Source organism: Chlorocebus sabaeus, chromosome 5 (genome assembly GCF_047675955.1).
Source record: "Chlorocebus sabaeus isolate Y175 chromosome 5, mChlSab1.0.hap1, whole genome shotgun sequence".
NCBI classification, from domain to species: domain Eukaryota; kingdom Metazoa; phylum Chordata; class Mammalia; order Primates; family Cercopithecidae; genus Chlorocebus; species Chlorocebus sabaeus.
In genome coordinates, this window is record NC_132908.1 from 85,067,431 (window position 1) to 85,179,391 (window position 111,961).

The following is a 111,961-nucleotide window of genomic DNA, read 5'->3' on the forward strand; positions in this document are numbered from 1 at the left end:
AGACTGTCTTCTGGAATGTTCTGTGGAAGCACCTGCCACTGACCATCACAGCATCCTCTCATCTTCTTGGCCGCTGGACTTGGTCAGCTTTCACCCCTCCCCCAGGTGGGCGCTGGGCCTCCCCTGCCTTCCACTTGTTGCTGGTGGAACTCACACCGTGAGGGCGTCTGCGAAGGGACCCGGCGTGGGGAGGGCAGTGCCTGACCTCGAAGCCCTGCTCTCAGATGGATGGCGGACGCGTCATGCCAGCTGCAGGGGCTGGGAACATGGGGAGCTCCAGACCGCAGCAGGACCTGGGCGGGATCTTACAAATGACTCCTAGCAGAGCAGCGACACCTTCCCTCTTGTTAACACACGAAGATCATGAGGCCGCCAGCAGTGATGCCTCAGTCTTCCCCTCTGTTTCCAAAGCTTCTTGGCTCTGGGATGGGGTCCTCAGGGAGCAGAGTGGCTCCATTGAGGGGGGCAACACAGGGAAGGGGCCAGGGCCGCAGGAGGAGTGGAACCAGGAGACCCTCCCCACCCAGCCTCCTGTGTCCTACAGAGCCCCTCAAAGATCCCAGTGTCTGGGGAACAAGTGACCCTCCCCAGTGAGGGTGGGTCACAGTAGGCCTCTGACTGGGCAGATGAGGAGGCTGCTCAGAGGAGTCGCCAGCCCTCCTTGCCTCACCAGGCTCGCTTTCCTCCCCTCTTCCATGGGAAGCGGAACTCCTAAATGAGACACCTTACCAGGATCTCACCACTTCTGTCCAAGCACACGGTGCCCCTCTTCCCTGATAGACGGCAAATTCACCTGGGGTCTGTGGCTGTGGCCCACCCACCCCCGCCGCCTCCCCACCCGCCAGGCCCCTGCCTGCAGGGTTCCCTTGGCCAGGAGCACTGTTTCCAGGCCCTCACAAGGCCCCTTCCCTCCTTTCGGGCCCCTCCCCTCATGCCCGCTGCCCTCTGCCCAGGTGACTCTCTGCTTGGACCCTGGTTTTTGGGTCTTCCAGGCCCTGATGGTGGCAGAAGCCACAAGGCAGCCTGGGCCAGGCCTGCCTGCGGAAGGGGCTGGTGAGTGGGGGTGAGGCCATCTGCCCTCCCTCTTTGCTCACATTGTCCACCCACTGTGCAAGGAGCCCGGCTCAGGGAAACGCAGACGCAGCCCCCAGGCGGGGCCTTATGAACGGGTGCTGGTCTGGCACGGGGATGATGCCTGGCGGGTGAGCGGGTGGCTTCCTCTCCAGTGAGGAGGCCCCGCAGGAGGGCTGTAGACAGGGGTTGGAGGGAAGGGCGTGGAAAGGACCTTGCGCCCCGCACAGGGCTCTGAGTTGGTGTTTTGGGGCAGCGGTGGGTCACGGGGCTGCCTGTCTGGGCTCGGTATGTGAAACGGTCCCATGGACTTCATGGGTGAAGACCCTTGAGATCCTGCCAGGTCTGCAGTCTGGGACACTTCTGCTGTTCAGTGCAGCGTGTCTCAGGCAGGGCCCCGGCCAGCAGCATCCAGGGCGCCCCACTTGGGTCAGCGGGTCTGGGACGGGGCTGGGCACTCGCTCCCACCAGCCTCGGGGGCTGACATTGGAGGGCCACTGCTCTGAGCCATCTGAGGCCCTGCTCAGGGACTGCCAGGAGCAAGCCCTGCCCCTAGACACTCACCTCTCCTCCTATGGGGCCTGAGACCACCATATGGCCAGAGACCTAAGGCGTGGATGGCCACCGCCTGGCCACCAGGTGGCAGCATTCGCCCGGCCAGGGGGCCTGGCCTCCACCTGGGCAGGGCGGCCGCCTGCAGCCTCCAGAGGCACCACACCTGCCGGCCCCACACGCACCCGACCTGCCCACCATCCACGTGCACACCCGGGACCTCCACACACTAAAGGGGACAGACAGGCGGGAAGCCCTCGACTGCACATGTGCACACAGCACAGCCTCACCTATGCGGACACCTGGGGCACTCAGACGCATGCCCACACACACACACTCCTGCTCAGCCCCGGGGTACACTCAGGTGCCTGCCAGTCCGCTCACACAGCCACAGGAGCGAGTGCTGCGGAGTTCCTGCAGGGTTCCCTGAAGGACAGGTGTTTGAGCTGGGAGCAGAGGACCACTGGGCGTGAGCTGTGCAGGCCCCATGGGGACCTCTGCAGAGGGAGTGGACACTGAGGCCCGGCCCTAGGCACAGCCAGGGCCACTCTCCATACCAGCCCTCCCCCTGGTCACAGTCAGGGCCACTGTCCACAACAACCCTCCCCCTGGGGACCGTGTCTCTCCCACCCAGGATTCTGAGGCCGTTTGCCCCAAGAGTGCAGAGTCCCTCTGTGGCCGGCACCCCCGATGGGCTGCCCCGAAGCAGCAGGGGGAGGCGGGGAGGCCATGAGTATGCAGAGAGCTCCCATAGAAAGCAGCATTATTTCCCATCATCCACGGCTAGATTCCAAGGCCTGACCCCAAAGCCGCTGGGGAGGTGAGGTAGAAGAGAAGTGGGTGCCCTGGGCCAGGCTGAGGAGACAGAGCGGGTGGGCAGCCGTGGAGGAGACGCAGGCAGGGGAGCACGTGCCAGGTGCCTGCCCCTGGGTCTCAGCCTGTGGGGCGAGGAAGCGGAGGGAGGGTAGGAGGGTGCCAGTGGTGAGCGGCAGGCCCGGCTTCATCCCCTCACCCCGCCACACAGAGAGGAGGTATGCAGGGCAGGGTCGGGGGTTCTGCGGGATGGGGGCACACCCTCCTCAGGGAACAGATGCAGGGGCAGTTTACCGGGAAACTCACTATTGAAAGCAGTCTCTCCAACACGCTCCTACACCTTGAAGCATCTGGTCTCCTGAGAAGACATGTGGATGGCCAGGCTCACACAGTGGGGAGAGGAGGATGGAGAGGGTCGGCCCCGGGGAAGGGGCTGTGTCCTGGTAACTGTGTGGATAGCCCAGTAACTGTGTGGATGGCCAGGCTCACACAGTGGGAAGAGGAGGATGGAGAGGGTCGGCCCCGGGGAAGGGGCTGTGTCCTGGTGACTTCAGGATGGCTGATGTGGCGATTCCTTGAAGCGCCCCTGAGGTGATGGGACTTGGAGGCCCTGGAGCCCGTGGGGAGCTCAGTCCTGCCCACGTGCCACGTACGGGCCACAGAGATGCAGCTGAAGCTGGGGGCTCCAGCCCCAGTGTCCCCCTCCCAGCGAAAGGACAGCAAGCAAGTCATACCAGGTTCCAGCTGGGAAGCAGCGGGAGGCAGTCCCCAGTTCTGGGTAAATCGCAGCCCCGGGACAGCCACACTGAGGCCCAGGGGTGTCTGTCTTTCCAGGTCTGCCCTGGCCTGGCTCCCAAGGCCACGGCCCCTTTCCCCAATGCAGTGTCTGTCTCACTAACCAGCTGGCGTGGCCTTGAGGAGAGGAGGCAGAGCCCTTTCCCCAGTGCAGTGTCTGTCTCACTGACCAGCTGCACGGCCGTGAGGAGAGGAGGCAGAACTGGTCCTCCCTGAGGCCCGGGGCACGACAGGGAGGTCAACACACTACCCCTTGGCCTGCACTGCCCGAGAGAACCCCAGGGCTGCTTCTGGGCCCAAGGAGGGGGCAGATGTGTTCTGCCAGCACAAGGAGGTGCCCAGGAGCAGCAGAGCCCTGAGCTGGGGGCCAGAGGCCTCAGGCTGGTCACCAGCAACCCCCCACCGGGCCTCAGTTCTTCGATCCATTAAATGGACAAAGTGACCACCAAGACCCTTTCCAGCCCTGGCTCCCAGCAGCTCCCTCGGAGGGTTCAATTCCAGGCAAGGAGCTGTGGTTCCCTGCACCCAGCTGGATTTCACAGACGCAGGCTCAGTTTCCCCTGTCTGTAAAATGGGCTCAGTGAGAGCTCCCAGGACTGTGATGAGAAGTGAGATGGCGTTTGTGAACTGCTGGCCTCATGCCAGGCAGTGGCGCTCTCTCTGTGAGGAGAGAGGCACACACCGCGGCTGGCGCCTTCCACACTGACCTGGGCCCCTGTTGCGAGGCTTGCAGAGTCAAAGTCACACGGTGGTGCTTCCTCGCCCCCCAGGGCCTGGCGCGGCTGGGGCCCTGCCTCTCTCTGACTCCATCTCCCACCCTTCCCACCCTTCTGTCTCAGTCATCTCTGGCTGCATACAAAACCACCCCAGCCCTCAGTGGCTCACAACAACAATCAGGTCTTTTGCTCTCAAATCTACAGTTTGGGCAGGGCTGGTTGGGCACAGCTCGTCTGCTGCCCGTGGCATCTGCTGGGGCTGGCGTCTCCAAGTGAGCTTCCACCCAACATAGTGATTGAGTTCCAACATCGAAGGCCCCGAAAGACAAGACCCAGACGCCACCGGCCTCTCGAGGACTGGGCTGGGAGCCGAAATGGTGTGGTTCCCTGCCCATCCTTCCGGCCAAGCAGTCCCAGAGCCAAAATCCAAGACAGGGACTGGGTCTCCCCGCCTGTGTGGAGGTGTGTCACAGATCCGGGGCCATGTTTTAAAACCATCACCATTGCCCTCTGGCCACAAATTATTTATATTCCACCCAGATGCAGGGCACACTCCCTCCTCCGAAAGTCTCCCCAAAAGTCTCACTGTGTCTCAGCGTCAGGCTCAGGCCCAGGGCCCTGACATTTAGATAGGGCCAGGCGTGCCTGAAACCCTCGAGTCATTCCTCCAGTGAAGCAAGCCCATGCCTCGGGGTGCAGGGCACGGGACATAAGACAAACGCCACCGATGCCCCTGTCGGGAACTGGGAGGAGACAGGTGGTTCCGAACCCCAGGTCCTGCCCCTGACAGTGACTGCACTGTTAGCCCAGCCGCCTGGGGCCTGGTTCCACACTGACGTGTCCTCTCCTCGAGGCGGCTGAGTCCACCGTTCAGGGACCTCCCATTGCTCCCCTGCCTGGTGTCCTCTCCTCGAGGCGGCTGAGTCCACCGTTCAGGGACCTCCCGTCGCTCCCCAGCCTGGTGAAGGTCATGGGGTCCCGGGCCTCTTCACACTGTGTTGTCTCCACCTCCTTCCATCTCATCTCATGGCACATCCACCAGAGCAAGGCCCCTTCAACCTTCACGGACAGACCCTTCTCCACTCTGCCAGCCATGGCTGCTGTGTGGCCGAGCTCTTCAGATTCCGGAGGCTGATGTCCAGATGAAGCAACAGGGTCTTCCTGGGGCCAGACACGCGGTCTTGCAACCACACCTTGGACCAGCTCCTCACTCTGAGGCCAGGGCTCCCTTGGGGCATCTTTCTCTGATGAGAGAGAGTGGAAACCTGTAGCAGTTTTCTTTCCAGCCTGGCATATCCACGCTCTCACACATACTGCTCCTAAGTTCTGCTTGAAAACGAAACAGGTCTTCCTGCAGTATCGCCTAGGACCAACCACGCAGGCCACGGCCGCTTTCAAGGTCCTGCCAGGCCGAGCTTGCTGCGGCGCACAGGTTTCCTGGCTCCTCGTCGTGCCTCAGGTCCTGTGCCAAGAGCTTCCCCAGCGGTGCCAGGTGCACGGCCACTGCGTCCCGCAGCTGTGCGCAGCCCCCACCTCCGCTCACCCGCGTTCGTCTGCACCATCTACGCCCGTGTCACTAACAGCCCCCAAGCTGGTATCTGAAAACAGAAGGGCTGACGACAGGCCAAGCTTCCACAGGTCGGCTGGGCAGCCTTTCTTTTGGCCTCACCTGGGCTCATTCTGGCAGCTGCCACCCACCAGCGGGTCAGCAGGGGCAGGGCTGCACGCCCCCTGCCTCCAGGCAGTTTTTCATCCTCAAGGCCCCAGGTCAGGCATCCTCAGGAAGCCGTGCACACACCTGCTCCGTGAGCCTCTGCTTGCCTCCGATTTGCTGGAGCTCCACTGACCGAAGTGGGTCACAGGGCCACGGGGTCAAGCCCAAGGTGGACAGAGACGGGCGAACTGAGCTGCAGCCCACAGCCTGCCTCGGCCACGTGCTGGCTCTGCCCTCCTCCCGAAACCCTCCCCAAGCATTACAGGGTCTCCCCTAGACACCTGGTCAGATGGCAACTCCCACCCCACCTGATTTATAGCACACGGGAGCCCCTGTTGTCCGCTGTCCACTCACTGCTGTTGGCCACCACCTCCACCTGGCACAGTCCATCACACACAGTGACGAATTGTGTGTGTTCACTGCCTAATCTCAGTACCTGGGTTGGGAGCTCCAGACATATTTGTGGATGGAAAGAAGGAAAGGAGGTTGGGTGCAGTGGCTCACGCCTGTAATCCCAGCACTTGGGAGGTGAGCTGATCACCTGAGGTCAGTAGTTCAAGACCAGCCTGTCCAACAAGGTGAAACCCTGTCTCTACTAAAAATACAAAAAGTAGCTGGACATGGTGGCAGGTGCCTGTAATCCCAGCTACTTGGGAGGCTGAGGCAGGGAGAATTACTTAAACCCGGGAGGTGGAGGTTGCAGTGAGCTGAGATCGCACCATTGCACTCCAGCCTGAGGGGTGGAGTGAGACTCCTGAAGGAGGAGGAGGAGGGAAGGAAGGAAGGAAAGGAGGGAGAGGAGAGAGAGGAAGGAAGCGCGTCCTATCTGTGATGTACGTGACCCACACTCTCAGAGATTAAGAAATGTCCAGATAAGATTTCCTGTCTGCACTGGTATCACCTTGCCCCACCGGATAAATGGGACGGATGGGCAGTTGTTTGAAAAGGTCACTCCCGGCTGATATCCAAGGACGGTCTCCAGGCAAAAGCCTGGCCATTGGCTCTTGGAGGGCAAAGCTTGTGAGACCCACAGGAGAGGGGCTTGTCCAGCGTGGTCCCGGGCCAAGCCCACTTTCTGCTGTCCTCGGATGTCTGATAGATCAGATGGGTCCCTGGCTAAGGGTGGGACTGCCGGAGCCGCGTCTCCAAAGCCAGAGTCAGTGACAACGGGGCCACAGCAGCAGCCCCCGCCCAGGGTGGCCCAGCATCCCAGAGTCAGCCAGACCACCCCCCACGGCGGGTGGCCTCGCGATTCCTAACTTAATTTATTTTGACATCTTCGCTGCCGCCTGACCTCCTTATGGAGTCACGTGGTGTTTAAAACTCATTATCCCCCCATTGAAACAGGAAGTTAATTAAACCCTTCACAGAGCCAGCGTTGACAAATGTCAGAATGGGCCCCTGGCACGGCTGCCCGGCGGCGCCAAGGCCTGGGGATGACTGGCAGTGGGGGAAGTGAGTCGGGGACAGGTCCTGGGCTCCCTTCCCCTAACTCGGCCGCCCCTGTGCATTTCAGAGCATGCACGACCCCGTCCCCGGGAGAGCCCTGCTCTGCACTTCCCTGTTTTGCAGCTTCAGGCAAGTGACTTCCCCTCTCTGAACCTCTGTTTACGAATCTGGCAAATGGGAATTCTGAAAGCTCCTTCTGCAGAGAGCTGCTGTGAGGAGAGTGTGCTGACATAGGCAAATGCGCAGCCTGGCTCAGAAGGGCCCTCGGCAGCGTCTGCTATGGCTGCTGCCGTAGGAGGGCAGGACTGACTGTGGAAGAGGAGACAGCTAGGCCTGCCCTGCACACTGGGACAGACAGGCCTGAGCCTGCCTGGGGCATTCAGGGGATTCCCTCAGGAGGGGTGGGCAGGCCAGTGTAGGCAACAGAGGGAAGGGTGCACCCAGCAGTCCAATAGCTTGTGCCAAAGGGGACCCCTGGACCCACATAGAGGGAGGCTCCAGGATGAAGGAAGGGCAGAGCCTGAGGCTATCACACATGGCTCTTAGGAGGCCCCACTGGCTTCAGCCTTCCATCAGGGACCAGCCAGGGTTGGGGAGAGTGGGCAAGATGAGGCTGATGAAGGTTTGGAGCAGGGTGGGAGGGGCCTTTCAGAGCCATAAGGAAGTGAAGTCCCTGATCCTGGTGATGGGCCAGTTGTGGGGAGTGGTGGGGAGCAGACAGAGGAGTTGGGTACAGCCTGGTTCCAAGGCGCTCACATGGCCTGACCTCCAGGTGCACCAGCCCTGCAGCTGCTGGGGCCCCGGGTCCACCTTCCCCGGCCTCCAGCTTCTGCCCCTGCACCCTCTCTGCCAGAAATGCCCTTCTCTCTCCCATCACTCTTTTTTGAGCATCCTCCTCATCCTCATCCTTCAAGGTCCAGCTTAAGTTTCTAGGACATTCTGTGGCTCTTTGAGTCACAGCTTAACAGTCGGCCTGGCACATAGGTGGTGCCACAATTAGCCCCTCACCCATCCACAGCTGCTGCCCAGCCCCGGCAGCCCTCCTGGGCTGGGGCAGCTAGGCACTGGCCTGTCAGAGGAGCCAGGTCCACAGCCGATAGCCCACAGGTCGGAGGGAAAGTGGCAGAGCCAGGACTCAAACCCAGTTTTCCCAACGTCCCATTCAGGGTGAAGAACATGGGCTCTGGAGTGAGAGTTCCTGGGCTCCCTCCCAGCTCCAGCACTTCCAAGCCGTAGGACCCCGGAAAAGCAGCTGGCCCACTCCAAGCCTCAGTTTCTGCATCTGTAATATGGGGATAACTTGAGCCCCCACCCCAGCCAGTTGTGCAAAGGTGGCACGGACCTGGCACAGCCTGGAAGCACAAAGTCAGTGCGGTGCTGGTGATGCTGACACAGGTCCCAGAAAGGGGAGGGGAGGCTGGGAGGTGGGGATCCCTTAGGCCATCTCAGAGTGCCTCCTCCCTGACCTCCAAATGTACAGGGTCAGCAACGCACAGGAGAAATCCCCCACCCCCCCCACCCCCCCGCCGAAAACCAACCGAGCATCGGGGCAGGGCTGAGGCAGAGTAGAGGCATAGTAAGGTATATCCCCCTCACACCCCTCTACCACAATGGAAGGCTGGACTTCCATGTCCACTGGCCCAGCCCACCCCTGCACACCCTCACTGCTCAAACCCCAAAAATGTCGTCTTTGTTTTCGGAGGGGAGGTGGTCTCCAGGCCGCTGCCAGACAGCACTTCCTATGTGTTCCAGGCCCTGCTCTCCCTGGGAGCCAGCAGGGGAGAACCCCATGCGGGCTGAATGCAGTTCCAATTTCCCCACCAGTGACTGGATGTGAATCTCAACACACCCCGAGAACACGCAGAGGCAGATGGAAACTAGGGTTCACAATGGGCAGCAGGTGGGGGGCAGAGGTCCCAGGTGGGCTCAGCCTAGACAGTCTCAGCAACCCCATACCCTGTTCCTCTCCCACCTGATCAGGGACCCCTGAAAGCCCCACTTGGATGTCACCTCCTCCAGAAAGCCTTCCCTGATTTCCCCAGGCAGAGATGGCCGCTCCTGCTCTGGGCTCCCCCAGGCCATCATCTAGTCAGCATGCCTTGTTTCTCTTCCTCAGTGTATGGCTATCGTCATGACCTCCCTGAGGGTTTAGTGGTGTGTGCAAGGTCCTGCGGCTTTACCACTCGACATCAGCAGGCAGCCTCCCCTCTCGGCCGCGGTTTTCTCATCTGTAATAATGCCTCCCTCCGGGACAGGTAGAGGGACAGCGTGTAGAAGGAACGTGCTACAAAAGCAGCCCTGGCAGGGGTAGGGGGCCTGTGACCGATGCACGGCCACAGGGCCTGAGCTGTGAAGGGTACTACACTGGGCTCAACATCCTGCCCTTGATGCCCTGGGGTTTTGGGGTTTTGATCCAGGCGGCACCACATTTTCATATTTTCATTTTGCATGGGGCCTTGCAAGTGACGAGCTAAGGCAGCAGGCTGTGGTCTGGACCTACCGCCGGCCCCCTTCGCTGGCTGCCCTGGGAGTGTCCCTCCATGTTTTCATCTATATATGGGCTCATAGAAATCTCAGCTCAGGCAAAGAAGCAGCCAAAATGATCCCATCATCTCCTCCTGCAGCCTAGACAGACATCAGTCATGGATGATCATGGCTATCTCCTGCTGACCTTCAGAATCCACCCCAACACAGATCTCCACCCGTTCCAGCAGCGCCAGCCTGGGTGCCACTTGCTGTGCGTGGAGCTTCAGACCCAGCCCAGGTGCCAGCCCATGGCCACCTCCTCCAGGAACTCCCCTAACTCCCAGGTCCACATACTCTAAATTGGCCTCCTTTTGGGAAGGAGGTGAGGTCCAGTGGGAAACCCAGACGGGTAGGGGCTCCATCCAGTTGACAAACATTGGGTGGGGTGGGGGCGTGGGCAGAGGTCCTGGGTTGAGTGAACCAATCAGACATGGGCCCCAGCCCTTCCAGAGAGCAGCTGTGGGAAGGCTGTGCCCACTGGACCCTGGCAGAGAGCAGGAAGGGCTGGAGGACCCGTATGCCCCTGGGCAGCTCTCTTGGCCTCCTGGTCTCAGTGTTCCTGTCTGTCTATGGTGGTGGGGCAGGGGAGAGGGGGCGCGGCGTGTATCCAGTGACGTACCCTTGTCTTTCCTACCCACTCGCCACTCTCCTGTGCCGGGGAGAGAGGCCACTTCTCCCGTTCCTGTTCCTTGCAGCCAGGGAATAGGTCCCAGAAGTCGGCATGAGATGGGGTCTCAGGAGCTCCCAGCGGGCTGGCTAGTGGTGTGACACACCTGCTGTGCCATGGTCTCGTCGCCACATGGGAGGGGTCCTTCCTGTCTGCCCCTGGGCCCACTCACCCCGTTTCTAATGAGTATGGGGATGGGGAAGCAGGCAGCAAGTGCAGGCCGAGAACATTAAAAGGAAATGATACAACTCAGCTGGGAGTGGGGGACACCCCCCAGTGCGTGACCTTGAGCAAGTCCCCGAGCCTCCATCAGCTGGGGCTCTTGGGCGCCATTAACACACCCCAGAGGGCAACAGCCCGGTTCTCCATTTCCAGGCCTGAGCTGACAGCACAGCGCCCACAAACCTCGCTGACCTCTGACTGCCCCGAGAGGGGGCTGTGGCCCGGGCGCTGTGGGCACCTCCTTCGTGAGTCTCCTGCGGGGCGCCCTGGAGAGGCTCGGTGAGGAAAGAGGCCCCAAGGGGCAACCCCCAGGGCTGCCGGCTCCCGCACCCCCTCCTCGATTTCCAGCCTGGTCTGAGCTCACAGGGGAAGACCCGAGATCCCGCTCTCCTGGCTGTCCTGGGGGTGCGGACTAACACCATTTGGGGGCCATGGCAGGTGGCGGACCCCGTGCTGCTTTCACCGCAGTCTGGGACGGAAGCCCCCTTCCCGGCCCGAATCCGCTCCACACCCCAAGTCTGGCCCAAGACAAACGTGGGCGTCAAGGCCTCGGGCTTCCTGAGCCGGTCATCACTGCCCCCACCGCGCACGTGGAGCGGGTGGCAGAGCCCAAGGGTCTGGGAAGGAACCGGGGGGGGGGCGGAGTTACAGGGCGGGGGCGGAGCCTCGGCGTCTCAGGGCCCAACCAGGTCGGGTCAGGTTTGGGGGCGGAGCTGGCGCCAAGAGGCGGGGCGCGGGATGCCGTGCCGCGGGGCAGAAGAACAGAACAGAACCGAATAGGTCTCAGAGTCCCAGCCGGGCCTGGGACGTGGCCTCCGGGCAAAGGAGGAGTCGGGGAGGGAGGCTAGAGGTCTCCCCGGGACTGGGGCAGGGCCGAACCAGGAAGGGGCGGGGCCTAGAGCGGGGCGGGGCCAGTGCCTTGAAGGCCCAAACGGACCGGGGCGGGGCCGTAGCGCTGGGGGCGGAGACAGCGCCATGAAGAGCCCGGCGGGCTGGGGCGTGGTCGCGGCGCTGGGGGCGGAGCCGGAGCGGTGCAGGGCGCAGAAGGCGGAGCGGGGCGGGGCCGGAGCTCCGGGGGCGTGGCGGGGCGGGAGGCGCGGCGGCCGACAACGCTCAGGCCCCGCCCCGCCCCGCGCCTCCCGCGCGTCCGGAGCGCCCTCGCAGTGGCAGCCTGCTCCGCCGCTCGCCGCCCGCGGGTTCCATTGAGAAAAGCTGAGCGGCGGCGGCGGCGAGTGCGCGGAAGCGGAGGAGCCGGCACCCGCCCGCCGGGCAGTCCGCGCACCCGCAGCGCAGGACCGTGGCCTCTCGGGCCTCCGCGGCGGCGCCAGCGGCTCCGGGGCTGGACGTGCGGGCTGGGGGCGCGGGCCGGGGCGGCCGCGGAGACCGGGGGCCGGGGGCATGAGCGGCCCCGCGGCCCCGCCGCGCCCCCGCCGCCCGCCGCCGCCCGCCCGGGGCTAGAGGCGGCCGCCGGGAGGGCGCGCGGCGCCGGAGACATGTCCAGGAGGAAACAGAGCAACCCCCGGCAGATCAAGCGTGAGTCAAACTTTGCCCGTCGTCCCTGCCGTCCCCGCCGCGCGCCCGACCCCCGCCGGGGCCCTGCCGCCAGCGCCGCCCCCGCCTGTCCCCGCTCTGCCCCGGGCGCAGGCGACCTTCACCCCGCGCCGCGCCCCCCGCGCTGTGCCAAGCGCGCCGTAATCTAATCTCCGCAGGCGGCCTGGGCCCCCGCGTCTCGGCTTGGGCACCAGGGGGTCCAGCCCAGGAGGGGGCCGCCCGGAGGCCGGGAGGAGGGTGGTTGGGGGCGCGGCCCGGGCAGCGCTTGGCCCCTCGCGGCCTGCCCCTCCCCCGCATCTGCGAGATGGTGCGGCGATAGGGCGGCCCCGATCTGGGCTCAGATAAAGTTTAAAATATTCCATTCTGCAAGTCCCGTCCTGATAAGATCGTTCTGTCGGGACGGGCTGAAATTGTGATCTTATCTCGCGCGGTTGACTCTCCCAGGCTTTGTATCTAGAAGCGGAGAGAGACCTGGGAGGGAGAGGGGACACCCGGGGCCGCGTGGAGATGCCTGGCCAAGTGGCAAGGACCCGCCCGCGCCCACCCCCACCGGTGCCGTCGCAGAGCCGCAGGGCAGGGGAGGGGGGAGCGCGCAGCTGCTGCAGCCTAGGCACTTGGCTCCAGCCCCCCAGCCATCTCCACCCCGTGCCCTAGTGCTGAGGTCCTGAACCCAGGCCCTGCCTGCCTGGTGACACCTCCTGGACCCTGCAAATGTCCCAGCCAAGGCGGCATGGGCAACGACTGGTGCCCTCGGATGCCCGCGGGTACCCCCTGGCATCCCAGGGGGCTGCTCTGAGTCAGAGAAGGGCCTCCCAGGACGCAGCCCCAGGCCGGGGTCGCCCCTGCACGCAACCAAGTTTCTTGCTGGTCCGGCTCCCTGCGGGGTCAGAGGTTGCGGCCCCGCCGCCACATTGCCAGTGCCCCCAGGATGAGAACTGCGCTCTCGGGACCACTGTCTGGCCTGGGCCTCTGGGCTGTGCCAGGAGGGAGCAAGAGCACAGGAAGCTCCCCTCCCCACCCTAGGCCAATAATAACTTTGCGCCTCATGGTTAGGGCCCAGGCGCAGGTCTTCCTCCCTGGGGCGCCTCCCCGGAGCCTGACGGGCAGGTCGTCTGAGCCCTGCCAGGAGGCCACGACGGAAACCAGCCCGCTGCCCAGCCGCAGGCGCCCGGGCACTACCTCCTTTGTCCACACGATCACTGCCACCAGGACCCCTTCCGCGGGGCCTGTGGGAGCTTCCCTACTCAAGAGGTCTCCCGAGGCGGGGGTCACAGGCATGAACCGGTTCCCGTAACCCAACTCCCTCAGTGCAAACGGGACCTGTTTCCCGAAAGTCGCCTTCTATCATGTCAACTCAAGTATTAAAAACCACCCACAGGTCCCGATCCGCGCTTATGCTCTGGTTTCTTTTTCCTTCCTCCCCAGAGCGCCTGTGTTCGGTTCTGGGTGTGTGTGTGTGTGTGTGTGTGTGTGTGTGTGTGTGTGTGTGTTTCGCTGTGATGAGAAATGCAGATAGCTCGGGCAGGGAGATCGCAGGTTGGGAACCGATTTCCAGCGCCGATAAGGCAGCCAGCGCCTACGAGAGCCCGTAGCCCAGCCCAGCGGGGCGGGCAGAGCGCGCGCACTTTGGGAACTGGGACCGCGGCGGGTGCACGGTGAGCCCTAGCGGCCCATCCTCGTTGTGGCCTGGGACCGGGGCAGAGGAAGGGCCCGGACGAGGGAGGCGGGGCCGCGGACCCTCCCTGTCGCTCGCGGCCCGGGGCTCCTCCTCCCCCTGGCAGATCTCAGCACGTTAAGATGCGAAGGCTGATTGTCACCAAGCGGAGGCGCCCGCCCGCCCTCTGCCAGCGCCTGTGCGTGCCCGCTGCCCTGGCCTCACCTGCGGCCCGGCCGCGAGTGCAGAGCGGAGGGGGCCGAGCGCTTCGGGCCGCCCACCCCCCACCCGCGCCCCCATCAAAGCCCTGGCGCAGCTGCCCGCGCCTCTGTGCGCCTTTTGTTCCGTGCGGAGATAGATGTGCCGCGCTGATAAGGCGCGCAACCGATGGTGGCTGCGATAGGCGCTTCCATTTATTAACTTCAAACGTGGGAGCGGGGGCAGGGCGAGGCGGGAGCGCGGCCTTGGCCGGCCAGATGGCGGAGGCGATAGGCCGGGCCGCCGGCGGGGAGCGCGGGGCCGGGGCAGATCGGGACCCCCGGCGCCCCCAGCTCGCTGGGCTTTCCTCCCGCCCGAGTCGATGTGAGCTCTGATAAGCGCCTGGCCGGTCGGCCCGATGGCGATTGCCAAGAGCGATAAGGGGCCTTATCTTTGGCCACCAGGCCCGGCCGGGTTGGAGAACAGCGCGGGGGCGTCACGACCGGGGCGAGTGGGGGCTTGGAACGGGCCTGGTTGGGGCCGGGGAGCCGGCGTCCCTGCGCTGGTCTGTCTGGGGGAGTTTTCTCCCCAAACACACTTAATTGCCAAGAAGTTGATCCTCCCCTGTGGCCGGTGGTACAGTCCGTCAAAATGAAAGAAAACTGACTTCACCCGGCCAGGAGGGGGAAGGGGGAGGACACCCCGCCCCGATTCCTCATAGACGGTGCGAGAGGTGGGTTTGACACCTCCAGAGGGAGAGAGGCTGTTTTCCCCTTGAATCCTGCTGGCGTTGCTGGTAGTTCCTGGCAAGAACCAAGTGTACACTGCTTGGAGTTTTCTTGAAAAAAAAAAAAAAAAAATCAGGGTGGTTTCCATGGCCCAGGCTGCTTTGGGGGAGGCCAGTGTGCCCTGGTGAGGAGGTACCGCAGACCTGCCTGGGCTGAGCACTGTTTGCCGAGCACTACTGCATACAGGCCCTGGGTCCCAGTGGCAAATGAGAGGGGCAGAGGGGGCAGCCAAGGGGAGCAGGGGGCACGTCCGGTGGTCAGGGACACTTCTTGGAAGGGGGTGACCTTTGGCATTGTAGGGCTGGCCTCAATTTTCGGCTGCTGTCGGGGGAGCAAGGGCTGAGAGGCGCCTGGGGCTAGGGGGCCAGCATGTGCCAGCAGGTGTGAGTGAGGTCGGGAGTGGTGGAGTCAGGCAGGTCCTTGGCCTCCCGCTCTGAAAAATGGAGTCAAGAATAGGTCCCCAGGGCTGTGGGGGTCCCTGGGTCAGTCTGGAGGTATTGAGGGTCTACAGGGGTATTTTGCAGTGGAAGGGCCCATGGATCCCACGGGCCAGACAGAACCCCAGGCCGGCTGGTTAGGGCCTTCCGGAAGGAGCCCGGGTGCGGGGCGGGGCAGGGCGTCCCTGAGCCCCCCCTGTCCCAGCCCAGGCAGCTGCTGCAGCTCAGAGGAAGGTGCTTTTCACACACTCTCAGACTTTGATTAAACAAATTATTGGTAGCCACAGGATGACTAATTCACTCCAAGCTTCAAAGTCACCCACCTGCTCTCCCCAGCAGCCCAACGCCCACCCGTGGGGCTGGCAGTGCCATCTGGCAAGGGCCAGTTCCAGTTCCAGAGAGGGCTGGGTTGGGCCCAGAGGGCGATGGGGTGGTTTCTGTGATGTGTTATGAACATGAGTGGGATGTCTGCACAGAGCCATCCACAGTGGCCTTCCATGCGTGGGAGGCGCCTGGGTGTCGAGGCTCTCAGAGGCCACCTTACCATGCCCACAACCCAGGGTGGTAGCAGAGCATCCAGGAAAGAAGGAGCTTTGGCAGCCTGGCTGATCCTGGTGCCGAACCACGGGAGACAAGTTACTGTGACTTCCATAGCTCTCAGTTTCCCCCTGTTGGAAAAACAGGTATGATAGTGTCTGCCGTCCAGGGGCTGCAGGTCCTGCCCTCAGCTTACTTGGTCCTTGGCCCAGTTGCCCCATTGCCAGTCACCACCCTGAGGGAAATGGTGCCTGCAGCTGGCTTGGTGCTTAGGCTGCAAAGCCATCACTGTCATCTCAGAGTCCTGATCCTAGCCACGTTTTTCTCCCTTTCTCTCTCTTTTTCTTTTTAGTTAATTAAAAAAAAAAAAAAATAGACATGGAGTCTCACTATGTTGCCCAGGCTGGTCTCGAACTCCTGGGTACAAGCTGTACTCCCAGCTCAGTCTCCCAAAGCACTGGGGTGCCAGACATGAGGCACCACACCTGCCCTCAAGCCACATTTAGCAGAGGGAATTAGAGACCGGGAGGTACTCTTGAGGCCCCCCACCCCTAAACCTGGATTCCAGCAGGATCTGCTGGACCCCGGAGCCCACGCCGTCACCCAGCTCTGGGCCAGTTGTGGTTTGCCTGCTTTCCTGGGCCTCAGGGAAGGCAGACCGCTCGTGTTTATTTGATGGTAAGAATAATATTCATAACAGCCAATGCTTAAGAGCCCTCTCTGTGCCAGGCTGTGTATTAACTTAAAGCAGGTCCTCTTCTGATCACTATCTTACATCTGGGGAAACTGAAGCACAGAGAAGTTTCTTGCCCAAGCAAGTGACGGAGCCAGAGTTGGAACCCAGGTGGCTGGGCCTGTGCTCCTTAAGGGTGTGTCTGTGAACACCACACTGCCTTCTCTCCATCCTCTGGCTTCTGTCTGCCCTGCCGCCTGGGCCTCTCTCAGCCTCAGTCTCCACATCTGTGAAATGGGCCTTTGGGACCAGAGGCCCTCTGAGGTCTTTCCCTAGCCCCTCCCTGGCTGACCCCCAGATGGCCTCCTTCCTAAGACATTACTGCACGGAGGGGGAGTCCCCTGGGAGGCTTATCGGGGCCCTCCCTGGGCCTGGGACTGCCGTCAGCCCTGCCAGTCCCTCCCAGGAGGTCACCAGGAACCCAGAGTGGCATCCAGCACCGCTGGGGATTTAAATGGGTCAGTTGGGGAAGAAAGGAGGAGGGAATGTGATGCCATTAATTGTGCCCCTTATCTCCTGTTTCTATGCCAACCAGACGTTCCTGGGTTTGACGGGCTTGTGAATAATACTCCCGCTGGCCTATCTGCCATCGACAGCCTCCTCCTGGAGGCAGCTGTTGCCTGGCCGATTGGTATCGCCAACCCCATGGACCTGGCCCGGCCACACTTGGGGCCCTGGTGGGGCTCCTGCCCACCCGGCCACCATACCCCTGGGTATTCCTGGAGGTACCCAGTGGCTCCTGACCCCATTTCACAGAGGGGGAAACTGAGGCTACAGCCACAGGTCTGCTCTCCACACCTCGTCTGCCACCCTAAACTCAGGCAGGAGTGGCCCAGACTGAAGGAAAGGGGGTTTGAGAACCTGCAGAGGGGGTCGCCTGCGCCCCGCCTGACTGCGCAATCTTCATGAGTCCCACCGCTCTGGATGCGCTGTCCTTGATTGTGTCATTAGGAAGCAGATGACCCCATGGGTGAGGGATCAGCCACCTACAAGCTGCAGGCAACGCATGTGGCCTTATGGACCAGGGGAGAGCTGGTGCCCGTCGGGGGTGAGCCCCTCGTTAGGGCCTGTGTGCAAGTCGAGACTTGGGTGGCTCCTCTCTGGCTCCTTTTGGCCCCTGGAATTCGCCTGTATGCAGGCGGCCCCCATGCAGCTTAGTGCTCCTTCAGAGGCCCCGTCCACACCTGCCTGATGGCCTTGCCAGCCCTTCCCATCACCCACTCCCCGCTCAGGCCCGCAAGCTCCCTGAGAGCAGGACTGGGTCAGTCCTGTCCCCACAGAGTGGGCCTGCCGGAACTCTCTGTCAGGTAAATGACCAGATGGACGCTCGGTTCAAAATAGACATGGCCTGCTCACAGCACAGCTCTGCCACTTACTGGCCATGGAACTATGGGCAAGGCCTGCCCATGTGAGCCTCCGTTTTCCCATCTGCAAAGTGAGTGTAATGATAGTACCTGCCCCCTGAGCATTGTTGTGAGAATGGAAGGAAAATACCTGTTATCCGAGACAGCTGCTACTAACCCTGTCCCCCTCCTCCCCTTCCTCTTCCTCCCCTTCCTCCTCCCCTTCATTCCCCTGCCCGCTCCTCTTCTTCCTCCTCTCCCTCCTCCTCTTTCTCCTCCCCCTCCTCTCCCTCCTCCCCAGCAGCCTAATGCCCACCCATGGGACTGGCAGTGCCATCTGGCAAGGGCCTTCCTCCTCCCCCTTCCCCTTTCCCCCTTCCCCTTCCTCCTCCTCCTCCTCTTTGCCTTCCTCCTCACCCTCCCCCTCCTCCTCCCCTTCTTCCCCTTCATGGTCAATCACTTGGGTCAGATCTGTGGTTTCCAGCTTATCTGAGATGGAGAAATCCCTCTTCCCAAGCTGTCTCCCAGGACAGTCCAGCATGTGAAACACACAGGGTCCCTGCTGCTCATGGAGCTCACCGCGCCGGCCCCAGGTCGGGGCAGCCCCTGACACCCACCCTCTAGCTGGCTGGCCTTTCCCTCCAGCGCAGCCCAACTCCCCAGGCTGCGTGTCCCTCTCTGGGCTGGGGCTTCCCTTTGTCGAGGGCAGCACGGAGGGGCCGAGATGATGCTCCTGCGCGTGCCTCTCCGCCTCCCCACCCGGCTCTGGGAGGGCCTGGACCAAGCCAAGCCAGAAGGGCTGTGGGGCCAGGCAGCCAAGTGAGAGGCCCAGGGCTTATCGAGGGTCCCCAGCCCACTGTTGGCAGGGCCAGGAGAGAAGGTGGGTCGGGAGGAGTGGGGGTTCTCGCAGGAAGGCACCCTGGCAGTTCCTGGGGAGCTGCCATCTTTCTGGGCCCCGGTGACGTCATGGTGGCGGCCCTCCCTGCCTCAGTGGGTTCAATGGGCACACCCATTTTTCAAATGAGGATGAGAAGGTCCTATGAGGCCGAGACTCCAGTCCTGCCCCCGTATGAGGAGGAAACGGGGGGGTGGTCTGGTCCTGCCCTCTGCCTAACACCAGCTTTCATGTTTAGCATGTGGCCCTGACTTACGGACCGCAGAGTGAGGACGGGGGTGTGGCTCTCAGCCAGGTAGCCTCAGCCAGTGTCCCCCATATGCCCGCCTTGGAGACTCCTCTTTAGAGTGGGAGTAACAGGGTCCCTCCTATCCGAGCTGTGTTGAGTAGTCTAACAGGGCTGGTATACAGTAGGTGCTTAATAGCAGCTGTTTAGAGCAGATCCAGGGTCCCGGGTCAGGAAGGTGACCTGAGTTGTTCATGCCAAGTGACATGGTGCTCCCTGTTGATGGGGTCACTGGGTGGGCTGAGGACAGAGGGGTGGGAGGCCCGGTGAGGACCAGGATGCTCAATGGGGTGGCCCCAGGTTCCCACCCCATCCCCACTGCAAGGGCTTTGCCCCGCCACCTGGGCTGCACCCTCAGGGCTCCGGGCTGATGCCGGACTCTGGAGAGGGAGGTGACCAGTCTGGGGACCACTTCGGACAACAGTGCAACCTCACGTCCTGGCCTGGCCTTGCTGTGACCCTGTGGACAGTGGCTGTGTCTGGGGCCTCTGTTTCTCTCGATGGAGGAGCTTTTTAAGAACACCTCCTGCCTGGCTGCTGTGTGGGGCGCGGGCTAGGAAGGGCTGTCCTACGGGCACATCTATGAGGGACTTTGCTGCCTCTGCTGGTTGCATCACTGATATTTTGCCAAAAACCCTGAGGGCTGGACATTTAGCGGAGTCCCACTGCCCTCCCCTCCTTCAGTGTTAGGTTTTGAAGGGAGGAGGGACTCTGCCTGAGTGTGCCACATCCTGGGCTGGTCCAGCCTCACATCCCAGCCCCAGCCGTCCTCTTCTTGCCCGCTGCTAAGATCATCGTTGGCATTGGCCAACCCATTTTACCGGCGAGGAATGGAGGCCCTGGAGGCGTGACATGAGTGAGGTTACATGACATGGGACATGTCACATGTGACATGAGTGAGGTTACGTGACATGGGAGCTGGGGCCGTGGACCCTGGGGGTGGGCCCAGCTGTCTCTGGGCAGTGCCCACTCAGCCCCCTCAGGCCACCAGCCCCAGTGCAGCCTGCAGCCCGGAGAGGCCCAGGTTCCTCCCCATCTCCTCCTCCCTCCCCAGCTGCCTCTTGTTTTGGGGGAAGGCAGTGGCCCTGCTGGAGCAGGAATGTGGCGGCTGACCTTGGGCAGAGCCGGGTTAGCAGATAAGCAGGCCCCTCCCCTCAGCCTCCTGTGCCTCCGTCTGCTTCCCCAGCTTCCCCTGGGCCACTGGCTGTGGTCTTGGGAGCCTCGGCTTCCCCACCTCTGAAATGGGTGTTGGGGGCTGGAGGGCAGCTTCCGAGAGCCCAGGCCCTGGCTCTCCTGGTTCCCTCAGTTCCCAACCTGGGGCTGGAGTGAGCCCGGTGTGCTGAGGGCTCCTGTCTGCTAAGCGCCTATGGGCATCCCCGTCCTGCCCTTCTCCAGACCACTTAGCTTTGGGTTCTCCACCCATTTCGCACATGAGAAACTCGGGGGTCAGAGAGGGTGGGTGGCTGTAGTAGAGTCTCACAGCACACAGTGGTGCTCTGGCTGTGGAGGCAGCGGTAGGGCAGGGTGGTCCTGCCCTAGGTCCCGGGCAGGCTGCCTGTGCCTAGGACCTGCTGGACTGTCAGGGGTGTGGCTTCCTGAGAAGGAGGGGCGGCCACTGCGGGCTTCCGGGTTCCTCCGGGAGCGTCCCTGTGAGCAGCCATGGTTGGAATCCTGGAGTGCAGAGTCCTAGATTCTCTGTCATTCTAGGCAGGTTACCTTGCTTCTCCAAGCCTTAGTCTCCATCTGCAAAATGGGGGTATCGTGGGGCACCAGGCTGGGTTCCAGGGTTGCCCGGTCCTCGTGCAAGTCACTCAGCCACCCTCAGTTTCCCCACTATAAAATGGAGCAGTGATGCTCACGTCACCGGGCTGTGAGGAGGGATGCCACCCAACACGGGAGGCGCGGCCTGGGCCAGGGCCCCTTGTGGTCTGTGCTGTGTAACAAAATCCACACACACAGGGCAGGGGCCCCCCTCCCCTCCCCAGGTTGCTGACGTCCCTCAGGTGTCTCTGTCACAGCCGGCCTCGCGTGGGCCCGCTCCTTCCCACTTCCTCCTGGGCACTTGTGCTCATCACTGCCTCCTGCCTCAATTTCCCTTTCTTTCATCAAGCCCCAGCTCCCCAAGTCAGACCGAGGGAGCAGGAGCAGAGGAGGCCCCAGGGCTGGCTGGTTGTGGCTCCTTCCTGAAGTGGTGCATGAGGAAAGACCTGCTGGGGAGTCCTCCGGGGACAGGGGATGGGGCCTCGCGGTTGATGGTGCATCTGTCCTGGACATTGTCAGCCCCCAGTGAGGGACCAGGTGCCTGTAGCTGCTCCCTCAGCCTCTCTTGGGGTTCCTCTGGCATCAGGTGCCCAGACCCTGGTGATGGGAGGGGAAACCGAGACTCAGAGCCATCAGTGGCCACAGGGCCCTCCCCCCGATGTGATCCCAGGGCCTAAGCCCCTCTCCACACTCAGCCCCCAGGCTCACCGGCGTCACAGCACTTACTGGGCATTTACTAGACCCCTGACTCGCACTCGGCCACCGCACCCAGGATTCGATAGATGTGGCTGCATGTCCTCCCGGCAGCCGTTGAGGGAGGCCCAGTGTGCAGATGGGGAAACTGAGACTTAGAGTTTCAAGGTCAGCCCCAGCCCTGGAGCTTGAGCTCCTAGATCTGGGTGGCAGAGAAACCACCCAGCAAATATTTTGAGGAGGGAGTGAGAGGAGGGCAGCAGTGGTGGTTTTTACAGGATAACTTTCCCTGCTCCTTCTGGGCCAGGGGACGCCCGTCTTCAGGCTGAGGAAACTGAGGCCTTCCTGTGTTTCCAGGCAGATCCAGCTCTGGCCTCAATACTGTGTCCTCTGGCTGTGTGACCCTGAGCAAGTCCCTTCCCCGCTCTGGACCAAGGTGGCCACTGCAGAGCCTTAGAGATGTAAGAAAGAGATCAGAGTCACGACTAGACCTGGCCCACGTAGGGCAGGGCCAGCCCTGGGCATTTCCAGCCAGCCAGGAGCCCTTGATCAAGGCTGCTGTTCTGCGCCCTGTGGTCCATCAGTCAATCCTTGGGGGCTGGAAGGAGTGGATTGGAGGCGCCTTCTTCCCAATGGACAGAGGTGCTCTGTTTAGGGCCTGGGTGCCCCGTCTCAAGGAGGGGCCCTGAGGACAGGCGAGCAACCCCTCAACATTTAGGGGTTCGCTGAGCACACCTGGGCCCGAGGGGCCGAAGCATGTGAGCCGTGTCTCAGGTTGGGACCCACAGGGGCAGGGCCCCCAGGTGCCCCCAGGCTGCCTGTTTATGATTAATAGTTCCTGACCCCGGGCCTGGGCCCTGGATATGCTCCCGGAGGGGACGGGACACCCTGCAAGTCCCAAGGCAGGAGGATGGGGTGTTTGCACCTCAGTCCTGCTGGTGTCCCCAACACCACCTACCCTCTTTCCACTTCATGGGCCTGGAACAGCTCAGGAAGGCTTGGGACTACCCCAGCCTTCTTGGGTCCCTGAGGCACTTGGCCTCAGTTCCCCCATTGCTCATAGGCCCACACCCAGCTCCACCCAAACATTTTCCCAGAGAGCAGAGAGACCCCCTACCCCCACCGTGGCAATGGTCAGTGGGCACCCAGGCCTTCTGGGGCCCAGGCTCAAGCCGACCATCTCCATACCCTTCCAGCTCTGCCGGCTGTGGCCTGGTCCGCCCTGCACTGTCTCCTGGTCCGGGCCTCTGGCGGGCACAGGTTTCAGCTCCTGTGATAACTGGGAAAGTTGAACTGGCCCCATTACTGCGCCAAGATGGTGGGTGAGATACAGCCTTGATAATGGAGGAGATACCAGCTTCTCGGTGGCCAATAGCCCAGCCTCTCCACCCATTAACATTCCCCACCAGCGATCCGCCGCCTATCTCCTCCATTTCCACTCCTCCCGAAGATAAGAATGGAAATTCTGACTTCATAGCTCACTGATTAAAGTGTCTGGATTTCTTGATAATACACAGATAAATTATGTTTTTGAAAAAGAAGGTAGGGAGGAGGGTGAGGAGGATGGGGGCCTGGGGGGGTGGGAGCCCTTGGCCGTCTCTCCCAGTCTCTTTTGGCCTCTGGGCCAGGCCGTGAACCACAGAGTGTCCGGCCTACACCGCCGCGGCCTCTGCACAGACCCTGTGTCCAGCGGCGCAGAGTTAGCTCACAGCAGGGCCCAGGCTGGGGAGGCACAGGCAGGGCACAGCATCTGCTCAGAAGAGAAAGAGCAGGAACACGTCGTAATGCTGGAAACTCGGGAAAGTTGGGAGCTCGTAACCGTGGGCCACAGGACTGTGAGGAAGCCCTCTGTCGGGGAAGTGCTCCTCCCAGCAGCCTGGCGGTGGGCAAAAGGTGGAGGAAAAGCCAGACGTCTGGGCCTGGCTGGCTGTGCCTGTCTTGGGCCATGTGTCCGTGCCTCAGTTTCTCCACCTGTCAAATGAGTGGGAGCACGGGGCCCTCCTCACAGCCTTGCGGGCCATGCAATGCCCCAGAGCGGGCATTTCGCCTGTTTGGATCCCTGGTGTCCCCCTGGTGCCTAGAACAGTGCCGGGTTATACAGTAGGTACTTAATAAATGTGAAGAGCCCAGGCAGAGCCCCATTGGCCAGCTGGGGAGGGGGAGGGGCTTGCCTGCATTGAGAAGCCCTGTATGCTCCCCAGACAGGCTCCCACCCTGTCCCCAGCCATCTCTGGCCCTGCTGCTGCACCTGACAGCTGCGCCCAGATGGGACTCAGGTGCCATCGCAGCGTCTGTCTGGATAAAGCCGCCTCCTTCAGCTGATCCGAGATCCGGCGCTGATGGAGCGATTAGCGGCGATTAGAGCCCGGCGTGCAGCTAATCCTCCTGCTGAGGGACAGGTGAGGCAGCCATAGGGTTGGAGGAGGGACAGGTGAGGCAGCCATAGGGTTGGAGGAGGGACAGGTGAGGCAGCCATAGGGTTGGAGGAGGGACAGGTGAGGCAGCCATAGGGGTGGAGGAGGGACAGGTGAGGCAGCCATAGGGTTGGAGGAGGGACAGGTGAGGCAGCCATAGGGGTGGAGGAGGGACAGGTGAGGCAGCCATAGGGGTGGAGGAGGGACAGGTGAGGCAGCCATAGGGGTGGAGGAGGGACAGGTGAGGCAGCCATAGGGTTGGAGGAGGGACAGGTGAGGCAGCCATAGGGGTGGAGGGGGCCAGGGGCCCGCTGTGCAGGGGGGAAACCGAGGCCCCGCAGCTACGATGTCCCCTTGAGGCAGTGGCCCAGCCGCTCTCTCGCTGGCAGAAAGCCTTCCTGTGGAGCCGCCTGGGGTCCCAGTGGGTACAGGCCAGTTTGCCATTTCCCGCTTCCTGGATTTTATTTTTTAAGTGACTCTTGAAAAATGAGATCCTCTGGGATTCCAAAGGCAGGATCCCTGGGGCGGTGTGGATGGTGACTGTTCTGGGTGGTTCTGGGACCCCCAGTTGTAATAATCCTGATGGTGGCCGTGGTTAGGCAACAGCTCCGTTACCCAGCCCTGGCAGTTCTGGTATGGAGTACTCTGCAGCCCTGGGAGGGGTGCCTATGACCTCATTCTCCTTGGAGAACTGAAGGCTCAGCGAGGTTGAGTAACTCACCAGAGATCACACAGCATGAGGAGAACAGAAGGGACCCTGGCTTCTGGCTTAGAGTCTAGCCAAGGTCAGAGTCTCCATCCTGGCTGGAGGTTCTGGGGTGTTTGCAGTGGGTGGGGGGGGCAGCCCACGAGCCTCCCAGGGGGCTCATCCCTCCCCTTCAGGGAGAAAGGCCAAGCACAGAGAGGACAGGACAGGGGATGGCTGAGGGCCACACAGCCTGTCCTGGCAGTGGGAAGGGATGGGTGGAGGCTGGCCTGCCTCTATTCTTGTTTCTTGGGTTCATCTGTTCCCAGAAAATAAGCTCCTCTGGTGAGAAAGTTGGTTTCTTTCTAACTTTTGAGTTTTGTTTTGTTTCAATATTCTAAAAGGAAGTCAGCTATTTCCAGTACAATGGGGTGTGTATGCGGGGGAAGGGGGTAAACGTCAGCTCCAGTGACCAGCGTTTAAATCCTGCCCCCTGGCCGGCAGCCTCTCAGTTTCCTCACCTGTATCATGGGCATGATCACAGTTTCAGCCTCCTTGGCCTTTGAGGAATTAGACAGGGCAGAACTGGGAAAGCATCTGGGGCCCTTGTGCAGCGGGTCTCAGTAAACCCTGAAACAGCAGTGGTATTAATGGGGGACACATGCCAGGGCAAGGGTCCCTGGGGTTGGGCCACCTCTCCAAAGCGCTCTCTGCCCGCAGCCCACCCTCTCTGAATCCTGCTGGCATTCTTCCTGCACGGTTTTCGGCCAGTGGCTCCAGTGTGCAGATGACCTCAGTGATGTCACCTAGGGCCTCATCACATCACACAGCGGCCAGAATGGCTCCAGAACATTTGTCCCTGTGATCCAAGAGTCCACCCCTTATCAATCCCCCATAGTTGCCACAGTCACCCCGACAGGCGGCCACAGCAAACAAGCAGGGGGTACGGCATTTGCCCCCATGGCCCTTGTTCTCACACACATCCCAGAGGCTCAGGCCTCAGTTTCCACATCTGTCAAATAGGGCCGATGCCGCTAAGCCTGCCCTGCAGGCCATGGCCAACCCCCTGAGGTCTCCCCGCCCCTCCCAGCTGTTCCCACCAGGGCTTCTTGAGGAAGGAGCTCAGCACCCGCCCCAGTGACACTTCACTTCTCTGGGCCTTGCTGTCCTTTTCTAAAAAACAGGAGGCCGGTCCCTCTCGGAGTCTTTTCTTTTTTTTTTTTTTTTTTTTTTTTTTTTTTTTTTTTTTTTTTTTGAGACAGAGTCTCACTCTGTCGCCCAGGCTGGAGTGCAGTGGCTGGATCTCAGCTCACTGTAAGCTCTGCCTCCCGGGTTTACGCCATTCTCCTGCCTCGCCTCCCGAGTAGCTGGGACTACAGGCGCCCGCCACCTCACCCGGCTAGTTTTTTGTATTTTTTTAGTAGAGACGGGGTTTCACCGTGCTAGCCAGGATGGTCTCGATCTCCTAACCTCGTGATCTGCCTGTCTTGGCCTCCCACAGTGCTGGGATTACAGGCTTGAGCCACCGTGCCGGGCCTCGGAGTCCTTTCAAGGAGCTGATGGTGTAGACCGTGAGACCTGCCCTACAGGGCACGTGTGCGGCTGCTCCTGTCTTCCTGTGCCCTCCAGACCCCGGGCCTCGCAGCCGCCTTGGATCCCCTCCCTCCTCCCATCATGGGCTCTGGGCTGGCTGCTGGTGTGTTGGGCACAGCAGGCCCTAAGCTGACCCACACCCTTTGTGACTGGGGCCTGAGAGGGAGAGGCCCCCATCCCTAGTTCCATGGCTTTGGGGGGTGGGGATGGGGTGTTTTCTACCCTACCACCCCCCAGTGAAAAAGAAAAAAGGGAACTTGATGAAAAGGGCGATGCGTGCTGTGTGGTGGAGGAGGTGCTGTCGCCGTTATCTATCTGCCTGCTCGAGCTGAGTGGCCCCCCTTCCCCTTATCTCACCCCACCCAAATGCCAGGAACAAAAGCGAGAACACACTTTCACCCGCACACACACCCGCGAGCCCACCTCCCCTGACGCACCCGCGAGCCCACTGCCTACAACACACACAGCCTAGACGGAGAGCTGAGCACTCGGGGTGCTCCGAAAGTATCATCATCATCGCTTTGCAAAGAAAGCCCCCAAATAACCCTCCCTGAGACAAGGTAGCCAAAAATAAGAAGTTGCCCTAAACAGACCCCCCCAGGAGAAAAGAGGCCAGCCTTGGAGAGGGGCCGGGACTCGGGGCCAGGTCCCAGCTATGCTGGCCTCTTGGCTGTATGACCTTGGGCCAGTATCTTTCCTGCTCTAAGTCATCCCTGAATGGATGTCAGGGAGCCTTTGAGGAAAGGGGAGAGCCTACACTGTAACTAAAGCCCCCCAACACCTCCATGCAACTTTCTGACCGTAGACTTGGGGCTGGGAGGAGTCACCCAGAATCTGATACCCCCAGGGCCCCGCCCCCCAGAGCCCCACCCCCATGGCCAGGGCTCCACTGTCCTAACCGATGGACAGCTGGCAGCCAATGGAAATGGAGTATGCAAATGACCAGGGGTGAGGCTCAAGGATTGGCTGAGCTGCTGTGTGGGGGCGGGGCCTCCTCCAGAGGCTGCCTTTGACCTGGGGGAGTAGTTCCCACCCCGGACCCTGCCCCAGGAGGGGAGACCTCTGCCACCACCACCACTTGCTCTGGAAGGGCCCGCCTTTTAGGGACCTCGCTGCCTGGGCACAGGTGGATGGACAGGCTGGCCTCTGGAGGACCTGCCAACCCTCAGAGCCCAGACCCACATGGCCTGAGTTGGGGGCCAGGACCCAAGAGTTGCCGAGAGGAGTGCAGCCAGCAGCCACTCCCAGATGGGAACAGCAAGTTTCACAAACTGGCAGGGACTGCCCGGGGCCAGCCAGCCTCCCTCCCGCCCCCATGTCTGGGCCCACTGCAGACCCTCCTGCAGGCTGCCGCCCACCACTCCACCCTCTGCCCGCCCTGACTTCCGTCCGGAACCTCATTCTGCCAGACTTCTGAAGTGCCGGCCGGGCTGGGAACGTGGCACCATCTTAATGAATGACAGTCCCAACCCCTTTGCCCACCTCAGCTTCCCCCTCTGTAAAATGGGAAGGCGGTCTAGTAGGTCTGCCTTCCAGGATAATTTCTGAGCTCTTCGGCAAGTCCCTTGCCAGCCTGGGCCTCAGTTTCCCCTTCCACACCGTGAGGCTGAGGTGGCAGGTTCTCTGGGGGCCCTCCTCCTGTCTGTGGCTGTGGCATAGCCTGGAAACCTGGGGTCTTCCAGATTTCCCATTGTCAGAAATTCACATGCCAGGAGATCATGTCTACAGGGGGGCTCAGGACACCTTGGGGGCGTGCACCTGTGTTCTGAAACCACCCATACTGCACGGTGGGTCTTGTTGGCAAGACCAGGCTGAGGTAGGCTCCACCGGCCTGAGACCTGGCTGGAGGCCCTGTCAGCTCCCACAGCACCTGAAAATCAGCCACAGGTGTGGGTGTTTGTGAAAAATGTGTAAGTGGAAAATAGTGGCAGGGCAAGGAGGGAAAGAGTCTGGGCTGAGATCTAAGGAGAGGAAGTAGGGAGGGGCTGTCCGACCAGAACCAGACATCACCTTGGCCAGGGCCCCACCCCCTAATATGGGGTGTGGTGCCTCTCACGTGGTGAGGGTCAGAGGTGCGTGCCCAGCCCCGAGGATCTCCCCATCAGCCCTCCCAGTCTGCAGGGGGGTCTCCACGCATACGGGCAGCTCTGTCCTCCCCAAGGACAGTTTGGGGCATACAGTAGGTGCTCCATAAATAACTCCCCCGCTGATTTCTGGATCTGCTCTCTGTGCCTGGCCCTGTCCCCAGAGGCAGAGCAAGCAGAAGGAAAAAGGAAATGGAGAAAAAGCCAGGGCCTCCAGAGCCAGCGTTGTGGGCAAAGGCCCCTCCAGTGTGGGGACATCACCTGCGGAGAGCCAGGGTCCTTGTCCCTGTGCCGGGGCTGTGACTCACTCCTGCGGGGTCCTTGCTGTCAGGGCCACCCCACCCATCCTGGGGACGGGGCTGCTGGACGGGCTGGGGCAGGCAGTCTCTGGATGCTCACGGGTGTCCCCTGTACTCTCCAAACCTGTACTGAGTGCCTGCTGTGTACTGGGCATGGACCAGGGACCCCAGGTGACCTCATGGAGCCCCAGCCTGATGGGGGAGAGTGAACACAGGGGTCTGTGTGCTCTGTGGCAGAGCCACTGGGGAGGTTGTTGTTGGGGGACTGGTGGTGTGGAGGACCGGATGGTGACACTGAGTGACGGGTGAGGATGTGGCATGGGGAACACGTCCTCGCCAAGCACACGGTGGGAGCTCCAAGCAGGGAATGAGGTCACCCAGGAAAGGGCGGGAGACGCAGCGCGACGCACTGACCCAGGGCCCAGCTAAGATGCCAGCACCTCTCCCGGTGGGGTCCAGCCTCTGCGACAGGCATTCCCTTCCCTGTGTGCCCTTGCCAACTACATAATGGGCTGCCCAGAGGCTGCCTTCTGAAGGAGCAAGGGGGCTGGGAAGAGGAAAGCCCAGCTCCCCTGCAGCCATGGTAAACCAGACTTTTCCTCTGTACTTACTCCGCCCTGACTGCGATGGGTGCTGAGAATTCAGACAAGAACCGGCCTCCCTGAGCTCCCAACTAGCTGACCCTCCAAGGCTCCAGCTGTGTGTGACCTCCTCCCTCGCAAAGGCCAGCGGCCGCAGGGTCTGACTCGGGCTGTAGCATCTAGGCTCTGAGATGACCATGGCCGCAGTGGCTCCCGCTCACAGTTCAGGACCCTGAGATGACCGTGGCCGCGGTGGCTCCCGCTCACAGCTGGGGGCATCAGGACCCCGAGATGATCGTGGCTGTAGCGGCTCCCACTCACAGAGGTGGGGTCAGGGCCCCAAGATGACCGTGGTCACGGTGGCTCCAGCACACAGTGGAGGGGTCAGGGCTCCCGGCTCTGAAGCCAAGTGGCCTGGGCATGAATCTCTGCCTACCACTTACTTACAGTTGGATCTGCCACAGACACCTGAGCCTGTGACTACGACTAAGGCTGCGTCTCCATCTCTGTGAATGGGGGTGCACGCGGGCTGGGAGGGCTCTGAGCCTTGGGCTGGCTCTGCACCCCGTTCCAGTGGGTTATTCTTGAGGGGACCTGCAGGTCCACAAGAGCCTTGGGTGGGCTGGGCCAGGGGCCATGTGGGCTGCAGGGGGTGGAGCCAGAAGCTAGGGCCTCCCTGGTAGGAGCACGGCAGGGCCAAACCCTGATGGGTATTTGTTGGGACCACTCTCGGGACAGGTCACCTTATCTGGGCTCCCACCACGCATGGCCACGCAACCCCACTCTATCTGCGGACCCACAGTTCACAGAGGGGGGTGCGGGACTGAACCCCAGCGAGCCCCAGCCTCAGTGTCCACACCCACAAGTGGCTGGAGGCACGGTGGTGGGCAGGGCAGGTGCCCGCAGGGTGGGGCGCACAGGCAGGGATGTGCCAGCTCTGTGCCTCAGTCCCAGGAGAAAGGGAAGGGGCACCTGGAGCTCCTGCTGCGCCCACAGCACAGAGAGGGCGGCATTTCCTGCTTTTTTGTTTGAATTTTCTTCTTTTTTTTTCTTTTTGAGATGGAGTCTCTCTGTGTCACCAGGCTGGAGTACAGTGGTGCGATCTGGGCTCACTGCAACCTCTGCCTCCTGGGTTCAAGCGATTCTCCTGCCTCAGCCTCCCGAGTAGCTGAGACTACAGGCGCCCGCCACCGTGCACAGCTAATTGTTGTATTTTTAGTAGAGACAGGGTTTCACCATGTTGGCCAGGATGGTCTCGATCTCCTGACCTCGTGATCCGCCAGCCTCAGCCTCCCAAAGTGCTGGGATTACAGGTGTGAGCCACTGCACCCGGCCTGAATTTTCTGTTTTTATTGTGGTAAAGTGTACATCACAGTTGCCATATTAACCCTTTCCAGTGTGCATTCGGTGCTGAGAACCCGGCAGCAGTGGGTCCCGAGAACTCCACGCGCTCCCAGCACAGGCTCCGCCTGATGGTGACTCCCACCCTTGCCGCAGCCCCACTCCAGCATCCTAGGCTCCGCCTCTGTGGGTTGGAGGCTAATGTGTTAACTCCTGGTTTCAGGCGGGGAAGCAGGCCCAGGGCAGGCATCACAGAGCTCAGAGCTCTAGTGTCCCACAAGCTTCCAGGACGCCGCAGCCCTGGGCCCCACCGGGACGAGGGGTCAGCTGGGCAGGAGGTCTGGGTGCAGGCCCTGCAGCTCTGCCATCCCCTCATGGGACCGGGAAGCCTCTGTTTCTGCAGCTGTGCGGTGGGAGCGGTTGATTTGCTGCCTGGGACCGTGGAACGAGGAAAAGGCTGAACTGAGTCAGAGGGCGTGACTTCCTCCTTTCTGAAAGGCATCTGAGGGTCTGGACACTAGGGTCCCTGGGTCTGGGGTGAATCCTGCTCCTGGCCCCTGGGAATCTCCGGGATGGCCCACCGGGAAGAGGATGACAGGAACCACCCATCATCGGGCTGTGGTTCAATTCTGTGAATGAAACCTGAAGTCTCCTGGGCTGGTGAGCTCACCCGCTGCCCCTCAGGCCTCAACCCAGCTGTACAGCCGTTGATGAGGGGCCCCTCTCACCGTGGCCTTGAAGGCGGAGTGAGGTGAACCCACAGTCATGGCCTTGAGGACCCCAGGGCAGGAGGAGGGTCGGCTGCTAGGAAGGTCCGTAACACCCCCGCTGCCCCAGGGTCTAGGCGCTGCACCCCACCTCTCCCATGCATGGCCGGGCCGTCCTGCTGGAGCCCTGCCCCCTTCCAGGGAGCCAGCTGCCTCCGCCCGTCTGACACAGGCTGCACGGGGACAGCTCCGTGAGCTGCGGCCCCCGCCCCGTCTGTCAGCCCTTATCACCCATCCGAGGATGGGTTCGCTCCCCAGTCCAGATACTCAGGGCCCTGCTGAGACCTCTCGTCCTCCCTGGGCCTCCGGCGGGCTTGTGACCACCTTGCCACATATGTGGCCTGACCCCACCCTCACCTTCACCCTGTGCCGTGGTCTTTGCCCCCCACGGCCCCACGCGGCCTCGCCCCCACCCCCACATCCCATCCCTGGGCACCCCCTCGGCTCTTCCCCAAGGAGGTTAGGAATCGGTTCTCCGGAGTGAAGCAATCTCATGTAATCTATCAGTGGCTATCGGGCCCATCGGAGGGCCGGGAGTGGCCGGGCCCAGAGATGGCGCCAACCTTCAGCGTCGATAAAGTTTCCGAGTTCAGCGGTGATGAATGTTGAGTAAACGCAGGCCGCACCGATAGGATGTGGACTTGGCAGGCCGCGGCTCCGGCTGAAACCAATCTCTCCCCTATCAGCCGGGCTGGGCTTTCTCAGGCCCCGGCTCTTTCTTCCCTCCTCCTCCACCTCCCTTTCTCTCTGCCTTGCCCCGCCCGGGCCCCTGCCCCTGGGGACACGGGTGGGGGACAAGCCCACTGGCCCTGGCCCCAGAGAAGGGGCAGGCTCAGGGCAGGGGGAGGATCCAAGGGAGCCCAAAGAGATGGCCAGAAGCTGGGGGGCTGCCTGGAGGTGGTGGCAGATACAGCAGCTGCCGGGCCAGGGTTCCCCCCAGCAGCCCAATGACCCTAACACAGTCTGACAGATTTTGGCATTCTGCTCAGCGTCTGATGGTGGCTTCCCACGGTGCCCAGAATAAAACCCCAGCTCCCTCTGACGCCTCCAGCCCCCTGCCTCCCCGCCACCCGCCTCCTCCCATTCCTGGCCTGTGCGGGGCTCCTTCCCACTTCGGGGTGGGGGACTCTGTCTTCAGTGCTGTCTGCCCAGGGCTGTTCTCAGCCGCAGGTAAAGGTCACCTTCTGAGAAGTCCTGGTGACCACCTCGTCTGAAACCAGCCCCCCACGCCAGCCCACTCTTCTCTGTCCCGAACACTGTTCGAGCCTCCTCCGCGTCCTCCGTCCCCACACACAGGACGTTCATTCGCTCCCTTCTTACCACCCCTGCTGCAGAAGCCCCAGGGCTGTTGGGAACCCGCATCTGGGGCCCCTCCGCCTCCTGCAGAGCCTCCCATCCTCTGTTCACTGCAGCTCTTCGAGACTGATGAGTCCATCCCCATCGGCCGATGTGTAAACCAGGACCTGGGCAGCCCCTACGCCCAGAGCCAGGCACCGGCTGGATTCCACTTGTCCCTGAATGGCAGCTGGCCTGAGGCCCGTGTTGGGACTATGCAGGGAGAGGTCTGGCTGCTCTCTGCCTCAGTTTCCCTACAGTCCTGTGCTTGATCCTGGCAGAGCTTCTTAAACTGTGAAGAGCTGTGCACCCGTGTTGATGGGGATCTGGTCAGAGGGAGTCACAGCTCTGGGAGGAGACGTGCCCGGTGCCAGCCCTGCACCACAGCAGGCGAGGCAGGTGGACGCTCCCGTGGGGTGTCGAGGGTGCCCTGGCTTCAGCCACGCAGCGGGTACCTGGCAGGGCCCAGGCCTTGGGGAGCTGTCAGAGGGGAGGGTGGGCAGTTGCGCAGGGACCATGGCGAGGGCAGGAGCGCACGTGATGGGAGGGAAGGTGTGGGACCGGGTAGAGCCTTGCTGAGCTGTGATCTGCCTATGACACGGAGCCAGGAGGGGAAACTGAGGCCAGCAAGGGGAGAGACCAGACCTCGGGCCTGGAAGCTGCACAGACCTGTGTCCCAGTTCCACACAAGTAACCCTGAGCAGCGGCAGGAGTCTGGGGGGCACGGCCAAGAAAAAGGGAGGTGGAGGAGGAGGGGAGAGCGAGCTGGGGCCTGAGGAAGCCTAGGTTCTCTCTCCTGTCAGTGAGGACCCCAAGGACAACGCCGGGTACAGGGCAGGGCTCGGGAAAAGGGTGCAGGCAGTCTGCTGGGTCTGGACACCTGGATCTGTGCTATCTGTGTGGCCACCCCAAGGCTTGCTGGCCACTGCCTACTGTCCGCCGCCCACCACTGTTACTTCCTCTGCCCAGGGAGGGGCCGGGCTCAGAGGAGCCCCATCAGTGTGCAGCCGATGCTGCCTGGGACACACAGGTGCAGGAGTGCCTGGGCCCACCCTTGGCCCTGCGGACGGCTGCTCAGCCTGGACACTGTGCGGCCAGAGGCCGGGCGTGGCTGTGGGCCCAGGGCAGTTAAGCCCACCAGGTCCACCCCTCAGTTACTGGGTCGGCCACAGGAGGAAGTAGTGGGGCTAAGGGGGTGTGGGTGCAGGACCCCCTCCCAGTGTTGGTGCCCCATGACCCTGAGTCTCATCCCTCTCCTTGTAGTGCCCCCACACCCACCCAGGCCTCAGACCCCACAGGGGCAGGCAGCCAGGTGGGACTCAGTCTGGCTCACCCACCCCAGGGTGAGCAGGCTGAGACCCGAAAGCCCCTCGATGGAACCAACCAAGCCCCCATCCCTCTGCACAGCCTCCCTGCTCGGGGAGCCCAGGATGACCTAGCCACACCCCCCTCCAAGCCAGCCACACCCCACCAGCCTGTTTCCAGCCCTGACCCTTCCTGTGTGCATCAGCATTTGCTGGGTACCTACTGTGTGCCAGGCACCGTTCTAGATGCTGGGGGTGCGGCTGTGAGCAGAGGTGAAGGGAGGGAAGGAGGGCCACCAAGTGGCAGGGCAGCCATCGTGGGAACTGGGGATGGCTGAGGGAGGGGGAGGGCTGAGCAGGTGCCTGCTGGAAGTTCTGGCAGAGGGGGCAGCCAGGGGAGGGCCATTTTCAGAAACCAGGTGGGAGCTGGGTAGGGGTTTGGCTTTTGCTCTGAGATCCCTGGGGGCCCATGGGAGGCGTTTGAGCAGAGCAGGTGAGGGGTTGGGGGCTGCTTAGTGAACATGACCACATGGCCAAGCATGGCTGGGGAGACAGGGTGGCAGTCCTTCACACAGCAAGTGTGTCGTGGAATCCAGGCTGTTGGCACCGAGGGAGGGAGCTGGACTCAACTCGAACATACAATGGGCCAGGGAAGGCTTCCCAGAGGGGCAGGGAAAGGCAGGGCGTTTGAGGGCCCGAGATGGTCAGAAGCTAAGCCGGTGACCTGAGGGCTCCCCACTCCTGGCCGGGGACTGCTTTTGGCTGCAAGACCCCAGCCCCCCAAGGCTGTGCTTACGCTAAACACACAGCGTGAAAGGGATGGAGAGAAGATTTGGACATGCGCATGCCCACATGCCAGGTCCCTTCTCCACACCATCTGCAGACCGGGGCCACGCAGAGCTTCCCCACAGCCCTGAACGTGAGTTCTGGTCTCTGCCAGCCCGGCATCCCTGCCTTCCATGAGGGAGTCAGAACATGGACATAGAGGGAACCACAGGAGAGGAGAGGAGCGAGAGAAGTGGGCACAGTTCACATGAGTGCCGGGAAGGGAGAGGTGAGCAGCCACATGGGCTGGGCGTGTGAGCTTCAGCCAGTGAGGGCCCCGGTCAGCGGAGAAGGGCACGGGAAGGTGGCTGATGTTAGAAAGAGTAAGATTTTCAGTGACTCCTTTAATACTCTTGAGAAACAAGCACAGATTTGGGTCATTTCAGTGTGTTTCTTTGCATGAGACTGGGCCAGGTGGGGCCTGGTTTGTATTTAGGTTGCATGTTACCACCATACCCATTTTCCAGCAAACTTTCCTGCCTTTAAAAGCCAAACACGGCTGGGTGCAGTGGCTCATGCCTGCAATCCCAACACTTTGGGAGGCTGAGGTAGAAGGACTGCTACAGTCCAGCATGGTGGCATACACCTGTGGTCCCAGCTCCTCAGGAGGCTTAGGCCGGAGGATCACTTGAGTCTAGGGGTTTGAGGATACAGTGAACTGTGATTGCACAGGTGTACTCTAGCCAGGGCAACAAAGCAAGACCCCAACTCAAAGAAGAAAAGAAAAGAAAAGCCAAGAGGATGCTCTTGGGGATGCAGTTGATTGTATGTGAATTCCATCTCGATGGAAAATTTATAAGGCTCTCCCTGGGAGTGAGTCAGGGCTCAGGGCCCCTGCACAGCAGCCACCTCCTTGAGCCTGGGGACATTCGGTTCAGCAGCAGCACGCCAGGCATGGCCTGGAGGGCGTGTTGGGCTCTGAGACTACTTAAATTGGCTTGGCCCTCCTGGAGCCCACAGCCTGAGGCCAACCTCGGAGGGGAGAGCAGGGAGAACAGACCTGGGGGCGGGTGGGTCTGGGACTCAGAAGAGTCAGGAGCTCCCTGTGGCAGGGTGTGTGCAAACTCTGTCTGTCTGCCTCTTGGTGGAGCCGCTCAACCCCCATATCTCCCCTGATCCCGGCCCGCTGGCACAGTTGAGGAGCAGGATCCATAGGGGAGGGTGTCTGGGCCCAGAAGGCACAGCCCAGGTGGTGGGCTCAGGTCACGTCCTCAGCCTGCCACGACCCTCTGGGACCCTGGAGGTTCAGCCGCTGCTCCTGAGCTGGTTAGGGCGCTGTTCTAGTAAGCCACACTCTCTCACCAGCATCCGCTTTTGTGGTTGCCCTGGCTGGCACTGAGTGCCGATCCCGAACTGATGGAGCTGCTGGTGGGCCAGGGGTGGGGCTGCTGTGGGGCACCCTCCCAGCCTGGGCTTCTCATGGCCCCCGAGAGCCTCTTCATTCTTCATCTCCATCAGCGTCTGCATCTACACAGCCATTCCTGTGTTCTTCCTTTAGCATCTCGCACCGGCATCCCTGTAAGGGGTCGCTGTCAGGGTTGCCCATCCTGCCTCCTGCAGGGCTCACTGAGCTGCTGTGCTGGGCCCACGGGGGCACACACGCCCCCTCCCAGTCCAGCAGGTGAACCAGTGTGACCTGCAAATAAACGCAAGGCTCTGGCTGAGCTGGGGCGCTGGAAGGGAGGCCTGGACCACGGCGGACGGACCTAGACCGGGAGAAAGAGCCTCCACCGGAGGAATGAGGAGGCCTCAACTGCAGAGAAGGGCGAGGGTTCCCGTAGAGGCGGCAAGGGGTGCTGAGGCCCTGAGGCAGGGGCAGCAGGGGCAGGAATTGGGGGCCAACCTGAGGACCTGTTGGTTTAAGCAGCCAGGTGACAGATGCTACCTGAGGGAAACAGGGGCGGGGACTTGCCCAGGGGCCTGGACCCCACATGGCAGTGGCGGCTCCAGGCCACACCGGGGTGATGTGTTGGACGTGAAGGAAGCATGAGGGTCCGGGGGTGTGTGCTGAGCCTGGGCTCCCTGGTGGGTAGGTGGGTAGGCACAGAAGGCGCCGTCTGCTCTGGGCTCTCCCAGGCTCTGCCGCCCGCTCCCTCAGCTGCCCGTTTGCCTGGAAGTCAGCCTGGCTGCTCGATGGATTGCGTGTGAGGTACTGGCCACTTTTTCCTGAGGGTGTGGGCGGTGAGTCCTGCGTCCCTGCCGCGGGGCTGGGCTCCCCACGCAGGTGGTGCTGGGCTGGCATTGCCAGCAGACCCCACTTTGACGGTGGGGCTGGGCTGCTGCCACTGCTGCTCTCTGTGCCTCGGTTTCCCTGCTTGGCGAGATTCACGGGATGAGAGATGCTCCTAGCTGGGCTGGGGGATGTGGAGAGCATCAGCCACTCACCAGGGACCCGGGAGGGGGCCATTCGGCCAGAGGTCATGCTGCCTGCCGGCCAAGAGGTCGAACTGTAGACTCAACTCGGGTCAGCTTGGGGGACCCAGGCCCTCTGTGATGGCTCACCACGGCCCCCAGACCCAGCCTGGGCCCCAGTCACCCTGCACTCCCATAGCGTGGCCTCCACAGCGCGAGCGGAGCTGTCCCTGTCTCCTCTCTGTCCCCACCGTGGCCCGAGCTGCCCGCTGCCCAGCTGGTGGGAAAGTCTGAATCTGTTGCTGTTTTCTCTCCGTTATCAGGGCCTTATCTGGCCGCTGTGCCGCCAGAGGCCAGGGTCTCTCTCCTGGCAATGCTGTGACCGCCCCCCCCCGCCCGCTGACCTGCTGCCCAGGGCCAGCAAGACCAGGAGGCCAGCCCTGGGGGTCTTTCTCTTCTGCCTCCCCAGCCCCACCCCTCTTCCATCTCCCCATCCCATCCTCTACCCCGACCTGTGCCCCTCGCTGCTCCCCTCCCTTTCCCTCCTCCCCCACGCTGCCCCCCTACAGCACTCCCTCCCCCAGCCCTGGCCTTCACCCGCTCACACCCTCTGCCGCAGGGGGAAGATGCGGCACGTCCCTGCAGAGTAGAAACAGTAACGGCAGCTGTAGTGACAACCTCACATCTGCGCCCAGCATCCGCTGCCAGCATCTGTCTGAGTCCTGGCACCAGCCTTTGGCAAGACAGTGTCATCCCCTGAAACCAGGCTCAGGGAGAAGCTGCCTGCCCTGTGCCAGCCTCAGCTCCTGCTGTTCCCTCCTCCTAGAGTGCTTTTCCCTGGACCTGGTGCTGGCAGCCTCCTCCTCTCCCTGTCCAGATTGCCATCCACTTGCTACTTCCTCCAGGAAGCCTTCCTGGATGGCACCTCTGACTCTTTCCTGTGGTGCCCACACTGGCATCTTCCACTTTTTGGGGGGCGTGGGGCTGGTCACTGCAGGATCTCCAGCACCTCGTGAGGGTGGGGCACGCCAAGGGTTCAGGAAGGGGAAAGGAGCCAGCGAAAGCGACAGAGGAAGAATTGAGTGCGTGAGGGGGCAGGCGAGGGAGGGAGCCAATGAATGAGTGAAGCAAAGAGCCGTGGTTCTGGTGGGGGAGGAGTGGGGCCATGTGGCCGCCAGTGGCCACCCACCCCACCAGCTGCTCACATGGGGCCTGGGCAGGCACCTATACTTCCACTTCCTCCCCTCTAGACCGAGAATGAGAGGACCCCCAAGAGAGGCCAGCATAGGCACCTGTGTCCCCTGCAGGCACCCACTTCGGACTTATGCTGGTCTCGAACCCTGAGCTGGGGCAGGGTGCTCCTTGGGCCAGGGAGCCAGGGGCACCTCAGAGGCCTCCCCAGGGGCCTCAGACTCCTCATCCACAGCCACCATCTGCGCCCCACCTGGCATGGCCACCCTGGGGCCCACAGTCTGAGGGATGTCCCCCCTCTCCTCAGCGACTGGCTCTGGCTTTCTGCAAGGCAGTCGTTCAAAGGAGCCCCCCAGTGCCTCGACATCAAAGCTGGGAGGGGCCACCTTAATCGTCAGCACCGGGACTTGGAAGGGAGCTGGGATCATCCCACTGCACAGAGCCAGCTCCGTAATTCAGTTTTAAAGCATGAAAAAAGGGAGTTGATGAAATTCCGCTATCAGCGCCAAGCCAATATGCAAAATATCTCACCCCCAATCAAATAGCTATTATGTTTTCATTTCCATTTTGGCGTCCGGCTTAATGAGCAGGAGACGGATGGGCGCGCGGGTGTCTGCTAGCTGTGATAACCAACGGGCTCTGGGCACCTCAGGGGCTGAGCCCAGTGCTGCCCTGGCCACTGGTGACCACCACCATGGCCTGTGGACACCCCCAGGCAGGTGCGGCCTTGGCCACGGACCTCTGCCGGGCCAGGCCATGGGGCTGGCATCACCCTCACTGCGGGTGGGCCCGGGGCGAGGGAGGTGTGGGGGCTGTGTCTAGCCTGGGGAAGGGCTGTGTGCTCGGTGCAGGTCTGAAATCCAGCCCCAGGTTCCTATCCCACTGCCCCCACCACTGCCTCCTCGCCAGGGGCCCTGGACAGGGCAGCTCACAAGTCGGCCTTGCTGGGCCTTGGTTTACTCACCTGTAAAGTGGGCATGACTCGGCTTCCCGCTGTGAGTATTGGGATGTGGCTGGAGAGTGGCATTTCCACAATGGCTGCCCCCAAGGTCCTGCTTACCCCACTCCACGCCACCCTGCCACAGCCATCACCAAGTCCGTGTCCTGGTCCCCCCTCCTCCATGCACCCTGTCCCCATGCACTTTCCTGACCGCCCCTACCTGCTGAGGTCTGAGTGGGCCGCCACCCTCCACACCCCAGGCTCCCCATCCGAAATGAAATCGGAAGACCACCTCGCTCGGCTACGTGGGTGGGGGCAGTTAAGGGTGGGCATTTGTAAAGTGCTGAGCGCTGCCCGTCCGGTCTTAACCATTCACACCCTCGCCCATTTCCCAAAATCTGTGCTAGCCACAGTTCATGTTCACTGCGCACCTGCCCCGTGTCGGGCTCTGAGGATGTGGGCAGGCTGCGCATTTCATCTCCTGAGGTGGGAGCTGCTGTGGCTTCATCTGTAGACCAGGAAACAGCACAGAGAGTGGAGTGACTTGCTCAAGGTCACACTGCAAGGACGCAGCAGCTGTCAGCCTGCCTGGCCATGGGTTGGCCTGCTCCGGCTGTTGGCACAGAGAGAGGGTCCCCAGAAAGGCTCGGGGGAGTCTTTGCTAGCCCAGGGGGAAAGCGGCAGACAGGAGATGTGGCTCACAGATGCCCCCAGCCAGCGGGGGCCCAAGTGCTCTATCGCCCATCTGGACAGTCCCCATGGACCCCCGGTGGGCCACAGACGGGACCGGTGCTGACTCGGGCTCGGCGGGGACCGGGCAGCTGCTCTCAGACGCCGAGGCAGGCCCAGGGCAGCATCCGCCTCGACACACCCTATTTGTGGGCTGACAATTGTCTCCCGCATTATCAGAGCTGTTTTAATTGTGCTGGAACTGAAATTACCCTGGCAGCCTCTTTTCCACGCTCATCGTCACGGCTTTGTGTAGAGCAGGCGCCTTTGTTCTCCTGTAAATAGGAGAACCCATCGCCAGCCCAGCGCCCCCCCTGGGTGTCTGAGGCCCACCTGGGTGGGGCATGGAGAGCCAGCCTGCCTTCCTGGGGCTGCGGCAGCTATGCACAGGGCTGCGTCTCCTGTGGACCCCAACCCCAGTGCTCTGGTCCCCAAAGTCCCTGAAAGCAGGTGGCCTCGAGCCCATTTGCCAGAGCAGGCGACTGAGGCCCTGAGGCCCTACAGCTGCTCAGTAGGAGGGACCTCAGCTCCTGGGCAGCCCCTCTGAGCTCCGTGACAGCCATGGAAAGCACAGGCCTCTAGAATGGGGAGGAGCCGGGCTGAGCTGAGTGCTTCACGTGCTGCCGCCAAGGTGGGGACGGCTGAGCACCTCCTGGCCTTGTGGATGGCATTGCCCAGAGGTGGGGAGGTGGGGCGGCCATGGCTGCTTTTCTGCCCTGGCGTGTGCTGAGGGAGGGCACTCGGGTTGGGCCTCCTGTCCCAGGGGCAGGAGTTGGACCGGTCAGGCGTGTGCCCAGCCCGCCCTGGAGCCTGCCCGTGTGGGCGCTTTGATGGGAGGCTGCGAGCCCTCGCCTGGGGCTGGCTCCTGTGTGGTCTGAGCCCAGCCCCCTCCTGTAATTACAGCTCTGAGGTGCTCTGAGGAGGCCGGGACTCATGGGTCCCAGGTAGAACCCCGAAGGCAGCAGTTGGGAAAGTTCAGCCTGTCCCTCCTGTCCAGGACCCCCCCATGGCTCCCCAGTGGCCCCAGGATGAGGGTCGCCTCCTCCCCGTGGCCTCTGAGGTCAGCACGTCCAGGACCCTGCCTGCCCTCAGCCTTGGCTGCCAGCACACCCTGGCCCCCAACCTCCCCTTCCTCCACCACCTCTGTCCCCCCACCGGGGCCTTTGCCCATGTGGCCCCCTCTGCCACAGCTGTCTTCTCAGGGTCTGGTCTCACAACAACCACGCCGTTCCCTCCAAGATCTGCTGGTGGCAGCCTCTCCCCTCCCCGTGTTTTTTTCTCTTTCTCTCATGGCTCCTTCCCTCACTGCACTTCTAGAACTTGCCATTGTTTTTGGTCAGGGCCCATCTGTTGTTCTCTGACTGTCCCCACAGTGGCCTGGACGCCCCGGGCAGTGTTCAGCGGTCTGGTGCACCCCTGCATCCTGGAGGGGCACCTGGCCCTCGGGTGTCAGCAGAAGGCAGAAAAGGTGTCTGCCCCTCTAGGAGCAGTTTGGTTTGATGGCATCAGCCAGCCACAGCCTGCTGATGATCAGAGAGGGGGCTGGAGTCTAAACACAGAAAATGCACCTTCCCACCTCCCTGCTGTGTGGAACGGCGGGGTCAGCCTTGGACATCAGCCTGAAACTCAGTCACAGCATTTCTCATTCTCTCGCATCTTTGGGGGTCTCTGACATGAGGCAGCCTCTGAACCCGGCGTTGGACACTGGCGGGTGGCACGTTTGTTACTGGCTGGGCAGGTGTTTCAGGCGTCAGCAGGCTCCAGCTCTGACCTGCCCTTCTCCCTCCCATCTTCTGCCTTTCCCTGGAGACACAGAGCAAAGCAGGGAGCATGAGGGGCTGTGAAGGAGGACGGCGGGAATTCGGAGAGAAGCTCCTGAAGCTGGGCACATATGGGCGCCTCCGTGTGTTTTTCTGGGGAGGAGTCACCGGGTTTCATCAGATTCCCAGAGGGGCCATGAGGCAAGAAAAGCCAGAACCACCAAGCCAGAGGCACACACCCCGAACAGTTCTCCATCCGTGCGGCTTGCTCACCTCCAGGGATGGGGAGCTCAGCCCTCAGGAGGTGGTGGTTCCAGCCTGCAGTGCTTAGGCCTTCCTTCTGGTGTCTTCTGTTCTGCCCCACCCCCCCTTCTGCCAGAGAAGCCCACTCTGCCCCTTCAGCTCCCCTGACACATGACCTCACAGACACTGACGCGGTTTCTAGATTTTTCTTGTTCGTATTCTGCTGTGACTTGGGAGCTGCAGGACCCGGGGCCTGGGCTCGGGAGGGCCTTGGCCCCTCCCACTCCTGAGTGGGTCGGGAGGCTCTGCCCCCATTGTGCCTCACACAGGACAGTAGAAGGCTGGGCAGGCCAGGCCTTGTGGAGGATGGGTGCGGAGGGGGCAGTCCCAGCACGCTGACTGAGTCAGGGCCTGGGGGCCCAAGGAGCAGTCGGGCAGGATACGGAAGGATACCTCTGTCCTCTGTTCACACTGGACACTATCACCCATCACCAGCCCCGCAGGCAGACATCAGCACGCACGCCTGCACTCAGCGCCACTCCACAGCCACTGTGGGGTCCGGGGCAGCTGCCCCCACACTTGGGTCACATGGCCTTGTCTCAGTCTGCCTCGTCACCTGTGAGGTGGGCTCCTGGAGTCCCCCACCCCAATGTGTGAGTCTCTGAGGGGCCCAGGCCCTGAGGCACTCCGCCCACCGGTGCTGCAGACACCTGTGCCCTGCTCGGTTTGTTCGCTCAACAAGTCCGTGAGCGCCTGCTTTGTGCAGGGCCTGTGCTGGGCGAGGGCGTCCCCCCAGGGAGTTCCCAGACCGAGGGAATGAGTGTGAGGGAAGCGCACGGGGACTGGGCCCCTGGGCGGGGCATTGGAGGGTGATGCCGGGCGGAGGCCGTGGTGATGGCGCGGGGCCTGGATGGACGCTGGTCCTACAGGACAGGGAGGGCCCCCTTGCTGCTCCACGGCTGCCAGAGTGGGTGGGAACCTGTCCCCTGGTGCTGGGGGGAGTAGGTGGGAGAGAGACACAGGGGTTGTGACTCTTCTCTGGCAAGAGTGGAATCCGTGGGCACAGCGGGGGCCAGGGCTCAGGGCAGGTAAGGGTGGGTGGAGGCGATCCTGCAGCTTTGGAATTGTTGCAGAGGATGGGGGTTCGTCAAGGATCATCAGGTCGTTTTTTTTTTTTTTTTTTATTGAGACAGAAGTCTCACTCTGTCACCCAGGCTGGAGTGCAGTGGTGCAATCGTGGCTCACTGCAGCCTCCAACTCCCAGGCTCAAGCGATCCTCCCACCTCAGCCCTCCTAGTAGCTGGGACTACAGGCGTGCGCCACCACACCCAGCTAATTTTTGTATTTTTTGTAGAGACAGGGTCTTGCCATGTTGCCCAGGCTGCTCTCAAACTCCTGGACTCAAAGCACCTCGGTCTCCCAAACTGCTGGGATCACAGATGTGAGCCACCATGCCCAAATGTCAAGTCTTGAGGGACCTAGAGGGAGCCCTCGGCTAACAGCCACCTGGTCTCTGACCTCATAGGGGTGGATGACCTCACCCCTGCCCAGCTGCCAACTCCACCTGGGCACCAGGGCTGTGCCTATGCCAGGAGGAGTCAGGAGGCAGAAACCGTCTCCCCAGAGCTCCTCCCGAACCGCCTTCGTCTTGTGTCCACAGGTTCCCTTGGAGACATGGAGACCGGAGAGGAGGTGCAATTGGTGGGCACCAGCCACACGGAGCAAAAGGCCACGGCGCCTGAAGCCCCGAGCCCTCCCAGCACAGGTGAGTCAGACTGAGCCCTCTCACCATGCCTCCAGCTGGGGCCTCCTGCTTCCCCGTACCATGCGCTCAGAGTTCAGTGGTGTCTGAGCCGTGTGGGCCAGCCACATGCAAGAGTCCAGGACAGGTGTCTTCCAGCCAGGGGCCTGTTGCCCAGAGGCCCTGGGTAGGGCTGGGGGTCTCCGGGGAAAGGGAGATGTGCACACCTACCGCATGTGCAGCCTGAAATCTGGCCCTCATACAGATGAGCAGACTGAGGCCCAGGTGGGGCAGGTCTGGCCCAGGGTTGGACAGGAATCCATGCCCCTCCCAGCCTCAGTAAACCCTCTGTGAAGTGGGGACCACGAGGCCCCCTCCCTGGGGCTTGGTGAGCTGAGGCCCCTGCTGGCATGCTGCTTGGGCTGAGTGCACAGTGGGTGCTAGGTGCACAGTGGATGGGTGCTGGGTGCACAGTGGTTACTGGGTACAAGTGGATGCTGGGTGCACAGCAGATGGGTGCTGGATGCACAGTGGATGCTGGGTGCAAGTGGGTGCTCGGTGCACAGTGGTGTCTCCTGCTAAGGCAGCACACCCCACTCATAGACCAGAGAAGTTTGGTGACTTGCCAGGGTCATTCAGCTGGCAAGTGCCCTAGTGGGGGTCCCACCCAGGTCTGGGTTTAGCCTGATTTCCTCCAACCTCACCGGCACCTCCGCACTCCCTGGGCCCTCCTGGTGGCCAATTCCATGGGGCAGGGCATTTTGCAAGCTGAGAAGAGGGCCTGCCCTCCCAGGAGAGAGTTAACCTGCCATAAGGAGGTCTGCTGGAGACAGCTGTACCCCAGACACACCCGGAGACCCTGGGAGAAGGGGCCTCCCTGGGACAGAGGTGCCAGGAGAGGTCAGCATGCTCACCCCCTTTTTCCAAGGTCTGAGAGAGACAGCAGCAGGTTGTGGGGTGGGCTCTGCCCAGCTCCCCCACACTCCACGTGCAGCCCCAGGCACCAGTCTCATACCCGTGCCATGAAACCCTTTGCACACAGACTGTGAATTACCCTCACTCCAACGTGGAGGAGATGTGGCCATACCCGGACCATTTGGGAGGGTGCTAGGTGGGTGACGTGAGCTGGGGTGGAGGAGAGATGGGTGCGTGGAACCGTCCCTGATGGGCGGAGGGATGCCAGGAGGCAGTGACAGCAGGTCCAAAGGCTCCAAGGCCAACGGGGGTGGGGGAGAAGTTACAGAGGGGTCTGTAGCCGAGGGGCTGGGGTGGAGATCCCAGGCAGACCTTGGTCCCTCGCTTGGGAGGGGGGCTTCTCAGTGGGGACCCCCACCCTAGCATTTCCTAGTCTGAGTGTCAGAGTCCCCTCTGGGTGGGCCACAGCCCCAGGAGCCCAGCAGGCCTCATCACCGCATCTGCACACACCCAGCCTGCTACGCCTGGGCCCCTTTTTCTGGCAGCAGTCCCTGGGGTCACCAGAGCCAGTGGGACTTGACCCCAGGGCTGGGTCCACCATCCCCCCCAGCTCACCCAGGGACATCCCTGCCCCAGGACGGCCAGGCTGGGTGCAGGTGTCCAGCCCAGCATCTGGTGAGGCCTGGGACCCGCTGGCTGCCACTTCTCCCTGCCCTTGCTGCCATCACCATTGGCACACACTGCTTGTGGTGCAGTCAGAACTCTGCCTGGCCGGTCCCGGGGCCGGGCTCTTAACCCCTGCAGAGCCTCAGTTCCTGCACATGTGAGCCGGGTGCCAGTCCCTCAGTGGCTATGGGGAGTGAGCACGTGTGGTACATGTGGACCCCGAGGCCCTTGGCTGTCACCGCCGCCAGCCTTAGTGCCGCACACAGGTGCTGCCGGCCAGCTGCAGGAGCCCTGATGGAGGGGCCACAACAAAGGGCAAGTGGTGGACTTTGACCCAGGCCGGCTTCCCGGGGAGCCAGGCTCCTTATCTGATCTAGGAGCCAGGGCTGCATGGGGGTGGGGGTGGGGGTGGGGCCCGGGAAGGAGCTGGAAAAAACAACCAGGGCTGCACCTGGCACAGGCCTGAGTGATAGCGTGGCGATGGGCGCGATAAGACAGCAGCGCGGGAGCTGTGTCTGCCGCTCGGCGGGTCCAGTGACGCTCCCTCGCAGTGGCTGGAGCTCAGATGCCAGCCACTTTGATTTATAGCCAAAAATAATAGGACTTTTATACTGTGTGATTGACTTATTTGATGTTAATCACAGCCCTTATCGCGGGTATTAATAATCTGTGGGCATGTGACGTCACGGGGTGGGGGGGCCTTATGGGATCGCATCGATCGGGGCCGAGGTGGTTATCAGGCCAGCTGGGAAGGCAAACATGCCCTTTGGGCTGGAATCGGTGCAGGACCTGGTGGAGGGGCCCCCAGTTGCCAGCAGAGGGGACCGGGGAGCTGGCGGCCGCGTGTGTGCCTGCTGGCCTGGGGAGGCTGGTCGGGTTGGCCATCCTGTGCCCTAATTATCAACAGCAGCTGGAATAACAATTATCATTGCAACAATTAATGAGGGATGAGGGGTTTTAAAAGACCAAGGGGAAAACTTGGATGTCTGTCTCACCCCAGTGAGAGTGAGCCAGGAGGTGGGGGTGGCTCTGGGCCCGAGCTCCCCAACCCGGTGCCCAGTGCCTCAGCATCCGTCCCAGCCACAGGGAGGGGCAGCTCAGTGCCTGGCGCTCAGCAGGGATGTGACAATGTTTTCCTCTCTGCAGATGTTAGCTCACCCCCACCACCACCGACCCCCACATCCCCAGGAGACCCCAAGGAGCTCCCCCAGGACACCCAAGGACAGGAACCGGAACCCAGGCCCACGGAGGAAGAGCCGGGCAGTTCCTGGAGCGGGCCAGGTAACCATGTGGGCAGTGGAGGCAGCAACATCGCCTCCCGGGCAGGCTGGCCCGGCCCCCGGGAACGGGGCCACGTGGGTGCTGGGGCAGGTGTGTAGGTTGCTGGAGACCCACCAGGCCCAGGCCTGTGCCTAGTCCAAAGCTCAGCCAACCTGTGCAGCTGGTGGTATCGCTGCAGCTTGGCACCCTCGGACCAGTCCCAGGCCTCACGTGGTGTACAAGGAAGCTCTGGGGGGTTCCCTGGATCAGAGCCTGGTCTGGGCCACAGAAGAGGAGCTAGTGTGATGGCCAGGAAGGAGTCCTCAGAGGTGGGAAAGGCAGGGAGGTGGGAACAGGAGGCTGCATCTCAGCTGCCTGGGCCCGCAGCCTTCCCAGCTGGGCCGGGATTCAGAGCTGTGCCGAGGTGCCCAGGCAGGCACTCAGGCCTGAAGGGCAGGAGAGGACCCCACCCCACTCCAGAGTGGCTGCAGGCTGTGGAGGGCGGAGTCCGAGCCACACTGCCCCATGGGGCCTGGGCCACAGGGTGTGTCCTAGAGGGTAATTTGGTGACTCTGCTCCGTGATTTGCAGCTGGAGTTCTGACCCCAGAAGTCCCACAAACGTGTTCTCCCTGTGGCCCCTTCGGGGACTGTGAATTCCATTCATTTATGAACGCAGGGAACACTGGCAGTCAGATTGTTTCTGTTGTTCCTAATAAATCCCGCGGCCTGAGGAACCAGAGTAGCGTCTGGGGGTCTGGGGTGGCTTCCCAGGGTTGCCCGACCGAGGCCGTCATGGGAGCTGGTGGCTGAGGGAGGGAGGAGGCCCAGCAGAGGCGGAGTAGGGGTCGCAAGGTCCCCGTGGAGGAGGGACGGCGTGAGGAGGGGCAGGTGCTCGAGCCAGACACATGTGCAGATGCAGCAAACATTTATTGAGTGCCTGCTGTGTGCCAGGCATACAGCCGGGAGCAGATGGCCGTCGCAGAGCGCGCAAGCGGCCGTAATGACACCAGCAGGGCCCCCATCTGTGGAGAGAAGACGCATGGTGAGGCGCTCGCCATCCTGGGGAGCAGGGAAGGCTTCACTGAGGCAGAGGGACCCCATTCCTTCCCGGGGGCCAAGATGGAAAGGGGTCAGCGAGGTCCCAGCAGCAAGGGAGAGTGAGAGATGGGTCCAGGGGCCCACTGGTGCAAGTAGGCAGCGGCACGTGCGTGGAGAGGCCTCTCGTTCAACACGGCCCCTTCCCACAACGGGACAGCTGGGACCACAGAGAGAGGGGTGGGCCTGGGCAGCCACAGCCAGGAGGATGACCCGGCCCCAAGGGGAAGCCAAGTCACACCTGCACGGGCTGTGGGGCTGCCCAAGGCAATGCTGGGGCCTCGTGACCACCGGTCCTCATGGGCTCCTCCTGCTGTCCCCCAGGAAGGGGGGACCAGGCATCCAGCACAGCAGACGATGTGGCTTACCCACATGGGACCCAAAGATGGTGGGGGGCCCAGGCGCCGTGGCAGAAATGTGCTGGCTACGTGCCTTCTCCTCAGGGACACCAGGTGGGGGGAGGCCCAGGACACACCTCTCGGGGGTCGGTCAGGCGCTGGTGTCTTCGGGGGTCTTGGTCAGGTGCTGGTGCCTCAGGCCCTCGCTGTGGGGTCAGCCTGACAGGCCTTTTCACGTGCAGGGCAGCGCTGTGGGGTTGGGAGGGGCCGCCCTGACTGCCTCAGTGTCCCCAGCTGTAGAACAGGGTAGCGAGGAAGGTGCATACAGGCCCCCCTCGGGCCCTCAGAGCTCCCACACTGTATCAGTGGAGACCACCCACACAGTGGCAGGGACCATTGTGTACCTGTGGGACCCAGTTGGCCACTGGGCAGACAAGGAGTGCTGGGCGGTCCTCACGCCAGCCCCAAGAGGGGCCGAGATGGTGACCCCAGTCTCTGGAGGAGGAGGCCCAGCCCGGGGATGCAGCACATGTCCACCATCATGCGGCTGGGAGGTGGTGGAGCTGGGTTTGGGCCTGGAGTTCATAGACACTGGTTTGATGGTCACCCCACGGGTCCCTGTCCACCCCTGCAGTGTTGAGAGGGGTTAGATCATCCTCCTGTTCTCCAGACGGAGGAGGCCCTGGGGGATGGAGCCTGGCGCCGGGAAGGGCTGGGCCCCTGAGGCCGGCCGTGGTTTGGGGCTGGGGCGCACCCCCGAGCTTCCTGTGCTGTGTGCATCCTCCGGACCGGGCGGTGCCCTATCGGCTCCCGCAGATACGAATTTCTGTGCAGTGGGCGGTGATGGGCTGATACGCGGCTGCTGGCCAACCGCTGCAGTGGCCACGGCCTATCAGGCCCACACAGGCCGAGTTATCACCCACGGGGAAGCCAAGGAGGTTCTGTGGGCTCTTATCTCTCGGGGCGGCCCGTGCGTCGATGGCCAGCAGGGTCAGTGGCCCCAAGGGCAGTACCCAGCCAGGTGACTGGTCCAGTGGTTGGGGTGCAATAGGGGATTGGCCACATTTGCCCTGCTCGGCCTGAGTGTCTCTCCCTTCTGTCTCCAGACCCTCTCTCTGATGCTCTGTCTTGTGTGAGCGCCTCTCTCTCCCCTCTCCCTCCCCGCCTTCTCCCTCTGTCTCTTCCTCTCTCCCTCTCTCTTTGCCATTCCCCTTCTCTCTTCCTCCTTCCCTGCCTCTCTTTCTCTCTCTCTCTCTCTCTCTCTCTCTCTCTCTCTCTCCATGCCTCTCTCCCTCACCCCTGTCTCTGCCCCTATCTCTCCCAATTTCTGTTTCATGGTCTCTGGCCCACAGCTGCTCCCCACCCCACCCATCCCCAAGTGTGGGAAACAGTGCAGGCCGCAGCCCCTCTGAACCTGCCCCAGCCCCTCTGAACCTGGCCTGGGGCACTGTTCTCAAGGCGGCCTGGGAGGCGCCATCCTCCTTTCCTATCTGGGGTGGAGGGAGCACCAACTTGGACGAAGGTGCACTCTGCACCCTGTGGCTTTGGGGAAGTGACTGGGCCCTGAACCTGTTTCCCATCTGTCCTGCATGTGGGTGGAACCCAGTCACGCTGCAGAGCCTGGAGCCCAGGGCCCTCATCTGCTGGCTGGACCTGGGCTCACAGGTGTCCTGGGAAACCCCCCATCCCCAACCCTGGTTAGACCCATTTCCCAGGGACATCCAGAAGGTGGACAGGGTTAGCCTGGTGGAGAGACCCGGCCTTGGCGCCCCCCCCAACAGCTCCACCATGGGTCCAGCCAGGCTGCCCTATCCCTGGTGGTCAGGGACTCCCTGGAGGTACCATGTAACACTAGGCAGAGGGGAGGCCTCCCAGCCCCTCCCCTCCTCCCAGGGGACACCCAAGAGGCCCCCAACACCTACTGCAAACGTAAGTGAGGTCCTGGGCGCACAATGACTTTGTAAGCACCGGAGAGCTGTCCCAAGCTGTGGGGAGCTGTCCTGGGGTATAGAGAGCTGTCCTGGGGTGGGGAGCTGTCCTGGCATGTGGGGAGCTGTCCTGGTGTGTGGGGAGCTGTCCTGGTGTGTGGGGAGCTGTCCTGGTGTGTGGGGAGCTGTCCTGGTGTGTGGAGAGCTGTCCTGGTGTGTGGAGAGCTGTCCTGGTGTGTGGGGAGAGCTGTCCCAGTGTGCACATGGCCATTGTCTTGACTTCCTATGATCTCCTGGCCCTGTTACTGCCCCCAGCTCAGCCCCCTCCTGGCCCTACCTGATACCTGGTGCTCCCAGAGCCCTAAAAAGAGATCAGGGAGGCACTCAGTGGGTGCTGGCTTTTGTTTTCAAAAGTTCTGAGCTCTGTCTGCTGCAAGCGGCTTTGCTCTGGAGCGCCACGGCTTCAAATGGGGGCACCTGGAGCTGTTCTGAGACGGGAGCACGGGCTCTACAGCCCAGCCTCGCTGAGTGACAGCAGGCAGGCCGCCTGACCTCTCCAGGTCCGTTTCCCCATCTACAAAATGGATGTAAGGAGAGCCACAGCCGCAGCCGCAGGAAGCCTCCATGAGGAGCGGGACTGAGGAGTGTGTAGTGCAGTGTGGCTGGAGCCGCTTCCCAGACTTCAGCTGTGGGCCTTGAGCTTGTCGGCCACCCCGGGGCAGCCTAGGTTCTCTCAGATTAGGGGGTGCAGGTAGGTTCTGCGGGGAGAAGCCGCCATCTGCAACCTGGAACTCCCCCTTTTGCAGCCAAGAGAGGCGGCCAAGCAGGAGCCTGGAGCAGCCACCTTGCGCTCACCTGTTGGTGGCGGTCACCGTGGCCTCATGGCAGGAGAAACTCGCTCCCCAAACCCCGTTACCCGCCCGGTACCAGGGAGGCTTCCAGGCGGGAGCCAGGACCCACCAGTGGTGTCATTGCCTCAATGTCCAAAGCAGGACACCCGCCGGGGTGAGAGGCTGCCGCGGGCAGAGCCTCCCGTCACAGGGACCAGTCACACCTCACCAAACCCTGCCGTCACCACTCAAACCAAACCCGGAAGCAAGGGGGAAGTGGGGAAGGGAGCTGATTCCAGGAGGGGTGTCCGCAGGCCTCCAGGGCGAGTCGGGGCCCTGCAGTAGGGAGCGGAGGGAGTGGGAGAGGGCACAGCCCTGCATGGGTAGGAGGTCGCAGGGCCTGAGTGGGGGGCGAGGCGGACGTGGACGGGCAGGAGTGCGGCCTGGTCACTGGGCCTGTGTCCTTGGACTCCAGTGAGGCAGCAGGAGGCACCGGCAGGAGGAGAGAAGGGCCAGGGTCTGAGCGCGATCCCAGGAGTGGCCACAGAGAAGGGACCTCGGGTGGAGGCAGAGATGGGGCCGCCAGGGCCTGGACTCCGTCTTCCTCCTTGGAGCCACCAGTCCGGATGTGAAGGGAAGGATGGGCGGCAGGAGGCGGAGAGCTCCTATTTTATCTTTGAAATGACCGTGTTTGCCGGAGGGGCAGCTGCTTAAGATTCTGCTATGCAAATGGCTAAGCCATAATCTATAATCCCTGCACGTGCTCGGGAGCAGCTCGGCTGTGGCGCGTCCTGCAGGCCTGTCCCATTGTGGGATGTGGGGCCGAGTCCTGGAACTCCTGGGCATCCCACTCCTGCCTTGGAAAATGGAGGCACTCAGACATGCCATCCCACTAGGACTTGGAGGGGTGGAGCCGGGGTCCCATTCGACTCCCTGGATCCTGGGCTGGCCCATTTCACAGGCCCTGTGTGGTTGTCTGCCCTGAGAGTAATCGTGCAGCCTGGGCCACAAGGAAACAGGTGCAGGAAGAAGCTGAAGAGCATGGGGGCTGGACCTGGGAGTGTGGAGTCCCCTCCCCCTGGAACAGGCCTCCTCCACCTCCCTCTGTGAGGCTGGGCGGAACTGAGGGGAACTGGGCTTGGAAGAAAGCTTCTTGCCCAGGGCCATCTGCAGCACCAAGGAGGCCTCACTTCTCCATCCTGGGGGCTTCAGGCTATGGAACAAAAGTCCCCACCTGCCCTGGCCCAGGGTCTGCCACAGGGGAGAGAAAGCAACAGAGAGGGGGCTTGGGGTGGGGACGGGGACCCTCACCCACATACTGCTGGGCATAAGAGCACATCAGCACGGGTCATGTACACGGGACTTGAGGAGATCGCCTCTCACTGGGCATTTCCTGTGAGGGGAGCTCTCGACTCCTGGCACATAGGGCCTCTCATGTCCAGCAGCCAGTCCTGCAGGGGAGGTCTGAGTTGGGTCCCGCTCTACAGTGAGGGAAACGGAGGCTCAGCGAGGTGAGGCGGCTTGGCCACGGTGGTCCAACCCTGAGTGGACATGGGGCTGGGACATGAGCAGCGCTGCCTGTGGGTGGGGGGCTGGCAGGCCTGCCCTTGCCCAGGATCTGCAAACACCTGCTCCTGGCTCGCTCCACCTGTAAGTGCCTCAGGGCCTGGAGCTCTTTCCCGGGACCACTATGGACAAGGTGAATTCCAGCTGATCACACAAGTCATGACTTTTCCATCCCCGCTGTGTCCTGGGCCCTGGTGGCAGAGATGGGAAGGGTGGCCATGTCTCCAGGGCACTGCTGGCCAGCAGAAGGGACACTCAAGTGTCAGGCTGGGTGTGAGAGATGGGAGGGGCAGCAGGTGGACGGCCCCGGCCCCAGCCCCACGCTGAGCCGTGACGGACACAGTAGAATGGGGTTGGGTGTACACAGGAAGCTAGCTCAGGGCCTGAGGTTCAAGTGGTCAGTCGTGGCTGGAGCATTAGGGCCCAGGTGTGGATGGGGTTCAGAGGGGTCAGGGCAGGGCTCAGTGCCAGGGACTGCAAGGAGCCGTCTCAGTTTTCTTGGCTGTAAAATAGGTATCCTGAAGGGTTTGGGGGGGCGTTCGTCCAGATGCTGTGCCGTGAGTGATGTGGTGCAGCGTCCCAGCGCTGGGAGCAGGCGGCTGCTGTGAGTCCGGAGGAGGGCTCTGTCCGCTATTTCCTGCCTGAGGCCCACAAAGGGCCCCCCACCCAAGGGTCCTGACGGGCCTGCCTGAGGCTGGGAATCCTCACCCAAGTGTGTGAGGGCGTCAGGCTGGTTATCTGGGCCGAGCTCCATCTGACTAATCTCGCCGGCCGAGCGTCTATGCAAACCTCAAGGCTTGCTATCAGGAGGAGGCTGAGGCGGGGGCCCGGCCTGATGGACAGCGGGGAGATGGGCCGATAGGCGGCGGCGCTCCCTCCCCACCCGGCGTGCGTGGGTGGGAAATCATTCCAGCTATTCTGCCTTATCAGCAGCCCGGCGCTGCCCCCGATAGCACTATTAGTCTTAGATTAACCGGGGGGAGGGGACCCTGGCGGATGGCAGGGGTCAGCCTGGGGTCAGCTCCATAGACCAGACCCAGTGCTGGGTCAGGAGCCACCATCGCTGGCTGTCCTAGGGAACAGGGGCCCACCTGAGGGGTCCCCAGAGGGAGCCCCAGACCCCGCCCCACTTCACAGTGGGGCAGAGGGGGCCATGGGGAGCTGGAGCCAGAACCGGAGGAGGGGCTGTGTATCTCGCAGCCACACCCTTCCCTGGAGGTTTGCTGAGCACGTTGGGGCCAGGCGTGTATCAGGTGCTGGGAATAGACAGGGATGGGCCTGCCCTGGACGTGTGTGGTGGAGGGACATGGGCCCTGGAACCAGAAAGAACATGGGTGTCCCGCCTGGGAGCGGTCAAGAGGAGCAGGTGGTGTGTACATTCAACCAGCGTGTGTATGAGGGACATGCTCAGGCCAGCACAGCCCAGGCCCTCCAGGATCTGCTCTCTGGTGAGGGAGACACCCCAAATCATGACGAGGTAGGAACGCCACGTATCCGAGGGGCAGGCAGAGCTGGCCTCACTGAGCCAACGTTTGAGTCCCAAATGAGTGAGGGGTGTCTGGAAATGGTGTCCCAGGCTGAGGGCGCAGTCCCTGAGCCGGGGGCACCCCGCTGATCTGGAGTGAGCGCAGGGGTGAGGCAGCAGCGAACTCAGAGCCTGAGGCCCCATCGCGTCAGGCCTGCAGTGGCAGAGGGTAGTTATCTTGGAAACTGAGTTCAGAGGTTGCAGGCTCTGGCCGGCGTGACCCTGGGTGGTTGATGTGGACACCTTGGCTGCCCCTGGCCCTGAGCCTTCCCATGACACCCTTCCCTCCCCTCTCCCAAGCACTGGCCCCAGGCCTGGGTGGGGGCCGCACCCGGGTCCTGCCTGCACCACCAGACCCCAGGCCTGCCTCTCCACACAAGGCCCTGTGGGCAGAGCCCCTGGTCAGGGTTGAGGTTGGGGCCAGAGCCATCTGCAGCCCCTGAGACCGGCTCCTCTTCCTTCATCCCCAGCTCCCCCATGGCCCTTGTGGCTTCCCCATGGCCAGGCTGCCAGCACCCCGAGGCCTGGCTGACCTCTTGCACCCACTCCAGCCCTGGCCATACAGAAGCTGCCTCCTGAGCCTGGCCCTGACTTCAGCCTCCACCCCAGGAAAGTCACCTGGGCCTCGAGGTCCCGAAACTGCAGGCAGAGCCAGCATTCACTCACTCTCGTGTACTTCCATTTATTGAGCACCAACTGTGTGCCAGCCCTGCCATAGACAGGGGGATGCAGCGTGAGCAAAACAGACCCTGATGCGGCCTCCAGAGCAGCCGCCGAGGAGGAGAGAGCAGTCGTGGGGGTGACGCTGGAGATGCGGGCTGGTGCGGAGGAAGCCGGGTGCAGAGGCCTGGAGTGGGGCCAGCCCAGCTGACTTTGGGAGCAGCGAAGGGGCCAAGGGGCAGGCAGGACCGGGCACATGGACAAGGCGGAGCCTGGTGCCTAGCAGGCTGGGCACGGGGCAAGTCTGTGCACAGTGTGGGGGACTCCACCTGGGTGGCCCCTAAATCCCGCTGGCTGGGTGGAGGACAGCTCAGGGGCAGACGGAGGGAGATCCAGGAAAGTGCTTGGCTGAAGTGGGCACTGTGTCCCCTTCACAGATGGGAAACTGAGGCCAGGAGAGGTCAGGTAGCCACCGCACCCCCATGCTGGGGAGGGTCCGAGTGGGCACAGAGTCCACAGGCCTGCCTCCCAGGGAAGGGCCCAGGCCACCCAGCCAGTCTCTCCAGGCCCAGCCCCCAGGGTCCTGTGGGCTCCGCGGGCCCCTCCTCGGCCCCAGGGCAGCAGAGGGTGAGGGACAGTGGATGCCCCATGAGGAGTGCAGCTGGAGCCCTAGGTCTCTAGCCGTCCCCATGGTTGGGGGGCGGGGGCCGGGCCTGGCTGCCTGCGGTGCTACCCACTGGCCTCACCACCTTCCGGGAGCGGCTATCTGTGGCCAGGGCAGCCTATCTCGGCCGCAGGCGCTAATCAAGCTGGCTTCCTCCTCCGCCCTCCCACCCGGCTTCCTGCCCCGGCCATCCCCCACCACCAGCCCCCACCCAGGCCCCCGCCATTGCCCTACCGGCCCCTCCCAGACATCTCGGGGGCAGGCCCACCAGTATCACCTGGGTGAGCCCCTGGAGCCCCGGCTGCTGCCCAGAAGCTTCCCTCCCTGCCCCTCCTGGGCCTGCCGCATGGCCGGGGACAGTCAGCTCCCCGCCTGAGCTGGTGGCCTCCTCAGGAAGATGGCCACAAGGCGCTCTTGGGAGGACCCTTGGGACAGTGGGCAGACGCTGGGCAGGCCACAAGCATGTCGCTGGCAGCTGCTGCCCCAGCTGTCCTCGTTCCCACCACTACGCCCTGTGTTGCCACCAGTGTGGGCACCGTGACCATCACTAGCACAGGAACAGAGCTGTTAGAGAGAGCTGCTGCTGGCCTGGCCGCTGTCACCTTGCTGGTGCTGTCACTGTCACTCTGGGTCGTGCTGTCACCTCGCTAGGACTGTTGCTGTTACTGGCACCAGTCCTCCCGCTGGTACAACAGCAGACCCAGCTTCCAGGTGTCACCTCTCTCACCAGAGACCTGGGGCCTGTTGCACCCTGTTCTGGGCTCAGGGTCCCTCATCTGTGAGACGGGGACAGGACAGTTCAGGCTGCCTGGAGCTGCTGGGGCAGGGCAGGGCCCACAGTTTCTCTTTCCCAGCATGTCTGCATGGTCAGCTCAGATCTTAGCCGCCCTGGGCTAAGCTGGGTCCTGGGCACAGTGCTGGGTCCCTAGACCACACATTGGTGTCCTCACGTCACCAACAGGTACTGCAGGCCCTCCCTGTGGGCTACAGCCTCAGCTGGGGACATGTCAGGATCGCTAAGGCTGGCCCCTCCCCACACTGGCCTGACTTCTCCACCTCCTCCTGCCCAGGAGGGAAACTGAGACACCACTGCTGGTGATGGAGATAGCCGGCGTGGGTGCGGGGCCCTCCTGCCGGTGCTGGTGATGATGGAGGTAGCGGGCGTGGGTGCTGGTGATGATGGAGGTGGCGGGCGTGGGTGCTGGTGATGATGGAGATGGCGGGCGTGGATGATGGAGATGGTGGGCGTGGATGATGGAGATGGCGGGTGTGGGTGCAGGGTCCTCCCGCCGGTGCTGGTGATGATGGAGATGGCGGGCGTGGGTGATGGAGATGGCGGGTGTGGATGATGGAGGTGGCGGGTGTGGGTGCAGGGTCCTCCCGCGGGTGCTGGTGATGATGGAGGTGGCGGGCGTGGATGATGGAGGTGGCGGGCGTGGGTGCTGGTGATGATGGAGATGGCGGGCGTGGATGATGGAGATGGCGGGTGTGGGTGCAGGGTCCTCCCGCGGGTGCTGGTGATGATGGAGGTGGCGGGCGTGGATGATGGAGGTGGCGGGCGTGGGTGCTGGTGATGATGGAGATGGTGGGCGTGGATGATGGAGATGGTGGGCGTGGATGATGGAGATGGCGGGTGTGGGTGCGAGGCCCTCCTGCCGGTGCTGGTGATGATGGAGATAGCGGGTGTGGGTGCGGGGCCCTCCCGCCGGTGCTGGTGATGATGGAGGTGGCAGGCGTGGATGATGGAGATGGTGGGCGTGGATGATGGAGATGGCGGGTGTGGGTGCGAGGCCCTCCTGCCGGTGCTGGTGATGATGGAGGTAGCGGGTGTGGGTGCGGGGCCCTCCCGCTGGTGCTGGTGATGATGGAGATGGTGGGCGTGGATGATGGAGATGACGGGCGTGGATGATGGAGGTGGTGGGTGTGGGTGCGGGGCCCTCCTGCCACTGCTGTTTGCCATGGGGTCAACCCCAGCCTGGGAGGGCTCCTGGGCCGATGAGCGAACTGAGACTCAGTGAGTTCACATGGCTTGTCCGAGGTGGGGACTAGGCCAGTGAGCCCTGACCTCCTGACCCCAGCCCTGCAAGCTCCCCCACCCGTGGTTTAACCCTCCCAGCAGCTCCTCCACCCCTCAGGCAGCTGCACCCGCCCCCTATTTATTTATTTATTTATTTATTTATTTATCTGTCCTCCGTCTCTGCGTGTAACTTTTTATTTCCTCACCGCGCTTTTCCATTACAGCGGCCGTGGACGCAGCCGATAAGATCGGTCCCCGGAGATGGGACAAAGGGGCCGCCATCGGCTCGAGGGCTGGTCATATCCTGCCCGAAAGGGCCGAGCAGGGCCTGAGATGCGGCAAGATGCTATCTCGGGGTTTATTGTGTCTCGTGAGGGTGCCGCCCACCCCAGCCCCCCGCCCTCTCCCACCCTGCCCAGGGCCCGGGCACCAGACACTCAGGACCCGCCTCTGCCCCACAGGGGTGCGTGCCCCTCCATGTCCCTCAACCTGGTCCCTGTGCCCTGTGGGCGGCCTGGGGCCATGGACAGGGGCTTTGGCCCCAGGTGTCCGTTTGGATCCACCCTGGAGTCACTGTGGGTCTTGGGCTTGCCCCCAGCCTCCCAGAGCCCCATTGTCCCTCCCCAGCCAGTGCTGCTGGAGGCAGTGGCCTTGACGACCCCGTCCCAGCTGAGGGTCCCCACCTCGCAGGTCAGAGCCACCCGGACCTGACTGCCCCAGCACCACCAGCTGCTGCCTCCCTTGACTCAGCAGTTGGCTCCTGGGAATTTATCCCAGAAAAGTCATCCCAGCATGGACGGGCTCAGGGCAGCATGTCGAAGACGGCAAGTCATGTATTTTTTAAAAATTTTTGCTGTCCTGCCACGTTTCCTCCAGAGAAGAAAGATGGTTCTAAGGGCAGCGGAGGCCACATGGGTGCCCGTTTGTGGGTTGCTCTGCACACACGGTGACCAGACGGCAGATCCGGGGCTGCCCTCAGAGTAGTCACCACCCCCACCCACCTGTAGCTGTGGTTCCCCCAACCCCGCGGGACTGGAAGGCTGTGCGCGTCTCTCCTGCAGGTGGGGGTGGTGCTGCTCAGTGGGGCAGGGTGGGTGGATGGGCACGCGCCCCCGGGACAGGAACCCCCATTGTAACACAGTGCTTGATTCAGGGGCCAGTGGAGACTCCCATGGTTCCTGAGCAGAGGCACAGGGGAGGGAGCTGTGTCTGGGGGGCCCCCGGTTCTTGAGTGGAGGGATCTGCGTCTGAGGAGGAGCTGGCCTGTTCTGCCTCCAGAGCTCCTCCTGCTTCCTGGTCTTCCCCTGGGCCCTCACTCACCCTCTCCCATTTATGGAGCACAGACGGAGCCCCCAGAGGGCAAATGAACAGGCTGAGCAGGGGCCTGGTGGGAAGAAAGGGCCTTCAGGGGCATCTAGACCCTGGAAAAACAGGGCAGAGGCCGGGGCGCCCAGGCCGATAGGACACAGATAAGGTAAAGAAAATACGTCCTGTGTAAACAGCTTATCTAACATCCTGTTTCCAGCCACTGATAGGATGAGGCAGGGCTGGGGAGAGCCAGGGACCCCCACCCCAGTTCTCAGGCCTCAGGGTCCCCGAAGACCAGACTACTAGGGCCTGGGGGTAAATCGGCTCCCTCTCCCCACTTCCCAGGCAGGAAGACCAAGGCCCAGGACCCAGGGTGTTTAGCCTTCCAGAAGCCCGGAGAGGCCGCCAGTCTCCCAGCTTGGAGGTAACATGAGGCCGTGGCCCTCAGACTCCTCAGCCCTGGGGAGGCGCTGCAGAGTGGCAGAGGGTGCGGGGAGAAAGAATCCCTCGCTGGGCCCCGTGCACAGACCCCTCGGGGGCACATGGAGGGACATGGGCCCCCCGTGCACCATGGGGCTCTGCCTGCCAGTCCAGCTGCCCCGGAGGGGGCCAAGGCGGTGGTGTCTGAGACCACAGCCCCCAAGAGAGCACCATGGAAGGGGTTCAGACAGGCAAGACCTGGCTCCGAGCTGCCCTCGAGGCCTCTGAAAGGGCAGTTCTGGGCCTGAGCACTGCCCCACTGCCCCCGTAGGGTCAGGTCCTTGCCCCTTCCCTTAGAGACACCCCTCCCCAGGACAGGCCACTGGGCTTGCAGGTACGAGGGCCCCCAGGTATTTGCAGGGGAGTTCGGCCCCACCCTGCCTTCCTTGCTATTCCCAGGCGGTCCCAGCTCTGCCATTAGCTGGGGCCAGGGTTCAGCCCGATAAAGATGGGCTGTTGTTCTGTGTCAAAAAATCAATAATCGCAGCGATGTTCCAGGCGATAGGAAGAGAAGTTCACAGGCACCAGCTGGCGGGTGGGCGGGGCAGAGCCGGGGGCTGCGGCACCTGGGGCCGGCCCTTCCTGCCACTCCCTCACCCGGTGGCTGACACAGCTGCTCCACAGTGGACGCCAGGCCCAAGCTGGGCCAAGCCAAGCCGTGGCCCTTGTGCCTGCGGCTCCTTACTGCCTGTTTGTAGCCCAGAGCTGGCCAGGGCCTCGGCGAGGAGGCCAGTCCCTCCCCAGGGTGCGCTGGCTGGGTCTTCTCCCAGGAGGTGGTGCCATCCTGCTCCAAACACAGGCACTCAGGTCCCCGGTGTTCCAGTGCCTTCCGGACACAGCCGTCAAAAGCCGGCCCTGAGGGGCTGACAGTCTAGCAGGAAGACAGAGTTAATGAAATCAAGACCTGTGCCCCTGGGTGCCCCCAGGAGGTGGTGAACACTCTGGGGACCTGGGAGACAGGGAGGAGTTGGGAGGGGCTGGCATCACCCTCCGCACGGATGGCTTCCTGGGGTCCTGGCACCATGCCATGTGGGCTGGCCCTGAGGCAGCACCGTGCCTGGCACCTACCATTCCCTGGAGCCAGCACCTCCTGCCGTCAGCTCCCAGGAACGATGCCCATGCCACCTGTCTGCTGATCCCACCCAGGCCTCCTGTGATGTGGGCCCTGAGCACGACTTGGCAAGGAGACCACCATGCCGAGTGGGCGGGCGCTCGGAGGGTGGGCACACAGGGTGCGAGGCCCACCTCTAGCAGAGAGAGAGCCTCGGCAGGTGCAGCTGCTGGCAGGGCCTCCACGGGGCTTTCCGGCCACGTGCCTCACCCCAAAGGCAGGCACCCCTCACAGCCCCAGCCCCCCGAAGTCCTCCCCCATGAGTGCAGGCTCCGAGGGAAACATCTCAGGAAGGCAGGTTCTGGCGTTCGAAGCCCTTTGTTAACCTCTGGCCTGGAGTGAGAAGAAAACCCTTGTCCAGGAGGCCTGGGGCTCTGGGCCAACCCCACCCTGGGCTCTCCACTGGCCTCCGGGGTGCTCTGAGGTTTGTGGCCCAGCAGAGGCCAGGCACCATGGCCAGGAGGCCAACAGGGGCCATGCCAGGCAGAAAGCAGAGGAGACCAGGGCAGGAGGCGGGGAGGCCACAACAGGGGGTGGGGAGACTAGGGCAGGGGTGGGGGGCACCAGGGCAGAAGGACCAGGGTGGAGGAGCTGGAAGCTTCCCAGGAGGTGGTGGGCCTGGGGTCTCCCAGGGCAGGGTGCTGGGAGGCCTTGAGCAGGCCCCTCCTCTGTTTCCCCTCAGTGAAATGGACCTGGGTCTTGTACTGGGGCTTGGCTCCACTGCTGGGCACACAATAACACAGAATAATCCAGAAACAACTGAATGGGGGCTGGCCAAGAGGCTGCCCCAGAGTGGGTGCACACGGCAGGCTGTGCACTGAGTGTGCGTCCACAGGGCGGTAGCCATCACTGGGTGTGCACGGGCCACGGCTCTGAGGAGCACAGCCATTTCCCCAGCATGGCCAGAGGGCCCAGACATATGTGACATCTGGTTTTTCAGCAGCAAAGCTGATCCATTTTTCTACCCATCCTGGGCATGCAGCTCCCAAGCTCCTCTGTTGCCTCTCCCAGACTCAGCCCTGCTGCCAGGACCCTCCGAGGGGCGCTGGGGGGACCCAGGGAGAGGCAGGGTGGGAACCCTCATCAGGCCCCCAAGAGCCGGGCTAATCTGCAGAGCCCTGAGTGGCTTTGCCTCTGAGCTTTGGTGCATCCATTGATCCCATCACCCGCGTCTCTTCCGCCTGCAGCTCCGTCTCTGTGTCTCATCTGGCGGCTCCATCTCCCTTCTTGCTAGCCCATGTCATGTTGTTCCTTCCATCTCGGCTGTCCCAAGTGCCACAGCCAGGGCCACCGCCACGAGTGAGGGCTGTGGTCCTGCTGACCTTTCCAGGTGGCCTTCTGCCTACTCTGCTTGGTGGCTCCTGTCTGTGAATGGGGAATGGACTTCACGGAGGGCCCACTGCCCAGTGGGTGGGACTCACTGCAGGTGGGGGTATGGCCTGGGCTGCAGTCATGGGTTTGCGATCAGAAGGACCTGGGCTTGACTCTCCCATGCCACTTGTTGGCTGTGTAACCTCCCACGTGGCCCCTAGCTTCTCGGGCCTTGCTTTTCACAGACAAGAATAGGAGAAACAGCCCCCATCATCCCCCAAGCTCTTGGCCTCGTCCGCTCAGCACCATGTCCCAGCCTCCAGAGCTCAGAGGTGGGGAGCTGAGGCCTGCCCAGAGGTGCCATGGCCATCAGTGACCCAGCCAGGGCTGGAGTCAAGCCTGGGCCCCTTTGTGTTTCTTGACGTGGCATTCAGGTGTGGCTTGATCCAGGGAACACACTGACTGACTAGTGCTGCATAGATCTGGTCTCCTGGTCCCAGACCTGGGCTGCCTGGGTGTGCCAGCCTTCTCCATGCCCTGGCAGGATGGCTGAATGGGGTACGGCTCAGAGGACGATGCCCAGCCTCTGTCCAAAGGGTGGGTTGGGTCTTGTAGGTTCTACAGGCCTGGGAACACCAGTCCCCATGGGAGATGCCATCCAGCTCCGGCAGATGTGGGCCTTGGGGAGAAGTGGCAGCCCTGCGGGGCCCACGTGGCTGTGGGAAAGGCCCCCTGCAGACAGCCAGCTGCCCACAGTGCACCTTGACCTTGCCTGTGCACCCAGGCGTTTGGACGCTCACAAGGGACCCTTGTGAGGCCCCTCTGCAGATGGGCCAGCCCCACCGCCTGCCTGGGAGGACACCCTTGCCCAGCCCATCCTGGGCTCCACTCGGGGGCCTCCAGCAGCCACTCCCTCCTCTGAGCCTTGGTTGCCCTATCTGTAAGCAGGAACCTAAAAAGGGGGCCACAGTAAGGGGCCCAGTGGGTCGAGAATGTGTCAAGAAGTTGCTGGTGGGCCGGGCACGGTGGTTCACACCTGTAAGCCCAGTACTTTGGGAGGCTGAGGTGGGAAGATCATTTGAGGTCAGGAGTTCAAGACAAGCCTGGCCAACATGGCGAAACCCCTTCTTTACCAAAAATACAAAAATTAGCCAGGTTTGGTGACATGCCCCTGTACTCCCAGCTACTCAGGAGGCTGAGATGAGAGAATTGCTTGAACCTGGGAGGCGGAGGCTGCAGTGAGCCGAGATCGCACCACTGCACTCCAGGCTGGGTGACAGAGCAAGACTCTGTCTCAAAAAAAAAAAAAAGAAAAAGAAAAGGAAAGAAGTTGTTGGACCCCCAGCCTTGTCCCCCATCCATTTCTCACCAGGCCTGTGTTTGTTCCCAGCCAGATCTTGGGAGGATCACATGTGAGGGAGGCCATGATATCCACACAGATCCATGCTTTCCACTGCCCAAGAGGCTTCTGTGGCCACAGAGAAGGCCACAGAGTCCAACCACAGGCCTTCGGCTCCACGTGGGCTCCCCTGGCCTCTCCTTGGCACAGGCTCATCCCAACGCTCACTCGGAACCTCTCCCAGACGTGGCCTTCGGTGCCCGCCGTGGGCCGTGGTTGGTGAATCTTGCGAACCAGGGCTCTGCCTCCCATAGGCGGCTGCAGCACACAGGGCCAGGGCCTGCCGCTGAGGCTGCAGAGGGGACACAGACCCTGCGTGGAGGTCACAGGGCTGGGGAGGAGCTGCTTAGCCTCCACTCCCCTTCTGTCACCTGTCTCTTGTCCTGGGGCCTCAGCTGCCACCCGGATCACGGGCTTTTCCATCCAGGAGGGTCTGACTTTCCAGCTGGTGACCGTGGGCAGGTCCCCTCGCCCCTGTTAAATGGGCTCCGCAGGGTTGGCCTGCGTGGGAGCCAAACACGTGACCAGCAAGCGGATCCGAACACGGCGCGTCATGGTGGACAGAGGGGCCGGCTTGCCCCGCCCAGCGCAGTCGACCCCCGGCCAGCCTGGTCTGCCTCCCGTGTGACCTTGGGGAGCCGCTCGCCCCTCTGGCCTTGGTTTCTGTGTCTGTGCAGGATGTGTTCTCAGGACCCACATGCTCTGTGCACCAGCCTCACCTGCTGACCCACAGAGACTTCCGGGACCCCGACAGCCTGGGGTCGTCCTTCCCTCCCCCTGCTCCTTTTTCTTTCCTTTTTTGTGACTTTTATCAAAAGCAAACAGCATGATCCCTGAGACAGGGCCGCTCCCAACAAAGCCGGGCCCAGCTGGCCTATGGGAGCCACAGGGCGGGACCGGGCGGAGCGATGGGTTGATTAGATAAGTGGGTGCTGGGGTGACCCCACGGTGGGCACCAACCACAGAGCCCACCGTCGGGGGTGGCTGGACTTTGCACTCCGGAGGCTACCAGCCATTAGGCACGAACAGAAGCTGGCCCCTGGAAGGCAGGAAGGCCGGCTGTGTGCAGGAGGGGCCCCGGTTCCCGGACGTCCACAGACCCACAGGGTGACGCCTTCACCTGCCTCCTCAAGTCAGAGCTGCGAGCCAGCCTGCCGGGGCCGTGGTTCAGGTGGGGAAACAGGCCTGGGGAGGCGGGTGGCTGAACAGCGTCGGTTCGGGAGGCAGATGGTCCTGGGTGGAGCCCTGGATCCTCTGCCAGAGAGCAGCTTCAGGGTCTGGTCTCGGGGGCAACTGCCTTCCCTGCTGTGTGACCCCCAGCTGGTTGCTGGAGTCTCTGGGCCTGTGGGATGGGAGCAGACGCTCCTCCACGGGCTTGCCGCCACACATGCGTCAGGAGGGGGCCGCGGTGCCTGTGCTGGGCATGTTGGCCACGTTGTTGAGGGAGGCCACAGGGACCTCTAGGGCCTCTGGGGCAGAGCCAGAGCCCAGGGGTGGAGGCCAAATCCCAGGGGGCAGCCCTGGGCTGGGCCCCAGACCTTAGGATGCCCACCTGGTGCAGCTTCTCAGCCCATCCGGGCAGCTGGGAGAGAGAACAGTGCTGGCTGCACCGGCAGACACACCCCTACCCTCATGGCATGAGCCCAGGGGAACGTCATGGGGGCACCCCCTTCTCCGTATGGGTAAACCGAGACTCAGAGCACACACAACCACTGGCGAGCTGGGCAGAGGCAGGATTGGCCCCAGGCCTGTGGATTCCAGACCCCAGCTCTCCCTCCCCAGGTACCCCCAAAAGGCCCTGGACCCTGGCCAGACCCACCAGGCTCCCCTCAGCCAGGCTCCCCACTCTGTGGGGCTGGCCCAGCCGGCAGCACTGAGCTCTGCCTGGTCCTCAGCCCCCCACTGCTTCCATCCCCGCGAGTGTCACCAGAGGGTTTTAAGACCCATGTGGACGTTTCAATTATATAAATATGCAATGGCTGGAACTTCTCATTTGGTTCCTCGCAGATGCTTGGGGGTGAAATTGAATCCCAGCACGGCGTGTTTGTTCTGGAGATGGCGTGTGCAGTCCTGTTTGCCTGAATAAATTAATCCTTGTCCCAGTGCTGTGCCTATAGTGGCGGCCCCATGCCCCCTGTGGGGCTCACCTATGCGGCTTCGGGCCCGCCCCCTCCTCAGGAGACCCGTCTAGAGATGGGGAAACTGAGGCCACAGCTGGAAGAGTCAGCCACGGGGCCACCAGCCGCTCCCTCCCACCTCAGCTCAGAAGACCCCTGGGGCTCTGGTTCTAACCCACCCACCCGCTGCCTACCCTTGGGCCAGAGACAGAACCTCTTGGATCTGTCTCCCCGACGTATGTTGGGAGGAATAACTTCAGAGCAGCTGGGAAGAATCCCCGCAAGTCCTGCTGGGCCCGGCTGAGGCTCAGTCCGTGGGGCAGGCACTCATGTTGGGTCCGTGGGGCGGGCGCTCATGTTGGGTCCGTGGGGCGGGCACTCATGTTGGGTCCGTGGGGCGGGCGCTCATGTTGGGTTCGTGGGGATTCGGGAGCCGCAGCTGGCGTCCCCATTCTTCATCTGCAGAGACGACCTGGCTGGAGCTGGCATCTCTGCTGGGCCCACCCCAGTTGCTCTGGAGCTGGGGAAGAGGAAGCAGAGAGACCAGTCGGTCACAGGAGGCTGGCAGGGAAGGACACCTCCCCCTGGAAGCCCACCCTGACTGGCCTGCCCTCAGAGCTGTTGGTGCCATGGAGGTGTCTGGCCACTGCCTGTGTTTTCTGGGAGCCCCAAGGCCAAGACTGTGGCTTGCCTGTTGCTGCCCCCGGTTCCCCACAGGGTTTTGTGGCGGGACAAGCACAGAGCTCACCATGGGTTCTGGTCCCACCTCCAGCCAGAGCTCCCAGTGTGGCTTGGGCACTCCTCAGCCTCGCTGGGCCCTGGGCTTCCTGGTGGTGGGGTTGGGTGCTGGCCATCTCCATGGGTGCCACTGTCTGGATCCCCCAGCCATTTTACAGACCATTTAAAAAAACATCTGCCTGTGTCTTCCCGCCCATTCCCACCCAGCTCAGCATCCCCTGGCCCCCAGTCCCAGGCCTCTCACCCTCACTCACAGACATTTCTATCCATTCTCAGCCTTGAGTCAAGTCCTCAGGAGGCACCCCATCTGCCAGGAGTAGGAGCCTCACCCACTCCCACTTTCCAATGCGATTTTGTTTCTGGATGGGAGAGGGTCTCTGCAGGAACAGGGGGCTGGAAATAGGTTACGTGAGCAGATGAGTGTTGAGAACCACCACGGCCTCCATGTTCAGTTGCACAGGTTGTAAGCTGCACAAGGGCACCTGGGGTGAGCTGGGGCTAAGACCAGCCATGCTCCCCTTACCAATCCAGGCACCTTCGTGGCCCTGCATCCACCCCCAAGAGGCACCTTTCCCATGCACAGCCCCTTGGAGACGCAACCTGAACCCTGGTCCAGGGAGATGGGTTGTCGTGGTGACCATCGCCTTGGTCCCCAGCCCCACACCCCTCCGATCCCTGGACTCCCTGGAGGACCCTTGCCCAGTCCCCGGCCATCCCTGAGTGGTGGGTTCTGCCCCTGGGCGAGCGGAACGGCTACCTTTATCGGAGCCAGCCCTCTCTGGCGGTGCGTGATACCCAGAAGGGGCGGCCGCCATGGGAAATGCCAGCCACGCTCTTATCTGGGAAGCTCGGCCGGCTGGCCCTGGAGCTCCGATTAGAGAGCAAGGACCGTTTGCCTGTGGGTGCAGCGTGGACCGGGTAGGGTGGGCACCAGTTCTGCCCTCCCCCTTCCCCATGAGGGCAGGGGGCAAGCGAGAGCCCAGGGCCACCAGGACAGGGACCTCGACACCCTTGAGGTGTGACATGTGGCAGGTGTGGACACTGCAGGCCCAAGCTCCTCCTACCCTGGAAAGGTGGGCACCAGCTCCAGGTGCACGGCAGTGTCTCAGGAACAGCAGGGGTGCCCAGTGGGGGCTCCGTGCCCAGCAGGCCCAGGGACTCTGGTCAGGAATGTTCTGGAACCTGAGGGGAAGGCATGCAACCCCTTCCCTCTCTGAAAGGAAGTCACAGCTCTCATGGGTCCAGACGTGCCCTCAGGGGCTTCTCAGACAAGGGTCCTCTGCCCCCCATCCCGCCCTGCCCCGCCAGAACAGAGGCCCGCATGCAGGGCCCCACCCACGAAGCTCCGAGTGTTTCTGTCCGGATGGGATTCCACATGCTTCCTTGTGGCCCCAGCCCTGACTAAGGGGTGGCACTCAGGACCCACCAGAGACTGGACAGACAGAGGGACGGATGAGCACACACTGGGAGCCCCCCTCTGGGGAGTCTCTTCTCTCCCATGTCTACCCCTGAGGCCTGACCAGGTGGGGGCCAGAGACGCAGGTGCAGCCAGGACATGAGGGGCCAGGCCCCCCACCACCGTCACACACAGGGTGCCCCTGGAGCCAGGCCTAGGGCTTTGGACCCCAGTGCCCTGCTGCTAGCCGCATAGCCTCTAGGGGCCTCGATGTCCTCGTCTATACAGGAGGATGACCCCAGAGGGCCGTGTGGTGCTGGCTGGCCCATGTGAATGGGATGCTGGGACCCAGCTCACACTGGTCACCCTCTTGGTGCCAAGCCCTGCAGAGGCAGGGGCAGGGGAGGAGGGAGGCCCGGTGGTCAGAGCCCTGGGCCGGGACCCAGGCATTCTGGATGGGCTGGCAGCCATGAAGCTGAGACGGCAGAGCCGCTCCTGCTGCCCCCAGTCCGCTCGTCCCCTCCTGGGGGCTGATAAAGGGACGCAGGCCTCCTCAGCCTCTCAGTCCTGGTTCGCTGCCATCTTATCTGCCCTGGGGAAGACAAAGACCCAGTTAAAACGTTTTAGCAGGGCCTCCCGGCATATTTACATGTTATCTCTGCCATTAGGCAAGCAGCTATCTGATCATCAGGCCCATTAAGGCCACAGCCTGCCCAATCGGGGCTCCAGGAAGTGGGGCCGCCACAGCACTGCGGCCAGGGGACCAGGCGAGGCCACGTGAGGCCTCCGTGGGCCCAGGCAGCCCTGGCCACGGGAGAGGTAGAGGTGACCCGGCCTTCCTGGGCAGAGGGTGTGTGGCCCAGAAGGAGCCACGTCCCTGTTGTCCACCGAGGAGGCTGAGACTCCAGGAGGCGGGTGAGGGCCAGGTGTGTGTGTGTCCTGGGCTGCGTGCTAAGTTCAGACAGCGGATGTGTGTCCTCTCACAGTCTGGAGGCTCCAAGTCCCAAGTCCAAGTGTCCGCAGGGCCAGCCTCCTTCCAGAGGCTCCCTCCTGCCACTCTCAGCTTCTGGGGACTTCAGGCGACCCTCATGGCTGCCTCCCATCTCCACCTCCATCTTCTCATGGTCTTTTCTGTCTCCTTTTCTGTGTCTCTTAGAAAGATACTTGTCATTGGTTTTAGGACCCACCTGATAATCCCACTGATCTCAAGAGCCTTAATCTAATTACATTTGCAAAGACCTTTTTTCTAAATATGAGCATGTTCATAGACTGCAGGCTGGTGTATCTTTTGGGGGCCACTCGTCAGCCGTGACACAAACTCACGCCAGCATTGCACCGTGTGGCCGGGCTCTGTGGGCCCTGTCTAACCTGCAGCCCTTGCCCTGGAGAACGACCATCGCAGGGCTCACAACCCAGCCGCAGGCATCCTCCGGGCTGCGTCGCTATACCCCACAGCGCCCTAGAGATCATGCTCAGGGCTGCCCAGGCCCCCGGGACCCAGCACCTGCCGGCCCCTGCCACTCAGCCCAGGCCCCCAGGACTGCCACGCTCCACTGCCCCTTGGGCCGACCCTGGCGGGAGGTGGGCTGGACAGGCCCAGACTGGGCACGCCTCATGCCTGCGATGTCTCCCTGCAGACGAGCTGGAGCCGGTGGTGCAGGATGGGCAGAGGCGTGTACGGGCCCGACTCAGCCTCGCCATGGGCCTGTCCTGGGGCCCGTTCCACGGGAGTGTCCAGACCGGAGCCTCGTCACCCGGGCAGGTGGAGCCGGTAAGCAGCCCCCACCCCCGCCCCTGCCCACCCACCCGATACAGGGCAACACCGACCCAGGGGACAGGCCCAGCTTAGACGCCAGCCCAGGAGCTGTGGCCAGTGTGTGTGGAGCCTGTGGGAAGATTTGGGCCTGAGACACTGGGACCTGGAGGGCAGGGAGGGATTCACTGCCTGGGGGCCCATGGAGGGCTACCTGTAGGAGGTGATATTGGGCCTTTGGTGCCTCAGGGAGGACTTCCTGGAGGAGGGGTTCTTTAAGCAGGACCCTGACAGATGACTGGGCATTGGGATAGGGGGGAAGAGCATTCAAGGAGAGGGAGGAGCAAAGCAGTGGCCCAGGCCTTGGGGGTACCGGGACGGTGAGGACGCTGCAGCAGAGGGCAAGAGGGTAGTTCTGCGTCTGTCCCCGCAGACCCTTCTGACAGTAGGCATGGCCGTCAGGCCCGTGGTCTCCATGGCCTCGGCACGAGTGCTCACCTCCTGGGTGATAGCCCCTGCCTGGCAGAGCCTTCCAAGGCAGCCCCTTGCTGCTAGACACGAATGCCTGTGTGGTGTGTCTTGGATGTACTTCTGGGGCCACCTCCGACTTACGACAAGTCAGTCGGTTTCCTCCGAAGATGGTATAACAGTTTCTTTTAAAACACGTCTCAGCTAAGAAAGGGCACTGATATATAGAAACCTGTAAGTACGCGTGGGGCCACGTCATGGGCGGCATAGGGTCTGGGGCCTCCTGGGTCGTTCACACAGCCGTTTGCCGCTCAGCGGGCAGATGCGTGTCCCAGACCGCTCAGGGATTCCTTGGGAAGCTGGCCCAGGACAGAGGGCGTCCCCCTTCGCTAGGCCCTGGAGTCTCCTGCCTTTATGCCATTTCCTTGCAGGCAGGCCCCTGCCCGCTGTGAGCCTCCACTGCCTCAGCCTTTGGGACCTTGGGTGAGACACAGGGGCGCCTAAAGCTTCCTTTTATGTCTGAGCCTGCAGACCCTGAGAAGGGGCATGGGCAGGGCTGCAAGCTTGTCTGTGAAGCAGGGAAGCCCATGGCACCCCTGCCTGCCAGGGCAGCTGGGCAGGTCAGTGAGATGTTCAGGAGTGGTGTTTGACACGGGGCATGGCTCAGTGGGCACTGTGGCCAGCAGCCCTGCAGGAGGGGTGGCTCCCTGGCCCCGTGGCCTGGAGAAGGGAGGTGGAAGAATAGCAGTGGAAGTTCAGTGGTGGTCAGTTTTCTCCATGGAAGGAGCTACATTTCAGCTCCACCACAGGAAGGAAGCCATGGTGTTCAGAGCTGGCTCTGTGGGGCGTGAGCTCCCCATCACTGTACGTGTGCAAGTGGCAGTCGGTCCTTCTGGAGTGCTGAGATGTGGGGATGTTGGCAGGCATTTATGGTTGCCAGGAGGAATGAACGGATGGGCTGGGAGCTCCGTGGCTCTCATCTCTGAACTCTCAAAGTGTCAAGAAAACCCATAGGTAGAGACCAGGGGCAAAGGCTGTAGGGGCTGAGATTAGAGGGCTCTGTGAGTTCCAGACACATCACAGGCCCATCTTCACTTCCTCCTCCCTGCATCCTACGAGGTGAGTCCTGCCACTCCATTTGACAGATGAGAAAACTGAGGCTCCAAGACATTGAGTCAATTGCCCAAGTACCCAGGATCAAACAGCAGAGGGAGAACTAGAACCCACATCTGCCCATCCCCGGAGACCCTCGCAGACTCCTTAATGATGGGGCTGAGGGGCTGGCACCCGCCCGGGAGTCATCCCCACGGGCTGCCCTTTGCCCTGGCTGCAGTCACCCCTGCCTGCCTGCCCTCCTGCCTCCGCATTTAGTCCTGCTCTGGCCTGGGGCACAGGCCATTCTGGGGAGACGGGCGCAGGGTTAGAAACCCTCCCAAGTGGGGAGATAACGTCTGGGGGCACAAGGGGAGCGAAGGCCAGAGGAGCCGCTGAGGCTCTGCGGGGAGCCCGGGGAGGAAGGAGCCCCCGCTCCACTCTTCCCTCCTCTGCTTTATCTCCTGCAGAATTAAATCCTTGATTAACCCTTATCTCCCCAGCGAGGCGCTATCTCCGCCTTGGCGCCGAGTGTCCAGACACACCGTACAAGATGATTGATTTCTTCAAGATATGCACGCCTTTCCGATACTTCATTTATTGTCTAAATATTTTTGCATTTCAGCGGGCCCCTGTGGCTCTTGGCTGATAGGTCCTAGTTCTCTCCCCGACCCCTCCCTGAGGAGGACGTCACCTCCTGCCCTGAATCGCCCCAGCTGCTGCTGGTTTTTCTTCTCTCTTTGTAGAAGGAGAAGGGGGAGGGGTGCAGATGCGACGCTGTGACCCTCCCCACAGCCTCCACAGGCCTGGGGCTCGCTCACAGGCAGGGGTGAATGGGGCCAGGGTGGCATCCCCCTCAGTCCTCCACCTCTGGACAGTGGGGGGTGAGCACCCAGGGAGGAAACTGAGTGCCCGAGTCCCCAGCCAAGTCGGGAGTGTGGACTCTGGCACCGACTTGCTGTGTGACCTGGGGCAGGTCGCTTCCCTGATGTAGCAACTGCTCCCACCTCTGCCACACCCGGGGCTGCAGGAAGGGACCCGAGGGTTCCAGCCAGCTTCAGAATTTATAGTCAGATACAGAAACACTCATGGTGGAGGGGTAGGTGGACGGATGGATGGGTAGATGGATGGATGGATGGATGGATGGATGGATGGATGGATGGATGGATGGATGTGTGGCTGGAGGGGTGGATGGACAGATGGATGAGTGGGTGGGTGGGTGGATGGATGAATGGGTGGGGGGATAATGGGTGGATGATGGGTGGATGGGTGGATGCATGCGTAGATGGATGGGTGGGTGGTTGGGTGGGTAGATAGGTAGATGAACAGATGTGTAGGTAGATGGATGGATGGCTGGGTGGATGGACAGATGGATGAGTGAGTGGATGGATGGATGGATGGGTGGATGGGTGGATAGGTGGGTGAATGGATGAGTGGGAGAGTGGGTGAAGGTGGGGTGGGTAGATGGATGAGTGGATAGATTAATGGATGGATAGATGGATAGGTGGATGGATAGATGAGTGGATGAATGGGTGGATAGGTGGATGGATGGGTGGGTAGATGGATGGTGGATAAGTGGATGGATGGGAGGATAACCAGGTGGATGGCTGGATAGATGTATGGGTGAATGGATGAGTGGGTGGGTGGATAGATGGATGGATTAATGAATGGGTGGGTGGCTGAGAGGATGGATGGATGGATGGATGGATGGATGGATGGATGGATGGATGAATGGATGGATGGAAGGAAGGAAGGATGGATGGTGGGTAGACAGGTGGATGGGTGGGTAGATAGATGGTGGATAAGTGGATGGATGGGAAGATAACCAGGTGGATGAATGGATAGATGTATGGGTGGATAGATGAGTGGGTGGGTGGATAGATGGATGGATGAATGAATGTGTGGGTGGCTGAGAGGGTGGATGGATGGATGGATGGATGGATGGATGGATGGATGGATGGATGATGGGTGGATGGGTGGATGCATGGGTAGATGGATGGGTGGGTGTATGGGTGCGTAGATGGGTAAATGGACAGATGCATAGGTAGATGGATTGACAGCTGGATGGATGGATAGATGGATGAGTGAGTGGGTGGATGGATGGATGGATGGATGGGTGGGTGAAGGAGGGGTGGATAGACGAATGGATAGATGAATGGATGGGTGGATGGATGAATGGATGGGTAGATGGATAGATGGATGGATAAATGAGTGGGTGAATGGGTGGATAGAGGATGGATGGGTGGGTAGATGGATGGTGGATGGATAACCACATGGATGGATGGATAGATGTATGGGCGGATGGATGAGTGGGTGGGTAGATAGACGAATGGATGAATGAATGGGTGGGTGGCTGAAAGGATGGATGGATGGATGGATGGATGGATGGATGGATGGATAGATGGATGGATGGATGGATGGATGGATGGGAGGGTGGGTGGGAGGGTGGGGGGGTGGAGGATTAGATGGGTGAGTGATGGATAGGTGGATGGATGGGAGGATGGATGGGAGGGTGGATGGGAGGGAGGGTGGGTGGATGGGAGGGTGGGTGGGGGGTGGATGTATGGATGATTAGGTGGGTGAGTGGATGACGGATAGGTGGATGGGTGGGTGGGTGGGTGGATGGATGGATGGGAGGGAGGGAGGGTGGGTGGATGAATGGGAGGGTGGGTGGATGGATGGATGATTAGGTGGGTGGGTGGATGATGGACAGGTGGATGAATGGATGGATGGATGGATGGATGGATGGATGGATGGATGGATGGGTGGGTGGGTGGATGGATGGGTGGGTGGATGGATGGATAGGTGGATAGATGGATGGATGGATGGGTGGGTGGATGGATGGATGGGTGGGTGGGTGGATGGATGGATGGATGGGTGGGTGGATGGATGGATGGATGGGTGGGTGGATGGATGGATGGGTGGATGGGTGGGTGGATGGATGGGTGGATGGATGGATGGATGGGTGGGTGGATGGATGGATGGATGGGTGGATGGATGGATGGATGGATGGGTGGGTGGATGGATGGATGGATGGGTGGGTGGATGGATGGATGGATGGGTGGGTGGATGGATGGATGGATGGGTGGGTGGATGGATGGATGGATGGATGGATGGGTGGGTGGATGGATGGGTGGATGGATGGATGGATGGGTGGGTGGATGGATGGATGGATGGGTGGATAGATGGATGGATGGATGGGTGGGTGGATGGATGGATGGATGGGTGGGTGGGTGGACGGATGGATGGGTGGATGGATAGACGGATATATGGCCTGAGGCCAACCTCATTGTTCCCCCTACCGCTGTTACCCCCTACTCCGTGCTATTCCCCCACCACCATGCTGTTCCCTCCCCCGTGCTGTTCCCCTCCCCCATGCTGTTCCCCTCCCCCATGCTGTTCCCCCACCCTGTGCTGTTCCCCTCCCCCATGCTGTTCCCCTCCCCCGTGCTGTTCCCCCACCCTGTGCTGTTCCCTCCCCTATGCTGTTCCCCCTCCCCCATGCTGTTCCCCTTTTCCCCCCAGGTGCTATTCCCCCCATGCTGTTCCCCTCTCTGCTGTTCCCCCACCCCATGCTGTTCCCGCACTGTGCTGTTCCCCCACCCCACGCTGTTCCCCCACCCCGTGCTGTTCCCTCCCCCGTACTGTTCCCCAACCCCGTGCTGCACCCTCCCCTGTGCTGTTCCCTCCTCTCTGTTCCCTCCCCATGCTGTTCCTTGGCCCCCTCATATCCACACCCTCCCTTCCTCACCCTCCAGGCCTCAGCCAACATCCTGGCACAGCCACCCCCACTTCCTGTCTCAGCCTGTCCTGTGTCTCTGTTACCGCCCCCTCCAGGCACCTACCTGCTGTTTCTGGCCAGTTCCACACTCCAGCATCCACAGGAGATGCAGTTCTGTTCACTGTGTTCCCCACACCTGGCAACAGCTGATGCACAAGCCCTGCCTGTCGGATAAGGGAGGGAGGCAGGGAGGGAGGGAGTGGATGAAGTGGCAGCAGCGAGGTGGCAGGGGTCTCACAGACCTGGCTTTAGTCGTGCAGGCCTCAGGCCCTCACCTGGGAAATGTACTTCTTGCGTGGTCGAGGGAGACAGAGGCACTGATGGACCAGCTGGTGTCTCTAGTAAGGTGACGGGGAGGTGGAGGACTTCTCAGGATGGGCTCAGCAGCCTCAGCCTCAGCCCCCACTCTCCGGTGAACCCGCTGCTGGGCTGCTACCCCGCAGTGACCTGGGGATGGCCGAGCAGGACATCTGCAGGGGCTTCTGCAGGACCAGCTGTTTGGCTCCCTGGGCCAGGCCACCTCAGCAGTCCTGCAAGCTGCACAGCAAGGTTTGGGAACGGCCTCAGATAAAGTTGTCACAGCGGATGCGGCGCAGATAGGGTTTCCGATGGCTATCGGTGCCACCACAGAATCGAGACACTGACCTCTTTGTTGGAGGAAACAAGGAGTATTCTCAGGTCCACCCGGGGAATTTAAAGTGGCCGCCGCTGGTGGGGCCGGCCAGGGCCCGGAGGAGGGACAAGGCAACCAACCCTGAGCAGGATGGGTGCCGAGCCTGTGGCACCCTGGGAGCCATCGCCCACATCTCTGAGAGTCTTGGCAGAAGGGTCGGATTGGGAAGTTAAAAATAGGCCCCCTCCCAAGGTCAGGCGCGGTGGCTCACACCTGTAATCCCAGCACTTTGGGAGGCCAAGGCGGGCGGATCACCTGAGGTCAGGAGTTCGAGACCAGCCTGGCCAACATGATGAAACCCTGTGTCTACTTAAACTACAAAAATTAGCTGGGTGTGGTGGTGGGTGCCTGTAATCCCAGCTATTTGGGAGGCTGAGGCAGGAGAATCGCTTGAACCCGGGAGGTGGAGGTTGCAATGAGCCAAGATCGCGCCATGGCACTCCAGCCTGGGGGATAAGAGCGAGATTTCGTCTCAAAAAAAAAAAACAAAATTGGCCCCTTCCCCACTTGCTCCCCACTGCCCACAGGCAGAGCAGGGTCAGGAAGGGCCTGCAGCACCAGAGAAAGGGCTTCTGTTGCAGGCTTGATCAGAGGTGGTGAAAAAAGAAGAGACAGAGAAAAAAATCAACAGACAGACCTGTGCCCAGCCAGCCCCTCCGCAAGGGAAGCAGGAGCTGAAATTGGCTTCCTGCCCCAGCATCTCCTGGCCCCAGCCCCAGCAGTGGCTCCCAGGGTGGGCAGGTGGCCCCAGGCTGGCTTCAGGGGTCCTGCCACTTGGCACCGGGCAAGACACTGGCTCAGGGCTGGCTGTGTCCATGCCACCTCCAGGCTGGGGACCCTGGTGGCCCCGGGTGAGGCTGTGCTCCCCTCTCCCCTGGGAGGTGTTGGGGGTGGCCCCTGAAGACAGGGCAGACTGGCAGGGAGGCCCTCACCCCTTCCCAGCCTGTGGTCACAGAAGTGGGAGTGACAGGCCCCTCTGACAGTGTTTGGCAGGGGGGACTGTGGCAGGGCGGCCCGAGCTTCTTGTCTTGCACCCCTAGTTCTCCCACCTGTTCCCTCCCAGGTCAGGGGCGAGTGCCAGACGTGAGCCTTGCCCTCCTTCCCCGTGCCCCTCCCCACCTGCACACCCAGGGCAGGTGCCCCATCGTGCCCCACAAACGCGGGGTACACTCGGTGGGGCCGGGTGGGAACATGGCGCCTTCCCTCCACTCAGGACTGCCACAGAAAAATCGGGGGGTTGTGCAGCGTCAGCAAAGTTGCGGCGCGTGTTTTTATCATGCTGCGAACACGCTGCTCCTGGGAGTGATAAGCATTAAACCGACCGGGAGGCTGTCAGTCTCAGTTTGAGGGTTTAGAAATATTGGGACGAATAATTAGATTTCATATCGTTACCGCAGCACCCATCGGAGGATCAAGCAGATTAATTTTTTTCACCCTCCTCTCCTCATTAATATTCATTAGAGGCTCCGGAAGGCCAGAGTGGGGAGGGCCAGGCCCCAGCAGCCTCTCCAAGCACTGACTGCCTGACCTGGGCGCAGCCGGGACACAGTAGCCGCCGCTCACCCACCTTTGTGCCAGGAACGTGCCTGCCCATTGCCCCTGGGGTTTGCCCCCAGCCTGCCCCAGCAGAAGCCCCCGTCCAAGCTGGCCGAGCCCCACAGCTGGCATGCAGCTCCTGAGCCCTGCCCTGCGGCCCTGGGAATCACTGGGGTGTCCTTTAAAAGGGGGTACCCACCCAATGCCAGCCTGCGCAAAGCAGCTTCTTCAGGGGAGCTGCTCACCCCAGTGGACACCCAGCATGTGCTGCCCCAGATGTGCCCTGTGGACGGCATCCCCTGGGGCCTGGAGGCACCCCCTGCCCACTTTGTCCTGCCAGGTCAACCCAAAGCAACAGCCAGGGCTGGAGCTAATATGCATCCTGTGCTGGGAACCTGCTAGGCTGGCAACCTGCTAGGCTGGCAAAAGGCTTCACACAGATCACGGCCTCCCAACATACTTGGAGGAAACTGAGTCAAGGGAGATGGGACTGACCCCCCTGAGGCTGCCCCAAAGGCTAGTGGTGGGCTTGGGGTGGGTCCAGAGCGAGCAGGGGCTTGGCCTCCCCTCCGTCCCCCTAACAGCCACGTGGGGAGAGGGCAGAGCCCCATCTGCAGAGAAGCTGAGCCAGGAATTGGGATGGCTGCTGGGGATGTCTTCACACTGGGACTGCAGGGTTGCACCCACCCCGGCCAGGGCCAGCCCACTGGCCAGCTTAGCTCTGCTCACCTGTTCTATGGCTGAGCCGTGTGGAAATCACCTGCTCTGCTGGCCAGCCTGCCCCAAACTTGCCTGAGTAGTCACTCAGCATCCCAGCCCAAAGGCTACATCTTGCTAGATTCCTGAGTGCCCTGCAGATGGGCCAAGAGGCAGGGGTGGCCCAGAGGGGTCCCTGCATACGGGTCTGGCCATGACCTGCCTATGGTCGCAGCAGGGAGGCCGAGCCTGGCTGGGACCCCGCTGCCCAGCTCTGCGGCCCACAGGGTCCCACGCGTGACTGGCAAAGGCCAGGAAAGCTCATGGGCTGGCACCTGGTGGGGAGGTACCCCAGACCCACAGGAGACACCCCTGCACTGTCACCAGCCCGGCCCCTTCTACCATGGCAGGGTTGGGCCGACTGCCGTCCTCACCACAGGGCTGCACAAACCTGTCCAGTGCCAACAGCAGCATTTGTAGGTGACACTGGCTTTTCAGTCAAAGGTCATGATGTAGGAAGTTTCTGATTAAAAGGCATTTATTTGTATAGAAAAAGTGAGTGTGTTTACAGGAAGTGCTGAAGCACGTGCATGTGCTGTGCCTCCGGATTGGGCACCCAGGTGGCTGGGCTTAGGGACCACCAGTGCAGTCAGCAGCACAGGGCCGAGGGTCAGGGCGCTGAGGCTGAGTCAGCCTTGCAGGAGGGACCAAGGCCTGAGGGGCAACGGCGGTCACCCCTTCCTCCACCACCACTTTCTCCCCTTGATGGCTGACCAGTGTTGGGCACCACAGAGCAAGGCCACGGACTGCCCATCCCACCTCGTCCTGTCCCAGCCCCAGACTGCACTGGGATGGGGCCCCTCACATTTCCTGTGCCATTCGGCTGGGGCCCGGGGCGCAAGGGACACAGGAAATGAGGCAGCCTCCACGGGCTCCGCTGGCAGCCACCCCGAGGGCTGAGCCCAGAGTGTTTTCCTTCTAGACTTAGCCTGAGCCACCGCCGACAACACGGCACGGCCCGAGGCACTGGCATGAGCTCTGTCCCTCCCCTTCCTGGGCCTGTTTCCTCACCCATGAGATGGAGAGGAGGGCGCTACCTGCTTTCCAGCGTGCCAGTGAGGTCAGGTGGGCCAGGGCTGATCCAACACAGTGCTGGTGTCTCAAGCCCACAGGAAGGGGGCTGACCAGCCTCAGGGTGGGGACAGACCCACTGAGTCCAGTGGGTGCTCCCTGGCGTCCACTGTGTGCTGGCCCCGGGAACGAGCAGGAACACAGGTGGCCCTGCCACACCCTGTGGCAGGGAGGGGAGCCATGCTGTCAGGGGCACACTGAGGCCTGAGGGTTGCTAGGAAGGTGCTGTATCTTCTGGACTAATCTCGGTCCCTGCCCACAGAGGTCATTCTGGAGGTATCTAGGGCCTGTGTGGAAGGAGCCTCTACCAGGTCCAGCCCGTGTGGGAACAGTGGTTCCACACCCAGCACACCTGGGGCCAGGGTGGGCGAGCAGTGGGGAGAACACTGATACACAGATACGCAGACACGAGTGTGAGTTCAGCCTCTGCTGCTTACTGGCTGTGTGACCTGGGGCATGTTGCTTGACCTCTCTGGGCCTCAGTCTCCACAAGAACCCCGTGCCCAACCCTGGAAGGTACCACTCCCTGCCAAGCCTCCCAGCCCCAGCATGGTGTAGCCGTGCCGGCCAGCTATGGCACAGATGGCCCATGCCACAGCTCTGCAGGCTGTTGGGCCAGTGACTGTCCACAGCTTGGCCTAGCGGCCAAGCCGGGAGGCAAATCTATGTCACGGATGCCCCACATACCCGCAGGCACCCCCAGGCAGGCTGCTGATGGACCCCTCCCCACGTGTTCCTGCCCCCCAGAGCCCAGCCCTGACCCTGCTGCTGGTGGACGAAGCCTGCTGGCTGAGGACGCTGCCCCAGGCCCTGACCGAGGCAGAGGCCAACACAGAGATCCACAGGAAGGGTCAGTATGACGCGGCACCTCCGTCCCAAGCCTTCCGGAAGGTGGGGGTCACTTGGCTGTCCCTGGGCTGGGCTCTTAAAGGGAAACTAGCCTGCTAGGGCTGGGGATGGGGGACGGGGAACTGCTGGCCCCGGGCGCTGCAGCATGAAGCAGACACTCCACTGGGACCAGTCAGCCCAGACCACGAGTCCCTGTATGAAGGTCTCGCCTGGCAGGCTGAGCCACGACAGGTGTCTGTGGCAGGGGGAATGGGGGCGGCTTCTGCCCCTCGGGGGGACACCATGATCCCCATATCTCCTCCCTACCTTGGCTGCACCTCTGGGAACCCACCAAGGGCAGCAGCAGGGACCCCAAAGCCAGGCTGGCTGGCAAGTGCCACTGGACCAGGGCTCCACGTTGTCAGGCTGGCTCCAGAACAGTCAAGGTGGCCATCCAGGAAGGACAAGGGGCCTTGCCATGCTGCTGCTACTGAGGGTGGCACGTCTGGGCGGCCTGCACCTCTGGGCGCCCGGGGATGAAGCGAGAGGCCCTCTGGACTTAGGCGGGTCCACTGGCCAGTGAAGTCCCTGGCCCCGGCACAGGGTGGGGACAGGCTGTGGTGTGTGTAGGCAGGGCCGGCTCAGGCCTGAGGCCAGCACCGCAAAGAATGTACAGCCCAGGCACCCCAGGTGAACAAGCCGGCCCCTTGCAGCCTGGGCTTTGTGGGCTGAGGCTGCCCCCTTCCGGCCACAGCAGGAAGAACGCCCTTGGACTGTTTCCCAGAGAGCGGGGTCCACTCTAGGGCCCCACCTCTGGCTGCCTTCCCTGAATGGCCGCCCAGGGTCTCCCCTAGTTACTCCACCACCCACCCTCCATGACATCCCTTTCCTGGGAGACTTCCCCAGGGCCCTCCCACTAGGATGGGCGCAGGGCAGGGAGAACTGGAGGCAGGCAGACTGTGAGCACCCACAGGGGACCACCCAGCCTTGCCCCCGAGGCAGGACGGCTCTGGCAGCCAGTCAGCCACAGCTGTGAACACGGGGTGGCCACTCTCCTGACCCCATCCTCCACCTGTCGTTTAAGATGGGACAGGGAAGTGGGGCACAAGGTCCTAGGTTTGGACACCTGTCTCCCTCCAGATGACGCGCTCTGGTGTAGGGTCACCAAGCCGGTGCCCGCAGGGGGACTCCTGAGTGTGCTCCTCACGGCCGAGCCCCGCAGCACCCCCGGCCACCCTGTGAAGACGGAGCCAGCAGAGCCCACGTGCCCGGCCCCCGCACACGACCTCCAGCTCCTGCCCCAGCAGGCCGGGATGGCCTCCATCCTTGCCACCGCAGTGATCAACAGTGAGTGCTGGGCTCCCCAAGCCCGGAGCGGCTGCTCAACCAAGGAGGGGCAGGCAGGGCAGGACAGGGTGGGAGCTGAGGGTGGGAAGCTCAAGGGCCCCAGGCTGCCGACAGAGAGAGAGGGAAGGCGGGGAAGGAGGTGATGTGGGTGGTCCCAAGTTCAGAACACGAAGGGACAGGAGGGTCCCCAGAGCCCGGGGCCACCACAGGGAAAGCCCCTGCCAGTAGGCAAGCGGGTTTAGGCACAGACCCAGCTCTGCCCTGCATACCACACCAGAAGCCTGTGCTTTCCCTGGGGGCAGCCCTGACTGCAGGACCCTCACCTCGGCCCTCCTGGTGTTTGGGGCCAGGTCATTCCACAGTGGAGGTCTCCTGGGCACCATGGGTGGTGAGCAGCAGCCCTGGCCCGGGCCCACTAGGTGCCGCCACCACCTCCACCTCCAAGTTGTGACAATCAAGACACTTGTTGGTTTTTTGTTGTTTTTCGAGACAAGGTCTCACTTTGTTACCCAGGATGGTCATGAAGTCCTAGTCTCAAGCCATCCTCCTGCCTCAGCCTCCCGAGTAGCTGGGACTTCAGGCACATGCCACCAAAATCTCTCTACACGTGGCCACATGTCCCTGGGGACAGAGCCGCCCCTGGGAACGCATGAAGTGGACAGACATCACTCTTGCAGCGACTCTCTCGGAACCTCTGAGGGTGGCTGTGGGAATCAGGAGTCACTCACCCCCAGCCAGGTGCAGAAGCCACACCTGTGATCCCAGCACTGTGGGAGGCCAAGGCAGGAGGAACATTTGAGCCCAGGAGTTCAAGACCAGACTGGGCAACACAGCAAGACCCTGTATCAGCTAAAACTTTTAAAACTTAGCCAAGAGTGATGGTGCGCCCCGTGCACCTGTGTGGCCAAGGACAGCGTGTGGCCACCGTGGATAGGCACAAGGCATGCAGGGGACACATGGCAAGTCTGGCTCCGGCCAGCAGCTGGGGCTTCCCAGGGGAACAGGGACTGCACCAGAGAGCATTTGGAGGGGGACGGTAAGACTCAGGTTTAGCTTTGGTGACCAAAGAGTTACAAAACTAGAAGAAAAGCGACCCTTATGAGCAAGTGAGATGTGAAGACAACTTGAAGTAGGTGGAGACAGCCAGTGGTTAGGGCCAAAGGGACCTGCAGGGCCAAGTGTGCGACTTTGGTGTGACCACTGGGGGGATGTCGGCCCATATGGGAGTCTGGGGAGCAGATCCCCACTCTTTGAGTGTCCTGACCTCAAGACACCTACTAGATGCACAAGAGAAGTCACAGAGTCTGTTGAAGGACAACGATAGGGCTCAGGGAGCCCTGGGGCCTGTGGACCCTGGAGTCAGGGGACAGGGGACATCTCCCAAGGGACAGAGAGTGAGTTGAGATAGGTTAGAGGGGGCCCTGGAGGGCGGCAGGTGGTCTGCCACATCCAGGCTGTGGCGAGACCAACGGCAGAGAAATGACTGCTGGTCCTGACAGTGCAGAGGTCGCCATGACGCTGACCGAGGCCACTCCAGTGAGGGTCAAAGAGGAGGCCTCAGCAGGGGCCAGCTGGCCAGAGGGGCTGGGCTTGTGTGCCTGGTACCCAGGACATAACAGCCCACGTTATGTGCTGTTGGGAACGGTTGGTGACACTGGGGAGAAGGGGCCAAGTGGCCAGGTCAACACCCAAGCCCAGGTTGGGGGCTGGGTCTGGGCAAGGCAAGCCACTGCCCCAGGGAGCCAGGAGGGCAAAAGAGAACATGGGCCACAGGTGACTGAAAGGAGCCGGAAGCAAAGGGGGTCCCCATCTGCCTTCGTCTCTTCCCTGGAAGGAGAAGGCACGGAGGGAATGGGAGGCCAGAGCGCCACTCCACCAGGATGGGGAGGAGGTGCCCCTGTAGTGTCTTGGGGTGTCCGGGAGACCCAACTCCAGGGGAGTGCCCCGCTGATAGAGACAGTGAGACAGTGGGGACAGTAGGCTGGTGAGGGTCCCATCCTCCAGCCAGGTTCTTGCCCACACAGCCTGCGGAGACCAGCTCCCGATCTCTGAGGGGCAGCTGCAGGTGCCCCAGGCTCAGCCTCTGCCTCGGTTTCCCCCTTGTGGGTCTGACATGCCTTATCCCCAGGCAGCAGTGTCCTGGGAACGCTGCTTTGTAAGGTCACCACCAAGGGCAAGACATCTTGTTGACATTCCTAACTCCTGTCCTAGCACTTCTGCAGGTGCCAGGACACAGCCGCTGCTTGGCTGCTGCTCTGGAAGAGCCGTAGGAACCAATTCCAGAGTCAGATCCAGTTTAATTCTTGAGCCTCCAGCACTCTGGGCCCGTCTCACCTGTGAAGCGGGATGCAGAGGCACCTGCCTGGAGGCCCCTCCAAAGGCCACCGGACTTGGCCTGTGGTCATCAGCAGGCGGGCAGCCTTTCTAAACTGCACGGCCACAGCCCCTCTCCCCACATCCCTGCAGCAACAGTCCCCACAATAACCTTGGAGATGCAGAAACAAACCCACCCGGTGGCCTCCCAGATCTGGGACCCAGCTCAAGGCCTCAGCTGAGACAGGACAGAGCTGCCTGCAGCCCCCAAGTAAAAGGAACCTGAGAAACGTTAATCAAGAGCACAGGAGGGAGACGTGAAGCAGAAAAGTCGCCAGAACAACTAGGTGCAGGAGGAAGAGCCACCTCACCCAGGCAGGCACTGAAATTCCTCCTGAGAGGCGAGAGGTGGCAAGCAGGCCGCAGGGGGCAGGGTGCGGGGGCAGGGGCCACCCCTGCATGCTAACTGCGGACTCAGGATAAACGTGGGAGAAGCCGGATGAGAAACCAGCACTAACCTGCAGAGGCAGAAACCAGATATCACATCGGGCTCTAAGTGGAACGGGCTTGAAAACCAGATAAGGAATCCCAGGGCCCCTGGGTTCCACACGGAGGCCAAGGCCAAGCTGAACAGGCCCTCCCCCTCCGTGTCTTCAGCCAAGGGGCCACGGGCAGACGGCAGGGCAGGGCTCTGGGGCAGAGAACATTCCTTAAACTGCTATAAAGACAAACTGAGCACACGCCAGAGAAGTCCTCCCCCGCTAGCAAAACCACCCTAAGCAGAGTCCAAGCCCCCAAAACTCTCAACAGTTACAAGCAGCCCATTAGGGGTCAGTGTGGTGAATGTGGCAAATCTGAACAGCCAGGCAGTTGCTGACATGGAGCCACCCAGGTGTGTGGGCGCATGGGGGCTTCCTAACTTCTGCACTCCTAGTCTCACGCCCCACATCCCCAGAACTCCAGTCAGCAGCTATCGTGTGCCTGAGTGCTCAGACTGTGCACATGGGTCTTCTTTGCAGCCTGGCACTCCCACACACCTGCACGCACATCTGTACACGTTTCCTCTTCCACGGCCTCCCAGGTCCACACGGTCACCCCAGTATGTCATAGATGCTAGCCTCGCCCAGCGGTGTCCACTTCTTCCTTCTGCCCCCATGAGGCCAAAGCGTCTCCTTATGGGGCTTACCACTGGAAGGGGACCCATGGGGGTTCACTCAGACCCCACGCCCCACAGGTCCCAGGGCTTCTGGGATCTACGGGAGGGAGTGGGGCTGTCACAGGACCATCCAGGAGGCTTACGGTTACAGGGAGGGGTCAAAGCCTCAGCTCCTGGGGTGGGGAGGACGGTGGGGTCTGTCAGGGCCAGGCCCTCCCTCCGCCCACAGCCTTGCCCTGGCTGGCAAGCTGGCCCTCAGCCTGCCCCCACTTGCTTCCCACCCCACAGAAGACGTCTTCCCCTGCAAGGATTGTGGCATCTGGTACCGCAGTGAGCGCAACCTGCAGGCACACCTGCTCTACTACTGTGCCAGCCGCCAGGGCGCCGGCTCCCCGGCCGCAGCTGCTGCGGACGAGAAGCCCAAGGAGACCTACCCCAACGAGCGCGTCTGCCCCTTCCCCCAGTGTCGCAAGAGCTGCCCCAGCGCCAGCTCCCTGGAGATCCATATGCGCAGCCACAGCGGTGAGCCCCCACAGCGGTGAGCCCCCACCCCGGACGCGGGTCCTCAGGATGCGGGCTGCTTCCCCACCTAGTCCTGCAGGCCGCCTGGGGAAACCCACATGCAAGCACCCACAGTGCCACGATTCACCTGTGTGGTCTCCGGCACACCCAAGACCCCCGCAGGGGCCCAGAGCAGGCAGGCCAGCCTGGGGGCTATCTGGGTAGTCAGCTGAGGGCTGGGCCCACTGCAGTCCCGAGACACAAAGGGCCGAGGAGGGGGAGGGGTTTAAAGAGCCTTCAGCACAGGGTCCCCCCCTCCGGCACAGATCACGGCCCTGGGCCCAGTTGCCTTCCTCCTCCCTGGAGTCCCAAGGTCAAGCTGGCCCGGGCACCGCTCTTATGCGCCTTGTGTTCCAGGAGAGCGGCCCTTCGTGTGCCTGATCTGCCTGTCGGCCTTCACCACCAAGGCCAACTGCGAGCGGCACCTCAAGGTGCACACGGACACGCTGAGCGGTAGGCGCCGCAGGGGCCGGGGGATGTGCGGGGCCCGCCCTCCGCCCTGGGCCCTGACCAACTCGTCATGGCCCACAGGTGTCTGCCACAGCTGTGGCTTCATCTCCACCACAAGGGATATCCTCTACAGCCACCTCGTCACCAACCACATGGTGTGCCAGCCAGGCTCCAAGGGTGAGATCTACTCGCCAGGGGCCGGACACCAAGCAACCAAGCTTCCCCCAGGTGAGCAGCCCTGTGGGGGCCACCCCCTGCCCCTTGGGCCCCCCGAGCAGAGGGAAGGGAGCAGGCTTGTCGCCCAAGACAGGTGTAAACCAGTTCCGCCCACCCCTCCCCTCCCGGAGCTCGCCCTTCAGCTCTGACCGGCCAAGTCCTGCCCCAGGCCTGAGGTGCCACCCCTGCGGTCTCTCTGCAGACAGTCTGGGTACCTTCCAGCAGCAGCACACAGCCCTGCACGGCCCCCTGGCCTCCGCGGACCTGGGTCTGGCGCCCACCCCATCGCCAGGACTGGACAGAAAGGCCCTGGTAGAGGCCACCAACGGAGAGGCCAGAGCGGCCCCCCAGAATGGAGGCAGCAGCGAGCCCCCGGCAGCCCCTAGGAGCATCAAGGTGGAGGCGGTGGAGGAGCCGGAGGCCGCCCGCGCCCCGGGCACCGGAGAGCCTGGGCCCCAGGCCCCGTCGCGGACGCCGTCGCCGCGCAGCCCCGCCCCGGCCAGGGTGAAGGCCGAGCTGTCCAGCCCCACGCCAGGCTCCAGCCCGGTGCCAGGCGAGCTGGGCCTGGCCGGGGCGCTGTTCCTGCCGCAGTACGTGTTCGGGCCCGATGCGGCGCCCCCAGCCTCGGAGATCCTGGCCAAGATGTCCGAGCTGGTGCACAGCAGGCTGCAGCAAGGCGCGGGCGCGGGAGCCGGCGGCGCGCACACCGGGCTCTTCGCGGGGGCCCCCAAGGGCGCTACGTGCTTCGAGTGCGAGATCACCTTTAGCAACGTCAACAACTACTACGTGCACAAGCGCCTCTACTGCTCGGGCCGCCGCGCGCCCGAGGACGCGCCCGCCGCGCGCAGGCCCAAGGCGCCCCCCGGCCCGGCCCGCGCGCCCCCTGGCCCGCCCGCCGAGCCCGACGCGCCGCGCTCGTCCCCAGGCCCCGGAGCGCGCGAGGACGGGGCCGGGGGTGCGGCCACGCCCGAGGACGGCGCGGGCGGCCGGGGCAGCGAGGGCAGCCAGAGCCCGGGTAGCTCCGTGGACGACGCGGAGGACGATCCCAGCCGCACGCTGTGCGAGGCCTGCAACATTCGCTTCAGCCGCCACGAGACCTACAGCGTGCACAAGCGCTACTACTGCGCCTCGCGCCACGACCCGCCGCCGCGCCGCCCGGCCGCGCCCCTGGGAACCTCCGGGCCGGCCGCGCCCTCGGCCCCCGCCCCAGTCGCGCCCGTGCGCACGCGCAGACGCCGCAAGCTCTACGAGCTGCACGCGGCCGGCGCCCCGCCCCCCCCGCCGCCTGGCCACGCCCCCGCGCCCGAGTCGCCGCGGCCCGGAAGCGGAAGCGGCCCCGGCACCGCCCCTGCGCGCTCGCCAGGCCCAGCGGCGGACGGTCCCATTGACCTAAGCAAGAAGCCGCGGCGTCCGCCCCCTGGAGCCTCGGCACCAGCGCTGGCCGACTACCACGAGTGCACGGCCTGCCGCGTGAGCTTCCACAGCCTCGAGGCCTACCTGGCGCACAAGAAGTACTCCTGCCCCGCTGCGCCACCGCCCGGCGCCCTCGGCCTCCCCGCTGCCGCCTGCCCCTACTGCCCCCCGAACGGCCCGGTGCGCGGGGACCTGCTGGAGCATTTCCGCCTGGCGCACGGCCTGCTGCTCGGCGCACCCCTGGCCGGCCCGGGGGTCGAGGCCCGGACGCCGGCCGACCGCGGCCCCTCGCCCGCACCTGCGCCCGCCGCCTCCCCGCAGCCCGAACCCCGCGGCCCCCGGGACGGCCTCGGCCCGGAGCTCCAGGAGCCACCGCCGGGCCCGCCCCCGTCCCCGGCCGCCGCGCCCGAGGCCGTGCCGCCCCCGCCGGCGCCCCCCTCCTACTCGGACAAGGGCGTCCAGACCCCCAGCAAGGGCACGCCGGCGCCCCTACCCAACGGCAACCACCGGTACTGCCGCCTTTGCAACATCAAGTTCAGCAGCCTGTCCACCTTCATCGCCCACAAGAAGTATTACTGCTCCTCGCACGCCGCCGAGCACGTGAAGTGAGCGCCACACTACAGCCGCAGACGCTTTGCACGCCCCCCGGCGAGGCGGGGGGGGCCGCCCCCTGGCCGTACGAACTCTGGCTCCTGGGAACCCCGCCACGCACAGGCCTCGGCGGAGGGGCTCGCAAGGGACAGCGCCCGCCTGGACCCTTGGCACTTAATAAAGAAGTACAGTTTGATGAGCATGGTGGTGGAGCGGCCTAGTTCTCTGAGCCGGCAGGCACACGCAGCCAGCGTCACCTCCACCCCCGGTTTGTACACAGGCCCCTGCGGCCCAGAGTGGCTGGGCCCCTAAGGGAGTCACACCGCAGGTGGTGGTAAGAGCTAGACCGAGCCTCAGGTTGGAGACCACAGCACACACTGAACCACTGCAGGGTCAGCGGCTCGGCCCACTCCACCCCACCCCTGTCCATAAACCCCTAGGGAGGGCAGCCTCCGCACTGCTGACCCTCTCCACGGCCTACTTGGCCACCAGACACAGAAGGGAAGGGCACTGTCCTGGCTGACCATCCCCCAACCCTGCATGGTCCTGGGGGTCCAATGTCCCCCATCCAGTCACAGACCACCAGGGATGGCAAGGGTGGGGGCACCTTGGGGAGAATGAAGCCCTATGGTCGCCAAGGAGGGGAAAGAATGAGTGAGTAGGTGGACAGGAGAGGAAAACCAAGGGCAAAGCATTCTCTGGCCTCCAGGAGGTCCTGATGCTCGCTGGTGGGTGCACCTCTCCCTCAGAACCAGGGCTGGGGACAGCTGTGTGGTGGTGGAGTCGGTGCAAGGGCCAGGGCACCCCACCCTGTCTTCCCTGCCGTGCTGGGCTGTATGGGCCGGCCACAACTGAGGGAATACTTGGCTGACCACTGAGCCACGGCGTCACCTTGCCATTTGCAGCTGGGCGGCTGTGGGCAGCGTCCAGCGTGCTTTCTCACTGGAGAACAAAAACATTTCTCCATTCCCAACGTCACTTTATTTTTTTATTTTTGGGGACGGGGTCTCACTCTCTTGCCCAGGCTGGAGTGCAGTGGCACACTCACAGCTCACTGCAGCCTTGACCTCGTGGGCTCAAGTGATCCTCCCACCTCAGCCTCCTGAGTAGCTGGGGCTCCAGATGTACACTACCATGCCCAGCTAATTTTCATATTTTTTGTAGAAATGGTGTCTTGCTATGTTGCCCAGGCTGGCCAACCCTTTTTTTTTTTTTTTTTTAGAGCTGAGGTCTTGCTCTGTTCCCCAGGCTGGAGTTCAGTGGCACGATCATAAGTCACCTGCAGCCTCAAACTCCTGGGCCGAAACCATCTTCCTGTCTCAGCCTACCAACTAGCTGGGGCTACAGGCTTGACCCACCACACCTGGCTAACTTAACAAATTTTTATAGAGACAAAGTCTTGCCCAACATGGTCTCAAACTCCTGACCTCCAGTGCTCCTCCAGCCTCGGACTCCCAAAGCATTAGGGCTACAGGCGCGAGCCACCATTCCCAGCCCATTTCCAGCTCTACTTGAAGTAGCTGCATTTTTTTCAGCTTTGCCCAGCAGCTCTGGTGAGTGCAAGCGAACGAGGCAGTGGTCTCGCCTCAGAAGCCCGAGGCACTTCCCAGCCGGTCCAGGGCTCACTCTCCTGCCCACAGCTCCTGGGCCTGGGTCTGCAACGCTTTCAGTAGTCTCTAATGTCTTTGTCCACCTGCCCACTAGGGTGTCTGGCCAGATGGGGCCGGTGGCCAAGGCCACTGGACACACAGGGCTCCCACCCCCGCCCAGGGGCCTGAGCTCCGGAGAAGGCAAGCAGCCTCTTCCTCACAGACACCCCTTTTGTTGAAGGCCAGGTGATCATGGGGACGGGAGGCACGGACCCCTCAGCCTGCTCATCATTTGCATTGTTCTACATGAATTTGCATGGAGGGTTCAGGAGGCTCTGCCCCCAGGTCCTCCCTAGGTGCAGGCAGAGGGTACAAGATGTTCTAAGAAATAGAAACCTTGGTGGGGGTTGTCAACTGTGTGTTCATTTAAAAGTAAACTTCTTAAAGGTGCCTAGAAACTTTAAGGATACAGTCTCTGGTGAGCGACAGGTGCTCAAAGGGGGAAAAAAAACTCCAGCGTCCTTACTCACCTTGAGCCCCACCCCAAACCTGACCAAGTGAGGCCCCGTAATGGAAGACACAGAGGAGAGGCTGGAAGACAGAGCCCAGCAGCGCTGCACAAACCCACCCTGCACCACAGGAGTGGGAGTTCTGGGCCCTGCAGCCCTTTCTGGGAGCTCACCTCAGGCAACAAGGACCCTGTGACTGGGACCCAGACCTGCAGTCACCCCAGAGAGCCCCACCATGGCCCGGATGTGAAGCTTTAGGGCGGCGCACAGCCTCATGAAGGGCCCTGCACCTTTCCTGGCTTGCATGACCCCCCACTACCCCTAGCATGCAGGGCTGGGTACCGCTGCCCTGGCCCATCCCAGGTAATTCGCGTGCGGCCAGGGCCCGTCCCCACTGCACCCAGGACTCGCCTCTGGCTCACGTCTTCTGCACAGACCCTGGGGCCCCCACACCTGGCAGACGCCATCAGTCACCCCTACTCCCTCAAGCCATCACCCCAGTGCCCTCCGACCAGACCCCCGCCTGGACCTCCACCCTATGCCTCCCCTGCAGCCACTGACTCGGTGGTGGCCCAGGCCTTCTCTGACTCTCCCCAGGAAGCTGCCAGCCCTGCTCGCAGATGCCCCCTCGCCCCCCCAGCTGGTTCTCTGCTGAGCCAGGTTCAAGGCTCTGAGTCTGCCCCGGTCTCCCCTTGTTCTCCCTCCACACTCCTGGGGTGGGCTCATGGTCTTCTCTCCACTAATTCTCTAGTCCAGCCACCCGTCCTCTGAGCCCTAGACCTGCAGACCTACAGCCCCGGTGTCCCTCCAGGCCCTTGATGTACGATGAGTGACTGCACCCCCAACACACCTGTGACTTCTGCCCACACGTGCGCAGGCTTCCCCCCCGCCCCCGCCCCCGCCCCGTCAGCCCACCTGTCTCCCCACACCTGTGCAGGCGTCCCCTCAGCCCACCTGTCTCCCCTTACCTGTGCAAGCATCCCCCTGGCTCACTATCTCCTCCCCTCACCTGCACAGGCGTCCTCACTGGCCCCCGCCCCTCAAGGGGGAGAGCACCAGCCTTGCCTACTCACCCTTCATTGTCAAAGCAATGCTTGATTTGTCCAAAACCCACCAATTCCCAAACCCATCCACCATCGCTGACTCCCAGGCCTGGGACTTCTCCCTTGGGTCTCTGTGAACAGCTGCTTCCCACTCCCCACACAGCTGCCACTGCTCCCCTCTCCCCTGCTCTGAGGCCCGGCCCCGCCCCCGGGTGCCTGTGCTTCACATGTGAAACCCCTTCGTTACTGGCCCCACCTTCAAAGATCAGAAGTCCCCCCTTCTCTGCCTCCGCACAGAGAAGAGGAGCCTCCCGACGGTGGCCTCTCCTGACGGCAGCCCCTGACCCCACCAAGTCCACCACCCTCTGGACCCCCTGCTGCAGCTGGCTGCTCCAGGCAGTGCCTCCTGATGCCCTCTTTCCTCCTCCTCCGAGGCTGCCCTTGTCATCCGGCTTTCAGCTTATCTGGCCCTCAGACCTGTCCATGGCTCACTTCCCGCGTAGGAACGGTCACTCTACATCTCTGTCCCCGGCTCACTCCGTGTAAGAATGGTCACTCTACATCTCTGTCCCTGGCTCACTCCGTGTAGGAACGGTCTCTCTACGCCTCTGTCCCCGGCTCACTCCGTGTAGGAACGGTCTCTCTACATCTCTGTCCCCGGCTCACTCCGTGTAGGAACGGTCTCTCTGCATCTCTGTCCCCGGCTCACTCCGTGTAGGAACGGTCACTCTGCGTCTCTGTCCCTGGTTCACTCCGTGTAAGAGTGGTCACTCTGCATCTCTGTCCTCTTGCCCGTTGCCTACTGGCCTGTCTCCTGTGAAAGCTGGGGCTGCGCCTGCTGGCCCTCTGCCTCCCAGGCACCCACAAGTGGCTGGCACCGAGGAGGGGCCTGCATCCATTGAAGTCACAAGGGTGTGTGTGGACCACAGACAAAACAGCCAACCCCTCCCCACGCCCAGCAGTCAGTCCTACTGTCACAGCCACACGGTCCACTCGTGGCACATGGCACACAGCCACCATCACAGCCCACTCTCCAGTCACACTGTCCACTGAGTCCCTTGTGTGACTGAGCTGCTCGGACCCCTGCATTCCAAGCTGCTCCCTCCACCCTCCACCCTCCACTCCCCCTCCCCCCACCTTTACCTGTGAAACTCCTTCTTCCCTCAAGACTGGCTTAAAAGTTCCCCCTTGGGGCCACCCAGCCAGGCTGCGCCTCTCCCCTGCCCTGCACAGGATCGGCCTCCCACCTCCACCCTCCTCCTTCCGGGAGGGCTCCTGCCCCCGTCTACCTGAGCTGTGTACAGCTCAAAGCCGCATGCAGGCGTGCAACCCCTAGACAGGGTCAGCCCAGCCTGCCAGGAGTCCCTCACACCACTTGGGACTCAACGTCCATGAGACAGTGCAGGGCAGCCTCGCCCTCCTGAGGCCCCTTTGTCTGCCAGGCACAGCATCTGGCCTCTCAGCCACACCATGGGCTGGGTTCCCTGACTGTGCACGAGGGCACCAAGGTTCCATTGGGACACGCCTCCGGCCCAGGCACCTGGCGGGCACAGCTGGGCCGAGGCACGTCCCGCTGCCGGCTTTCAGCACCCAAGGGTTCTTGACCACCAGCCATACTGCTTGGTTCTGGCTCCTAGCCAGGCCCTGGCTTACAGAAAGCTCAGCGCAGCAGAAGCCCACCCCAGCCTGCCTGAGGAAGGGTGGGAATGGACAGGGCCCCGGAGCTGGCCCTGTCTCCCACACCAGGACACCAACGTGCAGAGCAGGACATCATCTGTGGCTGGGGGGCTGCATGAGCCAACAACCATCAGATAGGCCTGCTCTAAAAACCCGTCCCCACCTGCTCCTCCCCCAGCCTACCCCTGGGAGAGCCCAGCTTTGGAGTCTCCGGCGGAGCCTCAGGACGCCAGGAGACATCTGCAGGGGCGTTGCAGAGGGGGAGGGGGGAAGGGTGGGAGGAAGGGTGGGAGAAGGCGGCCCCACCCCCTCAACACCCAACGCCCTTCCTCCTTGGACGCACCTGGGAGAGGTGAAGAGAACAGCAAACCCTGCGGCTGTGGACAAAACTCTTCTCGGGACCTCGGGCTGGGAGTGTCTCAAAGGTGAGCCAGGCAGGGGCAGGGAGGGTCGGGAGCTCCAGGCTGGGGTTAGGGTTAGGGCAGGACGCACGGAGGAGGGAGGTGCAGAGCTAGAGGTCTCACTGCATCCTTTTCCACAGTGAGGGAAGGGGCAGGAGAGGTGACCGGCCAGCCGGGAGGAGTTTGGCCACCAGACGGCCCGGACCTGGGGAGAGTGGCGAACCCGACAGAATCCCCACCTCCCAGGGCTGCTCCAGGCTGCTTCCAATATGACCCTGGAGGCACATCCTCTGATGCTGTCCTTCAGCAGGGAGCAGGGGCTCACAGGCACGGCGACTTGCCCAGGGTCACAGGAGTGACCTTCAAGATGCAAGGGAAACACACATCCCAAGCCCTGCCTTGCACACAGCGGCCCTCACGCTGGCATGGCCTCCCCATCTGGCCCCAGGGTCCCCTCAGAGCCCCCGGCCTCCGCAGCGCTGACCAAAGTGTAGTTCTGTCTGACTGCTTCCCTCCCTGCCAGCCAGGGCCTGGGAATCTGCGTTTGACCAGCTCCCAGCAGATTGCTCTCTGGCAGGTGTGAGAACTGCACACACAGCAGGTGCCCAGACCGTGGGCGCCGACCTCACTAGCTCACCAGCAGGAGCAGACACAGCCCTACTCACCAGGCCTTCGTCAGCTGAGGCAGGGACAGGGCAGGGTGAGAGCCAGACCCAGATCTCTGCCCAGGGGCCATGTCCTGCCCTATGCAGAGTGCATGCTTGGCTCTCCCCTTCTCTGATGCTCCTGGTGAACAGGGTGGCGAGGGCAGTAGCCCCACCCTCAAACGCAGGGCACAGGCTGAGGCTGAAGGAATGCCTAGGAGAATGTGGTATGTGCAGGCAGGAGGCTCAAAGGGGCAGGGAAGGGTGAAGAGGGCCTTGGTGTCCTGGCCAATCCTAGTCCTCCATGTTGAACCACAAGCCCCAAGCAGCCGGGAGAAGCTGGAGCTGGCATGGCACACACCCGAACTCCAGTCTGAAATTCTGGGCTCCTGCTGCAGAGCCCAGCTCCCCCCAGGAGGCCGCTGATGGCTCAGAGAAGGTCTCATATGCTCTCATGGGCATCTGCCACCAGCCTGAAGCAGAGCCAGGCAGGTGTGGTGCCGGAGCCAGAGACCCAGGCCCCACGTGCCCTGTTATTGCCGTGAGCCGGCAGCACGTGGCCTTGATTCTCTTCTTGATGCAGGACGGGTGGGCCACGCGACTGAGGCTTAGCCGGGAAAGAATTCAAGAGCAGGCTGGGGTGTCAGATGGCAGCAGTCTGTTACTGAACAATTTTACTCTTTGCAGAGCGAGGCTAACTCCCTGGCAGTGTACCCAGAGTCCACCGTGCTCTTGGCAACTGTATTTATAACCACTTAAACCTACTTTCAATTACATGCAAATTAAAGGATGGGTTAATGCAAATTGAGGAGCAGGTTACTTAGGACTTTCTATTTCTTTTCTTTTTTTTTTTTTTTTTTTTTTTTTTTGAGACAGAGTCTTCCTCTGTCACCCAGGCTGGAGTGCAGTGGCATGATCTTGGCTCACTGCAACCTCCACCTCCCAGGTTCAAGTGATTCTCCTGCCTCAGCCTCCCAAGTAGCTGGGATTCCAGGAGCCTGCCACCACGCCCGGCTAATTTTTGTATTTTAAGTAGAGACAGGGTTTCACCACGTTGGTCAGGCTGGTCTCGAACTCCTGACCTCAGGTGATCCACCTGCCTTGGCCTCCCACAGTGCTGGCATTACAGGCACGAGCACCGCACCCGGCTGTTACTTAGAACTTTCTAGGCAAGGGACAATAACTTCCCCGTCATTGCCATGTAAAGCGGTGGTAACTTCCAGGCTGTTGCCATGGTATCTGGAAACTGTCATGGCGCTGGTGGGACTGTGTTATGCCGGAGAACGAGGCAGCTAGGGGGTCACCTTCCTCGCCATCTGCTGGTTCCTGCTGCTTTCCTTACTTTATCCTTTCTGGATCGGATCACGTTCTGGTCAGCAAGGTTGTGACCGGAAAAGTCCTGCTAGTTGCCGACCTGAGGACAGCTCGGAGGCTGCGTGTGAGTGGCCCGCCCTTGGCCCTAACAGGGTCTCTGGCTGTGGAAAGCAGGCATGGGCCTCTCAAGAGGCTGGGGGCCCTCCCTATGGGCTGTGCTCTCATGCCCCCTGCAATGGGTCCACCCCACCAGCCTGCCTGGCCTGGGCACATGGGTTGTTGGGCAACTGTCACTCTGGCTGCTGTCACCTCCCCCCAGGTTCTCCCCATTAACCAGCTGTCTGCACTCCTCATTAGACCCTGCCAACTGGGGGCTCTGAAGGGGCACAGAGCCAGCAAGTCTCCCTCCTGCCATCTGGTGGGAAGGGCCAGAGAGCTGGCCCCTCCTTCCTTCCAGAATCAAACATGGAGGTGGCAAGGAAGTCTCCAGAGCCTGGTCTTGAAGTTTCGAGTCCTGGCTTGGGATCCGGTGTCTGCACATCCCACAGGAAGGCCGGAGACAGGGAGGAGCCTGGTGGGAAGATGTCGTCAGGGGAGGGCGAATTATAAATGAGGAGATGAGGCTAGAACTCACTGGATGGGCGGGGCGGGAATGGGAGGCACCAGGTGCCAGCAGCAGGTGGATAGGCAGCTCCAGCGCACCTGGCAGGCAGGTGCAGCCCCCTCAAATGCCGCCTGGCCATGGATGGTGGGGCTGGGTCACAAGCCGTCCCAGCACCACTTCCTGGCATTGCGTTCTTTCTTCCTTAATAGCATCCTGTCGATGTTCCATTAATGAAGGTCTGACTATGTAAAACTCTACTCCTGTTTTATCTGAAAAGCCTTTATTGTGCCATAATTCTTGAATGAGAAGTTGATGGGACACTCCATCCAGCTTGACGGCTCACTTTTCTCATTCTTCGAAGATGGGCTAGGCTGGGCGTGGTGGCTCACACCTGTAATCCCAGCACTTTGGGAGGCCGAGGCAGGCAGATCACAAGGTCAGGAGATCGAGACCAGCCTGGCCAATATGGTGAAACCCCATCTCTACTAAAAATACAAAAATCAGCCAAGTGTGGTGGCAGGTGCCTGTAGTACCAGCTGCTCGGGAGGCTGAGGTGGGAGAGCCACTTGAATCTGGGAGGCGGAGGTTGCAGTGAGCCAAGATCGCACCACTGTGCTCCAGCCTGGACAACAGAGCGAGACTCTGTCTAAAAAAAAACCAACAAAAAACAGGCTGGGCGTGGTGGCTCACACCTGTAATCCCACAACTTTGGGAGGCCGAGGTGGGCGGATCATGAAGTCAGGAGATCGAGACCATACTGGCTAACACGGTGAAACCCCGTCTCTACTAAAAACACAAAAAATTAGCCAGGCGTGGTGGCGGGCGCTTGTAGTCCCACTACTCAGGAGGCTGAGGCAGGAGAATGGCGTGAACCCAGGAGGCAGAGCTTGCAGTGAGCCGAGATCCGGCCACTGCACTGGAGTCTGAGCGACAGAGCCAGACTCCATCTCAAAAAAAACAAAACAAAACAAAAACAAAAAACACTACCAAAGATTCATCACTGTGGGCTGCACTTGTGGCTTCATGTAGGTAGCCTTGGCGAGTCCATTCATACCCCATGATCATTGGAGCTGAGATTTGCAAACTGCTTGGTGCAGCCCTGAGTCCCTGTGAGTCAAAAGCCACTTTTCACATCATCAGGAGCTGTGGTGTTTGTTGGGTGTCTGTGTACGACTTTAGTTGTTGTTTTAAAGTTCTACTGTGTGTTTTTTTAAAGGACCAGTGAAATTTGAAAATAGCCGAGGGAAAGGAAACTGGTTCCCACAATCACAGACACCACCACAGAACACACCAAGGCAATTTCTTTATTATAAAAATTTTATTAATAAGAGACAGGAGCCAGGAGCAGTGGCTCACACCTGTAATCCCAGCACTTTGGGAGGCTGAGGCAGGTGGATCACGAGATCAGGAGATCGAGACCATCCTGGCTAACACGGTGAAACCCCGTCTCTACTAAAAATACAAAAAATTAGCCGGGCGTGGTGGCGGGCGCCTGTAGTCCCAGCTACTCGTAAAGTCCCAGAGGCTGAGGCAGGAGAATGGCGTGAACCCGGGAGGCGGAGCTTGCAGTGAGCCGAGATCATGCCACTGCACTCCAGCCTAGGCGACAGAGCCAGACTCGGTCTGAAAAATAAGTAAATAAATAAAATAAGAGACAAGATATCACTATAGCGCCCAGGCTGGTCTGCGAACTCCTGTGCTCAATCAGTTCTCCCACCTCAGCCTTCCAAAGTGCTTGGATTACAGGCATGAGCCACCGCGTCTGGCCAACACTGAGGCAATTTTTGATGCAATGTCTGCAGTGGCTGGAGGGAGCTGGGCTCCTGCTCACATCATGCTTTGTGCTTTGGTGGCTCCCGCTTCAGGGCTGCACTCCCCTCCCTCACCAAACCTCAGACTTGGAAGAGGCTGCCATGAGGGTGTGTGGCTTGGTTTAGACCTTGTTGACAAAGAAGTCAGTTAATCCCAAATTCAGTAACGAATAAACATCAGCACATGATAACACACAGTCTAACTACTTAGTTTTTGGGGGGTTTCTTTGTTTTGTTTTTTGAGACAGAGTCTTGTTCTGTCGCCCAGGCTGGAGTGCAGTGGCTCAATCTTGGCTCACTACAACCTCCGCCTCCCAGGTTCAAGCGATTCTCCAGCCTCAGCCTCCTGAGCAGCTGAGATTATGGGCCTGCGCTACCGCGCCGGGCTCTGTGAGTCAGCACAAGGAATCTTAGCATGGATGCTTCGAGGAGATGCAGGCCCACTCAGGTGCACACATGCACCGGATTCAAATCCAGGCAGCAGACACAGACAACAATGCCGGGGGAGGGGTGGCTGGCAGGAGAACAGCCCCAAAGATGCCTGTGTTTTCATCCCCAGGGTGAACCTGTGAAGGCTGCAGCCTCACACAGCAGAGGGGAGTTAAGGCTGCAGGGGAAGTTGGGGTTGCTCATCAGCTGACCTGAGATAAGGAGATCACCCTGGATCATCCCGGTGGGCACAGTGGAACCACAAGGTTCTTACCAGCAGAAGAGGGGTTAGGAGAGAACAGCAGAGAGGTGGGATGGGAGGACTCAATGGGCTTTGAAGATGGGGGAGGGGCCGTGAGCCAAGGAACGGGGAGGCTTCCAGAACAAGGAGCTGGTTCTCCTCGGGAGCTCCCAACTGGGGCCAGCCCTGCTCAGGCCTTGACCTCAGCCAGTGAGACCCGCCTCAGCGAGACCCATGTCAGTGCCATCCTCAGAGCGTGAGGGAATCGGTGTGTTTGTTGCAAGCCACAAACTTTGTGGATTTGTTGCAGCCACAGGAGGCTCCTGGAGGCCGCTGCACCCGACTCAGGACAGCAGGGACTTGGAGTAGGGTGGGACACAGGACAGAGGGGGCCTCCCAGGGCTGCAGAAAGATCCCAGTGGCACCTCATAAGCTGGGGGGAGGGGTGCTGTGCCCGACCATCTTGCATCTATTTTTGTTTATACCCTTGCAATAATAATAATACAAGTAAAGTCAGATAAAAGTTCAGAGAGCATGAACATGGGATGCTCCGGTCTCCAGCCAGCATGAGGAAATCATCTCTCTCCAATCAAAGGAAGAGGGAGTACAGTGGTGCCAACACGGCGCACTGCAGCCTCAACCTCCTGAGCTCAACGGGTCCTCCCACCTCAGCCTCCTGGGTGCCAATGACCACGAGTGCCAATGACCACGAATGCGCTCCACCATTCCCAGTTAATTTTTTTTACTTTTTGTAGAGACGGCATCTCACTATGTTACCCAATCTGGTCTCCACCTCCCTACTTAAGCAATCTTCCCACCTCAGCCTCCCAAAGTGCTGGGATTACAGGCATGAGCCACCGCACCCAGGCCTGAGGTTTAGCTTTTGAGGTGCTGTCACCCTGCTTTCCACACCAGCCGCAGTGTTTGTTGTTCCCACCAGCAGTGCGTGCCAGGTCTCCACATCCCACCAACACACGCTGGGGCACTGTCTGACTTCAGCCTCCTGAATGCATGTGAGGGGCATCTCACTGGGGCTGTGATCTGCATTCTCCAGTGACGGGCAGCACCATGGAGCCTTCCCCGTGCTCACCGGCCACCGTGTGTCTTTGGAGAAACGCCTGTCCAGACCCATTGCCCATCGCTGCACCGTTCTGCTCATTCTGAAGGTGAGAAAACAGAGGGCGAGGAAGGTGAGGGGACAGAGGGCGAGGAAGGTGAGGGGACAGAGCCTGAGGAAGGTGAGGGGACAGAGAGTGAGGAAGGTGAGGGGACAGAGGGTGAGGAAGGTGAGGGGACAGAGAGTGAGGAAGGTGAGGGGACAGAAGGCCAGGAAGGTGAGGGGACAGAGGGCGAGGAAGGTGAGGGGACAGAGGGAGAGGAAGGTGAGGGGACAGAGCCTGAGGAAGGTGAGGGGACAGAAGGCCAGGAAGGTGAGGGGACAGAGGGTGAGGAAGGTGAGGGGACAGAGGGCGAGGAAGGTGAGGGGACAGAGAGCGAGGAAGGTGAGGGGACAGAGGGCGAGGAAGGTGAAGGGACAGAGGGCGAGGAAGGTGAGGGGACAGAGGGCGAGGAAGGTGAGGGGACAGAGGGCGAGGAAGGTGAGGGGACAGAGGGAGAGGAAGGTGAGGGGACAGAGGGAGAGGAAGGTGAGGGGACAGAGGGCGAGGAAGGTGAGTGGACAGAGGGCGAGGAAGGTGAGGGAACAGAGGGCGAGGAAGGTAAGGGGGCAGAGGGCGAGGAAGGTGAGGGGGCAGAGGGCGAGGAAGGTGAGGGGACAGAGGGCGAGGAAGGTGAGGGGACAGAGGGTGAGGAAGGTGAGGGGACAGAGGGCGAGGAAGGTGAGGGGACAGAGGGTGAGGAAGGTGAGGGGACAGAAGGCGAGGAAGGTGAGGGGACAGAGGGTGAGGAAGGTGAGGGGACAGAGGGCGAGGAAGGGTGAGGGGACAGAGGGCGAGGAAGGGTGAGGGGACAGAGGGCAAGGAAGGTAAGGGGACAGAGGGTGAGGAAGGTGAGGGGACAGAGGGTGAGGACTGCCCAAACATGAAGCTTATGTGTATGTGCTCGGGCTGCAGACACCCTGGCCTCACCCCACCTTGGCCCTTTTGAGCCGTGAGACTGCACAGTTCCCCTCCAGGACCCTTGGTTCCCCTGAGACCCAGGAGGCATAGAAGAGGCAGGACATCCTGTGGCCAGAAGGATGACCGGGGGTCTTAAGGGCACCGAGCCGCCACCCACCCACTGCAGTAGGGATTGACTGCAGCCTGACCGCCACCACCCTTTCCCCCTGTGAGGTGGGGTTCCCAGTGGATGGCCAGAGGATCCCAACCCAGTGGTTCCAATCCCCACCCTCCATGTCAGCACCAGCCAGAAGGTCACCGTCAGTGACCCTGCCACCCTCCCAGGGGAAAGGGCTTCCAGGTCCCCAGCCCTGGCAGGTTTATGTGGCAGGGCACTGGGCCTCTTCCTGCCCCCATCCCCCACAAGCCCTGTGGGCTGGGCGCCTGGCTCACACCTCCCTTCCTCCCATGCACACCAGCCACAGGCTCCAGGGTCTCAAAGGAACCCCTGGGACATCCGTTTATCTGGGACCAAGTCTGGGGCAGGGCCTGCATGTTGGCTGACTGCCATCTCTGCTCTGGCTGGACTGCACAGCTGGGCCCAGCTCCCTCCCAGGGACCCTGCCCCCGGCCAGGGTTCACCTGAAGGCACCAGTGAGGCAGCACCACCCAGAACAGGTGTCCCCAGACTTTGGAAAAATCACAAACCAGAAAACTGTCAACAGTCACTTCTGGGTTTGCATGCGACTCTAACCTTACTTTTTCCCGGATACTGACATTAATTTTTTAAACTATTGCTTAACAATCTCAACATTTCATCAAAGCACCTTTTTGGCACCAAGTACAGTAGGATGGCATAATATCTGAACAAAAAGCCTTTTACATGAAAGTTTTTTTTTTTTAAATAGAGACAAGGTCTCCCTATGTTGCCCAGGCTGGTCTCAAACTCCCCGGCTCAAGCGATCCACCCGCCTTGGCCTCCCAAAGAGCTGGGATCACAGGTGTGAGCCACCGCACCCGGCCCACATGAAATGGTTTATTCCACTTGGCACTCCTTTTCCTCATTTCACTGCACACCAATGAAAACATTGGCACCAACACACAGTTCCATGGATCAGAGTTGAGGAAAGTCTGTTCCAATCTTAACCCTTCTGGTGCCATCTTTGTCTTATTGAGGAGGAAACAGAGGGTCCAAGTGGTTAAATCCCGAGCGCCGGCAGTGGCTGCATGGGGCAGGACTACCGCCAGCTCTAACTGTAGTGCACTTGCACCCGCCAGCCAGGATCCACCACTTTCAGCCGGAATCCATGGACAATTCACATGGCAAAGAGAGGAGACCACGGTTGGGTTTCAAAATGAGCTGAAATACCAAAGCGGAATAAAGTTACTTCTTTAAATGTGGGGCCATTTCAGAGTTAATTTCACAAAAGGAAACATCGTGTTGCTTCAGCTGCAGCACAAACATCAGAGGACTCTGATTATTTAAGTCTCGGTCAGAAACACTGGCAGTCACTTCTGATCTGTGTCAGATTGTAAGTGATTTAGTTCTCAGGCAAATCCTCCTCTAAACAGCAACAAGAGGCCGGGCGCAGTGGCTCATGCCTGTAATCCCAACACTTTGGGAGGCTGAGGCAGGCAGATCACGAGGTCAAGAGATCAAGACCATCCTGACCAACATGGTGAAACCCCGTCTCTACTAAAAATACAAAACTTAGTTGGGCGTGCTGATGCACACCCAGAATACCAGCTACGCGGGAGGCCGAGGCAGAAAAATCACTTAAACCTGGGAGGCAAAGGTTGCAGTGAACTGAGACCGTGCCACTGTACTCCAGCCTGGGGACAGAGTGAAACTCCATCTCAAAAACAAAACAAAACAAAATAGCAACAAGAAACGCTGAAGTCAGTCTGACGCCTGGGAGGGACAAAGGTGTTTTGCAGGTTCCTGCAGCTCAGGCACCCAGCGGGGCTCACTCGAGAGGGTTAAGAGGGTGAGCGCCTGGGAGGAGCCTTCAATCAAAACTTAGTTGTGGCTAAGCCCAACTGTGCGGGTGCCTCCCTGGCACAGTCCTCTGACCTGGGAACAGGCCCAGAGAACACAGAGGGAGTGAAGGTTGGTTGTCTCCCCCTGAGGTCTGCGCTCCTACCCCTGGCTCCTGATCCGAGCCCCTGCTGTCAGGGAAGACAGGAACCTCACACTTCCTGAACACACACAATGCCCCTACGTCTCCCCAAAACATGGGAGGTGCAGGCAGGCCTTTGGTCTCCTTCTGCTCCGTGCTCATTGCCATCTTCCGGAAGTCACACATGCCTGTTCCCTCCTTCCAGGCCAGGCCAGGGGAGAGGGTGGCCCCCACCCCAACCCCAACTCTGCTCCAACAGCAGGAGCCTCCTCCTGTGCACACCTCCGCCCCCGGCACGGTGCAGCTCTACCACCGAACAGGCAAAGCACAGCCAGCTCTGACTGACCCAGGGAGGTCGGGGACCTCGCCCTCTGGAGCAGCCCACGTGGCCCACGGATGGCACAGTGGCCCCCAGGCAGAAGGTTGGCCTTGGGCTCCTTTCTGGAGCAGTGTGTCCGGGAGGAAGCGGCCAGGCACCAAGGCCAGGCTACAGTGAGCCTGGAGGAAAGAAGAGGAAATGGGCGTGGACACCATCTCCTCCTTTCTGCTGGACTCAGAGTCCCGGGGACTCAGGCAGTCTGACGGCCAACTTGGCCCATGAGAACACGGAGCCTGAGGAGCTCCCGGGAGAGGACAGTCCGGGCTTGGAGCCCAGCTCAGATGAGAGACTGCCCGGGGACAACGACCTTCAGAGGGCTCTGCTCATCATTGCCTGAAATTATGCAAATGAAACCCTCTTTTATTTATTTATTTAAGAGTCTCTGTCGCCCAGGCTGGAGTGCAGTGGTACAATCTGGGCTCATTGCAACCTCCACCTCCCAGGTTCAAGTAATTCTCCTGCCTCAGCCTCCCAAGTAGATGAGGTTACAGGCATGAGCCACTCTGCCTGGCCGAGACTCTTTCAAAATGCGTATTCAGGCCAGGCACAGCGGCTCCAGCCTGTAACTCCGGCACTTTGGGAGGCCGAGGCAGGTGGATCACCTGAGGTCAGGAGTTTGAGACCAGCCTGGCCAACATGGTGAAACCCCACCTCTACTAAAAATACAAAAATTAGCTGGGTGTGGTAGTGCGGGCCTATAATCCCAGCTACTTGGGAGGCTGAGGCAGGAGAATTGCCTGGACCCAGGAGGTGGAGGTTGCCGTGAGCTGAGATCGTGCCACTGCACTCCAGCTTGGGCGACAGAGACTCCGTCTCAAAAAAAAAAAACCCACCCCATTAGCAGCCGCCTGCCTCTCCCCCTCCCCAGCCCAGACACCCCCAGTCCTCCTCCCTGCTGTGGGTTTGCCTGTTGTCCTGTTGTGGGTGTTCCAGAGACACAGGGGCACACGCGTGCAGCCTCTTGTGACCAGCTTCTTTCACTCTGCAGAAGGGTCTCAAGGTTCGTCCCTATGGAGCCTGTGTCGGGGCTCCGCTCCTTTTTTTTTTTTTTTTTTTTTTTTTTTTTGGAGATGGAGTCTTGCTCTGTTTCCCAGGCTGGAGTGCAGTGGCGCGATCTCGGCTCACTGCAAGCTCCACCTCCCGGGTTCACGCCATTCTCCTGCCTCAGCCTCCTGAGTAGCTGGGACTACAGGCGCCCGCCACCATGCCCAGCTAATTTTTTGTATTTTTTAGTAGAGACGGGGTTTCACTGTGTTAGCCAGGATGGTCTTGATCTCCTGACCTCGTGATCTGCCTGCCTCGGACTCCCAAAGTGCTGGGATTGCAGGCAAGAGCCACCGTGCCCGGCCTCTGCTCCTTTTTATGGCTGAAGAATTTTCCAGGCACAGATGGACCCCATTTCGTTTTTCCGTTCACTCATCAGTGGACACCTCGTCTCGCCACATTTTTATTTTTCATTTACTTATTTATTTATTTACTTTTTGAGACAGGGCCTCACCCTGTCACCCTGGAGTGAGGGTGGAGTGCAGTGGTGTGATCTCAGCTCACTGACACCTCAAATTCCAGGACTCAAGCCATCCTCCCGCCTCAGCCTCCTGAGTGGCTGGGACTACAGGTGTGCACCACCAAACCCAGCTAATCACTCTGTTGCCCAGGCTGGAGTGCAGTGGCGCAATCTTGGCTCACTGCAACCTCCACCTCCCAGGTTCTCCTGCCTCAGCCTCCTGAGTAGCTGGGATTACCGGCACGCATCACCATGCCTGGGTAATTTTTTTTTTTTTTTGAGTTGAAATGAATTTTCACCATGTTGGTGAGGCTGGTCTTGAACTTCTAACCTCAAGTAATTCACCTGTTTTGGCCTCATAAATTGCTGGGATTACAGGCATGAGCCACCATGCCAGGCCTAATTTTTTTTTTTTTTATTTTTGCAGAGATGGGTGTCTCACTGTGTTGTCCAGGCTGGTCTTGAATTCCTGACTTCAAGCAATCCTCCCACCTCAGTCTCCCAAAGTGCTGTGTTTACAGGTATGCGCCAGCACCCGGCCTCGTCACATTTTTTAATGTGCTCCTTGGCTGCTGACAGGTGCCAGCTCCGGACTGGGTTTGGTAGAACTGAACCCTGGGCTTGAGCCCAGCTCCTTCCGCTCCCGGCTGAGCTCCTCCTTCTCAGGGCTTCGTGTCATTGTTCCTGAACTGAAGGCTGGAAAAGCCCTCTGCCTCCCACAGGGATACAACCTTGTTCAGGGGCCCCACCGCTGGGAAGCCTGGCCTCGCTGGTCCTCTGGCCTGTCTCCCCCCGCAACACGCTTGTCCCTGGTCACACCTGCTGGCTCTGTGGCTCCCAGCCCCCAACTCCTGAACCCGCTGGAAGACACACTGTCCCACACATGACCTTCCACGCCCACTGGGTCCTCAGGGCCCTGCTCCTCCTGACGCATGCCTCCACCTGTGGGCTGTTCCAAGCAGCTGCAGTGCCCTTCCCATCTAAATCCTCCATATCCCAACCCTGCTCAGGACAGAGGGACTGGGGCACTCTTCCTCTGAAAGCCCCTCATGTAGAAGCTGTTGTAGGTTGAGCTGTGTCCCTAGCCCCAGGACCTGTGAGTGTGGAGCCCAGGTCTTTGCAGAGGTGATGAAGGTAAGATGAAGGGTCACAGCCCTGGGCCACTATGGCTTATGTCCTTACAAGCAGAGGGAGAGAGAGACACAGAGGAGGGGCTGTGTGAAAATGGAGAGCGAGGAAGCCACCAGCCAGGAGCTGGAGAGGCAGGAAGGGGCCTCCCTGAGCCCTGCAGGAAGGGCGGCCCTGAGACCCCTTGGTTTCAGATTTGTGGCCTCCAGAGCTGTGAGAGAATAAATGTCTGTTGTTTTAAGCCTCCCACCTCCCGGTTGGTGGTCATTTGTGACAGCAGGGGCAGAAACCGAGCTCCGGGCCTCACAGCTTTGCACCAAGGTTCTTTCTACTTAAGCACACACTGCACCTCTGACAGCAGCGGGGAGGCTCCTCCAAGACCCAGCTGCATGGTGGCCCTTTCTCCCATGACACAGTGTGGCCAGAGGCCCACCGGACGCCACAGAGGTGGTGCCAGCCGGGCTCCCTGGGCTCTTCACAGACCTGGCATCACAGATGCCACTAAGAGGAAACATTTCGCCAAGTCCTTCATTCGGATCGTGCTCCCCAGAGCCACGGTCGTTGCGACTTTATTTTTCTCAAAGCCACGGTTTCAGGTGAGAGAAGTTTTCTCTGCCTCCCTCAAACCTGCCATGAAGAGTGAGTTAATTTCACACTCGGGAGTGACAGTATTGGTCATTTAATAAAGCTGCAGGAACTTGCCTCACTTCAGTGCAGTAACCAAAATTAACACGTTTATACACTTTCGCTAAAAGACACTTCATGTGAACGTGGAGGGGACACGTGCCGAGTGGAGATCCACTGTTGTTCTGTGGGATCTGGGGAGGAGGGAGTCAGCCCTGGTAGGTTCCTGCAGGGCTGCCGTCTGCAAGCTCCAGCCGGGGCTGAACGCACTCAGTGCAGAGCTGGGACGGATGCCCAGTTGGAATTCCAGTACTGTGATCTCTTCTCTCTCTGACTTGAGCCTGGGGCAGGGGATCTTCAGTGAGGTCTGGAAAAAAATGACAGAGATGTTATTGCTTCCGTGAACACCCCAGTTGCCTGAGGACATCAACCCAGGTTCATCGCTGGGCCAGCGCCGGAGGAAGGCCTCCGTGTTTGCTGGTGGCCTCGTCACAAGTATAAAATGTTTACAAGCCCCAGCTAGCGGAGAGGTGGGAGCCCGGGCAGGTCACCAGGGAGCCCCGGGCAGGCTGGGGTGCTGGTCCCTGGACGAGGGTCCTGTGGCTGCTGGAACAAAAGACCCCAGAGTTAGTGGCTTGAAACCACACAGCTTCATCCTCTCACGGTTCCGCAGGCCAAAAGCTGGCACAGGTTTCTCAGGGCTAAGACTGAGGTGTGGACACGGCTGCTTCCTCCTGGAAGGGCTCCGGGGAGCATCTGTTCCTCCCCTTTCCCAGCTTCCAGAGGCCGCCTGTGTTCCTTGGCTCTCAGCCCCGCCTCCGTCTTCAGAGCCAGCAGGGCAGCCTCTCCTCTCTTCTCTGACCTGCTGCCCGCCTCTTAGGAGGACCCTTGTGGTTCAGGGGGACCCACCCGGATAATCCAGGGTCATCTGCCCTCTCCTGATCCTTAATTCACTCATATCTGCAAAGTCCCTTTTGCCAGTGGGGTCCCAAGGGAAGAACAAGGGTCAGGTCTGGAGCACCCAGGAGGAGAGACTCGAACCTGGAGGTTATGGGTGAGTTCACACCAGGCCCCTGCCCTTGCCTTGTATCTTTGGGACCTAGTCTCTGTTCCCAACCCTCCCTCCTACTCCTCCTGCTGGTCCCACCGCCTCAGCCAGGCCCCTGGGAGCATTTGCATCCTCATCTGAAGACCCCCAGCAGCAGCCTCGGCCCCGCCCAACCCCAGCCCAGCTGGGCCTCCCTAACACAGCCTTCCCGCCTCCTCTCTTGAGCAGGGATGGGCAGTGGGCAGCTGGGAGCCAGGGAGGGAGGGACAAACGACTCCCCTTCCAGGGCTGGCCCGAGCCCCTCCATGCTGGTGCCAAAGGCCTGGAGGGAGGCCCCGCAGCTCCCAGCCTCCCCGCTCCCTCCCCCAGCCTCCAACCCTCCACCAGGGAACCCCTGTCTGAGCCACAGGCCACCCCCCTTCCCCACAGCCTCCCCGCTCCCTCCCCCAGCCTCCAACCCTCCACCAGGGAACCCCTGTCTGAGCCACGGGCCACCCCCCTTCCCCACAGCCTCCCCACTCCCTCCCCCAGCCTCCAACCCTCCACCAGGGAACCCCTGTCTGAGCCACGGGCCACCCCCCTTCCCCACAGCCTCCCCGCTCCCTCCCCCAGCCTCCAACCCTCCACCAGGGAACCCCTGTCTGAGCCACGGGCCACCCCCCTTCCCCACAGCCTCCCCGCTCCCTCCCCCAGCCTCCAACCCTCCACCAGGGAACCCTTGTCTGAGCCACAGGCCACCCCCCTTCCCCACAGCCCCATTCTTCCAGCCTTGTCAAGGACCCCCAGTCATCTTTCCAGGGACACCTCTCTCCCTTGGGCCTCGTCCTCCTGCACACCTGACTTTTCCCATCCCGGGTGATACCATAACCTTTTAGCAGAATTTTGCCTTAATTCCCAGCATTTTCGGCTTTTTTTTTTTTTTTAAGATGAAGTTTCACTCTTGTTACCCAGGCTGGAGTGCAGTACAGTGAGGCAATCTTGGCTCACTCCAACCTCTGCCTCCAGGGTTCAAGCGATCCTCCTGCCTCAGCCTCCCAAGTAGCTGGGATTAGAGGCACGCACCACCATGCCTGGCTAATTTTTTGTTTTTAGTAGAGATGGAGTTTTGCCATGTTGGCCAGGCTGGTCTTGAACTCCTGACCTCAAGTGATGCTCCTGCCTCAGCCTCCCAAAGTGCTGGGATTACAGGCATGAGCCACTGCACCCGGCCCCCATCCCAGTGTGTTACCATAAACTTTTAGCAGAATTTCGCCTTAATTCCCAGTATTTTCGGCTCCGAGTCTTAACACCTCCCCTCTATCTTAATCTGGCTCCAGTGGCCCTTCCACTGTCCCCTGCCCCCTCCATGCCTCCCACCCCATCCCCACCCCCTCTGCCCACCCCATGGCCCCTCCACACCCCTGGCCTCTCCCCCACCCCTCTCCCTGGTCCCTCCCCCGCCCCCCACAGCTCTTTGGCTCCACCTCTAAGACTGGGGCTCCTGGAAGCCACTGATCCTCATCTTATTATCATCCTGGTCCCCACAGAGCCCAGGACGGAGACTCACACAGCTCAGTGGAAGGTCCCCAAGCTCTGAGGGCACGCGGCACAGCACAGCACTCTAGCAGCACCTGCCATGGCCCCTGTGCTCGCTCTCAGAGGGAAGGAGTGATGGCCCCAGCTCAGGGCCCAGAATTCACGCCTGACTGTGCCCGCGTCCGGACCTAAGGAACGGCCTCCGCGGTGCTGGGGCTGCCTATGCCCAGACAGAGCGGGGCTCACTCCCCCACACAGGCTTCCCCAGAGTGTGGCCCCATCCCCAAGGTCCTGCCGCCCCCGCTGAAAACGCACCCAGCCCGTGGTGAGTACCGCAGAGTTCACAGAGCGCTTCCCGCAGACACTTTCTCCCAAGGGGGCCGCATCTGCATTTCTACTCACATCTCCTGAAAGCCACTGATATGGTCTGGGTCTGTGTCGCCCCGTCTCGTGTTGAATTGTCATTCCCACGGTCGGGGGAGGGGCCTGGTGGGAGGTGACTAATCTCGGGCGGTTTCCACCTCGCTGTTCTCACGACAGTGAGTTCTCGCGAGATCTGATGGTTTTAAAGTACATGGCGCCTCCCGCCTCGTGCTCTCTCTGTCTCTCTCCAGCCACCATGTGAGGACGTGCCCGCTTCCCCTTCCTCTTCCACCATGATCGTGAGTTTCCTGAGGACTCCCAGCCACGCTTCCTACACAGCCTGTGGAACTAACTGTGAGCCAATTAAACCTTTCTTCATAAATGACCCATTCTCCAGTAGTATTTTCGAGCTGTGTGAGCCTGGATTCATGCAGTCACCCATTTCCAGGAGCTTTACCACCAGGCCAGGCAGCCGCCAGTCACTTTACACGCAGCATCTCCTTTCCTAGCACCTGGGTAAAAGAGCTGTTTTCAGCCCTACTTACAGGCAAGGATGGAGAAACCCAGAGGGCTCAGCCAGCCTCACCTGCTTGGGAGGGCACAGCGGGGCTGCCTGTGCTGCCTTAGAGGGAGAAAAAGAGACACGGAAACAGGTTCCACGCTGGGGTCCACTATTCTTACCTATAACCTCATAGGGACTGAGCACACCACAGGGGCTCAGAAACCAGGGCCTGGTCCCCTCACTCACACTTGCTGTGGCCACTGAAAATGGCCCCTAAAAGACATCCACGTCCCTAACCCTAACCCTGTGAACGTGACTGCGTGTGAAAGGTCTTTGCAGACATGATTGAGTTAAAGATGGAGAGAAAGGGAGCATCTGGACAGACCCGATGTGACCATGAGTTCTCCTAAGAGGGAGGCAGAGGGAGATTGGACACAGATGGAAGAGGAGAGGCGTGGGACCACAGAGGCAGAGCGGGAGCAATGCAGCCTCAAGGCGCGGGAGCCATGGATGCCTGGGGCCTGGGAAGCTGGAAGAGGCAGTGGGAGCCTCCCCTGCAGCCTGCGGCCCTGCCCATGCCTTGGTTTCTACTTTATGACTCTGCTATCAGACATCTGGCCTACGGAACTGTGAGGCGATATGTTTCTGGGTGTTTTTGTTGTCATTATTGTTGTTCGAGACAAGCTGTCACTCTCTTGCCCAGGTTGGAGTGCAGTGGCGCAATCACGGCTCACTATAGCCTTGACTTCCTGGACTGAAGCAAGCCTCCCGCCTCAGCCTCCAGAGTAGCTGGAACTACAGGTGTGTACCATCTTTTTTTAGAGATGGGGGTATCACTATGCTGCCCAGCCCCGGCTTCAAGCTTGAACTCCTGGCTTCAAGCGATCCTCCCGCCTCGGCCTCCCAAGCGCTGGGATTGCAGGTGCAGCCACTGGGCCCAGCCGGCTTCTGTTGCTTTAAGCCTCCCATTGGTGGTCACTTGTTACAGCAGACCTGGGACAAGCCACTCAGCTGAATGAGTTGAGTGTCTGATTTTACCCTTTCTGGGCCAGGAATGCCCTGTGGGGCAGGTGGCTGCAGCTGAGCCTTCTAGGCCTCTCTCTACTAAAAATACAAAAAAAGGCGGAGGTTGAAGTGAGCGGAGATCGTACCACTGTACTCCAGCCCTCCATCTCAAAAAAAAAAAAAAAGAAAAACCAAAGTAGCCGTGGAGTAAAGGGAAATGATCGAAGAGTCTTGCTCTGTCACCCAGGCTGGAGGGCAGGGGAACGATCTCGGCTCACTGCAACCTCTGCCTCCCGGGTTCAAACAATTCTCCTGCCTCAGCCTCCCAAGTAGCTGGGATTAGGAGTTAAAGATGTGCTGTGAGTCCCCCGTCGCCCATGCTTCGGGGGTGTGAGTCCCGCGTCCCCGCATATTCCAGGGGTGTGAGTCCCGTATCCCCCCGTGCTCCGGGGCTGTGAGTCCCGTGTCCCCCCGTGCTCCGGGGCTGTGAGTCCCGTGTCCCCCCGTGCTCCGGGGCTGTGAGTCCCGTGTCCCCCCGTGCTCCGGGGCTGTGAGTCCCGTGTCCCCCCGTGCTCCGGGGCTGTGAGTCCCGTGTCCCCTCCGGGGCTGTGAGTCCCGTGTCCCCTCCGGGGCTGTGAGTCCCGTGTCCCCCCGTGCTCCGGGGCTGTGAGTCCCGTATCCCCCCGTGCTCCGGGGCTGTGAGTCCCGTTTCCTCCCGTTCTCTGAGGGTGTGAGTCCCGCGTCCTCCCATGCTCCGGTGCTGTGAGACCCCTGTCCCCTCATGCTCTGGTGCTGTGAGTCCCGTGCCCTCCTGTGCTCTGGGGGTGCGATGCTGAGTTTGGCGCTGAAACTCTCTGAGCTTCATTTCTTACCATCAGTAAGTACCCTGCTTCCCAGAGCCTTTGGGAGGAGTGAAGGAGAAAGTTGGGCCAAGGTCCTGGCAAGAGGCCGGGCCTTGACAGGTATTAGCTGGACTTTGTTTCTGTCCTGAGACAATGCAACTTCTAACCCACACAGAGCGCTGCTGGCCAGAAACTCAGAATCAGATGGGTCCCCACGTCTGTGTTTTAAAAGTCACTCCGGACTTCTCCAGGGGACAGCCCTGTGCTTCCAGGGCCTGCAGGTAGGGGAAGTGGGAAGGAGAGGTGGGCTGCTGGGGACACTCACAGGCAGGCACCCTGACTCCCCTGGGCCCCTGCTGTTCTCTACCTTTTCTTTCTTTCTCTCCCCTTCCTGTCTTTTTTTAATTGAGTGAAATTCACGTAACATAAAATTAACCATTCTGGGCTGGGTGCGGTGGCTTATGCCTGTAATCCCAGCCCTTTGGGAGGCCAAGGTGGGCAGATCACCTAAGGTCAGGAGTTCAAGACTAGCCTAGCCAACATGGCAAAACCCTGTCTCTACTAAAAATACGAAAAATTAGCCAGGCATGGTGGCAGGCACGTGTAATTCCAGCTACTCGGGAGGCTGAGGCAGGAGAATCACTTGAACCGGGAGGCGGAGGTTGCAGTGAGCTGAGGTCCCACCACTGCACTCTAGCCTGGGCCACACAGTGAGTCTCCATTTCAAAAAAAAGAGGAAGAAGAAGAAAAAGAATTTTTTCAGCATCCCAGAGGCCCCTGGCCTCCCAGCCGCTGTCCCTCCCTTCCTAGAGGCCAGCCACCATTGTGATGAAGAGAACCCCCTTCTCTCCCTCAACATCTACCCCCAAACACTATCCTTTATGTTGCATGTTTGTGATCCACACAGGATCACACAGAATCTAGCCTGGCCACTTCTGTTCAACGTGATTGTTTGAGAGAGGCATCCGTGCTATGCATAACTGCAATTCACCTGTCTTCACTGCTGCGTAAGAGTCCTGTGATGGGATACTGTCTTCACTGCTGCGTAAGAGTCCAGTGATGGGATACTGTCTTCACTGCTGCATAACAGTCCAGTGATGGGATACTGTCTTCACTGCTGCGTAAGAGTCCAGTGATGGGATACTGTCTTCACTGCTGCGTTAGAGTCCAGTGATGGGATACTGTCTTCACTGCTGCGTAAGAGTCCAGTGATGGGATACTGTTTCACTGCTGCGTAAGATTCCAGTGATGGGATACGGTCTTCACTGCTGCATAAGAGTCCAGTGATGGAAAAGATTGCAATTCACCTGTCTTCACTGCTGCGTAAGAGTCCAGTGATGGGATACTGTCTTCACTGCTGCGTAAGATTCCAGTGATGGGATACGGTCTTCACTGCTGCATAAGAGTCCAGTGATGGAAAAGATTGCAATTCACCTGTCTTCACTGCTGCGTAAGAGTCCAGTGATGGGATACTGTCTTCACTGCTGCGTAAGAGTCCAGTGATGGGATACTGTCTTCACTGCTGCGTAAGAGTCCAGTGATGGGATACTGTCTTCACTGCTGCATAAGAGTCCAGTGATGGAAAAGATTGCAATTCACCTGTCTTCATGCTGCGTAAGAGTCCAGTGATGGGATACTGTCTTCACTGCTGCGTAAGAGTCCAGTGATGGGATACTGTCTTCACTGCTGTGTAAGAG

The 111,961-nt window shown here is 61.3% G+C and overlaps 1 protein-coding gene and 1 long non-coding RNA gene across 3 annotated transcripts; one reads left to right on the plus strand and one right to left on the minus strand.

The window, feature by feature from the left end:
- Positions 1-11,646: 11,646 nt before the first annotated feature.
- Positions 11,647-87,115, plus strand: ZFPM1 (zinc finger protein, FOG family member 1). Of its 2 annotated transcripts, none has more exons than XM_007994326.3 (10): positions 11,647-12,058; positions 43,505-43,609; positions 46,313-46,447; positions 68,548-68,681; positions 78,788-78,890; positions 80,009-80,215; positions 83,973-84,206; positions 84,603-84,698; positions 84,777-84,923; positions 85,114-87,115. In XM_007994326.3, exons 1-10 carry the CDS (start codon positions 12,019-12,021, stop codon positions 86,931-86,933), a joined length of 3,021 nt encoding a protein of 1,006 aa, XP_007992517.3. In that variant the 5' UTR covers positions 11,647-12,018; the 3' UTR covers positions 86,934-87,115. The 2 variants fall into 2 exon arrangements, with proteins under 2 accessions (XP_007992517.3, XP_037864084.2); XM_038008156.2 differs by having other exon boundaries at positions 11,932-12,058; positions 78,734-78,890.
- Positions 87,116-104,896: 17,781 nt separating this feature from the next.
- On the minus strand, positions 104,897-108,422 carry LOC119627665 (uncharacterized). The gene is made up of 2 exons (XR_012093011.1): positions 107,955-108,422; positions 104,897-105,356 (listed from the first exon to the last, which is right to left on the minus strand). It is a non-coding gene; the product is annotated as an uncharacterized lncRNA (long non-coding RNA).
- Positions 108,423-111,961: the final 3,539 nt, after the last annotated feature.

Excerpts from the sequence above, each read along its gene's own strand:
- ZFPM1 (XM_038008156.2), top strand. The coding sequence starts at position 12,019 with ATGTCCAGGAGGAAACAGAGCAACCCCCGGCAGATCAAGC. Across the intron at positions 78,891-80,008 it reads CACAGAGATCCACAGGAAGG|ATGACGCGCTCTGGTGTAGG; the intron begins GTCAGTATGACG and ends GTCTCCCTCCAG. Across the intron at positions 84,207-84,602 it reads CCATATGCGCAGCCACAGCG|GAGAGCGGCCCTTCGTGTGC; the intron begins GTGAGCCCCCAC and ends CTTGTGTTCCAG.